The sequence below is a fragment of the Dromaius novaehollandiae genome, chromosome Z, assembly GCF_036370855.1.
Source record: "Dromaius novaehollandiae isolate bDroNov1 chromosome Z, bDroNov1.hap1, whole genome shotgun sequence".
NCBI classification, from domain to species: Eukaryota; Metazoa; Chordata; class Aves; order Casuariiformes; family Dromaiidae; genus Dromaius; species Dromaius novaehollandiae.
In genome coordinates this window covers 41,149,792-41,270,634 of record NC_088132.1, presented here as the reverse complement: position 1 = coordinate 41,270,634, position 120,843 = coordinate 41,149,792, and the positions used below count along the sequence as shown (strand labels likewise).

The following is a 120,843-nucleotide window of genomic DNA, read 5'->3' as shown; positions in this document are numbered from 1 at the left end:
CTCTTTTCTGGACAACTTACTTGATCCTTTTAACACCTCCTATCAGAGCACAACTGGACTATCTCTCTATATATCCAAACCAGAGTAGAACAGAGATTTGACTGACTTCAGTGAGAAAACTAGAAGAGCTCGGCTAAAGAAATATCAACCAATATTTTCTGGATAAATATTTAAGTGAATATGCCCTAGGTAAATATTTGCACCAAAAACATTACAGCCGCAGTAGCTCTACTGAGTTTCTTAGCCAGTCATAGCGATATTGATTGTAGCTTCTCCTTTTACACATTGAACGTGATCTTAAAACATTTTCAAATAAATTATGCATGTTTCAGTGGACCTTTCTGTTTAATCGCATTCTACTTGGAAAACAGATATATCAAGTCTGAGCTAACCACAACTTTAAATATTTGTTAGAGCATAATATTTGCATTCCATTAACCCTAATTTGTAATCTTGGCATGAACCACGGAAAGATCTGCTATCCTACTATTTCCAGAGGTAAAGTATCTTTTCTCCAGTGGCCTGGCCCTATAAACTACTGATCTGCTTCCACCTCCACTCAGGTGCAAATGAATGAGCACTTGTCCCTTAAAGGATCATATCCGTTTGCATTATAATTGAGTAGATTAAGGTCCTTTGTCTACAGCTGAATTTGCTGTATGCTCATGGATGTATTCGATTAAAGGGCGTGCAGCACTGTGCAGCCCTGATTTCTATTGTGAAGGGTTTTATCACTCAAGTAATTTCACTCTCTTCACCTGACTAGATGTAAGTGTTCATGTATAAGCATAAAATAGCAAACTATAAACCAGCGTATAGAACCAATAAAGTGAAATTCCCCCACCCTTATTCATTTTGAGCAGCATCTGACATTGCAAGTAGTCCTGCTGATTTTAATGAGATTACTCATGCAGCGGGACACAACTAATGACACAGAAAGAGTGGCAGATTGTTTCATAATGATAATAGTCATAGACAAAAAGTCACAGAGGAGTATTTATTTCTGATAGATGTAATCTAACTGAAACACTTAAAACACACTTTACAAAAAAGTTATTTTCTCAACTAGATTTGAGGAGTTAAGCTATTTAATACTAGGTAAAAGGCAAAATTCAATTCCTGCCACACAAATTTATTGTCTGTTAAATGCAATTGCTTAAGCCACATAATTAGTTGTGAGTGGAATGTTATGTTGTTTTATTTTTATTGAATAGCAGGACAATTATATAGTCAATATATAGCGTCAGGGGTATTGTACAAATCACAACTTGAAAACACAGTTGAAGGAGTTCAATATTCTGTTCAAGTTCTTTTGTGTGTACCTTCAGAACTCTGGAAATAAGGAAAAAATAAAAGAGAAAAAGAAGATGATAGAAAAAGGGGAAGGTTTGAGTATGGACACAATGATACTGCAAGTAACAGGTTGTGGAATAAAAAGTGGATCAAAAGCAGACAAGAAAATAGAGGAAATAATACACTCAGAGAAAATAAGTACCACAAGGATCTTCAGAGCTTGTAGTCCTCAATGCTGGATAACCTTTATTCACATCTTTCTTGACAGATATTTTTCTCTCTGTGCTTTGAAACTTCCAGTAAAAGAGATTCCTCAACTTTCCCATGCAATTGGTTATAATGCTTAACCAGCCTGACATGGAAAGTTGTTCCATAATTCCTAACTGTACATCCTTTTTTTGCTCTATATATTCAGACGTTCTCCTCATATCCACAGAAGTATTTCAAAAACAGATTTTTTTTCAAAAAGAAATGCCTAAATGAATTCTAACTGAAGAGTTGAGTCAAGAGAAAAGTCTGTAAAAGGTAGCATACTAAAATAATACAAAGGCTTGTTTGATATTTGTGAAAGAACAGAATATGCAGTTCAATTTCTGGATAGGCTAAGTCAAGGAGACTGAGCTTTTCAAGGTTGTTTTAAAGCAGTTAAATTTGCATTAGAGGCTAAATTCTCTGAAGTCTCAGTCACTGTGCCTAAGACTTTGTCACAGGGTATGAGCAGATGAATTTAAAAGCCCATACAACACTTCTATGTCTAAGTGGAATATTTTGAGTCAAAGAGATGGATAATTTAAGGCAGCTGCTAAAAAAAAAAAAAAAATTGTGTCATATCCTTAGCTCAGTGAAAAGCCCTATTATTCACGTTGGAAAAATAAATCATGGAGGTACAAAGCAATAATAAATCAATGGATGTACAAGAAGTCACAAGTTCTTATAATTTATTTTTTAGAAACAGAAATAATGCCTCCATTTTTACAAGCCACTGCCTGAACATTACTGTTTTATAACACTTCCATTATTCTGAAAGAAAGGCATTAGGAAAAAATTACTTAATTGTGCACTTGCAAGCATGTTGTCAAGTTGGCTTCATTATCTCGTATCTCCAATTAATTCATCACCTTCCCGCCTCCCTTCAGTGGGTCTTTGGTCTCGGATTCATGCAGGGAGGAAGGGACCCCCAGAGGTGTCTGGTCCAACCTCCTGCACAAAGCAGGTCCGGCTGGAGCAGGTTGCTCAGGACCCTGTCCAGTCAAAATTTTAATATTCATCATTTTGCATATTCATTTGATGAAGCAAAGCGTGAAAGAAAACACTTCAAAATAGGAACATGCAATTATAAAACCAGAGAATTGGCAGCAAAGCTGAGTGGCACATCCAGTACCTATACCTTGAACTTGTCAAAATAAACAAGTAATTGCCCAGGCTTCCAGCCGCCCTTATTCTTTTTGACTGACCAGTTGTTACAAAGCTCTGCTGTCATGGGCAGAGTCCCCAGCGTGTAAGTGAAACACCCATTTTTCTTTTCCAGCCAAATGAATCTCATGCAAGAATACTCTATGTTTTACAAAAATGCAGAAAAATGGATGAAGTATTTGAATGTAATTACATTTCACTCTAGAACAATAGCTTGGAAAACGTAGTTGCCTTTCGTAACAGACGTTGTGGGTCCTGCTCCTGGTAAGAGTTACGGTATGAACGTTGTTGAGACTCAGCCAGGTCTCCCCTTTAAAATCCCTGTTGGAGAAAGGCCGGGATTGTCCCTCTTTTCCTGAAGCTGGTTCTTAAGGCAGAGTTTATTGAAACAGCTATTATCATTTCAAGTGTCCTGGGGAAATCCCGGTTCTGTTGAAGGCAATAGCAAAACTGTCCCCTGCAACAGAGCCAGGCTTCCAGTGTGTGTAACACATTTCTTTACGGTGTACCAAGAAAATGCCAGCCTTTCCCTGAGTCGTGATTTATTACCCTTAACGCTTGGGGCCACCCCTTACAAACGTTTACAGTCACATTCAAAAGATTTTTATTCTTTTTATTCGGCTTCCCAGGAAAACAAGGTTTATACGCTGGTGTCCCCTGCTCCTCATCCGCCTGCCTGTCCCGCAGGCGCAGAGGAGGCAGCGCTCACACCGCCACTGCTCCGCCTTCCGGCACCACCTGCCGTAACGCTGCTGTCGTGCAAACCCACCCACAACCCCCCGGGCGCCACCCGCGCCGGCAGCGCCGCTTGGCCCCGCTGAGCTCCCGTCGGTCGCTGCCGGGGGCGGGGCCGCAGCGGCAGCCATGGCGGCGCCCATCGTCCCGGAGACTGAGAGGTACCGAGGGCCCTGGCGGCGGCGGCGGCGGGCCGGGGCGCGGTGCCCGGCGCTGGGGCGGGCGGGCGGCTGGGTCGGGGCATCCTGCGGGCCTGACCTCCGCCTCTGCTTTCGCGCAGCATCCGCAAGGCCGTGTCGCTGCTGAACGCCGTGGCGGCGGGCCGCTTCCCGCGCCTGCTCTCCCGCCTCCTCCAGAAGCTGCACCTGAAGGTCGGGGGGCCGGGGGGGCCCGGGATACCGGGGGGTTTCGGGGTACTGGGGGGCCCGGCGGCGGTGGCCGGGGCGTTTTGGGGCTAGGGGCCTCGCGTGGCGCCCGTGGGCGCAGCGGGACCGGGGGGAGGTGGGAGCCCTCGGCGGGCTGTGTCTCCTTAGGCCAAAGTCATCTGTAGAACCGAGGTTAAAAACAAAGTCCAGAACTCTGTAATGAATGTTTTTGTCATGTTTACGGGTGTTCTCGTTCAAGGTTTCTGTTTTGCGTGATAGAAATAAAATCAGTTGTCGGTTTCACTATGTAGTGCCAAAAGTCAAACAGATGAAACCTGTGTGGAACTAAAAATTGCAGGGAGAACTGTGAAAGAAACATTAAAGCAGAAGTGATTTGGTTGAAAATTTCTTTCAGCTTTATGAAATAGTTTATATCATTCAGTGTCAGTTTTTGTGTGTTCTCTTGCTTTGTGTTTAGAAAAAATGCATATACACAGAGAGAAAAGGAAAGTTTGGCTTATTTTTGCATGTGTATGTACATGCACACACACAAAGTTAAAATATTGTAAGTTAGGAGTAGTATAAATAGAAAATACAAACTTACAGTCTCAGAATTATGACCTCTAATAAGGGTTGTTTTGTTTATTTGATTGAATTACTTTCCCCCCCCCCCACTAAAATTACTAGCTAGGATGCTACAGTTATTGCAGAAGGTTTTCTTAATTGTTTTGAATGAATAGTAGCTCATTAATAGTTGGAAAGTGTCACCAATTTACTAAACAGATATCGAGTAGTTAAAAAGTAGCTAATCGCTATTGATATGAATTGGACTTGAGTGAATGAAATGAGTTGAAAAGACTAATTTCAGGAATCGTCCACTTTGTCCTTTCCAAAGTGTCTGACCCTACAGCATGTGGAATTGCTGGAAACTTTAAATAAACTTACTTGGCTTAACAAAGCAGATAATCAGAGCTTGCGTTTCCTTCTAGTAGCTGATGATTCAAGTAATATTTCCATTTTGATATTCTTATTATAAACAGTGTGACCATTGAAGCTTTTGTATACTTGCATTATTTTGTTTATTCAGACAGCTCAATTGCTTTTTTGTGTAGCTTTGCAGTTTTGGATTGCTAAGTGGTCTAAATATGGTGCTTAGATGTCTGTAGCATAGATTTATTAATAATTATATCTTAAAAGATTACAGTATCGATTTTAAAGTTATTATTTACTGTAATACAATAAATATGGTTTCTTATATTTAAATGTACAGTACATTACTTTCTCAGTAATCTTTAATAATACAGTACACTATAGATTATGTTCAAATCTGACTTTCAAAATAACTTATATAAGACCTTTGTTTTTATTTCTTTTATAACAACATGGACAGTTTTCAAAACAGAAAAATGTCAGTATCCAGAGTGGAAGAAGCATATGTAACTAAAATTTTGCCTTCTGTTTTTTTCACTACTCTGATTTGAGTAGTGCACTTCTTTTTCTTCTTATTTTTATTCATAAAAGGATGTTGCAGATCTGATGTAGTCAAAAGATAAGTGTTTGCTTAGTAGCTCTGTTTATTCAAGAGCAGGGAGAAAGCATATTCTTCTGATGCATTTAGAAAATTTTAATGAAAGCCCACAAGATCACATGAGAAGTTCATTCTGATTTCCAAGAAAATGAATAACATTGTATTTTTCTGTTGGAAAAAGGATTTCCTTTGTTGCTTCCATTTAGAAACCACTGGATAACCACTGTTTTTATAAAAATGGGGAGAAGGCTTTTATTGTGGCAAATGTGTTTTCGGTGGCTAAGCAGAATGTCAGGAGTAACCATTTCTGTACTTCAGGCTGAAAGCAGCTTCAGTGAAGAGGAGGAAGAAAAACTTCAAGTAGCTTTTTCATTGGAAAAGCAGGATCTTCATCTAGTTCTTGAAACAATATCATTCATTTTGGAACAGGTACCTGTTTTCTGTCATTATGAATTGGTAGATATATCATTTTATCAGATTGTACATTTCAAAAATATAGAATTCAAGTTAGAAAAGGTATTTCTAAAAACATGCATCTCTAGTATACTCTGTATGTTTTAATGGCTTGATTTTACTGCTTTTGTTTGCATACATTACTGATTTGAATTGGACTAACTGCATTCGTGGAGTGACATTCTGACTAACGTAAATATAGATGGTGGAAACCAGCTTTGCATGACTGCGAGAGAAATATTGAAAACTGAGATACTGTCTTTCTTTTTATTAATCCTAAGCAATCTCTCCATGCATTTTTTTAACTCTTATAAGAAAAATATTTGCGTTATTATTGAGCCACATAACGCATCTCTGATGTTTGAATGAGGAGGTGACTGCATGGTGTAGAGCTAAATATTTTGTACTGGAAGAGGTTTTTTGTTTCTGCTGTGGTTAGCTAGTAGTCCGCCGCTCAGATGGGAAGCCAAAGTATTACACAGTAAATATGGTAACTACACAGGTGTGGGCTCTTTCTTAAATGGTCACAGCTGGAATGTTATCCATCCATTTCCATACAAGTGTAGTAGGTGTATCCTGTGCATTTCTAAAGGTCTTGTCAGGGTGTGCATACTAACTCAGATAAGTTTGTTATGGGATTTGAATTTTATCCTTCCTTGCCATTTTTTGAGCATATGACTTTTTGCTTCTTTTTCTGATGTAGAAAACAAATATTTCATCAAAAGTGCACATGGCAGTTTATGATTCATTCGCTTTGTTAACATATTACATATGTATATACACAAATATATACATACATAAAGAGAAAACAAACTAAACAGTCTTCCCCATACCTCCCAGCCACAAAAAGTTAAAACTGAAACTGAGGTTGCATCCAGACTGGAATTCTGAATTTTCATCTCAACCAAACAACTAATTTACCTGTTGTCTTCACTGCTCTTATTTTCGTTGGACTGCTTCATTTTTGCAGTCATTGGAGATGAATAGGAAAAGCAGTTGAGTCTGCTCTAGGTCCTGCATTTCTTGTGCATAAGAAAATGAAAGGGTAAATACTGTCAATCCAAAGAAGATTCCTGGTTGGAATAACTCATGTATAAGGATTCTTATGTTCTGCCTGACAGACATCTTCTCTTTAGAGTACCTGCTTCTTCTGTCAGAGCATAATATTTTTAATAGCCTTTCGATCTGTGGTCCTATCACAGACAACCTAAGATGACTGCATGGTCTTTGTTTCGGGGGGGGGGGGGGGAGGGTTTCTTTCCTCTCTGAACGTGATGGTGTCCTGCCCTGAAAGGGGAGGTCAGCATATGACATGGAGTGTTTATCACCAAAATCAATACTTATATGGAGGTAATAGCTAACTCACCTTTCTTGGCAAACTGCACCTGCCTTCACAGGGTACATATATTACCGTATAGTTAAAGCTTTCTTGAACGATGTGAATTTGGAAACGCTGTCCTTTCTTCGTGGTCTTGGTAGACTGCAAAGCCCCATTGTCTGTAGTGACAACTGCTTTGGCATTACCTACAGTGAAAACATATAGTTATACTATTACTCAGATTCACCTATGGGTTTTTCATAATTTGTACATCTTGAGAAGACTCATTTGTAATATTACAGCTAGAGGGAACTGGGATAGCTGTACCCTTCTCTCTTCTCAGAGGATCAAGGTGAACAGGATCTTTCCAGTCTCACAGTAGTATTGCTAGTAAAAATCTTGTGTGAATGTGGAGGCCATCTGTGATGAAATATATCTGGCACAACTTGTAGAACAGTACTTCTGTAATAGCAGTTATTTTTTCTTTTAACAGGCAGTCTATCATAATTTGAAGCCTGCTGCACTGCAACAGCAGCTGCAAAGCATTCACCTCGATCAAGACAAAGCAGAAGCATTTGCCAGTGCATGGGCAGCTGCAGGTCAAGATACGATTGAAAAGTTCAGGCAGAGGGTTTTGACCCCTCAGAAGGTACAAATTTTTCTAAAAGAAGGTAAATCTGTATAGCTGTGTTTTAAAGTGAGGGATTTAAATTGAGGTGCAAACTTCATGACAAGCCAAGGTAACAAAAAAATGAAAAAGAATACCTAGTAGATCATGGATAGATGCAGTCAGGGGCAATTAAATTCTTTTGTCTTGTAGAGATGTTATGTTAGCTGAGCTGCTGTAACGGTTGGAACTTGACTGTATGTGTGCTATTGGCAATGCTAAGTAATGTAACCTAAATATCATTTGTAGGTGTTTGTGAACATGCTTTACAGTAGGGCAAGGATAAAATGTGCACATGGACAGTTGCAGTGTTTTGGCACATGGGTGGCAATTGGTTAATTCTCTGTAATTAAAGTGTGTATCTGAACTCCCATGTCTTAAGATTTTGTAATCTGGTTGGATAGTGCATTTGGTAAGATATCTTTGGAAAACTTTTCTACTGTTGCATAATCTCATTTCATATGTGCCTGTTACTAGTTAAAATTCTCCTTTGATATATGCTGTGAAAGTCTGGCCTGTTGTATCTTTAGCCATGAATGTATACGTCTATAAGCAAGTATAACACATCCTCTGTTGATTCCTAATAAGCCTTCACCCATGTAGGAGGTGTACACAGAACATACCAATTTCAGAGTCACATGGTTCAACAAAATTGTGAAAGACTGACTTCGTTATTCTTGCTTTATTTCATCATTGCTATATATCTTATCCAGATAAGAATTAGTTTATTTTCATAGTTTAGTTAGTAAAATTTGCTTACAGAATAAACTAGATAGATAAGGAACACGTAATACGCTGGCGAAAAACAGAAAACATAACTTACAGCAGCAGATTTTAAACTTTTAGGTGTAAAATGCACATTTGGAGAAGATGAGATACCTTTGGTAGAAGCTAAAGATATTTAAACTCAGTACTGTGTAAAATTGTGCAGTTTTAAGCACATAGTTTATAAAACTACAGTGTGTACCGTTATACTAACTCATGAACCCAACTGAGTAGGTGACTGATAGTGTAGGTGCACAAAAATCAGTTTCTCATGATACTGTGGCCTGCCTTTTTAAAGTAATATTTGGCAGCGCCAATCACAGAAGTCCCAAAATTTAAATGCTAAGAGATCTGATGAGAATATAGAAGTATGACTTTCTTTGAAAGGAGGCAAGTCATTTGAAAATCAAGTGAAACTACAGAAGGTTATGAAGCTAACTCTTTAGAATACAGCATATATGTGCAGAAATGGAAGGTAGTTCTGAAGATACGTTGCAAAGCAGCCGCCTGAGAACTTTCTTTATCTGCACTGTGCAATGAGCCAGTTTGCTGCCAGCTCCTCAATGTATTGAGAAACTAATGCAAAACTAAAACACCTTTGTTCGTCATTTGTTTGGAGTTCTATGTGTGCTGAAACTAGTACCATGTGCATCTGTGGTTGTTCTATGACATTGCTTTATTTCTGTCTGTAGTCTTGTACGAGTCCTGCAAAATACAGTGCTTCTCATGTGCATTGGGGTTTACGTTTTGAGATTCTCTGTGGCTTCACCACCATCTAACATGTAGTGAAATTGCATTTTGCTACATCCTCTATAAACAAGCTTTAAACTGTCTTTTCTAGTTAAGCTTGTAAGAAAACGACTCCTAAAAAAGTACCTTAATGAAATTTACTTGTTCTTTAATATGAAAGCAGCTTTAATTATAGGTGTGTGCCTCTACATACACTTAAGTGTCATTGTCACTGATATTTTTTTCCACCCTGGATGTCAAGTTGGGTTGGGTGTGAATGTAGCTGTGAAGGAGTAATTTGAATTTGAACTTCCTGAATTCACTTTCTCAGTTTGTTTCAAAAACCTATAAAGACTTAATCTGTAGACTTTAGTGAAAAACTGTGAAGTTCAGGAGAGCTTTTCCTTGGCCAAGGAATTAAATCCACAGAACTAATTGCTAAATAAAGTATTTATTCAGCTAACAAGGCACCTAAGCAGAGAGTGTTTAAAAAATGAAGTGGGGTAATGGAAGGAGAACTTGCAGTCTCCTTAGATAGTTGATGTCTTATGAATGCAATAAATGACTGCATGATACTTCTATTATTTGCTCATTTAATCTATAATAATTGCAGAATACTGCATGTTTTCTGAGCTTTATTTGTGTACCTTGAGGTATGGAGGAAAAAATACTCTCTTATTCATGATATATTGTTCTAGTAGCAAACTTCCGGTAAACTCTCATCAGCATCTCTGGAGTTAAAGTAAAAAAGTTGGAATCCTGAAAGATACTTAGAGGTGAATATTTGTCTGTTTAGTTTTAGATTTTAGATTTTTTTTAAGATTAATTCTGAGACTAAATTAATTTCTTTGTTTAAAAGAAGAGATGCATATCTAGTTATTAATACTATCTGCAACATATGCATGTGTAACTTTTGTTAAAACAACTGGTCCTATGAATGTGCTCTGTGTATAGGTAACTTACACATTTACTTGTTTACATGGCCATATATAAAAATGTGGCGTGTGAGGAAGTCTTCACGATGCATGGAGTTCCTAATTTGTGCCAGTAACTTCTCCCATAGAAGCAATATTATGTACAAATTTCTGCTGTGCTACATTTCTGTTAATTGCCAAGGAAATATGACAGTTCTGTTGCATAATTGCCAACAACATAATCTTGAAAGATATTTTTTTTTAAAGATGATTTATTCATGCTCTATATGTGTCTGAAGTTGGATTCACAATGATTTTTTTTTTTGGTCAAGAGTGTGTCTTGTAGTTTTGTTAGAGATTCAAATTTTAGGAATATAGGTGTGGCTGTACTAGATCAGAAAATCTGTTCATTGTGTATCCTGCCTTTAGCATTGGACTGCACTACATGTTTTGGATGAAAGTATATAGATGTAATCCTCTAGTTATGTAGTAGCTTGTTTGAGGGCAACTTCTGCTTCACCTCATTGCTTAGAAGCCTTCTTATACCCTAAAAGCTGACTGTTTATCACTTGTGAAATATTCTACATATTGAACCTGGAGGTTTCAGTCTATATACATGCCTGATTTGTTTTTTCACCACCTGAATGAGATTTCCTGAAGAGATACGGATTCATATTTTTTTTCAATCTGTATACCCACTGATCTTTTGATTTTTAACAGATATCTCTTTATTTTTATGAAAAAAGATGAAGAACTTGTGGTTTGTAGTATTACTCCGGTTTCTTAAACTATTTTTTTGTGTGTGTGTGTTCATTCTTGTTTTCTTTTTAAGCAACACAGTATGTGATTCCTCACTCTCTCATCCTATGAAAGTCTCTCCTGCTTGTAATCTTTCATATTATCTGTCTCTGACTTCTGTATCTGCTATACTTTCAAGAAACTCATGTGAGTAGAATATGATATGCGCTTACCTGGAATATTAGTGTTTTATTCAGGGGCTTTGTAATAAAAAATTTTTCTTGTATGCTCTTTAAAACACACAGACACACACAAAAATATACACAGGCTTTTTGCTTGTCACTGCACATCTAATATGGCCTTTTACTGACCTGTCCAGGTTGTGTGCAGGATTACATATCAATTTAGAATTCAGAGTATATATGAATATTTCATGCTTTTCCTCACCACGCTTTAGTGTACTTCTATCAACTCTGAATTTTCTTTGCAATGGCTTTAGTGGATGCATCCGTGGGGTTGTTCATCTGCATTTGACTGTAGAATCAGAGTCAGGGTGGTTAGTATTATTGAGGTCCTGCTAGTTCTGCTCCAGCATGAGAAGGTGTTCAGGGGAGACTGCATAGAAGGCATTACACATAATGTAACCAAGAAAGATCATATTGGCATTTTATTGGCTTTCCAAACTATTTTGCTAAAATCCAAGTGGCAAAACAATTTCTGGTCTCTCCTGGCATCCAGTACTTGCAAGTGCAATATTGTGGCAGTATTAAGAGGAAGCTGCTATTAAATAAATCTGTTTTCTGTAGCATAGATATGAAAAGATCAAGCACTGATTTGTCTCATTTGTGTTTTAAGACAACATAAAATGTTTGACCATTTCCTTTATTACTAATGTCTGCTCTCTGGCCAGGTTCTTTTAGATATTCCACACATGGAGAGTGTAATGTTTAATATCAAAATTTACTTGTTTGAATATATTACACGGGAGTTTTGATGTAGCAGAGTGATACAGCAATATACTGAAATCACAATACAAGTGTAAGTTATATAGCAATTGTAATATACAGTTAAATCACAATGCAAATGTGATCTCCATTACCAGTGTCTATAATATGTTCACTGTCATGATGCTGGGTGTCCCCAGTCGCTGAGAAGGGGTATGTGGGTGGAAACCAGCTCAAGCCCATCACTTTCTTTGAAATTCTTTTGTTAGTTGTTCAGTTTTTATATTCTATATTGGGCAGAGCCACCTGTACATTCCCCTCCATGCTGGTCTGGCTAACTTGAGGAGATATTCACACTCTTTTGATGAACTGAAAAAGAAACATGTACACCAGTTGATCCACTCAATTGGAATGTGGTCAGTTGATCCACTCAACTGACATAGCTGTTTATCTAAAACAAAGGCCGCTTTCCTGTCCCCCTTGCTGTTGACATATAAAGTCAGCTTTCTTTGCAACAGCTGTGATCAGTCACACCCTACATTATTCCCTGCGCTTCATTGACACCTTGTCCTAGCCCATCTCTCCTGAGCCTTCTTGTACTGTAGGGGTTTGTCACAATGTTTTGCACTTCAAATGTGGGAAGTTGAAGGGAGAACTGATAAATTATTAATTCATAGTCAAAATTAGTGGGTATCTGACTGTCCGTGATCATTAATTGATAATATTACTCATTAATTTGGTTCACCACTGTTTAGGGAGAATGGGCCATTGCATCCAGTGGCCTGCAGCAATGCTTAGATTTGGACTGCTAGTTATTAGGGAAAGTAATTTCTTACAGGTATTTCATTCGTGTCTACATGTTTATTATGTTTCTCTTAGACCAAATTCTCTTCTTGCTCGCAAATTACAGTTTGGATAAAAGCTAGTGTTATAAATTCTGGATATATAAGTTGTATGCAATAAACGTAGGTGGTAATGCACTGGCCAATAGCTTCATTGGGATGAAAACCCAAATTGAATGTTAGTGCTACGAAGCAGGTATTTCCCAGAGTACTGATTGGGTGAAGAATACCAGCTTCTCTGTGGCATGTTGAACGCTAATTCTGCCTGTTGGAAGAAAGGTTTTTTTTCCCTTCTAAACTTACATCTTCAGAGTTTGTTGGAGTTGTGCCACTCAGTTGGCCATGAGGTTGTCTCAGGAGAGATGAATAAAAGCTGTGGAGTGAAATTAAGGCTGTGTTTAATAGTGTTTATTTTCTTACTACTCCTTTTTCTTTAGTGAGGTATACTCGCTCTTCAGCTGTGCAAGGTTTTTAATTATGTATCTTCTTCTGTTGCATTAATTGGTTCTTTGAGTCTTTATCCCTTTATTATATCATTTCTGCAATATAATACAATTGGTTAGGCAATTGGAATGATGGTACTTCTTTTTGTTTTCTCTCTGCAAAGGAAAGCCAGCTTTTTAATAGAGTTCACTCTGAATTCTCATGGATATTTTTTTTTCATTGATTCTATTGATTAAAAAAAAAACTTTTAGAGAACATAATACAGGTGATTTTTTGGTAACTGATGTAAATCTGTCGTCTTTTAAAAGGACAATCAAGCCAAATTCCTCATAGACTTCTTGGATTGGAAAACTATTCATGATATCTTTAAAATATATTTAATTTAAGAAGATCCAGGTCTGTGTTGCCAGGCAAGAAAAGTGTTTTTTTATAGTGTTCGTGCAGTGTTACTTAATATAATGATGTGTGGGAATGCAACTAGTGAAATTACATACCTAAAACTCTTGTCAGAGCTGTCAGTTCTGTATCTTGTCTGGCTGTTTGAACCCATATGGGAAAAATTCTAAAGGTAGTTATCTCAGAAATTGGTCTTCTTGCTGAGGTGTATATGTGTAATGTGAATATACTGTATTCCCCTGTGCTGAACTGTGGCAAATCTATAGAATTACTTCTCTGAAGCATTCTAAAGTTGTTATGATGAGCAAGAACAGAATTGGGGCTCTATATATAAATATTAACTTATTTGGAAAATTTCTGGTATCAGGAGAAATGTGTGAGTGATATTCTTCCTTATTCTGCGAAGAGAAAGCAAATATCTTTCAGTTTCTTGTTTGTCTTTGTTCCGTTTGTCATTCTTACAGTGACTAACGGGCACCAAAGACAGTGTCTTCTCCGCGGACATTGTCACAATGAACTGTGAACCTGATTGTGTTATCTGATGCCCTCACAGATGGTGGCAAAGAGAATATGAATGATTAAAGATGTAATAAAGATGTAGTTTTATACCTACTGAGATTTACTTTAATAGCTAGTTACAGCATGACCATTTCTGTTTAATCTTCCACTCATCCAACTTTCCATTAGTGGATATTATCATTATTTACAATTTTTAGGTACTACTTCAGTATCCCCCAAGAATTCCTATTTTGATTTACTGGTTGTTTTCTTTCATAAGAGTTTTTTTCCTACCCTTCTTACCCCCTTCCATCCCCCGCTAAGAAAGTGTAAATGATAAAGGTTAAAAGAAGTTATGCTTCAAACATGTTTAAAAACACCTGAAACCTTTGTTTTGTTCCTACAGGTAAAATAGCATAATTTAAAGTTCAAAAGGAGTCCAGTGCTTCTCTTGTCTGACTTCCTATATAATACAAACCATAATTTTTCTTTAACATATAAAACAGCTTTTGAAATGGGGGGCCAGTTGTCATTTCAAGGCTTTAAATGACTGATGATTTCTAGGGTGTTTTTTGTGGTTTAGAAATGTTTTTGCCTTATTTTTGATTAAAATTTGTCTAACTTCATCTTCCAACCTTTGGATCTTGCTGTACATTTTTCTACTTGATAAAAGAGCCAAAGAATTATTAGAAATCTTTTCAGTGTAAGTGCTCATAGACTGGTGCATATTTTCACTCCATTTTACCTGCCCCTTTATGTCCAGAAATTCCTCAGATAGTGTAAGAGTTAAAGTATTGTTTTACTCAAGCTCTAAGTGAATCTCTAAATATATTAGGGTATTGGAAACTTGAATGTTGATTCTAATATTTGTCTCATACTCCTGTTCTCTTTGCTATCAAGCTAGCTGCTTTTCATTTAATATGCTTGTAAAGATGAAATACTCCAGCAACTAAAGATAAGGAAACATCTTTTGAAGTTCTGCACTAGAGTTCTGTACCAAATCCATGTCAAACTACTTTTGTTTCTTCTCTTTTGAAGTGCACTGATACTTTTTGGTGTGTTGCTATTTCTTTTTTAAATTCAAAGATTTAAAAAATGGATTTTCTTGTTATGGGTATTGAATTCAGCAGTCTGAAAACTGTCACTTTACCTGGCATAAGTGCTAGATGAGCCTTGCTAAAGAATAATATGACTTTAAAATTGCAGGCAAAAATAGTAAATCAAACAAAATTAATACTAGGAGAGAGCCATTCCTGGATGAAGAGTTCAGTTAATTTTCTTCTCCCAAAAGATGACTTTAGATAGGTAACTTGTGCAGATTTTCCGTATAGAATTGAGCCTCAGTCTGTATTTCTATTTTTAAAATGGTGAAGGCTTAACAGTCAAATCCTCTCTGAGCAATGACTGAGGTACTGGCTTCTTGGCTTGCTCTGATTGCTTTCTCTAGAGTTAATTATAAGCTGAAGCTCCCAACTTACAACGTTAAAACACTCACTGCTGTTAATTTTGGTTTGTTTTCTACCTCTTAATGTCACTGATGATGTTAGGGAAAGTTGTGTTGGGGGATCTAAGATGTGCAGAGCAAACCTGAGGTGTGCCCTGCGGCTCTTTGCAGCTCCTCTGTCCTGCTAGATAATGCCTGAATGGGCCTGGACAGAGTGAAGCTGAAAGCTGGAGGCTGAACACAGGTGGGATTTACAGAGGACTGGAGTTTGCTGGGCAGTGAGGACTGTAGTACAGGGCAGATGGTTGGGAAGAAGGTGGTGACTGGATGAGGGACACGGATCTACTGAGAAGCCAGAGCTTGGATGCAAGGCAAGGAGGTAGAGGGAGAGGCAGCAGTGGTTAATGCCATTGAAAACTTGTTTTGAAAGCAGTATTTGGATAGTTTGGAGTCAGATGTTCAATAATAAGGAGAAACAAAATCAGTGAGCACTGTTATATGGCATCTTTGTAGACTTGATAGTAATTTTTCTATATAGGTATTGTGTATGTAGTTTTTGTCTTATTTAATGTGCAGGTACCCCCCCCCCCCCAAAAAAAAAAAAAAGGAGGGGGGCACTTGGGTGTATGAGAAGTGGCTGGTTTGTTGGTTTGTCTGTTTCTGCACACCGCTGAGAAAGGTGAATTTGTCAAGGTACTTCTACAATGAAAGATCCGCTGGACTGTGGTTGAGTTGAGGTGTGTTTATACAGTAGGGGGACAGATTTTAAAAAATATTGTATTCCTTAGGGTTTTTTCTTTGCTCTTCAAGATGTAGTAGAGGACTACAATCAGAAACTTTGCAAAACTGTATGCATATTTGATGGTAATTATCTCTCTGAGTGGGCACTAGTTAATCATACTTGAGTTCTAAGTATTGCTTATTCTTAGTGCATTATATAGAAGCTGGCCACCTCTGAGCAGATTGTCACTTAAGTGTCTTGGAAAATAATAATCAGTAAAATGAGTTTCAAAGATGATTTGGTTGCCTTTGGTACATGAGATATTGAAATCGCTATATATATATATTTTAAAACTCTGTCTTTTTTCTAAAATACCATCATAATTCCCTCTCCCTGAGTTCTAGGACTTCAGTTTTATTTTTCCTTCTGTCACTGCTTCTTATATAAATCAAAATAATGGGCCTAAGTTCAATTTCAGCTAAGAGTTTACTCAGTTCTAAAGTCTTTCCTCCAGATGCAATAAAACATTAGAAAGTGGTTCTTAACTGTGTGCTACCGTATGGCCTCGTGCAGCTTTCTGTAAACAGTAGATCATAGGTCATTTCTCTAAAGAAATTAGGTGACACAGATTGTATTAGTGGGAGCATACAAATGATATTATTACTTAGCTAGTAAATAAATTGGAAATATTTTTGCATTTGAAGAATAATCCACTAACTTTCATGGGTGTCCCGATCCAATATCGGGGGGGGTTTCGTTATGATCCCAAGGACGAGATTAAGACGCTAAATCTGGTCAAATATTGTACAACCTTTTAACTTTACTTTCCACGAAGTGGAGAGAAAAGGTGGGGGAAAAGCGAAGGGGAGGCAAAGGGAAGAGGGGAACAGAACAAGGGTAAGGGGAAAAGATAGAGAAAGTTGGAAAAGGAGAGAGGAAGCTAGCTACCACCACTCCGAGGCCGATGATGTTCCGCTGACTCCGTTCGAATCACAGCTCAAGCTGGGTGCCTCCGGCGAGGGACGAGAGCGAGGGACGAGGGCCGAGAGAGGGAGCGAGAGGGGGGGCAAGAGGGGGCCAAACAAAGAAATCCCTCGGCAATTATAGCTTTTTCAAATTAAGTTTTCCCACCCCTCACGTGGTAGTTCAGACCAATAGTAATATTTGGGTCTGGGGTCTCCTGCTCCTTATTGGGTCTCCTCACTGTCCCTAGGTAGGCCGTTTACTGTTGCCGTTTCTGCTGACAGGTGTGTCTCCATTCTTGGGTCCAGCCATTAGCTCTCAAGGTCCTGACAAAGAAGGCGATAACTCCAGCAATTAGCACTGTTTCAGCAGTGCACAGGAATGCAAATTGCTGGTAACTCCCTTCTCATTCCCGCCTGCACCAGCTCTGGGCCCTTTCTCACTGTACTAGGGAGTGCGGCCTAAGGCTTCAGCAAATTTAGCCACTCATGCCAAGCAGGTTTTATAGAAGTTGTGCTAAAAACGGTCAATAATTTACAGTCCAGATCCCAAAATCTCTGCCTGATTGTGGTCTCATTCAGTGCAGGCTCGGTGTGTCCTGGGTGGTCGCAGGGAGACCATCTCGGGGAGTTGCAGCAGCCCAGTCCTGTTTCCGCCAGGGACAGATGGCTTGTTCGGGGTTGTGGCCTGCCTGCACCCCATGCACCAAGAAATGTTTAAGGCAAATAATTCATTCATCTGTCCGCCACAATGGGTAATTGCTGTTACCTGCTAGAAGTTTCCTTCAAAGATGTTCATGCCACCTTAATACAAGTCAATAGCAATAATTAAGAGTAGACATTGATGTGTTTATGCCAGTCATCTCCCCCCACCCACAGTGCTGGAGATTCATGTCAGTCGGAAACTAAGCAAACTCTTGTTTGATCTAGGGCTTATCTTGCAGGAAACAATCTCTTCCTTATTACAAAAAATTTCAGTGACGAAGAATCTACCTGCAATGATTGGCAGATTTTTTTTCTGTAACTGGTTATCTTCCTCTTAAAAATGTGCACCTTTTTCTGTTTTAATATTTGTTTGCTGTATTGAGCACACTTTGGCTTCATCCTGATGGTATCCCCCCTGAACTAACCTTCTTTTGTTAAAGTAACTGGGGGAGCTCTTAAAAAAGTTCAGTCAGACACGTTTTCTCATTCTTGGCCTCTTGTGTAAACTGTCTTCAGGTATCATTATTATGTTCAGCAAAAATGACATTATCACGACTTTTGATTCTCCAGTACTAAATGGGCTGATGGAGAGTTGAACTGGGATGTTAGGCTGCACGTTTTACAGAGCAGGCATGATGGAACTGGTTTGGTGCCATGTTCTAGTTTTACACTGGTGTGATTACACAGGTCTCAAGTTAGAGTAGTGCACTGTAGACCAATGTTTTAGTTAACATGTAATGCACCTTTCATCCTTTGTCACCCGTACCAAGCTGGTAGGTAGTTTATTACTTCCATATATAGGTGTTACAACACTCCCTTTAGATGACGGGTGCGTTGAAAAGTGTGCATGTATGCAGCTACCATTTAGTATACATTTTGGCTAGTTTGATTATTGAAAGATGAGGGGAAGAACCCCCAAAATTTTAATATGCCAGAATTCTCGTTGATTTTTCTTTTACTACAATGAAATGGGGAATGCTTGACCTTCAATGGAAGGGGAACTATGGGAGTCACCCTTTCAAAAAGCGTGGGTGAAAAGAGTCATACTCGCGTTCTTATATGCATAAAGGTTATTCGATTGGAACAGCTAAAATAAATGTCTTGTAAGTGGAAAAAAATTGCGCTTGAAAGATTGTTCTGTTACCAGGTGATTTAATTTCCTGAAAGTATTTTGTTAGTTGAAAAACATTCTTAAATGTTTTGTGTCAGTGTGATATGTGCTATTATAATCATATGAGAAAGGGATTTGCTGAAGACGTCTTTCATAGCCCGTTATCTCTCACGTCACTGTTCAATAACAGCTTCAGTGACAGTAATACTACAGATGCCTTAAATTATATAAACAACTATTTCAGATTCTTCTAGGAAATGTTTTCACCTTTAAAGTTGGACTGTTCCTCTGAAATTAGAGGGAAAAATTAGCTAAAATGAGTGAATTAGTTTCTAGGTTAAAACAAAAGATTCTGATTTTATTTGTTAATACTGATTTAAATAGATTTTTTCATCTGTAATTGTTGCTTTTGTGAACAGAGTAGGTTTATTTCTAAAGTATCTGTGGGAAGAGACATGAGTTGTTCAACTTCCCTGTTACTGCAAGCAGCCACATCATGTCCTGCCTGTTCTAAAGTTCTCAGGCTCCATCTTTAAAATATCTAGTAGTTTTTGCCTCTGCTGGTACTGTTAGAAAGTAGTTCTTGAATCTTATTTCTCCAGCTATCATAAGTCTACTTTCTGAAGCATGGGTGGTTTCTCCTCCAAGCTACTATCTGTTAATATATAAATCAAGCTGTACTGTTGCATGATCTCCTATGAAGTTAACTATTCTTAACTTTCTCACAGTAGAAGTTTAGAATTTGGAATCCTAAATTACGAATATTTACTTTAGATTGTGAATTAAAGCAGCCTTGTAACTAAGTGGGCACTCCAGCGTTGAAGTAGTGAAGCTGAGCTTACCAGTAACAGTAGTTCTAGTTGTAAGTAAACTGGTAACGTTTCTGTAACATGCTGATAAAGTCATCCACTATTTGGTAGAAATAGATGAGGAGAATATAACTCTGGATAATGTTATAATACTACCATTGCACATGCATGTTTATTTTCTTACAGGAAAAGCTTTATAAAAACAAGCAGAGTTTTTTCTCAGGCTATGAAAGGCATAATCTCATGTGCAATACCATTTAAGTTGTCACAAATATTAGCTCATTTTGAACTGAAAGGCTTCTAAAAATAAGGATTAAAGTATTATAAAATCGAAGAGGTGGGCTTGTATACCAGTGGGGCTTGAAACTAATTTCTGTCTCGATGCAACCTTCCTAGTTTGTTTTCCTGAAGTTGTTTGCTGGGCTTCTGTCTTTTCCATAGTGGACTGGTATCTTTTGTGATACCTGTAAAGAATAAGTCAACAAAATTCTTCTTGGCATTCTATTTCTATTATATAGTTATTAAAAAGCTCACAAAAATGGAGTCAGTTACACTGCTTCAGCATGTCTTCAAATTAATTGGCCTGTCTGTGAAGGAAAGTAATTAGAAGTGCAAGTGAATTACCTTAGAATGACTCCTTGAGTTGATAGTTAAGGAGAGTTGGATGTTAGTTCTCTGCTATACAAATCTAAAACAGCATTTTGTGCCTGAAACCAAGAATAAGAATGTTCATGTTAATCAAGTCCTTTAGCATCACTAATACCAGAAGAAGTAGTACTGTTAGAAGTAGTCTCAGATCTGTGCCAACATTTGAATTTTTAAAAGAAATATTACGATTTGTTTAAAGTTTTGCTCAAGTTAGCAATCATCTCACTGGAGGCCAATTTGACCAGTCTGATAAGTTCATTATGATCTAGATCAATAAGATTTAATGCCATATACCATAATTTCCTTAGTTCATGTTTTTCTTCTCAATATTCACACCAGCGTGACCTAGTTACTCTAAAGGATGCTCCTGTTGGCTTTTAATTCTGGCTGTGGGCCACAAGCTCAGTTTGCTTTAAATTTCTAATCAAGCTATACCACTTGTGTTAAAAAGCTTCAGCAGTTCCTTGGTAACTTCAGGGTAATGAAAACCTTTTCCTTCCTAAAAAAGAATGTTGGGTTTTTGTTTTGTTTTGTTTTTGTTTTAAAACAAGCAAACAGACAAGCCAAAACACAGCCAACTGACAATGGAAAAACTCTCTCATGCAGCAGTGGAAAATGATGCTCAAAACTGATCCTCCAAATGTCATCAAAACTATTAAAAAATTAGGTTATGATATATTTGGTTTTCAAACATTACCAAGTTGTAATGTAAGGAGCCCTTTGGCAATATCGAAAATGTTAGTAGTAATAGTAAGCTACGTGCATTAAGTATGCCTTGCCTATGGTGGACTTTCTTAAGCTTTTTTTTCCCCCCATAAACCTAAAATTACAGAACACTGCTATTATTTAGAACTACTTCTGTATTCTCCACCCAAACTTGTTAACAAGTATTCAGTCCAGAAATCTGTTTTTCTCACTTTAAGATGAAACTAATTTTAAGAAATTTGTTCTTGTTCTCTGCTAAATGGTGATAAGTGTTTTTATCTCTCACTGTAGAAATGTATACAGTCATTTGTTTATCTGGAATTCTAATAATGGATATGCCAGGATCTTCATAATCCTTCCTGTAGCTGATTGTTGAATCGTGTTAAGTCTGTAACGCTGATTAACTGCATTTGCGCGTGTGTCCTGAATCATATCAGAAAGCTTTTAGTCTTCAATTAACTAAAAACTATCGTATTCTAAAATGGTTGTATGTGCAGAAATGGAATACATATTATTTAATTCTATGTAGGGAAAGCTAGCTGTTCTGAAAGCGACAAGTCTTGTCAAGGGAATGGAGCTCAGGAATCTGAGTCGAGTAACTACAGCTTCATAGTATATTAAATTTGAGGTGTAAAGTGATTGGCTGCTCCACAACTGTCTAAATGTCTGGCTGTTGTAAAAACTCTGATCACGTTGATTTTTATATATTCAAGCAATATTTTCGCACTGTAATTCTTATTGGTTCAATACTTTATTTATTGTGACTCTTGTTTTCTTCTGAGATCAATATTTTTAGCACTTTTTATTGGACAAATAGGTGCCAAACTGTGGATTATCCATGAAGGAAAAATAGTGGTTTGCGGGGTACTTTGGCATTCTGCTTGCGTTGCATTAAGTAGTAGGCTTTTTGTGCCATGTCAGTGAGCTCTGAGAGAAGTAGTACTGATTTCCGGTGTTTCCTCTAATGATTCATTATGCTATTGGATGACCTTCTGAAAGCTTCACATTCTGCTATTGGATGACCTTCTGAAAGCTTCACATTCTGGAAGCAGATAATTTATATGAAACTTTAGTTTTCCATTAAAAATTAAAAACAAGCTTCTAGTCCTCACGGCTCTAGAGAGAGATGGTAAATGTCATCTCAATATGTCTCAAAGACCCAAATTTGAAAAATATCCCCTCTTGCCCTGCTGCAGCACCTACTGAGCAGTTGAAAACCCTTTTTCCTCTAGCCCCCTTAAAAATATTGGGACCTGCTCCAGAAGTTTTGGTTGGCTGAAGTTGACAGTATTGGGGGAGACATTTTAGGTGTTTATGTATTCTCTGAAATTCTGCTTCCACTTTCAGTTTTCTCTGTCCTCTCAGTGTTCCCGCTTACTTTCTTTTCCCCAGTTAAGCTCCTTACCAGCATTTTTCTTCAGTGCCAGTTTCTCGGTGACTTTAGTTCTGTTCCCTGTCCTCAAGTTGAGGCCCCACCGTGTGTCTCTCCTGGACCTCCAGTCTTCCTTCGCTCTCAGAGCTGCGGTCCAGCCTTTCTTCTGGATTCCAGTGGGCCGATTCCTGCATGGTTAATATAATAGTATGTAAAACACAAACAGCATTAAGTGGTGAGAGAAATGGTGAATTTTGCAGGTGGTGTTCTGTGGGCTATGTGAAATCCTCTCTTGGTTGGAGACCTTGCATGAAGCTTATATTGGATAAGCTAAAGTGTGCATGGGGCCTGTGCAGAGGGTGACTTTCACACGAACATTTTACCATAACTATGTTAGATTACTAATGATTTGCTTGTCCTAATGTATAAAATACTATGCTCTGCTGTTTAGTATGGAAAGTGAAGATGAGGATTACGGGGTAGCTTAAAGCTTCCCCTGTTTTAGTTGCCCTGGATCATTTGCTGTAGTGTCCATGGAATAGATCTGAAGGACTTTCTTACCTACTTACTATTGGTTTTATTTAATATCTACATTTTTTCCTCCCCTTGTTTTCCATCCCCCCTCCCCTCCTTTTTTTTTAAACCTAACCCTGAGGTTAAATAAGTATCAGAGTTATCAGTGACAAGTTGCAGAGCTAAATAGTATGTTTTTCAACTGTATTTATCATTGCAGTGACAAGGTAGCTTTCCTTAACGTTGCTTGCACATTTCTAATCTGCTGATAAGAAATTGTGAAAAGAAGCTAAAAGTCTACAGTAACTAAAAGTATGGCTTTATTTTCATGCTAGTTCTAGAGAGAGACTATTTTCCCCACAGTAAATGCTTTTCACCTAAGTGTGAATGTTATCACAGGTTCTGGCACCATAAAAACTCTCCCATCGTTTTGTTTTTTATGACCTGTATTATATCAGAAGTGGAAATAATAACTGTAACTGTTAATAATAACACTCCTCGTATCTTCTGAAGAACTCGGCCCTAAAATATGTACCACTTCATGGCTACCAGATACAGTGCCTTGACCAAAACACTGTGCAGAAACATGTCTCTGCTCTCAAAAGGTTAATTGATATTTCAGAATCTTGAATGTCTTCTAAGTAAACACGACTATGGCCAAACACGTGTTCTAGTTTCCTTTCACAAAAAGAAATAGGCAGACCATTTTGAAGCCTTAGGCAGCATACTATTTGTTAATCAAAGCTTGTTCTCATGCAGCTATATTTAAAACAGAAAAGACACATGATTCGTATAGAAAAACAAAGTAACTTTATGGTAAAGCAATATTAAAAAAAGAGTTATGGCTGCTATTCAGTTACAAACTCAGACCACTGTGTATATCTGCTGCCACATATATTGTTTGTTCTGAGCCCTCTATGATATTCCTGGATAGATGTGAGTTAAAAATGAAGCAGAAGTCATAAATTTGAATCTTCTCGCTTTTGATGGTTTGTTTTTCACGTTATGCACAATCACTGTTTAACAGTTAGAGCAAAGTCTTGAAAGTCTGTCTTCCTGGGATATTGTTCTTATCTCTGCTGGCATTATTTTGTAATCCTGGATAAGATGCTAGCCTCTCTAAGCCTTGGTTTCCATGCTAGTACAATAAAGTGTTTAGAGCACTGATTAAAAAAAGTTCTTTCACAACTGAGGAGCGCTCAGCTGGAGCCCCAGTGACTGCAATACAAGGAGCCATCAAATTCCAGAGCTCGCTCATGACCTCCAGGTTTGGCCATAGTGTTTAGATAGGTGCAGATGTTTCATCAAAACAGCTAGTACTTTCTTCTGTTGCCTGCTTTGGACTGCTCCCACTGCCACTCTGTTATCCGTCATTTGGATCTTTCTCTGTTGACCATTATGGATTTTGAACCACACCGAACTGATCTTCTTATGCTTGCCCTGAAAGCTAGAGGAAGTCAGGGTCCCGAGATCTCTATCACTGCATGGGCTAGAGAAACAAATGTATACGTTCTAATTTCTTTAGTTAGTTTTGTTGAAGTTTGTGGAGAGAAAAATGTTTTCCTGGCTGTCTCCTTCTGGCATAATTTGCTGGTGAACCTAGAAAGATTTGAGGTAATGTAGATATGGGCCAGAACAAAGGCTTTGCAGACTCATCTGTGCTTATTGTGACTGACTTAGCAACCCTTTTGCAGAAGTGACTGCCCTTTGGGATTGTGCAGTACTTCTGGGTGGGGTAGGGAGTGCCCCGTCACCTTCTTCAACCAGTATGTAATCAGCTTAGAAGAAATCAAAACAGATAACTGACCAAAAATTAATCTGCTTTTAGGATTTATAGTATTTGTCTTTTAAAGCATCTTTAGTCTGTATGTATACTGTTCTTAGAGATATGCCCACCACAAAATGCGCTAGAATATATTTACAGTATGTTAGCTGTGCCAGTTTCTGTGTTGTAAGCATGCTTTTCATTGATTTTTAATTAATGTGTAAACTACCTTATTTTTACCACAGAGTGAAGCCCTAATAGTGACATTTATTGCAGAGCAGCTGATAGACTGCAGGTTGACATGCTAAATTTCTTCACACTGTCCTGTATGTGTAGCTGTATGCAGTAGCTGAGTCAGTCTGAGACTGCTCCGTGTCTTTCTGTTAACTGTGTTTGCGTTTGGCGAAGTTCCTTAACCGTCTTGGCGGCTAATAGATCATGATGCCTACTTTTCCTGTTTGTATACTTCGTCACATAACTTACAATGTTTATTATAACTGGTGTATTATGTATGCAATACACAAAGTGTGTGCAAGATATTATATATAAATGGTGCAGTTGTATATGAATGGTATAGTTGTAATACATTTTGTAAGCTCTGTCTTTGAGCCGTGCCCATGTAAGATATTTACCACCATTCACTACCTATCCAGTCCCTCATCTAGAGATTACTGTCCCTGTAGGAAACAGGGTAAGTATCGACTTCTCTGCTGTTCTGTTCACAGCCTACCATCCCTGGAGTGGCTTTGTGCTACTGATGATTTTAACTGAATTGTTGGACTGTAAGAGGTATTAACTGATATGTGGCACACTTTCATTTTACCAATTCAGCTACAATATTTACTAACAGAGGGTGAGCATTAAATTAAAATTGTGTGTGCAAATTGACTTGCTACATGGTAAGACTCCTAGATTTCTCCTGTTCTTTATTCAGAAAGCTAGATAGGTTAATTCCTGAAAGACTTGTAGTTCTGTTCTTACATATTACTTCATGCATGAGGCATTGCTTGATAATGTTTGAATATCATTTTAGATTCATGATTAAAAAGTGATTCAAGATGTATTTTTTTGTTGTTTCTGTTGAAAATGAGCAAATTCTGTTACTCACATGCTTGACTGGTTTTTGGCTTTTCAGTAGTAAAAAATTTAAAAAGCAGTACAGAATTATTTTTGTCATTAACATTTGCCTATGGTAGATCACACATGAGTAGAGCCATTGATTAAGAAATTACCATTCATTAAACTTTTTCTTCTCCCCAAAAGAAATATGTAATAAAAGTGGAAACCTCAAATTTGTCCATCCTCTTTTGCTTAGAGGGGAATTCCACCTTATTTTGGATCTTTAGTTTTGTTCTATGGTTTGGTTCAAGCAGATCTGAAGCATTTTAAGTCACTATATTTTGGGTGGTCACAGGCAATTTGAACTATTAAATTTGACTGGAGGTAGAAGCAAATCTATCTTGGAGTCTAGGAGAATCTGCAGAATGTCCATGATATAAAAAAGCTAAACATTTGTGTAGAGCCTTATGACATGCTCACTGACACAGACCATTCACAGATATCGAAAGTTGATCTCCCCAGAGCTTCTGCAGCATCTGATTATAATCTAAATTTGTGTTTTGTAGCTTGAAACAATTGGATGGCAGCTTAATCTTCAAATGGCCGAGTCCATGCAAGCAAAACTAAAATCTCCTCGAGCTGTACTAGAGCTGGGAGTGAGCAATGAAGATTCAAAGGTATGAAATGCACGTCTGACAGAGTAAGAATGAATTGCGGTCATGGCCTTATTTAAAGTTTTGATACAGCAGTTGAAACTTTTGATCGTCATTAATATCTCACTGTTTTTTTTTTTCATATTTCTGTTTTACAAAACTATTAAACAGCTAGGCAATTGAGATTGTGAAGTATGGATGTACTAGCATACACGTTAAGTTGGTTGGAGGTTGTGGACTGTGTTGTAAGCTCTTTGGGCAGTGAGATGATAGAGAGATGTCATGGAAATATGGTTATTTTATGTCTATAAAATATCTTTATAGCACCTGTTGTGATTGGTACTTATTGCACATTTAATGCCTAGTTCCTTGCTGCTTTCTAGCATGTATACACCTGTATTATTCATCACTTGAAACCTTTCTATGCTAATGATATGTGTATATACATATATATATGAAAGATGACAGTATGCAAGGCCATGGAAAACCTATGCTTTGGAGATTTTGAGCTGAAGCCTTAAATTCAAGGATTTTAGTGACTGGTGGTGTTCTGGTGCCAAGCACCACTTCAAAGATCTTCATTCATGTAAGCTGTATCTTTTGTTAGTTAGCATGTTTTAAATTAAATACATGAATGATTATTCACCTTATCTTGCTAATGGAAATTGGAAGGTCTTATCCTCTGTGGTGTGTCTCATCTTTATCAATGAAAGAGTCAATGTAAAAGATTTAAGGAAAAAATTTGATTTGGAACTCAATTCTGGTTTCACATTGCATTTAAATCACAGTAATTGTACTAATGTGAGTGGAATTTCTGACTTATAGTAGAATAAGAGAATACAGAGCTTATGTTTGTGCTTCACATCAGGACCTGCAATAGAGTTCTTTTTTTCAGCGGTGCACTGCAAGTTATATTTCTGGAACACAAATACAGGAACCACACAGTATTTTGTGCTAGTTGCATTAAGCAGCACAGCATACAGGTTCAACTCTGTGACAAAATAACTATGAGGAAATGTGAGAAAAATGTGACATTTTGCAAAAAGAAAATTCTCCTGATTTTTCTTCGCATGTAGTTTGTTTTGAGTGAATTCCCCAACTTTGTTTTAAAACAAGATGAAATTAGTAGAATTTTGTGCATTTTGTGAGGAAGACAGTAGAACCCTATGTGTACAACTGAGTTACCTTTTTTTACAGTCAACATTTGTATTTAAGCTAAGTCAAAGCAAAGTGTGGTATTACATGGATAGAGGATCCCCTGGTAGAATGCGGGCGGGAATGGGACATGGGTGCCAGTCTTCTGTCTGGGTGCTGAACCTGAGATTCTACATGTTGTCTCCTGGATAAAAATGAAGATCCTGTTAGTGCTTTTTGTAAGGAAAGAATGTTAAGTCTGTGTCCTAGCCAAATTCTAACTCGGATGATTCTGTTCTTTCACATTTAAACTTCTTCAGTAGGTTCTGCTATATGTTTCTTGTTCTAAGTTGTTTTGTAGAACTGTACAAGATACTTAAGTGGGTAACTGTCTCTATTTGGTTGTCTGCGTTTTGGTTATCTAGCTGTATTATGATTCTAGTCATCAGTTCCCAACATAAAGATAGCATTAGACACATTGTTTTCTTCATAGTGAGCTGTTTGTGATCTGCTTACCCAGACTCCCAATACCTATTGTGGAACAAGATGCTCTTTGCTTTGGTTTTCTAGCTTTAAAACAAATGAACAAAAACTTAAGATAAAATTTTTATCTGTGGCTGGTTCTTTAGAGGTATGTATGGAAGCGGTGATAAACCAAATAAAGCTCCTAGGCCACAGACATCCAAAGTGGGCTTTTTGATAGAATTGTCATGCAGATTAGTAGTTTGGGAAGAAAGGTGGGAGGATGGAGTTGTTGTTGCTATTATAGTCTGACTTAAATATTTTGCTTAAACCACTTGTTTCCTTTACAAACAGAATTGAGAAAGTAGATTATTATTAATTGATTCCTCTCTTTCTTCTTATTGGTATAATTAGATACAAATATCTGATTTCTTTTGCAATAATTACAAGCCTAGAATAACAGCTCCAAAACTCACATTTAGTAGAACAGTAGAACAAGAAAAACATGCCGATGTTCTGACATTCCAGACACTAAAATTTAAAAACCTGGTTTGGTGTGAAGATGAATGCTGACATCCCAGGACAGAATAGGTTTATGATAGGCTCATACCTGCCTACATGCTGACAGAAATGTTGGAGCATAATTAATTTCTGTGAAGCATTTTGCATCAACTTGATCCCTCTGTGCATTAAATATTGAAGGTAGATACTTCTGAGGATTTTTTTCTCCACACTTATGTATAACTCAGCCTTTCGCACAGAAATTTGGCATGTGTTTAGAGTATTGGTTCGTAATGATTGTCTTCATTTGTAACTGAACTCTTTTTTTTCTTTTAATCACGAACGTGGTAGCTTTTATTTCTCTTTGTAAGACGGAGCTTCGTGTGTTGGCTCATTAGGGGGCAGTAGTGCTCTTTCTCGTGGTGCCACGTCTCTGGCCCTTGGCACGCTTGCTTGAAACAAGAGTCAGCATCGCTCCCGAAGTTGGCAGTTGTGGGAAATGTGAAGTGTTTACATTTCTAATCTGCATAGAACAATAGAAGTTTTTCTTGCTCATCTACAAAACTGAAGCTGATTAATAAAAATAAATAAATAAAAATGTACTGAGCAAGGTAAATGAAATTTGCCATTGTTTCTATTTTTACTGATTGAAAGTAGTTCTACTAATACACTTATGTTTACTACAACTCACACAATTAAGGGCAATTTAAACATTTCTTTGTCGGAAGCTGATGTTCAAAATTAGTACTTAACCATTTCTTTAGGGTAGGTAATCAAAAACCCTTGGCTATAGGAATGACATTTGTGCTTCGTGAAGTAAAGTGAGTCAAAGGATCCACTGTATGCCATATGAATCTTTATAAAAAAGTATGTTTTGTCAGCTTCAGATGAAATGCAGAGTCCTATAGGTATTATACATTATATACTTACAATATTATACCTTATAATATTGTAATAAGTATTATTGTAAATTTTTTTATTGTTTATCACTTATTTATTGTTTATTATGACAAACTTGCTTTGGGGGGTTGTTACGAGTTCAGTATTTGCTTATCCTCAGTCTTTGCATTATGCTTGACTTGGATCTTGCACAAATTTTACATATGTTGTGAGAAGTTTTTCACCATGAGCGGTTAAGCACTAGAATGGGTTACTTGGAGAGACTGTGGAGTTGCTAGCTGTGGGAATATTCGGAAGTCGACTGGAGCAACGTGGTGTAACCCTGGAGCTAGCCCCGCTGTTGGAGGGGACAGGCTGCCAAAGGCCCTTCCAACCCAGGTTGTTCAGGGATGCTTGACTGCTTTAAAGTTTGGTTGCTGATGATACTTTGTATGGGAGGAGGAAAAAAAAATTTCAATTTAAAATTCAATTAACACGTTACAAAGGTTGAGAATGTAAAGCATTTAATTGCATTTCTGAATCTTAGGAAAGTGGGATTTCTGTGAAGCAGGCATACGAAAAAAACAAGCTAGGGTGACAGGGAACATCTTTCTGAACTGCAAAATCCTTCTGCTTCCATTCTGACATTTTAACAAACCACGGGAACATGAAGAAACAGCTGTTTACAGGCTGCTGTGTAAGGTGGAGGAAGGGTATGGGGCTTTTATTTAATATAATTTGGTTTCAGATTTGTTGTGTTGCTGAGTTGCAACACAGCCATCTGGAGACTTTTTATGGACTATTATTATTTTTATCGTTATAGGGTGAATTAACCAGTAGAGGGAGTACAAATTAATAATGCTGATAATCTGTGCTGCTAATTATGATGTTGATTTGCAAACAAAGACTTATCCAAAAAAAAAGTGCTGTGTTTATTTAGTATCTTTGTTTATCTCAATAATTTATTTAATATCTATCCACATAGGCACACGCTTGCACATTTTTTTCTACTGTTAATAACAGTAATTCCTTAGGCTGTCTAGTCCAAACCTTTCTAAACAGCTGTGACCGTTCTCTGTAACTACACGAGCCATATTGTAAGAAAAACTTTTGTAGTAAAGGCTGTAGGAAAGGTTTGAGGGCATCAGAAGTGTTGCGTCTTTGCTGAATGCCTCCCCAGAGGAGCGTGGGAGGTAAGACTGCGTGCTCTTAAAGGCTTGGGGACGTGGCCAGTTTGTTCTGACCAGCTCTGTCTCTAAGGATCGTGACTCTGTTATATCCTTGCTTGTTGCTGCTTTACCTGTTCGCTAGGAAAATAGTCAGGCATGTTATTATGTAAGGTGGATTTATTGTGTGTTTTTACACATAATCTGCAGCGTTCATGCTTGAAAATCCTTAGTAAAAACTCTTCTTGCCTAGCATCGTGTCTTGATAGTTATCCAAGCTTTCTTTTTTTTTTTTTTTAATTTAGCTTTGTTCCATGTATGTAATTACAGTCGTAGTTATTTAATTACAGTTTCATACCCCACCCCCCGGAAGGTTTTGCTCTGCTCTTGTTTCTCTTCACCTGTTTTACACATACAGTTTGCTCTTTAACCTTTAAGGACTTCTTGATGGCCTTCTGCCTTTTGGGGATTTTTAGTATGCTAAAATGGGAATGCTATGTATAGATGCCATGTGAGAGTTCAATACTTTGTTTATTTTGTTTATAACTTGTATTTGGTGGATTTTGTTACAGTTGCCAATGCAAGACAAATGAACTCATAAAAGTGGTGGTTGGTTAAACCTGCTGTTATAATACTTTTGACAAAAGGCAGAAAATATTGAAGTGTTACTCTACTAATTTAATTTTATTAATTTTCCCTGGATTGTTGGCTGTTTTAAAGGAGGAAAAGGAAATATTTTAAACTTATTTTTCTGCAACCATTTCTTCAAAATCAAAATGGGGTCTGGCTGCACTTGAAACTGAGCGGGTAATACATATGCATCATTCCACCGGGGATATAGAAGTCTGGAAATATTAAATTATTGTTTATTTATTAAAATATCAGTCACAGTTTTCTTCTTTCCTTGTAGTTTTAACAGACTTTCTGTACACTTCTGGACTGTGGGCAAATCCAGACCTTAGAAGAGTTGCCCTGTTTCCTTCAGTAAGTATCCCATTCTGCTTTCTAAGTTTGTCCCTGTGGATTTTTTCCCCCTGTCTTTGACAGCAGAGCAGACTGCAAAGCAAAGCTTTTCTTCTAGTTGAGCTAGATCAGTCACTTCTGTAGGCCCTCCCGAGAGGGCAGTTAAGAGACTGCTGTGATGCTGGAGGAACTGTCATGAGGTGCAAACACGAAACAACTGTAAATTGCTGCTCACGCTCCTCAGCTGCCTCTCAGCCCTGCTGTTCTGATGAGGCCATCTCCCTCTTCTTTCTCAGAAAACAAACAACTTGTGCTTCTACTTATGCACTTGAGTGGAGTTAGTCCACTCATCAAGTAGGTTTGTAAGGCTCTAGCAATTACCAAAAAAGTAAATAGGACATGCCTTTGAATGAATGCAAAAATGTTTAAGGAGGAGTTTAAGAGAAAAGGTCATTTCATTACTATTTTAAGAATATAATCAGAGGCCAGGATAGTCCTCAGGCTAGGTGGCCTCAGATAGTACAGTCCCAGCTCAAGGTCTTTTTGAGCTCTGTACAAGCAAGATTGCTGCTTTTGGCAACATAGATCATGGATATCGTTCTGAGGACTAAAATCTCATAAATGATAACGCTGATAAGAGAGCAAGTGCTTCCCTGAAAAGGGATTTCGGAATGTTGGGGAAAAGTTTTAATATTCTTAGAAGACCTAGTAAAATGGCTATATGATCTTGAGCATGTGGAACAGCTCAGAAAAATAAGCTTGAAATTTAGAATTTGTTTCCAGGCTGCCACATTGCTACAGAAAGCTGTCAGAAATTTCTGTGCTTAACTGTTAGAGCCAGAAATTCCAGAGTTGCAGTGCACAACAGTTCTTACTTAGACTATGTTTGTGATCTATCATATCTATTATCCCTGTTTAAATGCATTTTAATTAGAGGGGAAACTGAAGGTGCACTCCAGAATTTTCAAGATGCTGGGAGAATTTCTGTTTCCTTAACAGTGTAGAAATGGAAGGCAGAATAACGCACGTTCTCAAAGTTGTGGGTAGCTTGACATGTTATACAGAAACCATCTACCAGATGGTGCAACTCCAGGAATGTGCCCACCTCTGGCAGTTGTACTGCAGGGTGTAGCTAATTATCTGGCTCTGTTTCTGAACTTACACAATCCAATTATCCAGTTTATAGTAAAGAACTACATATAGGGATTTTTTTTTTCTTATGCTTCATCTACTAATACATAATTTATAAATAAAATCTGGAGCCATATAATTGACAACAGCCTCTGCACCTACTTTGTTCTCACTAAAACACTGTTAAACTCTGTCTGTGTGTCTTTCTATCATGGAATTACAGAAAAAACTCCATCCCCATTGACCATGTACAGTTGCAGGCCTTAGCCAACCTCAGTCTGAATCTCATTTCTTTTGTACAGGACTAAACTGAGTTGTGCATGGTGTATAACTTTCCCATTGTCAAGCCAAATAAGGAATAGAAAAGTAGCAGAAATACTTAAATTCAAGTTTAAATTCGGTGACACATTGCTTTGTCAGGCAGAGTTAAATGTCTTCCTGGGCATTTAAGGCCCAAAAGCACTTAAGAACAAAGATTTGGTGAGTTTTTCCTCGTTTGATATATTTGTGTATGTGACCTCTATTCTAAAGATGTGGGGTTTTCTTATTTGCTTCAAACTAGTTTTGTAGGCTTGATCCTTCAGTCATTTCCAGGGAAGGAAAAATATTTATGGGATTGATTGGAGATTCTCAGAAACTCTAAACAGTTTTTTTGCTTGCTATTCTCAGAAACTCTTCAGAGTGCTAGCAAATGAACTGTTGTCTTGGTCTGTGTGTAGTAACGGAAAATAACCATGATCTGTCAGTGGCCCACCCCTTTCCTAGTACTTCTTCTCAGTGCTATTCTCACCCCCTCCCTTCACTTGGCTAATAAGCTCTATGTTGCCTTTGCAAATACCTTAAAAATTGGCATTTCTCCTTTGCCTGTTCCTTCAGGTAAGGAGGTGGAGAGGTAAGGTAGTGTAAGAAATGAGTCAGATTAGGGAGAGCAGAACACCAAAGTTGTTCAGGATAAGAGGGAGGCTCTGCCTTTGAACATGGCTCTTCTGCTTGTGTCCTCTGTTACAGTGCTGGTAACTGCGGCCTTTGAGTCAGCAACGCTTTAATTTGGATGCCTAGAAACAGATATTCTTCCATATATGGAAGCATAAGAATAAAAGTTTCTCCTGTATTTAAAAAAGTAGTGATTTCAGAGAGTCATAAGGCCTTTAGATATTAGCAAATCAAATGAGTAGCATTTTTATGGCATTTAAATCAGGGAGGAATACTTGTCTCTTGTGTTATTTGACAGTTAGAAGCAAGCAGAGATGAGATGAAATGTGTTCTTTCTTAAAACAGAGTTTTTTTTTTTTTTAATTCGAAAGACTATTTGGGAAATCCTGCAGGACTACCTGTAAACATGTGTGCATATGTTGTTTTTTGAGTACCACTGGAGATGCTGGGCCCTCTGACTCTTTTGTATGCTTAGTAGTTTTGTGACTAGGCCACTATTGATAGCCAGAAGTGCAAAGTTTAGGACCCACAAGAAGTAACGTAGAATTCCTCTGCAATTCCTTAACGCAAATTAAAATACTCCTTTTCCCCCAGCTTTGACTTTTTTGTTTAAACATTGTACACTGTTAGTTACTGTACACTGGCAACAGCATGTAGCGGAGTTCACTTCTGCAGAAGCTCATGTTAGCAGCATCTCTCAGAAGGAATTAATTCAGTGTTTTATTAAAGTTACTGATAAATACCACCTTGGCAGCTATGTGCAATATCAAAAATATACGTGTAATATACATTTCTTAGAGCTACTCGTAAGAATGATAATATAATTGATTATATTTGAGATTGTTTGAGAGATGTAGACCTTTATGCCCTGAAGCCCAACAAGCTTTGGCTCTACTTACTCATTGGAGGAAGTGGCTTTGCTGGCTCATGGTCTTTAAGTAAGATGGCTTGTTGCTGACATTCGAAAGCAGAATTATCAAGGCAACCCACATTACTGTTTAGTTAGGTAATAACTGACATGAGAGAGATGTTAAGAAGCAGATAGCATTCTTGACCAGTGGCAGTCCAGACCCTAATACAAATGTAGACAAGACTATCATGGAGAAAATGTACTTGTCCAGTAAGTTGAAAGGCATATGGGCTGGGTTTTTTTCTTTCACTGTAGTGATTTGCTGTCAGTGACAAATATTTCTCAGGTTTTTCTATCTATCAAATGGTGATCAGGTTTTTTTAATCTTTTTAAAAAATATTCCTAGGTAAAAGGAATAAATCAGTATCCCTTTTCCCTCTATAAATGCAAAATACTGGTATAGTTCACATGTTCTTGTTACTTCTTGTCGAAGTAATGCTTGTGTTAATCTGGAAAAAATCAAGACAATGCAGTATTTTCTGTAAACTCTTCTCTTAAAACATGATTCTGGTTGACTTGATTTAATTTGTGTGGTTGTTGGAGTAGAGCAAAAATTCCATTTTTAGAGGTGTCACGGTTCAGTTTAAACATTCAAATGTGATGCTGCCAAGTGCATTTATGTGGCATTTGCTCTATGTTGACAAGAATAAGTAGCATTTTTAAGAATTATGAAGTTTCTGCAACTTGCTACTGTCTGACGTGCAACTTAGTCTTGCTTATAAGAAATTTTGTCCTCTTTTAATCCTTTACTTTTCCCCTGCAAGGCTCTAAAGGAGGAAAGCTGTTTGAGACATGGAATTTTAAAAAAATGAATTTTTGTGTGTTTTTCTCATTAAACTTGTGCTTAGAAACATCTTTAGGACCCAAACATGTTTTATTTTCTTTTAGCTGGTTCCCATGTAAGGGGAATCTTCAGAGGTGGTTGGAGGAGATGGCACTGTCTTCTAGAACCATGATGATTGCCTGTTTTTCAGTTATCCTGCCACTTGAGATCCAATTGCCTCATTACGCTAGTGCTAGCTTGGGAGCAATCCATGCTTTGCTGTTCACTTCTGTTGTGTCCTGCGTGAGACTGGAAGAGGTCATTCTCTTTCTTAATGTCTTTTGGGAGTGCATGCTGTGATCTAGGTGCTCTATGAACACGAGAGGATCTTTAGTCTAAGAGAAGCAGTATATGAAAGGGCTGAATTTAAAAGCTAGGTCTAAATATATACAGGATGTTTTTATGAAAACTGTGAACTAGAACTTTCCTATAAATAACTGGATTAACTTTTGTAGTTGCAACATAGAAATGCATTTTTGGAGACACTCCAAAGAGAGCTGGGTTAATGGCTTTACTTGGGATATCAGAAGGAGCAGTGTGGAGTGTCCAAAGAAGGCACTAATTCTTTTACGGCCTATTTGTAAGCAAACAAAAAGAGTGATTAAATAGCAGGCTTGTAGAAGAGAAGGGGAGGAAGAGTATGATGTGTACACCTGCTTAGACTGTCCACATCCTTTCTCCACATAATTTCCTGTCTTTTAGGCTAGCTGTGGTTAGTTGTTACCTCTTTTCTCACCACTGCATTTTACTACTTCAGCAGTGGCAGGATGGGCTGGAAATATGATTAGGATTTGGCAGAGAAGGTTTTCTGCTTTCCATTCCTGTGTTAAACAGTGCTGTTTACTGAAGTACTGGTGTTTCTCAGCTGCTCTGTGTTGGGCATTGATTTGAAACTCTCTTACCTTGTAAGAAGAACATAGGAAATTATGACTGCAAAGAAGCAGAAAGACAGCCAAAGACAAATGCTGATGAAAGGGGTTCTTACTGTCCACCAAGTACCCCTTGCAGGTGTTTAGCTATTTGTATAACTTTGCATTTTGTTTTCTTCATAGAGTGAATAATGATGTGGGCTCTGTTGAACTTGCAACTGCTACAGAGCTCTGAGGAACACTTGCAGGTATCTTATATTCATGTTTCCCCCAATATGTAGTCTGCCTCTCTTTTGATTGGAAATCTGATGGCGGTCCACAAAAAGCATACCTGCACAAACTTCTTAGCTGGTGTTTTGTTATGGCATCTTACAGCTACACCTTGACCTGTGAGAATTTTTTTTAAAGATGTACTTTGCTAGTTTTGTCCCGAGTTGTACATTTTCACCTTGGGATGTTGGGTGGTTGGATTAGCTTGGAAACTGTGATACTTGTATTGCTGTTTTTATATGAAAAGTAACTTTTCAGCCTATTCTAAGAGGAAGGGAGATGTGCAGGAAGGTACAACAGGCATGGAGTGATCACTCAGCCTGTAAGTGTCTTATTTATGTTGATTATTTGTAGCTTGTAGCTTCTGAAAAGTCTATCTACAAGCTTACTTACATTTTAACTTGAGCCAGACGCTGATCTCGCCCTTGTCCTCTGAGAAGTCATCTTCATGTAAACTCTTGTAGAGTAGCAGTCCAGTATAGCTAATTTCTGATTTTAAAATGTTCAATCCATTTTGATTGACTATTGCTATAGAAAAAGTTTTTATAGGCAAATTGGATTGACATATTAAATGTTTTTATAAGTACCATAGTATTTGAGGTATTCATTTTCTTGCTCAGTGTCATGTTGCCTGAATAACTGTTGCTGTGTCATGTCTTTATGCACATGAAATGTGTCATTTTAAAAAGTCTCAAGCTTTCCCTCCTCCGCCCCCCTTACCGTATCGGAATAAATTACTCAATCTTCAGTTGTGGTTGACCTAGTTACTGCAGTTCTTGTATTTGTAAAGTTTTTTTTTTCTTTTGCCTATTGAGTTGAACATTAGTTACTACTCCTTGAACATATAGTTATGCTGTGTGTCCTGACAAAATAATACTAGCTTGGACATCAAATCCAGTTAAGACTTGGACATTTCCATGGCAGTCCTGACAGTGAAGCTGTGTATAATGTCTGCCTTGTACAGGCTGGAGTTGACATTTAAAATTATAGGACTCCATTTTATATTTGTAAGTGTTACATTGCAAGCCTGAGTATAATTACATCCTTTTAAAATCTGTTTGACTGCCATTAGATGTTGTAAGATGTCCGTCTTACGGGGCAGAAGAGTTTATATTAAATTACATCTTACAAGTATGATTTTGCTTTTTAAATTTCTGAAATGAAAAAAAATGCCTCAAATAAAGGCTTGACAAAAAACCTGATAGATAATTTACAATTTTTAAGTAATTCGTAAAACTTGAGACTATTTGGCAAAGCTTACTTTTATTGTTCCTCAACTTTCTTACGTGTCACATCTGTTTTGTGCTTTTCTCTGACTTTCTAATTGACCATCATATTCTAGGATGTTTTCAAATTTCTTGGTGTTTTCTGTCTTCTCTAACAAATCTTTCCGCTCCCTTACCATAAAATGTATTCCAGAATGGACGTGGAGAGCTGTGTTTGAGTAAGTAGTTTTTGTATATGGAGGAAGATCACCATCAGCTCGAGGGTGTTCAGTATATGATAGTGCATGGAATTCTAGGTTAGCTCTTCTTTGCAGTTGAAATATATGTTGAGCTATAAAACAGAGAGCAGAGAACTCCTGGTCCTGAGAGAGAAAGTGCTCACCTGGGCACAGCCCTCTACTTTTCTTCCATTTTCTGGCCTGCAGCATTCATAACTCTTATCTCTTGTACTGGAAGGGGGAGAAAATTGTTTGAGAATGCAGGTTTCCATCCAAAGTGTCTGCACAGACAGGACTTAGGAGGAGACTTGGTCACATCCCTTACATCTTTATAATAGCTTGCTTTTTTTTTTTTTTTTTTTTTTTTTTTTTTTTTTTTTTTTTTGCATAAGCAGTGCTGATGAGTGTCTGAGGTTAGAGAGTGTTTCCCTGGATTCGTGGTTTTGATAAAATTACAGGCCTGGCATTTAATTGTACTGCGCCTTGAATGCTCTCATCAGCATGAAGCTGGATAATTGTGAGTTTGTCCTTGAAAATACGAGTGCTTGACAATATTTCCTTTCAGACTTTTTCTTTAATGCTTTCAAACCTGGGGCTAGCCACAAAACACAAAAAGCAACTGTTTGAGGCATTTGAACAGAATAAGCATCTCTTATAATAATGAAAAAAGTAAGGACACCTTGTGTGAAACTATTTAAATGGGGTTAGGAAATTAGAATGGAATGCCATTTTCCAATTCTGTAATGCTGTTTTTACTAGGCACTTTGGGTACAAGTAGCTGACTTGTATCGGAGCATTTGCCTGTTGCCTGGACCAGCTCCCACGGCAGAGTGTGGAACCACCTAGGGCCTGGGCACTCTCCCCCTGCGCGCAGCCTGTCCTGTGGCTTGTTGAATGGGCACTAATTACACACTGAGACACAACACACTACACACTTTTTCTTCTCAACTGTATCAGCACCTACATCAGAAAGGGGTGTTTGGAAATGAAGGGATGGTGAGGAGCAGCTGCCAGAGCAGTTGGCGTAGCCTGTGGCTTGCACCCTGCTGCTGTCTTGAGGCACCCTTGGAAAGCGCTGTGGCGGGGAGAACCGCAGCCAGTTATACTGTTGATTCATATCTCACCGGTGACTCTGTATTACCTCAGCTATTACAAACTAATTAGGTATTACGTGTGACAAGCGTCTCTCCAGGACTGCTCAGAGCAATACAGGAGGAGCCCACGCTTCTCAGTGTACATTGAGTTTACATTTGTGGAATGATTATTGTGTTCAGCTTTGTGTTTCTTTCTTGTGTTCTGCTTTTTCTTCAGCAGTTCTTTAGGTGCCTTGTATTGTGAGTTTTAGTAAAAAATTGTACTGACGAGGAAGAGTAATCCTCTCAGTGGTTATGAATTCTGAACCCAAGCTGCTATGCAGGTTAATAGCGTGTTCTTGAATCTTTAAAAGCAATTGGATTGCTCTGTGTCTTCTGTCCATTTTGCAGAATTGCTGGGCTTACTTTCCTGTTACTTTTGCTAATGTTTTTGTCAGTGTGCAAACTTGTGAAATTGCCAGATCAGGCATCCTGGAGAAATAACATACATATTCTTGAAAGAGCACAAAGTGGGCTTCTCCTGGGTTGCTGACATCTGTCGTGCTTGAGGCAGTGCCTATACTGAATATGCTGTCAAACACTATCAACGCTGTACATTTGACATTGAACAGGTGCCTGTAACAATGCTGCGACACCCTCCGCAGTTGTGCGTCAGGTAGGGGAAGGCAGGTCGTCACCTCAATCGTATGCAAGGCCGGCAATTTGCACTTACCTTGTTTCCTGTTGCTTACAAATGGCAGGAGTCTGACATCTGGAGCTGTGTGGCATCTAACTTTGTGCCATTTGGGTTTGTATGAACGTTTAGTTAACTTTAAAAGCAGCCGTGACAAGTGACCTTTTGGCTGGTTAAAATACGTGAAATATTACCTCTCTTACAACAAAACCACAACCCATAGTGTAGCTTGCAGCCCCTGAGCAAATATTATTGAGTATGATTGTATAAAATCACTACTAATGAAATAACAAATGCGTATTTCTAGGAATGCACATTCTGTAGCCAGACAGTAACAGAAAGAGACTTCAAGGGGGAAAGGAAAATACTTTTTTTCCCCTCTCCCCCCCCTTAATGAGACAGATCATGTTACAAAGAATGCGTTCTGGAGCCTTGTAGTAATGAAAGGGCAATACAAAAATAGAGCCAAAAGTGGTGTAATGAAAAAGTTTTTCTAGCTTCCGATTTATACATAGGTAAAAGCTGACGTGCAACCTTCTTTTTTGACCTCTTGAGCAACATTTTAGGACTTGTAAATATGTAGTTAGAGTACCTAAGTTATCTACCTGGCCTGTGAGAAGGAACCGCACCAGCGGGTCAAACCAAAGAGGAAATTGCGCAGTGATGCATTATCAGTGAGTTCACAGCTGCCTTTGTGTAAGGAGATGAAAGTTTCTGCTGTGCACATAATCAAAATTTTACAAGAATTGCTCTGTAAATGATGTTTCTAAATGTTTTCTTTCCTTATCTACATCAGGATTAGGCACTTAGTTTTTCAGTAATACCTGATCAAGGCTTTTTGGATTATGCCTTGTCATCAGAGGTGTAACATTGTCAGGCCTCTTTTAAACTCTGCTGTCTGTTCTTTCTCCTTTCTCTTTTTCAACGTCAACAGAAATGAAGAGATTTGGGAGGCTAAATGCTTGTGATAGGGGATAAGTCACGTTAAGAGGTTTGGGGCTATTTTTTGTTGATTTGTTTTTTTCTTTCCCTTTGGAAGGAAAAAGAAAAAAGTGGGGATTTGACAGCAAAACTGTTGTCAAGGGACAGATTTGTAGGCTGCTCTGGTCCACATACATTTCTTCGGTTAGGTATGTCAACACTGAAGGGTGCATGTGTCTCCGTGATGATATGAAGAAATGTATTATCCACTATATCGGCATAGAAGAGTCTGTGACAGGTTTCTTGGAGCACGGATTATAGAGCTTTGCAGTATGGAAACTATAGGTTGAGGGGCTGCCGCTGGTGGCTTAGGGTTATAACTAATAGTCCTAGGATTGCTGCAGCCTGGAGCTGAGTATAGAATACATTAACTGCTTTCCTCTGCTCTGAGTCCAAAGTAAAGGAACTTCAGAATCTAACTATAAACTGTAAATTCTCTTTCCTTCCCCCTTCTTCCTTGCTACCATCTCATCTTCATAGGAACAAGCTCGTAGTGTCCCTATGATAGAGATGCTGCAGATTTCAAAATATCTTTGAAATATCTGTTCAAACAGCAGAATCATCACTGAAATGAGACAGAATTTCTAGAATTGGCACTATGTCTGAGAAGCCTGAATACAAGTTTTCAAACACTGCCTTCATATAACGAGTATCACATTTGTGTTTTTGTTGCTGCTGCTAGTTTTTCTTTTTAAACAATAGTTGATTAAATATCATATAATTCTTTATGAGATTGTTTTCCTTTGTTCTTCAGGCCTTAAAACTCTTCTTGTGCTGTAGGACATCTTTTTTTCACAAAAGGGATAATGTGGAAAGATCAGAATGTAAGAAAGATGTCTTCTTTAGGCAGTGGTTAGACAGTTTAGAAGTTCCTGGATGGTAGTTTATTCCCATCAGTTGTACTTTTGGAGGCTACTATTGAATGAGTTCTTGAGTAAGCCTTTTAGTTTGCTCATCACGAATATATATGAAGTTTAGTGAAAATGGCTCTCTGATGAGGACCAGGCTGGCTTATGAATGATATGGGAGAGATGAACAATAGCCAGTTTTCAGCACTGGAATTGGTACTACTTGATTTCGTTCCAAGTGCACATTTATTTGAGACAATGTAGAGAAGGGGGAGGAAACATTTAACACTAAACCTTTTCAGAAGAACTGCTTTGCCGCAGCAGCTGTGGCCAAAGGAGATCCTCTATTGGAATGCACTGGCCTTGCCAAGAGTACTGTAGCAAGGCAAATTCGTTTAAGCTGGCAGAGCGGTATTTGATTGCGAATGGTATAACAAAGAGCAGAAGTGCATGAAACCAAAATGTGGGGAGGGGGGAGCAGTAAGGGCAGTTAACACCGCCAGGCTAGGAGCAATGAAGTGTCGTGCACAGACAGCTCACTGAAGCTGAGCTGAACCTGTACGGATTTTTTGTAGTAATCCCGCATGGATTAGCATGCAGGAAAGCAGTGCTCTATGAAAAGCATTATGCCACATCATGGAGCTTTGTGCTCAGCCTGGTATCAGAAAAATCATTCTGAAAATTTCATGAGAAAATTCAAGTGTAGCATAAAATGAATCTATAAAACTCCACTTTTTATCTAGTGGGGTTACGTTAAAATTCATGTTAGCATTTTAAACCACAGTGTACGCTGCTGTAGCCTTGAGGGAGTCGCAAAAAGCTTGGAGCCTTTGACTTTAAGATAAGCGAGGTTTAGGTCTGTGATGTCTGTCTAGGGCAGAGTACACTTGTTTGTAGTGCTTTTTGGAAAGACCTTGACATGTGTTTAACTGAGGCAAAGCAATCAAAGGGTGAGCTTACAAATCTCCCAAATACACTTCAAAGGTCTGTGGAGATGGGGAGGGAGGCAGAGGAAGGATGTAACAACAAACAATAAAAAACCCATACACATCTAACATTATCTATTTTTGGTGCATAGACGGATGAAACATATTTGTCAGCACTAAACATAAGAGGTGGACTACTGTAACTTAAGTACCGCAATAAAACCTTCGTGTTGTGAATAAAAATTTGTTCTTATTCATTCTAAGCTTTTCCCGCTTCTCTTCAATAAAATACCTTGCTTTCAAAACATTGCAATCCAACATAAGCCAAAGGTTTCAATTTATTAAAGTAACTTGAAAATTCTTATTAATTTAACTATTTTTAAAATACTCAAGCACTTGAAAACTTGCAAGACTACTGGCTTTTTATAGCAATGTGGCTTCAGACAACTGAAAAAAATCAGCATTCTGTTTTTCCCTCACTTTTTGAAGCAATTTGGTAATATACTTCAGCATTAGCACTCTTTCTTTTACCTAAAGAAGGAAATAAGAGTTGTAGATTAAACATGAGTCAGCCTGTAAAACTGCAGAGAGTGCTTTGCAGCTCAAAATAATATTATTTTGATATGTGTCTTAGATTAGATAGGAATAAACATTTCACATTTTCAGAATTATGTGGAAGTGATGTGTTTAACTCTTTCACAAAGTGTTGCGGAGGGGAGTATTGAGCATTATGGAGACTGCGGGTTATTATTGCCAATGGAAACAATATCCAGTACTGTGCTGTTCCACCAAGAGGTCTGCAACAGATGTGAACTTAATCTTTTGTCTTATAACATATGTTAATATCTTCATATTACTTCAGAGCTTGAGAAAATTAAATTTTCTTTGGCTTTGTGGAAATAAAGTTGAATTTTTTTATTTATTTATTTTTTTAAATCTAGTTATGTGGAGTCTCTGTTTCCTTATAACTTGCACCTAATTCTTATACTTTGGGATCAACTGTCGGGGAAGCTGTGTTTAGCTGAGCTACTTCCTTCCATTACAATAGTCTTTTTTTTTTGTTTTTTCTCCTCTCCCTGAAATCGTTACCAAGGGCAAAAGTGTTTGGAATATGTCAACGAGAAGCCTTGGGGTAGGAAAGTGCCTTTTATACTGTCCTATAAAATTCCTTTGAAATCTAGTTGGCTTAAACTGCTTAACAGTTATCACTTCATTTTTACTGATTGTTTCAGTAAAAGTCCAGGACTTTCATGAGAAACAATAACTGATGATGATCATTCTGACTTAAGGTAAGGCCATGCTGTCAGTAAAGCAACAAGTGGGTGACGCTGTCCTGGGAACACAGAGCCCAAGTGCTGAAATAATGTAGCTGAGAGATGGAGGGTGCTTTGCTGGGCTTCCCTGTATCCTTGAGTCTAGCGCAAGGAGTTGGCTCGGTATTCTCCGCTTTCTGGAGATGGCATATAAAATAACGGAGAAGAAGCTGGCCGATCTCTCCCAGATGGATGAATGCTCTACAGAAATCCATTTCTGGAGAGTATAAGCTGCAATACAGTCCTGCACTGGCAGAAGGATAGGCGAGGAGACCAAAAGGATTTTTCCAGCAAGTTTTCTGACTGTAGTAAAGTCCTGATTTTAAACTTGTTAATTAAAAAAAAAAAAAAAAAAGTGAAGGACTGCAGATATGGGAACAATAGTAAAATCTCGTGTTTACAATTTCGTTACTCTGGCTGTTGATTGCATCTAGCCTGCGGGTCGGTTTGGAAAAGGGCATGAAAGCTTCAACCAGACTGAGGGGCAGTGTGAAAGTGGGGAAACAGCTGGGCTTTGGAAGAGGCTGCACAGGGAAGGGAGCAGACTGGGACTGAATTTCTTTGGCTGTTCTTGTTGATACCTTCACTAAAACATTTTATCCTGAAATTACTGATACTGACTCTAAACCTGAATGTTGCTTAACTTGAATGCCTTTTTGCATGTGAATAGATGTCTATGTGAACAATTGTCAAGTGTCCTTCAAGACAAACCACAAAAGCAATAAAACAATCTATGACTATAGAGATGAGCCTTGGAAATTAAAAAAACAAAAAACAAAAAAACAAAAAGCCCCTACTCCTTTTGGCTGTTGAGGAATTTATTGATTCTAAATCCATGGAAACCCTCAGTGTGCATTTTCTTCCATAAAAGCTGGAAGAGAGGCCAGTGAGAAGTTCACCACTCCCTCAGTTGTGCTGATGTAATGCTTGTGAAGCTATAGTGCAAACTGAATCACTGAAATGAATTAGAAAACAAACGAAACCAGCATTTTATAAGCTTTGTAGAAATCCTCGTTTGCTTCATTTTCCAGCATGGCCCTACAAACAATTGCACTGACACAGAAAGAAATGAGCTGTGGTACAGAGGTGACTGTGAGTTGTTAGCATGGGGAAGGGCTTTTGAAGTAGCAAAGAAAATACAACTTTAAACTGTTCTGAAAAGACCTCTGCTTCTTTTTCTTAGCCGCTGTTCTCATGCTTTCCGAAATGGCAGTCCTCTCCCCAATTGTAGCAGACACCTAAGGACTAGCTGTTTGGTTTGCAGGCATTCATGAAAGTGATGCTGTTCTATATAAACGTTTGGGTCTTTTAGAAGGGTCGATGCTACTAATATAAAAATCAGGAGGATTTTGGTAAGATTAGAAACATTATATTGCCTTCAGTTGGGAGGAAGAGAAATGTGTAGCATGGAATTTAATAAGACTAAGTTTGCATTTCTTGTTAATCAGTGAGAGAGGAAGAGAAAAATTTTCAAAGTCCAAATTTTTATTCCCCCAAATTTAAAGCCCAGGAAATTGATAAGTCTTTTTGTTTTGTTGTTTTATTACATGTTTGTGTGAAGCATATTTGCTTAAGTTCCGTTTCTGTTATTGGTTGTCATTCATACACTCAGCCTTAAACAAACAAACAAATAATATAATCTTTAGCCCAAGGAATTCATGGCCTGAAAGAGCTTTATGTATAAAGTTGGCTTATAAGGTTTTACAGATGGTGAGCTTATCTTACAGAACTGTAGCTGTTTTAAAATCATTTTTTGTGTTGTCCAAATGTAGGCCAAAGAATACAATAAGATGATTTGGATTGTAAGTAAACTACGTATAACTAGGCAGAGGTACCATGTGTGAAAGAGCAGTGATCAGAAAGCTAACTGATTGTAATCAGCATATATTAGGAAAGAGAAAATGGAAGGGGGTGAACAATAGAAATTATGGAAATTCCAATGTGAAACACATTTAGGATAAATATTATGCACATTAGTAATATATGAGCTAAAACTGCCTGAATGGTTTTGGTTAAAGGATCATCAGGGACGTGGAATGCAAGGAATGGACTGAGGGAGGAAATGAAAGACTGAAGAGCAAAAACCAGTTAGAGCTGCAGGAATTAGCCTACCACTTTGTTTTCTCAACTAACAATTTATGTGTAGCTAGCTAAGGAAATCATAGGAATAAAGGACATTGCTTGTAACATGTGCAGTAACACAGAAAGGGAAAAAAGAGAAAGTTCTGAAGGAAAGATAAAAAGGAATAAAGTGATTAAGGCACAACTGAGACTGAAAGATTCCTGTCTAAGATGATAGTGATTATTATCAAAAGGATTTCAATGGATTGAATTAGTGTTTTAAGTAAAATTTGCTCGTTGCAGGGGGGAAAACCAAGAACATCACTGACAGTGGCAAAATGAAAGTTGGAAGGAACTGTTTCCATGTCTCTATAGTTTGAAAAAGATTTAAGTTTTCACACACAGTTATTCCAGAGTAGGATAGAAGTGGGTATTTCTGGAGAAGCTATAGTTTCAACTATGTTGAAAATTCTTTTTAAGGAAAATATTTGGAGTTTCAAAGTTAATCCTGCTTTGAGCAGATGGTTGGGTCAGATGACCTCCTGAGGACCCTTGCAACCTAAATTATTCTGCAATTATGGAGAGATTTTAGTTATGGAGATTTAACTAGACTTTTCTGCAGAATCCTGAAAAAGCAGCTGAACAGAGTAATGACTAATTTAATATGTTATTTATTCTGTTATGTTTAAACAAGAAATGTAACAAGAATGAGTAGGTTCCAGGAAGAATCAGAGGTGAGGCCGGTCTTTGAAAGGAAAAAAGCAATAGAATCATTAAATCCACAGATCAAAAGACCTATTTCCTAGGCAGATTTGCACTTAGATTTCCTGAAAGGTTTCTAATTTGTTTTGGCACTTTCTGCAAACCACGAAATTCTAGTCAGTTGGGTATTAACTTAAACTGTCAAAGTGAAGTGCTATTAGAAATGCTACTTATCTGGAGATGTACAAAAGTATTAGAGCACTGTGAGATCAATCCTTCGATGAAACAGATTCTCATTAAAATCACTCCGTCTCTGCTAGATAATGGAGAATCAGCTCATCAGCTGGCAGACTCGGGACCTCTGTCAAGCATTAAGCGGAATTACTGTATTTAGTGTAACCTGGCATTGCATTCATAATGAGAAACCTGCATAATAGGGAACTGTTTGATGAGATATAAAAGGACTAAAATCAAGTAAAACAAAAGAACAGAATAAAGGACCAGAGGCAGTAGTAGTGCTCTGCCTGGAGTGCAAATTTTGCGGTATTCCGTATTCAATACTATATTAAAATAGCACACAGGCATACATCTGTGCACATACTCTTGCAGAACCTAGAGCACAGGAAATGCACAGTTTGGGGCCTAGATCCTGATCTCTTGTCACATTTTATGATTATTGACTTGTTTTATCTTAAGTGTAATGCTAGTGATTTGAGCCTCTTTGGAGCCAATAAGCAGAGCAGCCCATAAAGGAAACTTTTTAAATTTCTTCTATGATTCTGTAATTTGTCACCATCACCTTCTACAGTGTAGGATTTGATCAGTGGAACATGAAGGTTGTATATTAAAATTACTTACTAGTGCATTTCTCTGCAAAGTTTCCACATTTTACATGCTGAACTTAATTTGGTGCTACTGTCATTGCAGATTCCTTTCTAAAAATGGCAATATTCTTCATTTAGAAAGTACTTTATCACAATAGGTAACTTCTACGAATAATTTCCCTAAGCAGGTCTGAAATCTGTAGACTTTTTTCAGCTTGTTGCTTGGTTTCTGAATGAGATATAAAACTGTAATTTCGTTGCAGCCAGAATCCATTTTTGCTGTACTGAAGAAGAACAATTTCTTGCCACAACTGCAAAATGTTTCTCCAAACCACTGCTAAATGCAGTTCTTAATTTGAGTCTGGCACTTTCAGAATCTCCTCAGTTCAATACTTTATGCTGTTAACTGAAGTGTTTTGCAATTCTGCCGTGCTTTCTCTAGATACTAGCTCTAATACAGTTCTATAAAAGCTGTGCGAATGCTGTGGAGTATTGTGTTTTGTTTGGATGCTGTGTAGCTTTGTCCCTCCTGTTCATAAGTGAAAAACAACAACATTCTTTTTATTTTAATGTGCCGTCTGTTGAAATTGTGTGTTCTGTCTCCTTCAGTATGACAGACTTTGTACCCAGTTGCAGCTACGCCGAAGGTGACGGGCGGGCACAGGAGCAGCCATGGACATGATGTAGTCCATTGCCCGCACAAAGCTCCTTTGCAAATAGGCTGGCAGATAGCTTGTCCTGGCGTTCCTGGTGCTGTGGTGTGGTTAGTATCTGCAGTCTCCGGTATGCTGAGAGATGCTATCCTCTGGTGCCTGAGACTGCATTTAAATGTTCACAGTACCTTTGCAAGTGAGTCAGGTGTTCGTTGGGTGGTGTTAATGTGGCTGGCCTTCAAGAGGTAGCCTAAGCTCATATCTTTTTTTCTGTCTGCTGCAAACACTAGAGTGAAAACAGTGACTGGGAAGCAGAAGAAGCTGGACGGCTTGCTAGGGCAAGCCAAGTGATGAATAGCTGCATTCCTGTGCTCTTGCTGTCCTGGGCACATGCAGAATATGGAGGTTTAGAAAAACCGAAGTGTGCAAGTGGACTAATTCACATTTAGCTTTCATAAGGCATAGAGAACAAACGGAAGGTTGTAAAATGTTATAACAGTATATCGAATAAGTTGAAAACATTTCATAAAGCATAATCTGTATTAATTATTGTCAGGCAAGGCTTGGAAACAGGGTTTTGCCAGGACAGTGTTTTTTTCACAGTTGTATTCTGCCAGTGCAAGGTACTACTCAGTTTTACATGAAACTGCATCCTAACCTGCAGTGTTCACTGGTGGTAGAAGTACATTGTGGTTATTATTGAACATAGCAGGAGTAATAATACTGTCATCTTCCTCACCTATTATGTCACCCAGAAATTGCACTTCATTAAAAAAAACCAAAAACCAAAAAACATGCATTGAAAACACTGGAACTTTTTTCCCCCTTCCAGGGATAACATCTATTTTGTTGACTTCAGAAAACTTTTGGAAATGCAAAATTAACCTTTCCTTTATTGTAATGCAGCACAATCCTTGCAGTGAAGTAGGAATCTAGACATTTTTTTCCTCGGTGTTCTCATAGATGAGTTGGATCTTTTAGGTATTAAAAACTTTAGCAGGCAAATATGAAATAGCGGTGTAATTACATTTTTAAAAAATATATATTTTTGAACAAATCTGTTGGAATCCTGACATACTGTTTTTTAATGTAAGTGAGATTTTTATTGGTAAATTAAGTACTTTACAACAGAAGAGAAATATTTCTTTGCTGTATACTGAAATAGACTGATGTATATAGAAGTAAAATGTTAGCAAAAGGTCACAACAAATTGATGGTAAGCTGAGGAATAGAATCTGAGCACTATCCACTGGGGTACAGAATATCTTAATTCTGGCCCTTGCAAACAAGGGCGAACAACAATATTCAGAACATGCATTGTAACAGTTGATTATTCTTACATCATTCTGAATGATTATTCTTATACTATCAGATACTCTGAATTAATGAATATGCAAGTCTGAAACACTATCAGTTCCTCAAAGCCAGGAATCCACCCTAGGTTCTTTCATTTTCTTTAATATTGTGATAAAACAGTTGTGCAGGTCTGGACTGTATTATTGCAGTTTATTCCTTTATGTTTTACTTTTGGCAGTACAAATATGGCACACACAGCAGACTGGTGGGTGAGTGGATGAGTGGGTTTTGACAATTATGATGTTTATGCCATAGTTAAAAACAGTGTAAGTGAAACTTCAGATTTGCATCTCAGTATGGCTATATTATGTAAAATAAGCTTTATAGAAATAGAGAATCTGGAGAAGTGAGACCACTAAAGAGATCAATTTGTTAGCTTAAAAATGAGATTGTTATATGACCTGATTACAGTTTGTATATTAAAAAAAAAAAAAAGTGGTAAGGAAATATCTATTACTAGAGGGCTCTTTAATCCCATGATGGGGAAATTTCGGTTTCTAATACCTGGAGGTTGAAGTTGGAGCTATTCTCTGCAACAATTAAGGATGGAGGTGGATATTTCAACTTCTGACATGAATGGTTGCCTCTTTAAAAACCCACTTGATTCAAGTCATTAGGCTTTAAATAGAAGTAATAAAGCAATTTAATCACCTCTGTATCTAGGGATCTCTTTTGGCCTTAGACTCCAGGAACCTAAGCATGTCCAAATAGAAGCCCTTGTTGTAAATACAGTGAAAGCATCTGAAAACAGGATACGAGAAATAGCATGGTAGACTGGTAGCTTAAATTCTGGTGAATTTAACAGTTTTTTGGCTGAAAGTCTGTTTTTTTTTAATATGCTTTTATTATCAAGGAACAATAAAACACAGAGGGAAGCCAGAGCAAAATTTTATGTGCACAGTGGAGATACCCAAATATTACTGTCCTTTCCTCCAAAATCGTATGAGTAGTCCATTGAGCAGAATAATTGCAAGCAGCACTGACTCCAAGGAAAACAGTTGTCTCTTGTTTACCCCTTTACTGTGGCCTCCCTTCTTTTCAGCTGCAATTACAGGATGTGTTAAAATCCATTCAAGTGCATTACTTGAGGACACATGCGGAGACTTTCTTTCCTTAATCAAATGCTGCAGCTTAACAACAAAGACCGCATAAAAGATTTTAGCGTGATACTGTTTCGTGTTTAGTGTTTTGAGTTTTGCTGGTATACGAACACTAGCATTATACTTTGTGTTTTTTCTAGCAGTGGTAATGTGAAAGGTTAAAGAACATTTTCACCTAGAACTATATGTTTCTGATGAACTCCCGTGTTCCCACAGCAATTTTAGTAACCACACGCTGTTTTACTGGAAGAGTGACTTGAGGATATTGCCTGATCTCTCTCTACCTCCCATGGTAAACCTTCTGTTTGTTTTGTGAGTTTAGTAGTCAAAGGTGCGTGTTAAAACTTGCCGTCTCTTCCTTAATGACACTTCACAGGCAGCAAGGCTGCCAAACTGCCCTGCAACTTCCCTTTTTACTTCATTAAGCAACACAGAGGACCAGGTCGCAACAATGCTGTTCTAGCCAGATCCCTCATATTGACTAAAACATTTAAATCTATAGACAGGTATGTACAATAAAATAAGAAAGATTAAATGGAGGAAGGGGCATCTTCACAGCCACAAACAAATCTAGAGAGGAAAAAGTATAGAAAGATCAAATCAGCGAAATTGAATTTTTCAGATGAGCGAAGTATGAGAGGATGGGGGAGAAAAGGTTAAGCTGTACTTACTCTATAGTAAGTTGTTTTAGGAATAAAATTTGGTGGTTTGTTTGTTTGTTTTCAGCAGACTCAAGTGGGTCTGCTTTTTCTGATGGTAACAGTTAAAATGTAGTGACACTTAAAATAATCCTGTGGAGTATTTTCCGGAAAACTGTACTCTATCAAAAGTCCTTTAATAACTGGCTGACCCACCTGTTTCTTTGCTGCTTTAAGGGTAAGAAAGCACTAGTATGATATTTCGCCTCACATAGCAGAATGACTTGCAATTTAAGTTGTTTTCTCGTGGTTATGGAGTTGGTGATTTCCCCTGTGTTTTTCAGTTTGCAGGAGTTGTGAATACAAAAACCAGACGTGTTTCCTCCTTTCTCCCTTTTTTCCAACAAAATATTTGAAAAAAATTCTTGTACTGTATTATAGTGGTTTGGCACATGATAGCTTATTAATTATAAGGTAAACAGCTTCAGTGTTTACATCACCCTAGCTTTGGTTCTTTTTCTCAAAGCCTCAAATTTTCTCAAATTTCTCAATTTCTCAAATTTCTCAATTTCTCAAATTTTCTCAATTTCTCAAATTTTCTCAATTTCTCAAATTTTCTCAATTTCTCAAATTTTCTCAATTTCTCAAATTTTCTCAATTTCTCAAATTTTCTCAATTTCTCAAATTAAAAAAAATCCAAAACTGGGAGGTGAATGGTGGGTAGGGAAAGAGAAAAGGTGCTCTGTCTGCAAATCAGTCGACTTGTTGCAAACGCTCCCGTGGTCTTGGAATAAGTCTCCAGGTTAGTAAGAATAAAGCTTGATCTCCCCAGTGTGTGGTTGAGAACCTGCAGTATGTATGCTGGCTTGTAAAGTTTGATTTTTTATCTTTTTTTTTTTTTCTGTTGTGGAAGGTAGAGCACAGCTTATGGCTGGAAATTGTGTGGTGGTGGTCTGTGTTAGGTGAATATGATGTCTTACTGAGAACTTTTCTATTTATGAGATGAGATTCCTCTGGAGATTTTACAACTGTGGAGTTGATGTGTTGGTAGATAAAACTTCCCTTCTCAATAGTCATATGCTAACCCCACAAACTGGACAGCACATGGCGGGGGAGGGGGGAAACCAAACCCAAAAAGCCTGCTGCTGTTTGTCATATTTTTGGATTGGATTGAGGGATGGATAGATGTTTGTAAAAGTAGAAGATAAATATGTAGTGGCTTTTCCTTTTTCCTGTCCTGCCAAAAGAATTGAATCTGGAGCCCTGTGCTTATGGCTTTTCATTAATTCTTCACTCAGTGCAAACAGATAAAGACTTGAGTTAATTCTTAATTTGCATACTGATTGAACCTCCAGCCCGCCTTCATCTCTGGGAGCAGTCAGATTTTTTTGCTGTAATACTGCTTGAAAATGCTCCATACTGCAATATTATGGAGTAGAGTGCAGTGAAATAATCTCACGCTCAAAAGTTAGGGTAAAACAATTCTGATTTTTTCCATCTTTCGGACAAAATGGGATGAAGACAACATAGTAAATCTGACTCTCACAGAAGCTAATTGTCAATTATTGTCCTGGATTTCCACTATTCCTTTGCTCATGTTTTTGTTTTTATTTGACCTGCTTATCTGTTTAAATTTAGGTGATGGTTTGTTGAAAGGTGTTTAGTTTGTCAGGCTCAATTGTGCCCTTTTGATAAAACTGTAATTTTGAAAATTTGACATTTTCTCATCTGAGGTTTCCTCCCTTGCTTTGGTTTCATAAATCTTATCCTAAATTTCTCATAATTTCAAATGATTTTTCCAACACAAATTCAAAATACCGGTACTTTGTATGGCAAGCTGAGCAGAGATAAGTGCTCAAATTCCACAGGTCTTTATTGCAGTATTCTTCTAAGAGGAAACCATTGGGACCTTCCCTGCATGGCGTCCTGTCAGCATCCACAGAGGTGACACCTGAGTGAGCAATTGGTTAACATAATTGGTGAAGTTGACCTAAATTCAGCTTCTGCGTTAGCATTAACAGAGCGAGTGAGAGAGAGATTGTATTCTCCTGCTGCAGCAAGGAAAAACACAGAAAACTTTTATTATGATTCTGTAGAAAATGTTGAGTAGGTAAAGAAAAAATCATCAGTTATCTTGGTGAAATGGATACTGATGATGATTCCTCATTTAAGCCAAATTTGGTAAAGTATGTAGGTATGTCTGTACTGTGTGTGCTAGTTGACTTAATGATAATTTGGAGTACCCAGCAGCACCCCAGTGTAATCTACAGCAGATAGTGTAATGACAACACAAAGCATAAGAGAGCAAAATCTTTGAATAGGAGATGGCCCATTAGGTTTCTCATGTTTAAAATATTGGGTGATATTTGCATGCAGTGAGACTTAGTCCAATAACTTAGTTTTTCAAAGCTGCCAAATATTAAGTATTGCATTGCTAAATATCTCGGGGAGGGGAAAATCCCCCCCCCCCACAACTCCCACCACCACCAAAAATCTTTTTTGCTTCTTGCTTCAGGAGGTTAAAAAAAGAATCACTCCCACTTCTGCATCAGTAAAGAAACTAACTTAAATATGTGGGGAGCCAAGGATGGAGTTTGCCAGTGCCCCTTTGAAAGAAGCACTGAACAGACTGCTAATAGACTGGAGATATCAAACTGAAAATGTTAAGCTTTTAAAATAGGACTTTTATTATCCCATTATCTTGTTTCTTAATTAAACTCTAAATTAGAGGTTGTTTTAATTACCACCAGAGGTTTTAAAGGAAAAAAAAAGTATAAGCTGATACCTTATTAACATTGCAGTGGCAGTCTGCAGATCTGCTAGCACTGATGCTGAGTTGTAGAGGACCATTTATTATTGAAATCAACTTTTAAGGTCATAAGATGTAAACACTCCATCATTTTCCTTCATCATAAACTTCAAATGCGTTCATAGTGCATGTTTTAGAAGTTTTTTAGTTTTAATTAACTCAATGTGTAGGAGCAAAGAATTTTAGGGTAAGAGGAACAAGTGTACAAATGATTCTTCATAGTTGCCGAGTTTTATTATGAGTAGTAAAGCTTATTTTAGTATGGGTTGGCAGAATAAAATAACCATAAAGCAAAGCTTAACAATGAAGACAAAAGATTGTCTTCATGTATAACTGTGATAGAGTTGAAGTCTTTCTTACAAATTTGTTATGCTGAGCTCAAGAAATACTTCATTTTTCTACAAGATATAAATAAATCTTCTTTCATAACTTACTGGAATATGAGAACATAAAAATACTTTTTCAAATAAAAAATGTGGAGAACAATCAAACATTCAGGACTAAGGTAACTTTTGCTTCTGTGGCCTTTTACTTCCATTCACTTTTCCTAAATTTCTATTAGGTTCACTTCCATTTCCAGAAACCATTGTCCTATTGGAGAATCCTGGAACCTTGTGCTGTATTTTGAGATTTGGGTGTGGAACAAGCTTCCCTTGCTTGCTGCTCACAAAGTAGAAGTCAGTGTGTGCGGACATACTTTTGAAAGAGACAAATGCAACAGATGTAGAAAGTATTTTTAGCATGAATTTTACAATTTGCTTTTTTTCACCCAGGGTTTCACATGAGAATCTTAAATTTCATTTCTTTTAAAGAGGAGTGAGCTCTTTTTGAACTGTCAATTAAGTGCCTGTCCTTGTCGTCAGAAAGGACAGTCTTTGCCATGGTTACTGGCTAGAAATATGAGATTGTTTGCAGTGCTGCTGTTGAGCACCGATATCCACATTACTCTTACTGAATTCCTCATCAGAAGTAATTCTTTGTTGGGAAATTGTGAACCTTTTTTTTGTTTGAAAGGAATGATGAGTAAAAATCCATAAGATTCACATCAGAATTCACTCCAGCTTTTAAAAAACTGAAACTTTCGGATCAGGGATTCACTTTGCAGGTTATCTCTAGTTTCTTCAAGAAAGAAAGAATTTATTAGAATATGTTCATGAGGTACGTTAATAAATGTTTGAAGATTTCAGCGTTGTGATATCTGAAAGTTGGATAACACTTATTAAAACATGAGCTGGACGGTATTGCTACTCATGTGCTCAGTGATACAGATCCAGCATGGGTCGATATAACTGTCTGTTTTATTTTCATTTGTAGTTTGAAATGATCATAAATATTTAAAGCCCAAATAATCTGTGCATGGAAATCTGTTCTGTTGGGATAGTCTTGACATTTTGAAAGAAATATCTGCCTTGTACTCTATCAAGGCTATATTTAAAAAATAGCCCCAAACTCCCCTCACTGAAAAATAAATAATCACTCAGTAAGTATAAGCATTTTTTAAAAAGCAGAAACACAGAAAGGCTTAAAAATGCAAATGTTCATGTCAGAATAAAGATCCATGACGCAGGTAGCCTTCATAATCCAGTAAACACCCTTTCTCTGTTTTCCTCTACGTAGTCGAGTTTGTTCCACTTTCTTGTGTTTCGCCTTTAATTAGATTTAAAACTATGTTTTAGATCAGAGAGACTGCTTACAGACTGTAATTTTGAACTGCGAAAGATCCTGAACAATAGAGGTAGAGAAAACTCGGCACATACAACCTGTTCACTTCTGTGTGACTTATTTGCAAGTAGGGAGCAGTTTTAGTGTGGAGCCCTAGTATCCACACTTGCACTTTTTGTGCAGCAGAGAAGCGTCTTGTGTCTCATCCGCTCCCGTTTCAGGGATGCATTTGGTCTCCTTGTTTGAGCCAGTACTGTCGCTACCCTATAGGTGGCAAAGCGCTACAGGATGAGCTTTAGTATCCAAAGCCACTAAAACCAGGCAGAGTAGAATACTGCATTTAAAACTGTCCTGTTTTAAAATAGGTTCAGCACAATTAAAAGTTGGTTCTAATCAAAGTGTAAAGCTTCAGCACACAGAAAATAAAACTGACTTCATAAAAATACGAAGCACAGCCACTTTTGGGCAGTTTCATCAACGTACCTAAGCTGCTTATCTCAGTGTCCGCCTTTCACAAGTGCGTGCAGTTGTGGCCTACTTAATTCTTCCAATTACTTTAACAATTTTCCTAAATGCCCTTAAGCATTAGTTGCTGTACGGAAAAAATTATTCTACTACAGTGTGCTCAGTTAAAATACAGTTACAGGTTCATCTGCTTTCTTCTATTGTAGCATCTTCTACTGTATCTCAGCTTAATTAGTTTGAGAACTCTGTCTGAAAGAGCTCAGCCACGTTGCCTTTCCATCGAAGCTTTTACATTGCTTTGAAGTTTTCACAGTGTCTACGAAGCAGAAGAGGAATTGCTTCATAAGTTTTTAGCACTTTTAAAAAATATCCTATAAGCTCAATAATAATGAGAAAAAATGGTGTTTTTGCAAGTCGTTTCAGTTTCATGGGTGTCTTTTGGGGTTAGACCCTTGACTTTCGCAATACTGTTACAAACAGTGAATAATAAAATATTTTTCTCAAATACAGCAAGAAAATTCACTTTAATACAACACTGATTTTAATTTGAGTTTTCTAATGTTCTTACTGTAAATTTTATTCTAGGTCAGCTTCCTATCAGTGATGTATTGGCTGGAGTTCAGTGTCATACTGGATCTTTATAGGGAATGCTGTAATAGCAGCAGCTTAAACATGCTCTTGGTCTTAGGTTATGGTGGGTTTTTTGTTTTAATCTAAGCAACAGCCTGCTGCTACTAGACAAATTTCAGAGCTTTAAAAGGTAAATCTTATATTAAAGTGCAAGGATGTTAAGGTTGTTATGATGTTTATGTTTTCGAGAGAAATTATCCTGAAGACTGAAGTCTTTCTTAATAGCATCCACAAAATGGGATATTGAGTGTATCTGTGGTGTATCGTTGCTTGTATTGTGCAATATGCCTTTGTGCTGAGCTATTTGTTATCAAGGTTTACTGCTTAGGATTCCTGAAGCCTGGATGCTGTTTACAGTAAGCCGTTCTCTGATATCTCAAAACCATCGCACAAGTCTGTGAGTTAGAGGGATGGTCCTGGACACCCGCTCTAGGATGCATCATGTTGCCCTGCCAACTGCCTTATCGCAACAAGGTTGTGTTACTGGTGCTTCCCTGGTTGGGCTGGTGCCCTGAGGCTTCCCCCAACTGGTCCTTTTCTGTGCTGTTAGGCTGTGCTGTTTGCTGCAGCTTTCCTGCTTTTGGGATGACTTATCTTCTTTTTTTATTCCATCTTGAGAAGAAGGAGTAGTACAAAGTAATAATGATTTAATGTATGTTTTACTTCAGGCTAAATACTGAACCATGATCTTCATCGTACTTGAGACGTGTGCTTCATTGCAGATGGTCATGTTTATCTCATAGAAAAGGACGTGCTGAACTTTCTCTGGGTGTGTGATGTGCTGAGGTTATTGAAGGACTCCTTCAGGTGGATGGTGGGAGAACAGGCACTTCTTGCTGTGTACTCTTACTGCCTGTAACAAACTGTCCTCTTAGCTGTGCCAGAGGATCATCTGGGAGTAAGAAATTTCTTCTGCTAGATTTCTTTTAAGCAATGCTCTAGCTGAGTATTGAAGGAGCATCTATAAGGCAGGTGATGATCAGGGATGCATACGAAGGCAGAAACCTTAACAAATTCCCATGGAGATGTGCCCTAATATCTGTTGTTACATGTTGTCTATCAACTTTTTGCTCGTGTACTTCAAATCTGGGTTTGGATGGAATGAATCACTTCCAAAAAAGAGACAGAGCCCTTAAATAATCTGTCAGAAAAGTGCCAATAGTAATGGTCATCTGGAGATGCAGATACCTGTTTTTAGGGCACTAGTCTGAGATTATACTCCATATAGCCACCAAAAAGTTGTTGGATAGTAACAGCTTTGAACAGTGGTAACAGTTAGTGTGATCGGATTCACTGCAGGTACTCTGCAGATGCGTACTGTAGTTTAACTCACTGTAAATGCCCGATTTGACTTCCACAAGATATTATACCCAAATACTCTGTGTTTAAACTTGTGGTTCTTTATCTTTTGTAAATGCTAATTTTTAAAAATGTATTCTCTTGTATTAATATCTTTATGGTGTCTGTTTTTTGCCCCAAACCCCTCCTATTCTCTTGCAATTTATGGAAAGAAGAATTATTAGATTTTTCTGACGGTAGCATTTCATTTAGAAAGTGGTTGTATTATTTTAGCTTTTCCTTGGATCTTGATCTTTTTTAAAAATCTGTGCCATTAAAATAAAAACTCCTTTCTGCATTGATGCCAAACTAATGAGCAAAACCCTACATTGGGAAAACAATATACTGTCTTTTTGTAGCTCTTACACCAACAAGAATGTCCTCTCCAGGACAGTACTAGCAAGAAAACTTACAGTAGAAAAGAAAATCAATACTTTCATTGGTTGTTTAAAGATAATTCTAATGTGGTGATATTTAGAAAAAACATTAATTCAAGTTGTCATTATTTCTTCACTTGTTGCCTCAAAATCCTTCCTAATGCTAATTAGTGAATCAAATAAATTCAGTAATCATATAATTTTTGTAAATTAGTGATTTTTAGAGAGTCAGTCAAAACATGAGTGCCCGTTGAGACTATTAACTGTGTGTTTTCAAAGACTAAAAAAGGTTTAAGCAAAGAATAGCATTAAACCTCTAATGACAACTGACAAAGTGGGGGGGGGGGGGTCATTGTCAAAGGCATCTAATATGCAAGTTATGTGAAGGGTTGCGTGCCTGTAGAATTCAAAAAGAATCCAGCACGTATGTTGCTCGGTCTAATTATAACATTACAGATGGCTATTACATAAGGAACGTCTCTAAATCAATATAGTCCATGTGGAGAGTGTTCTAAGTATATCTAGTCCTGAAAGACCAGTAGTTTGCTTTTTCTCTCCAGGAATGGTATCTTTAGAAGCATCACGGTGCTTATTCCCTACCAAGTTATCTTTCATAGTATCTCTCATACCATGAGGGTGTTTGTAGTTGATTTTCTCTCCCTGATCACCGTGTTATTTCCCTTAATATGTTTTTATTTATACTGTATGCATGCATCGGGACAGGACTGCATATTAGATGGAACCAGTTACATTTTATTAAAAATAAATGACATATGCCCCTACTTAAGGTCTCTTTATTAGGACTGAGAATAAAATGGTGCGGAGACCAAGATGTGAATGAATATAGCTGAAAGCGAGTAAAGGTAGCTAGCAAGGGAATAACATACTAAAGCCATAATTGCCCAAGCTAAATTTGGCCTTACGTGCTTATGAAAACTGGCATTGAGTTTTCAGTAGCAAAAGTAATTAGGATCTGTGCATTAGCATGGTATCTCTAAATGTAATACTTAGTGAACTGGAAGGAAAAGTACCTGTTATCTGTTAATGTGACCAGTAGATCAATGCAACAGTGGTTGAAGTTGGGGAAGAAGAATTTATGCAGTTTGATTAAGTGAAGTTTAGAACTGATGTAGTGATTGAACGTTTAATATATCTATCGCATTTTCATACTGAATGAAAATGGCTCCCCTATCCCTAGGTAGAGGACCCATTACTTTTCATGCCTGGCATGGATAGTACCTAATGAAGAGCTTGTGGTTATGTCAGTGGTCCATACAGTTCACATTTTTGACTAAGCCTGCGTGCCAGTGTTTAGATCTGCATATAAAATCCCAAGGCCCATGCTAATTCATGCTTTGAATCTGCAGGCCAGGTTTCAATATTGTAGTCGTGAACTTTCTCTCCACAGTTTCAGGGTATATCGATTTTCCTGCAGCTAACTGGATAAAAATCCTGAGGTGCCTGAACAGGAGGACTCTGGGACTTCTCTACAGAAGTGCTTGGCTAGATGCACAGTCCTGTGCTAGCCAGGCTAGTGTAAATAACTAGAGCGCCAGATACCTTGGGGTCCTTGCTGAGGTAGCCTGTGGCGAGGTATGCTGGATTTCTGGCCAGTGGATTTTTCATAGCATAGGGCTTTTCAAACCACGATGCTATTCAACAGCAAGCATGCAACTTCTGGGTCAGATGAGCAGTATTTTGGTAGTCCACTGCCCCTGTATCTGAAAATAACTGCTGTGCTAGGATGCCAACTGTAGTTTCATTTAAATATTGCAAATTTGGTATACAGACTGGAAAGATTTAGATACATAATTGAATGTAATATAGCGTATCAAGCTACTGTCTGGTGTCTGCAGCTGTTCATGTGCATGGTTTAGCTGGATCCTATTAATGCTGAAAAAAGTTACTAAGTTCAGTGAAGGAGACTTTTCAGAAGGTACTACTTTTAAGCATTGGAGGGGTGTTTTTTATTTAATTTCAATCTGGAACTTTATTTGAAAATTCATGAACTTTTTAACATTAAATACTAAAATTTATCATTGGTATGACACAGTTTTTTGTGTTTAATATGAAATATTTACTGACATGTTAAATGACAAAATTATCTGCATTTCTTTTCAATAATGATTGGAATCTCTGCAGAAATTGCTCAGGTAGAAATACTGCGAGCTTGCAGGAGCCCTTAAATTAAATACATAACATTAAAGTGATTGACTCGTGATTCAGTTTATTCTACAATGTAGCATGGAACAGATGTTAGTTTATTACCAGCTTTCTATCGGATTACAATATAAGGATAGGGAGAAAGAGCGGGAGTTTGCAGCCTGGTTAATTACAGAGAACAGCATGATCTATATAAAGTCCCTGTCTGGTGTCGTTGCATTGGGAAGTACTGCGCACGTTAAAAATATACCAGCTTTTTGTTTGAGAACAGAACTTCGGTTGCACCTTTAAGTACACCAGTGGTTATATCTGAAAACTTCAGTGTTACAACCTTTGGCCTAGAGTCCCTGAGCTAAGACATACCGCGAGGTGAGGAGGCTTTCTAAGAAAGTGCGTGCAACCTGTCTTGTTCTTCTGCGCTATACACAGAAGGAGAGAAAGCATAGAAGGAATGACAGTCAAAAAAGTGGCATCTGCCTGTAGAAAACAGGACTGCCAGGGATATTCCAGCCATCAAGCAAAGAGCCCAGCTTCTATAGACAATAATAGTGTATAACACCCTACAAAAATGCCTCTTGCTCCTGTGAAGATTCTTGCCTCTTTACTTCTGGTAAAAACTGTTCCAAAATGTCATTCATCTTATGATTAGGAATTTCAGTTTCAAACCATGCTCATTAATATCCACTTTTTGTGTGCCCATGTTGCTTATAGCTTTATAGCTTTTCTCCTTCCTTTTCTTATATCCCTGATTTATTTAGAGAGAGCACTCTTACTGCCGCTCAGCCTTCATTTTACTAGGCTAATTAAACCAGACTCTTTTAGTATTCTTTGTGCCATCCTGCTCTTTGCTTCCCTGGTCGTTCCAGCAGCTTTCCTCAGCGCCTTGCAGAAGGTGCTTGAATTCCAGTATCCTGTTCGAGATCTTACCAGTTCCTTGTAAAACTGCTTTAATACATCCTTATCTCTACTGGTAATGCCTCCCTTGATACAGCTACAGATTGCAATTGCCTTTCTCACAACTGCATCGCTATGACAGTTTGTATTCATCCTGATTGATTAATACATCCAAGTCATTCTCCTCCTTTGTTATTTCCAGCTGATGACTCTCCAGCTTACAGGAGAAGTTCTTGCTCTTCCCCGAGCGCTTGACCTTGACTTCGTGCTATTACATTTTATCATTACTACCACTCTGGTTCTCCAAGACTACTCAGTTCGTGCAGTATGATGTTCTGATCTTTCTCGGTGCTGACAATAGTTCCCAATGTTTTTTTGTCATTATCAACTTTCATTATTGTGATCCAATTTTTTTTGTTCCATTTTTGTTATAAGGTCAGTCCTGAGAATTACTTTGTAAGGAATGCCGCTGTTAACCTCACTCTAGTCCAATAGTTTCTTCCCACATTGTCACCTCACTTTTTTTAGCAAAGCCCTCACTATTTTGCACTAATCTTATCTTTTTCCATCTTAAATTGTATATATTAGTATGTCCATATAGTATTGTATCATATGACTTAGTGAAGTTCCTACTTTAAGACATTCATTTCTGTAATATAAATATTAGTTTCCTTCAGAATATAGGGCGTTAGCCTGGGCTGTCTGCTTCCGGATGTGACCGTAACTAAATCCAGCCTTTTTTGTTTGGAACTGGAGGATCTGTGGCTATCGGTTAAATCACTGCATGATTTGGTGGGAATTCCAAATGAAGAAAACGAGTTTTTCAGTGTCATAAGAACCATTAATTACTTTTAGAAATCTTTCTGAATGTCTTTTGAACTTTTCTGAATGTAAAATGTGTGTGTTTTTATAAGTCTAGGCCTACTTTTAAAATCTGTATTAGGCAAGTAATTGGAAATCCTGGTGATACCTCATATATGGCTTCTAAAAATTACTGTATGGACTAAGGAGTACATTAAGTTCTACTTAGTGCTGCATGCTGTGAGAAAGAAGTAAAGGATTTTATAAAAGTTTTTGTGAGATGCTAAGTTTTAGTCTTTGTGATGAAAAAGAATCTCCAAAGTATTAAAACCAAATTCCAATAATATTCTTCTAACATGCCAGCATTGGGATTGCTGTATATCTTAATGAAATACAGTATTCAAGCCTGCTTTCCTTGCACAGAAATACACCCTACAAATCTGCTAGAAAAACTCTCTAGTAATGTGAGGCTTCCTTAACCAATTTAATTGTACGACATAAATCCTATCTGTGTCAATCTTGCTAGCCTTCATCTTGGTAGCACCTGACTGTCTCCTTTGTATTTAAAAATAGAAATGACAGCCTCTCTCCCTCTGCCTCTTTAGCGTGATTAGTTCATAGTTGAAAGTGTGAGACACTGGAGGGAAAAGCTAAACTGAAGGGTTGGGGCTCCAGTTGTGCCTGCGGTTAGGATGCGTTGCTCTTTCTTGGGGAGCGAGTGCTGCAGTCTTTTGTTGAAGTCTCATGCAAGCCCTGGGCTTGGGGCTCCTTAGGGGCTCACAGTTTCTCTGGTCGCAGAAGAGCGAGTGGCAGAGGGAGAAACGACCTCGCGAGCAGCAGCAGCCGGCGCTGAGCACGGCGAGGCGCTGCCAGCAGTGCCCCGAATGCAGCATAGGCTCATCCCAGAGCAGCGGGCGACCAGCCCCTTGTAATTTAGGCTTTCTAAGCGGGGTGCTTCGTGCTACGCGAACTGCATTGCTGTTAATGCACTCACGTTTATTTTTCACCAGTGATTTAAATAATTCAGGGTGGGGGTCACAGGTGTGTGATGCAGTGTGTTTTTGCTGTATCACGGGTAAAGACAGAGTGAAAACTTTTTGGTTACAGATGGTTCTGAGTGTTTTTCTGCTGTTTCTATCTTACCGTCTAGTGGCACTGATAACGTATAAAATGTGTGGTGCCATACAGCAGTGAAGAATACTTTCTTTGCTTTGGAGAATATAGACGTTAGTAACGTAACACCTATGAAACAGTCTTTTCAGGAACTATTCAACAGAAATTGATGGGCTGGGAATTGTGCTAAGAAAGAAGACTCAGATTTTGCTGGACTGAATATTATTGAATGGGAAAAGGAGTAGGAATCTCTGTCTGTATGCAAATACCACTTCCATGTATTGCAGGGATCATATCCAAAGTGGACAAAGCATGTGTTTTGTCCTTTTTCTTTATGATTCCTCACTCTTATTTTTAACACTGGAAATAAACAACTCTTCTTACTCACATTCTGGCTTTGCTCAGTCTTATTGTAGCTTCTTCACCTGGTAATTTTCTGTGAGGGGCGCAGAGTGCTATGATGTAACATGATAATATTGGCTGTAGTTGGTAATCTTAAGAGAAGAAACACATAAGCTGTTGATAAACTTACCAATAAACCTCATTAATCTTTCGAATTCTGTATATTGCAAAAACAATAATGCAAGATTTGGTGGTTTTGAACAAGTAAATCTGTCTACAAAGATGTGTTTTAATCTTGATCACATCAGAGGGTGCAAATGCTATGTTGTGAGTTTAGGGTCTTTCAGGAACTCTGCTTGGTGAGGGGTTGGATTGGGGCAAGACAGACAAAAACAAGACAGCTCTGAGAGAAACGCTAAAAAATCTGTACATATACAAATATATATATATGTATATACACACGCAAGGTATGTCTGCTCCCTCTGCTCCTATGCACGTATACATTGTTTTTGTATCAGTAGGTATCAGTAGGTCTTTAAGTAGCTATCTTATCATTCCCCTCTATACTGAGAATTATTCTACTCACCCAGGGCAGACTGTAATGCTTCGGCGCTGTGTTAACAATTATGAAATGCAATCCAAAGAGAGAGAGAGAGATAAAAGAAGAGAACTTGTAGATTTTCTCATGGGAGATAGGGCCTGGAGCACAGTGGGGAAGGCATTACAGCACTTCCAACAAACTTCTGGGGCATTCAAGCTCAATTTAACCTCCACAAGTAACCCTGCCTTTGTGAAAATACTCCCAAGTGCAGCAGGGAGTTAGCCTGGCCAACCATATCTTCAGACAAGTTTGTTTTAGCCACTGGAATTGAATGTTAATAGATTAATTTGGAAATCTACTCAACCTGAAATTTCATTTAATAGAAAAAATGCAGAACTGTAATATGAGTCATACTGGAAATATTTATTTTGATAAACTTTTACAGATGATGCACCTTAATAACCCTCTTAAAGTAGTAAAGCTGAGCCTTTGTGTATCTAGCTTTCAGACTGTCTTAGGTACGTAGTATGGTGGCCTGGTGCTACAGAAATGCTCCTGTGTTGTCAGAAACCCATATTGTCCGTGAGTGGTCACCATCTTTAAGTTTTATAGGCATAGAGAGCCATCCCCGCCTCCTCCCATTTTGGGAACACTGGAAACTAATACACAAGTATGTAATTATGGGGTTAGGGTTTTTTTTTTTTTTTTTTTTTTTTTCCCCTTCTCCTTGCAACTGTGAATCTTCACCTTGGTCTCTTTTCTCTTCCACCTGAAAAGCCAGTAAGGACATTAGGTTTAAGTGCCCTGAGATATCTTATGTTATTTACAAGAGATTTGAGTCATTTCCTCTTTGTTGTGATGTGATTAAAGATGATGATTTTGTTACGCTTAACCAAGGAGAGCTTAGCTCGTCGCCTTTGGTAGTTAGGGCTGCCTGCAACGGAGAACAGAAGTGACTCTGTCCCTTTTTACTACAGTAGCATCTTGAATCCTGATAAACTACACCTAGATTGTAAAATGAAACTGAGGAGGGTCATGGATAATGAAGACGACAGACAACTTGTGAATTAAATACGTAAAGAAAAAGGAGACTAAAGTGAGTTCAGAAGGTAAAAAGGTGGGTACATAGAGGGAAGGCTATCTCACAAGTAAGAGGGAGATGGATGCGGCACAACTGCGGGAAGATGTGGTTCTACTCAAAGCTCATGTGCTTTGGAAGAGCCCAGCTCAAGGGGCAGACTATAAAAGTCAGTCAAAACTCTAAGAACTGTGACGGGTATTTTAATTCGCATGAGAGTTTGACCTTGTAGAGCACAACTAACTTCCCTGAGTTACTGTGATGGGAAAGTTACGTTGTTGAAACTCAAAAGAAGAGGTCAGCGTGTTTCTATAAGATGAAGTACTTTGTTAGAAACCCAAAGTGCTGTTATTCTTTGTGGAGATAGGGGAAATTAAATTAATTATGTTTCTACCTAATCCCAGATGGTTAGCAGAGCACAATATTTAAAATATTGGCCATAATAACTGTATTATGTAAATAAAAAGTCGGGGAGAAAAGCTGTACAGCATGCATTTATATTTTATTCCTCATTTAGCAGGTCTCCAGATCAGTATTGTCCTCAGTTTGATTTTCCATTTATCTTTCTAGTTGATGTTTAGTTTATTTGTTCTTAAGTATTTGGTAAAGAGAAATACAGTAAATTGCTAAAATGCTGTATTCAAAGCTGTGAGCCGTGTGGATAGGTTATGATTCTAAGTCTGTGTGTTTTTAATTTCATCTAAGTTTCATTTACTGTAAATCCAATATGCAGAAATCAGAAGACCCCATTTATACAAAAGATTTAGTAAGAATCAGTCTAGCAGTAACGTATTCATTTTTAGATATGTTATAGGTATATTTTGTATATGCATTCTGGGCTGACCATATGGCTCAAGTATTCATTAGTACTTTAGATACTTAAACACTTGGTACTCGTAGACACTGTTAAACATCCTGTGTAAACTTCCTAGTTGCAAGTGTTGAAGGAAAAAAAATGGCTAGCTTCCAAGTTGCTCACTAAAGTAATGAAATAGATCTAGTTGGGTGTTACTTATTGATCCTTCAAAGTACTGTAAAATTGGTGTCATGGTTACTGTCTGCCACTCAGTTGCTGCTACTAGCAGTGACGTAATTTCATCTTTTTTTTTTTTCTTCACAAAATTAGGTACAACTACTTACTTTAATTGAGTTCATTGCGTGGTATAGGTGAAAACAGCTCCTCATTTGATTGCAGGGAAGTAACTACTTTTTAGGGTTTTATTTCAATTCACTAATTTCAAAGTGCATGTTTTAGTTACTTGAGAAGTGAGTTATGCAGAGCCAAATTACACTGTGGTATGTCTTTTCATGAAGCTTATTGGATGCTCATGTCGTCTTACCTGTGCTTCATAGAAGTTAGACCTGCTCTAGTCTTATTGTTTTCTTGAAATTGTCTTTTCACGAAAATTGTCTTTTCATGAAAACAAACCTTTTCCTTAAAACAAATCTTTTAGGTTGATTTTTTTTATAAAAGTCTGTAAGACTTTAGAAGCTACTTTCATTAAAAAAAAATATTTGTCTCTATGTAATTCATGAATAAGAGAAATATCTTTATGCATTATGTGGCATTGGAAGGAGAGAAAACAATTTTTTAGGGTTATCATTTATTTTTATTTTTCTATTTCCGAGTACAAAAGTATTGACAAATTGTCTTGTATTTTGGAGAGCACAAGCAATGTTTTGTTGTTCATTGCAGCTCTAGCTGTGTAACCTTGCAGTCAAAACATGTTTTAGGTACTTTAGGCTCAAGGATCCTAGGCTGGTTATCAACAAAAGCTGTGACTGGCTTAAAGGTGAAAGAGATTTATCATTTTTAAATGAATGTCAGCTAGTTCGGCCTGTATTTTGTGGTCTCATTTGTAACATTTGTTTTAGCTTTATGCATGCTAATTGTAGCGTGTTAGCAAATGTTTCAATAACCTGATTGGTGATGCATAGCCTTCCCTGCTACCGTCAGCTTTTCAGTTTAGAAAAAGAAGGCTTTTTTTCTCAGTATCAAATTTCTTTCCTTCCTTCCTCTCACCCTCAACAAAAAAACAGAAGGACTAAAAGTTAGCCTTTCTAATCCAGACACATCAAGGCTTGCATGCAATTGGGAACCAGACGTTATGTCAGGGCAAAATTACTGATCAAACTCAAGGCACTTTTTGCCACGGTAGTTTGATCCAAACCAAATCTTTTCTAAATGACAACGAGACAAAGGGGAAAGTTAAGTGTCCCTTGTAAGATGCACATATGTGAGATACTGCTCTAGGCAACGATGATTGCCATTTATTTCTCATAGGTGCTTTTTTTTTGATGTGCTGCTGTTTTAAGAAGTCAGCTGTCATTTCATTGAATATCTATCCAGGGATTGATGGGGGAGCAGTTTGGTAGAATTGATATATGTTTATTGAATGAAACCAAATTAATTACTCGTATAACATTACTGAGTTTAGCAATTCAAGCATGCAAGTTAGAGAATACATCTGCTTACGAGTATCATAATCCTACAGTCTTTGACTACAAGATCATATGTTGGTTTTCCATAGCTTTTATCTTCTTTGTTGTAGAAGCTGAGAGGTGCATAGTGAGTGAGGCAAAAGATAGTAGGAGGAGAAATAACAGTCTCACAACAAAGAAATTGGGGTGTTCCTTGAGAATTCTTGGAAAAAGCTAAATAATTTTTGCCAAAATTTCATTAAGTAAATGATAAAGGAAAGGCTGAGGCAGACAACTGCATGCAAAATGTAAGCCCAAGTGGTTAATTTTGGCACTGTTGCTTATAACTGAAACATTCTCCTTAAGAAAAGATATAGTGCATGTGTATTCTGGATAAAATGGGGACTGGTAAGGTGCTGCAGAGTACGTGGAGACCCGAGGTAAAGGCAGCTTGAATGTGTGGTAGTATGTATGGTATGGTGTTTAGGTATGGTATGATATGAATGCATAGCCTTGCACAAAGTTGATTTATTTATTGCAAAGGTCAGTAGACCTGCTCTCACTTTTATCAATTAATAATACCTTGAAAGTTTGTCTTTAGTTATACGTAAGACTTCAAGCCTTTGTTAGAAAGAAAGGGTTATATGCTGATCTGTTCCTCTTGAGCTCGTCTGTGTTTATATTGTACATATGCTGCTCTGACCGCTTCCATGTTAGTTAATATGGGAATACCTTGACAGTAAGAATTTTATTTATATAGATGACACTACTGGTTACTTACAACTTCTGAAAATCAAACCACCAGTTAGCTATATATTTAAACATAAATTCAGTATTTTAAAGAAAGACCAATCCATTTGGAAACTTTTGTTTTTGAATCTGTTGGTTTTTTGTTTACACCTTTCTCAGAACTCACCCATAAAATAAAATATGCAAGCCACTAAGAGCATCATTTCCAGACAACGAACATTATTTCCAGAACCACTAAACCTTGAGGAGAAAGGTAGGGAAAATATGAAAAATGAGATCAGTGTTCTCAGCCAGCATCCTGCCCCATAAGCACTGCTCATTTGAGACTTGTATATATCACAAAGAAAAAGGCTGTCTAAAAGAATTTGTTGGATATTTCTCTAAGGCTGGAATTTGACTGAATTTGTATTTTAGAGGGAGAAGCTGTTATCCATTGATTTGTCGGAGTAACCTGTTGGGGCCAGTAGTTTGCATCACCTTCCATTGAGATTTTATGCTTTATAGGTAGGGACTAAATTTTTGATAGTTCTAAACAGTTTCAGGAAAGCTTCAAAATATCTACATCTCATTTTTGCCACTTTCAAAGCTGAAAGGGGAAAAAAAGGCACAAGACTCCTATTTTTAAGTGGAAATAATGTTTTTGTTTGTTTTTAGAACAACAGGATTTTTAAAAAACCCATCTAATTGGGACATCTTTAATTTTGCGGGTGTTTTCTTCTTTTCTCCAAAAACAAAATAGTGGTAAGAACTAAATAGAACTGACTTTTCTGAATTGACTTTGCAGAGACCAGTTTTCGGTTTGTATTGTGATTTGTGAAATGTGGGATTTTAATGTGTTTGTTCTGGCCTATGCATATTCAATACAAGTCTAGAATAGATTTGAAGTTGATAGTGGTAAAAACATTGCCTGATTATTAAAACAGTTCTTGTTATAGACATACATATAAATATAGTTCAATTTCATTTGTTTATTTAATGACTATTACATCATTCATTTTTATGACTTTTATAGAAAAATAAATAACAGAAAATTTATAGATGAAGCAAGTTCTTTCTCTAAAATTCCCTCTCTGCATATTTTGAGATAATTTAATCTTTGTTCCTGCCCTCTTCACTCTTCTTTTTTGTAACATTTTTTCATAACACGATTTGTTATATTGTTTTATGGAGAGGCTAAGGCTACATTTAAAATGACTTGAGTCCTAAATTTAAACTAAGATTTGAGGTCTCTCCCTGCTTAAGTGAAAATGCAAATAAATTGCAGAAAACCTGTTGGATAGAATAAAATTAGTGATGCTTTTATAATCTGTTCATTGGCATTTCCAGCTTCTTTGCCTTTTATTTATTTATTTATTTTTTAATTTTTTTATTCTGGACTACAGTGCTTAGACTTAAATTGTGTAACATTGCAAGTATATGTCTCTTAGAGAGATCCAGAGTACAAGTATTTTTCTAACCAAATTCAGTGCATTTCTACTGTCGGACAAAACAACCCAGGATTTCTTATATAACTAATGAAACTTGTAGTGATGCCTGACTGCAGGATGTCTCATTGGTTTGACCATATAGCCCTTAGATATCTAAAGGCACTGTTCACATATTTAAATTACTTTAAAAAGCATGGGCAGCTGGGCCATAATTTAGATTAAAAACCACACAATGACAGCAGCTAGATAATGGACCTACAAGGGTAAGAAAATATAAGAGGACCTCCCAAGATAGCAGAGTATTACAGGAGAATGAAAAGTAGAATTTGAGTAGACGAAAAGCCATAATACAATTCGTGAGGTGATTTTGTAGAAATCTAAACTGTGTTTGGTCTGTAAGATAAAACTGGTGCAGTGCGTGTCATGCTACCATGTATGCCTAGTTAATCTTTTTACTATCATCTTACGCATTGTACCCTTCTGTATTTGCAAAATGGACTGCATGTCTGCTGCCTCTTTGAAGTCTGTGTTTATTATGTATCGCATGGTTTTGAATGAATCTCGATGAGGAGAAAGAGTTTGCAAAGAGGACCATTGGTAGTGCTGCTTTTTGCTGCGTTTTATTGGAATAGTAGGAATTGTTGATTTTTTTTTTTTTTCTGCATAGTCATGCCAGTGTATTTATTTTATTCTTCTAGCTGCTTGTTGTTCATTAATCAAGCGTAGCCTGGAACTATGCTACTTATGAAAACAGGTATTCTTTTGGGGTTAGGGAAGGCATTTTTTATAATGGCTTTTTAAATTGTTCATCAGGCATGTTAGTAGATCAGTTGTGGTGGCTCTTTCCCTTATTTGCTGCTCCTTGAAGGCAGAACCTGACCTTCACTTGGAACGGGCTGGGAGTGACTGAGCTTGTTGAGCGCTCAAATCTGTCTGTTTTTAACAGATGCAAGGAAGAAAGCTGTGAGCGGGGGGGTTGGACGAGGCGCTCCCCAGAGGTCCCTTCTGAGCTCAGCTATTCTGGGAAGATGTACTGTATTGTCTGCTTACATCAAAAATCGTGAGAATGTGCAGAATGGGGTCCTACTCAAAATGGCGAGGTTGTATTTATTCTGCATTTCCTGCAGCAGGCCGTCTGGTAGTCATCTCTCAATACATTTGTAGCTGGCTGCAGCCACTTGGGGTTCAACATGTAGGGGCTGGCCTCGAGTGCTGTAACCGTGCCGCAGGCAACCAGGCAGAGAGACTGGGCTGGATGTAAAAAAAAAAAAAACCCCAGGCGACCTGTCCCGTGGTGCTGGGAGCTGGCTCCGAGACCCTGCGTTTCCGCGCTGCTCTGAATGGAAACGCAGAGGCTGGCAAGTAGGAAGGGGGCTCAGGGCTCATTATGTTTTTAACTTACTTTTTAACTTACTGTCTAAGTGACAGGTTGGAAGGCAAATTCAGATGGATGCAACTGTGGTTAAACCTTCCCAGGAGATATTTCTGAACTGTTCTTTAACCCTTTCCAGTGGCAGAGATTCCCTAAGCTGCTTATGCAGTCGGCACAAGGGGGATTTATCCATATAGCTGGAAATTTTCCTGATACTGACCCTACGTCTTCCTTGCTGCAAATTAGTCTGTTTACTGCTTTTACCACGTGAAGGGACCACTCGGAATTGTTGATTATAGATCTCTTTATAACAATCTCCAGCATATTTCAAGATGTAAAGTATATGCCCTCAATCTTCTCTCTTGTACGCTAAAATTCATTTTTTCCATTTTTTGTTTTCACTCATGCTCTCTGATTGTCACTTCGTGCTGCGGCTCTTACCTGAACTCTGTTCGGTTTGCTGGCGTTTGGAGTGAAGTAACTGAAATTGGACACAGCGTGCCAGCTGAGGCCTCGCTGCTACAAAAAAATAATTACCTCCATGCGTCTTATTTATGACACTGCTGTTAATGCACTTCAGAGGGCAGCAGCATCCTGTCGTCGGTTCAGCCTGTGGTCCGTGAGAAGTTCAGGATCCTTTTCCAGAGATTGAGAGCTCACCTAGGAGCTCTTGAGTGAACGTTTCAAAATTGAGTTTTTTTCAGTCCTGGTGCAGAGGGCATAGTGGCATGCTGCTTTTGTTGTTGTTTAGCGGCGGTTTTTGTGTATTTTGTTTCCCTCCTCAAGATCGGGAACTATTCTTCATCCTGCGAAAAAAGGAAGGCAGAAGGAAGCTCTCTATATTTGAAATATTCAATATCAGAATTCCGAGAGATTGATTTTTATGTTTGTTTGTGTGTGTTTTTCTTCCTGTCCCTTCTCCCTGCCTCTTCATCTGTTTCCCCCTGAGGTAAAGGAGACTAAGGCCCAGCACAGAGCGCTTTGCAGAGGCTGCCTGCAGAGGTCACTCTTCTGTCGGGAAAAACATTCTGAGACTTGGCTTTTCCCGAGGAGAGAAAAAATCATGAGTTTCAGGCAAGATTGCCATCATACAGATCTTTCCGTTGGAAAGTCTCTGGAAAGGACAAAAACGGCAGGAAGATCAGAGAATTCCTCATTCATCTTATGGGAGCAAGGGCAGCTCTTTCATCTCGGGGTCAGTGCTTAGCGGGTAGAGCCCAGCAACGTTTTGTTTTTGAAGGAGCATTGTGAAACTCTTCCTTGGACTCTGTTTCAGATTATATTTTCGAAGTAATCACATGAAAAGGAATGAATACATCTATATGTAAATATATCCTATTTGTATTTGAAGAAGTTTTCATAAAAAATGGTAATAAGCAGAGCCACCTCAACGTTTTCCAGCACACACAGTGTTTTCTCTGTCTCGTGCAGATTTTGTCCACTGTGATCCAGTGATCCTCTATGGCAGGAGCCTTAGAAAAATAAAAATGATAAAATTTTTTGTGTTGTATAGATACTATGTGGGGGAGGGGGGGAGACAGAGAACTGCTAGCAGAAGTATCTTGCCTGGATTGCACTTCAAATGTAGTATAACTCTGAAGTCAAAGAAGTGATATGGATTTGTCAGCCCCAGTAAAAGCCATATGCAGCTAACTTTACTTAACGTTCATTGTCTTATTAGCTTTCCAAAAAGCTTTTCCTGGTATTCAGGAAACGGTGGCTACAAAACGCTTGTCATTAGTTACCCACTCCCGTGTCTCAGCCATGTGATTGGTGCAAGTATTGGTGTAAGTATTTTTCTGTCTGGGTCCTCATCAAAAGCTTTTTCCGCATTCTTCACTGCGAAACTAGTTTATGTCATCTTATGTCTTGTTGCCGCTGTGTATGCGGAGTCACTGTACGCCAACATCTGAGAGGTTTGTTAGAGAAAATTCGTACTTGCCTGGAAATACAAACCAAAGGAACAGATTAATCAAAGACTAACTGAAATTGAGACCATCAGTTGCAATCAGAATAATCAGTTTTTTCTTGTAAGGAAGAACTCCATCAGATCAGCTTTTTTGACATATCTTCCAGTGCAGTGTGTGTACAGCTTTTTATCATAATGAAAGAATTTTCCTTGTGTTTTATTCTTCTGATGAGCAAATAATTCTTCTGGTTTGGTATAAAATGACACGGAAAGGAATTAGGGAGACAAGAACAAAGATAGAGGAGGAAGACCTATATTTTCAGACTTTCCTACATAAATGGGTTTCAGGCATCTTGTCAGCTAGTTCTCATATGTGAGAGGGATGGATGGAGGAGAATGGAGGTCATGTACTAGAGTCTTTCAATAAGTCAAGCTGGTGGTGCCTCCTAATGGACCACCCAAATGGATTTAATTGCATCAGGATCCAGCAAAGACAAAGAGAGGGTTTAAAGCAAGGGAATGTAGAATGGGCCAGGTGACAATGCAGCGACTGGTAAGAAAATCTGACTTCCTCTGTCTCAGTTGGGATCAATGCTGTTCCCAATAACAGAATTCCCCTTCTTCAGAGTAATTTCATGTTTTTGAGAAAATTTAAGAGGACCTATTTTTAAATAATTTATTCAAAACTGATTAAATTCATGAGAATTCTATGAGAAAAATAAGTTCATGAAAAAGTTCACTTTTGAAACTAGTCTATGTAGAAAAGGCTTAGTGATAAGTCAGCTCAGTCTGGATAAAAATGAAATGTAATTGTATTTGGAGTTCTCATTGAAATTCACAATAAGGTTATAAAGCTTCTAATATTTAACTGGTAGCCTTTTCTGTGGCCACAAGCCCAGGGTTGTCCCAATAAGGACATAAAATTTCCAAGACTGCCTTGCTTCCCCCTCCCTTCTTTTTTCTCCCAAGGAAAGGTCTCCATATTTGAAAGTAGACTTTTTACTGAACAGCCTGAGTAGCCTTATTTTTGTTTCCCTCTTGCAAGCTCCTAGCATTTCCTGTCCTTTAAAGCTTGTTATCTAACTACAATCACTTTAGAGACTAGTGTTTAGGGGAGGATAAGGAAACAATGGCATTGTTATTCGTATGAAGGTAAAATTGTGTTCAGAGTCAACGTGGTATTTATTGCAAAATAAACTTAGTTACAGGAAATAGTTTTTTTCCCTAGGCTTTTACCCACATGCAAAACAGATATAAAATAAATAAAAAAAATAAAAATACAAAGCAAACAAACAAACCTACATATGCCTCTGGTATGCTTTTAATTTGAGAAGAGTTCTGATATTCCAGATTGAGTGCAGCTCCTTTTGCAGAAAATTTTTAGCTCAGCTGGTTTATAACTCATAATTTATCATAAATAAAAGCTGCCAAGATCTGAAAGGTGCATTTTAGGTTTTTGAAGGATAATAAAAGGTGTCTTTTCTCTTTCTCTTCAATCTTCCTGCTCTTTCAATTAAAGCTATGGAAACAGTCTAGCCTGAAAGATGGTGTGAAACGCATTTAAAACAATAGGGAACAGATTCTTGCCCCTGCTACTATTATGCATATTTTTAATTTGCAAAGCAGAGTTAAGATTTCATTAATCTGTGTCTCTGAAAATAATACTTATTTTAAAAATCAGATCTGTATCTTAGTGTTGCATTCTCTTTGGTGATACATTACTGTTCCATCAGGATGGAGCTACCGACTTTCCCTCCAAAGCAGAAGAGAAATATTATCTTTCTTTACCTAAGAATAATTAGTGGGGAAAATTTATGGATCCATCCTGTTCAGCAAAGTAGGCAAATTTCTGAGGCAGACTTGAATTGTCACCTTTGAGGTAAACAATATTTTTCTCCATTGTTCCTGTTTTCCATGATTCTTTTTATTCTACTTATTTGTCATCAAGGTCATTTGTCTCAAGAACAGTGTTGTCCTTAATGCATCTCCTTCCACTTGAATTCACTGTCGAATTCCAACCTGCTGTTCCAGTATCACCGTAACTTCTGTTGCTATTTCTATAAGCATTACTGAGCCAGTAACACACAACTTTGTGCCTTAGGAAGGGATGTCTCAGTGCAGTTGTCTTGGACAACGGACTGCGGTGGGGAGTACAGTTACTGGGGACTTGCTGTGTGCCTCGCCGATGCCACGTGGCTCATCACCTGCACAGGCGGAAGAGTTGCGGGAAGGTTCCCGCCCAGCAGCTCCAGTCACTGTCACAGGCTCTTCTGTCACTTCCTAGGGCAGCACAGATTAAATAAGCTGATCTTCTGATTTGCCAGTAATAAAACATGCAAGATAGGAAAGCTGAGTGCATTTCACTAGTTTACTAATAATTGTATTATAAAGAGTTTTTTGCCTCTTTCAAAAACAGGTTAAGTAGGCTTTTATTTATTTTTTTTAATTGCTGAGCGTTACAGATTTGGAACCTGCATGATGGTCCTAATAATGGAATCAGGACTTCAGATGATAACTCAAATGCTTGGTTTATATGAATCATTTGTGTTACTGGTTACTCTGCACACACATGTGAAGAAAAATAATATCATCTTTGTTACAGTGCAGGGAACAATACACAGAAATTGGAGAGAAGGGAATGCCTAAGAGGTTCCATGAGGTTATTATCCAAATGTTGGGCCTTGAAAGCCTGAAATTCTTCACAGAAACAGCAAAGAGATTTCGTATGGGTTCCTGTTATGACAGCTGCTACTCCTGTGGTTTCATTTTTGTGAAGCTTTGCCATTTTGAACAATGCTTTTTTTTAATTTCTCAAAGTTTTACTCAATAGTGGATATTTAAGGAGTTGTTCAGCTTTTTGTATGACCTGTGCTATTTCCAGAGGAGGAGAGCTGGCTGGTAATATGGATGCTGTATGTATTATTCCTGCTGATTCATTAGACTTAAAGTAGTTCAAATGTTGGAGTTGTACTTTTCACTACCAAAGCGGTATGTTCTGGGACCCAGTTTGAAGAAGAAACCTGTGGAAACACTAATATGTATTTGGGGGATTGCTTACTAGTGGCTTCTCATCCTTTCCCTTTTTCAATATTTAGAAAGCAAGGCAAATGTGTTTTTAAAATCCTTACCAAAGTCAGATTTCCGTTCTCTCCTCCCCCCCCCCCCAAGTTATGCAATTCCTATTACTGTTAATGTAATTCTGATTTAGTAATCAGGTTTAAGAGTTGCTAAATCATATACTGAAATAAATTCATTTCTCTTAATTTTGGGGGGTTAGTGGTATAGCTTTTTTTTTTTTTTTTTCATAGCAAAATAATAAACTGTAGGAACTAAGGCCAATGATAATTTAGTGTATTTACCACTGCAGTCTTTATGTCAACACATTTGAATGTTTATACTAATGATATGATACACTTTGGCATATTAAACACAAAGTGTCTCCTCAGGCAAAAATGAATGTGGAGAAGAAAGCTGAAAGACATGTCCTAGCTGTATGATGCGGTTATATCCAGGAACTCGTCAAACTCCATCTTAACTCTGTTTGGGTGCTTTACCTTTGCTGTTGTTACTAGATGCTTGTCCAGAGTGTATTTTCAAAGTCTACCCACCTTTTCTTGTGTAAGCGTTCCCGTTCATCCTAACAGTTTTTTTTGACACTTCCTCTGATATTTAAAGGGCAGTCTTATTCCCTAATTGTCATTGCATTGCAATCCTTATGTAAGCCAGACTGGGTTTGTTGCTAATATAAATAAGCTTTCCATTATCTGAAATTACTAGTGTCCTTTTCCTGTTCTTGTACCACCTTGAATCATCTTTCTTGCAAATGAATGACCAGCTTTGTACGCAGCAGTACCGATGGGGTCTTACCAGCAGCCGATGCTGGAGCCTGTGAAGTGCTCCAGTTATTTAAGAGCTGCACTCCAGCTCTTGCTCTGGTCAGCCCTTACTTTACTGGAAAGTCATGAAACTCATATTGTCTGCGCTGTCTGTGTTTGTCTTCTCATCCACTGGTAGTTTGAAGCCGTTGGTTTTCAGCCAAGTTTGACAAACGGGTAGAAGTATCCAAAATAATTTCTTTCCTGTTTATTATGAGTGCAGGAGGTACTACTCCCTGTAACTCCCAGACTAAAGGAAAAGCGGCAGAATGAGTTCAGTTAATATGTGACAGAGCCTACATAAGAAAGAGAAGTTATAAATGCCCTAGCCTTACCTGGAGCTCATGGTCAACCACACAAGCGTGTGCACATGCATGCACACATGCACGTAACCCATAGGAAACCATACGTAATTGGTATTAATTCATTACTTCTTGCCAAGTCTTACAGGTTCTCTACTTCTTGCAAGAGATTAGTTATTCAGTCAGTCATATAAGAGGGTCCCAGATCTGCTTTTGTCCTTTTTCTGAGATAAAAGCTCTCAAGTTGTTGTTGTTGTTTTCCCTGATCTGTCTTAAAGAAATTTCAAGACTCTTCACCCTTCAAGTCCTGAACACTTCAGTAAGATTTCATTATCTGTGACTGTAGGAGCTCTAGTGGAACAAACCATTTATGTGTGCTTAACTTTACATCCATGATATTTTTGTTGTCTGTAATGGGACTACTTGCATATTTAGATTGAACAAATTCCTATATTGTTTGTTGGATTGGAGCCATAATGAGGATCAAAAGATTAGAGTATTGCATCTCCTTCAAAATTGCATGGGATTTTATGTTCTCTGTTAGGTGACAGAATTTACTTTTTCTTAAATGGACAAGAGTTAATCCATTGATCACCTCAATGGAATAATGACATATGTTTTTTGTAAACTCTTTTTGGTACCATATGTTGGTACTTAGGGCGGTAGTATTACTTTATACTTAAAAATAGAAGGACTTGGATGTTAAATGCATATTCTAGCACTTTTCAAGATAATCGTCCTAACATGCACTTATTATAAGTAAAATACTTGCTATATTTTCAAATATTTACCTTAAACATACCTAAGAGCTGCATCTCTGTAGACAAATTTCAAGTTGCGTGAGAGACTGCATTGCGCATTAGCCCCACAGAGACAGTTTTTCCCCGCTGAAGCTTCTGAATGAATGAGCAATGCAGGTGACTTTGCTGTTTGTTTTTGTTGCTTTGCTCTAATAAATAATTATTCTGTAGAAAATCCACTTCAAATACATGGGAAAAGCTGTCTAATTAAAGAAGCTGAGCTATTACCAAAATGTGATTGAAGCTGTTTCCTTGAAGGACAGACAAAAGAGGCTATTTTTGGTCTTAGGAAAGCAAGCAGTACATGAGGCTGGCAGTATACAGAAATGAAGTTTGTTAACAATAGTATTACAAGAATTCCACTAGAAAGATACGCATTAAGTGTGTTAGCGTATATGTCCTTTGAAGATATTGTCGTGCCTAGGAAATGTTTAAGCACACGTCTAAAAGCAGTGGTTTTTATTTGCCATAGTGGTAACAGTATCACAAAATCTGTGCCTTGCTGTCCTACTGAGGGTAGGTTGACTGCAAGTATAGCCCAGTTTCTGAATTACTTTAGATTTAAAATTATATATGATGTCCTCTAAATGGCTTTTTTCTTTATTCTTGGTATTCTTTAGTTTTCTCGGTATTCTTTATCTTTTGCATTTTGTATATTCAAATGATATTAAAAATATTAAAAGCTAGATTGTTGAGTGACACAAATTTACCTTAGCTTTTAAGGAGCCTTTATATTCAGAAATACAGCTTTACTTTAATATGCCTATAAATCACCATTTTTTCCCCCTAGTTTCTAGCACTTCACTTGGCTTTCACTGTGCTCTTCAGCTTAACATAGGCCCCTTGATCTTCATGAGTTATTTTGTTTTATTTAAATCTGAACTGAGGTGAGAGGGCAGAACTATAATTTAGCTTTATTGTATAATGTTATAGGTAGCTGAAACAGACTGAGGAGCGGATGAAATTCTGTTGCTAGCTGTTGCTGAAAAACAGACCTCTCTGATTCTGAAGAGTAAAAGTGGATGCAAATCTGCAGAAATTCACCTGTATGGAGGGGAGCGTATGGATGGTTGCTGTCTGCTATCATTTAGCATTTCCCTAGACACTGACTGCCTTTCCAAGGATGTTTTGTGAGAGGGGCCCTGAGTACTGTCATAGGCAAAGCGGAAATGGAGGAAAGCCAAAAACTCTTAGTGAAGTGTCCCCTGCCCAAGGCTGGAAACATTGGTTTGTATGCAGCCCGAATTGCTGCAGAATCCCCTTTGTGGCTCTCTGGAGCAGCTGGCGAGGTACGTGGCTGGTGGCGGCAGGCTCCTGCTGAAACTGTGCTGCCTAGGGAAATGCCCAAGTCCGTGGAAGAAAACCGAGGATTTCATAAATACGAGACAGCTCCTGCCTCAGCAAGCCTGAATGCCCCTTCTGTACGATCCGTCGCTCTCGCCTGCCCACTCTGCATCTCCCAAGACTGCACTGAATGCACGGATACACTGGGATTTCATCTTAAAATCTTTGTCTTCTTTTTCCCAGCCGCATGGGGCTGCGCGTTGTTATAATGGAGTCATTAAGACGAGTCAAATCCTTCTGCATGGTAGCTTTTTAATAAAGATGAATGTTAGGTCCTTACTGTCATGCCAGAGTGGACTGACTTAGCCTCCTGAGGATCACAGGGCACTGGGTGATGTAGAAATGTAGACAGGACAGTAAAGATGGCTGTAAATAGAGAAATGAAATATATGTAGTTATATCTTAGGAAAATGGAATCAGATGTGTAAAAGAGAAGCACTCTGGGAGCAGAAAAATTCCCCCAAATTTGAAGAAAGATCAAGGGAGTGAGAAATGTAATCAGCAATTCCTTAGTTAATTGCATTTTTGTGAGAAAATTTGAATTTTCATCAGTGTGGTTTGTATGACTTATAAAAGGGCAGTAATATTTGTGAGGGATATGATTCATTAGACACTATTATGTGCAATTATTTCTTCTAGAATTGTGGCCCTTGTTCTGACGAACTGTTTTTTCCAGTGTCATTTTATAAAAATAATTATAAATGTTTTCTGGAAACTGTACAAAAGTTACCTTGGATGAAAGTGCCGTACATTTTACAGGAATTATCTTTTCTTATGAATCTCATTAGAAAGTTCAAGGATGCTGCATCCTGCTGAGCCATTGGGTGTTTCTATTTTCAGTACTTTGTGTGCTACTTGAGTCATATTGATTCCCAAATATTATAAATCTGTACAAAACAGGAAGAGTGTAATAGTCTTATACAGTAGCTTAGCTGTTTTTTTTTCTAATTAGAGTATTTATCAAAATTGAACAAGAATAAGTTAATATAATAAGAAACCTCATTTTCTCTGTTCATGACCCAACTGCTGTTTGAACTGATTCCAGTTGTTTTTGTCAGTGTTAAAACGTAAGTTTTATCCACTGTGGAAGAAAAGTAGTGGACAAACTTTTTTAACCTTTCCTTAAAAGTTTGGAACATAAGATTTGTACAGATCAGAAGACATGAAATCTAACAATAATACAAAGTGTCAGAGAAAGAATTGTGTTCCTCATATGTTATCATTGTCTGATCTATTTATGTGTATTTCATTGCAATAACTCATATTCTGGAACACCAACTTGCTCTAATTTTGCTAAATTTTGTTCAAATTTCAGTTACGCTGAATGTTTTAAAATACGAAAAGTTACTCGGATAGACTAGGCGTTGTGAGATAGTGCTAGCAGCTAAGCTTTTTTGAGTGATGATGCCAGCAATATTTTTTACCATTTGGAGTAAAATAAGAAAGGTATCAACAATATTTTATTCTTCAGATATATATGGATACCATAATACTTCCCCTTTTCTTGTGCAAAGAAATCCAGAGTACCTGTTTCTTTTTGCTTTGGAGGTCTCAAGCCCTGGGACTCGGTGCTTCCACGTAGCTGCTCATTTCCTAAGCGTGATCAACAGTCTGGCAGATTTCCTGCACAGACGTGAGCCATTCTGGTGGACGTGGTCCAATATGATTTATTTTTGTGCTGTTAAGGGATTTTCTTCATTTCTTCCCGTCACACACCTCTTACCTCTTTCTATGAAGGGCAGTGACAAATGTTGGGAGTTGCGTGCAGCAGGAGACCGAAAGCGGCATCGTCTCTGTCGTCTGCAGGGCGGTGAAGGCCTGCCTTCTGCCCGTTGCCTTCTCCCCACGCTGGGAGAGAGGGGCCTGATCTCACAGTCAGTGCTCTCTATTAGTAGGCAGTTTGGCTAACAGAATTTTATAACGTCTGCTCAGCATCTGATTTTCAGACAGCTTGTATAGTAATTCACATGGTGATTAGATCCTCTTTTCAGACCTGAGGATGTGCGCCTGAAGGCATTGGCTGTGAGCTGTTTAAACCCCGCTGACATGTCCTTTACTCTTACTCGTGGAAGTCTTGGTTTAGAGAAGGAAGATATCAACTAGAAGGTTATATTTGTCTCAATGAAGGGTTTATTAACCTGGGTGATGCAGGATGGCCTGGACTGTGTCCGGGCCTTGATAACGAAGTCCCACAGCTGCCTCTTATACCTGAGTTATTTCTGTAGTTCCCTGTGAACTAGAACTGTAGTGGCTCAAATGTCAGTATAACTTCAAGCATAGGATAGTGTTAAGTAATTTGCCCCAAACTGACTTGTAACACCAGAAAATTAAACCAGAGTTTCCCAAGGCACAGGTCCTACTGCTACCCATCCTTCCTCTCATGCTGCTTGTTCCTGCTCTTTGTAACACTTTAAGTATACCCTTGTTCCAAATCAGTTCTTCGCTGTTCTTGCGCACTCTACTCTTCAATTACATGTATTATTACATGTATTGCATGTATCTTCAATTATGAAGGCCTGTCTCTGTGGGAAGGTATCTCAGGAGTACGAACCAGGCTGTGCTGAACAACGGAGAACTGGGAGAAGGATGTAAGGGCAGTGAAAGGAGTCACAAGTAATTACAGCATTTGATATTCAGAAGATTCTCCTCAAAGAATACCTCGTAAGTGGACAGAAGGACTAAACCTGTGAGTTAAGGGCATGCCAGGAATCTGTTGCTTTGAAGACCAAGGAAATAAATGAATTAGAAGCTTTACTAGCAGGGAGTTAAGGTTAGTCAGTGGTGCTGTGTACCTTTTGCAGATGTGGAGAATGGGCAATATATGGCCTCTAGAAACCTGGAAATTCATGGTTTAATATGTTCTGCTTCCACTATCGAATTTTAATTCTGCCCTTGTCCCGGGCGGTCTCTGCGGATGCCCCAGCAGCACTGGGCACAAAACACCTAGGCTCTGTCGGGCAAAGTCCTGATGCATCCTTCTTTCCCTGGCAGAATTTGGATTTTAAATAGGTATGACAAGTAGGAGCTTTTCCCAGCACTGAGCGTACTCTACACAAATTACAGCAGACTTGCCTGAGGTTTCATTCTGCGATGCTCCTTTCACTTACCCCTCACTATACTTTCTGAATTCATTGTCATATATGCCAGTAGGCTATTAGTAATTCCATGACACGAAGGCATTTTTGTTCATCTCTAGGGAACCTTTGTAGCTGAATCATTCCCACACAATCAATTCAGTTCAGCCCTGAAAGGAGGCATTCTTGATTCCTTGGGATAAATATATACTCTTTTCAAATCACAAGATGCAGCTCTACCAAGCTGCTCTCACTAATAACTCCACTAGTCACTGAATTGAGAGTTAACATAGTGAATGCAGCTGGAGTGTTTGCAAATATGTGCTGGAATGTAAATGTGTGAATGCAGCATAAACAATAACACATTGTTCTAGTCCTTTCGCATATCTATTCATATATCTGGTAGCAATTTTCAGGCCCCTGAGAACCATCATCTAGTCCAGTCTCTTGGATATCACTCCTGTATAGTTTTGTCAGGCTTTCTCTGGGAGTTCATCTCCCAGCTCCAAAGAAATCAAGAGATGGGCGTCTCTGCTTATTGCAGAGGTCTTCGTATCTGTGAGCTCTTGTCACTGAATCATTCCCAGGGACTGCTGGCAGTTTCCTGACTGCGCATAGCCAAGGTCACATTGCAGGGGTGATAAGTGCCCTTACTTTTCATTGCCTGACTCTCTGAGACTGATGCTTAATCACGCTCCATGATCTAAAAGCCTCTGAGACACCACTGAGCAAACCTTCGGGTCATTCAAAGCATGTAATATAACATATAACAAAAACGTAAAGCATATTTTTTTCCATTTTCACTTTTCTTAGGAAAACCTATAATAGGGACCTGGGCTTCTTTGACTAAACCTTCTAGGTCCCAGTATAAAATTGAAGTTCTGTTGTTTCATTCCTGCGGACATGGCTCAGCAAGTCCTTACAGGCTGTAGTTCAGATGGAGAAACTCTTAGGAAGGAGTTAGCACATGAGGTGCCTTAAGGGGAAATCTTAAGGGCAGCCAATGCAGAAAGAATGCTTTTGTTGAACTTGAGTTTTGAGTACTCAGTAATGCCAAACCATAACAAGGGTTTGAATAGTAACTTCTGGATTGCATTTTTTCAGAGTCAGATATGCCCTTTCTCTGTTCATTTTTTGTACATGTTTGATTGTGTTTTGGGAGAGCCATAGTCTCCAAAGCTTTAGCATTTTGTATTACTTTATCCATGGTATTTTGCTGGCTTATTATGAGACCAACACTTGCCAGTGCTATTAACATTTGTAGTTATCCTTACAAAAAGTAGTTAATCTTTTGGTAAATTTTAAATATCTTTTCATCAAAGGCACGCTGGTATATCTTTCCTGTGGCTGAGAGATAATCTTCTTTATTATATTTACTACTTTTAACAAATCTCTGATTTCTTTGCTAATTAAATTGTGTGTGGGTTTTCTTTGTTTTCTTATTTTGATAAAAGTATTTTCATCTTTAGGACTTCTTCACCTCTTGAGATACTGTGAAAATTAAAATGATAATATGAAAGAGCCACAAGAAATATGTTATTTGGTCTTGGTTTAGACATTTGTAATCGATGCTCGAGCCTCAGGTGAGACCATATCAAGAAAAGTTTAATTCACTTAACCAGAATGACAAAGGAAGTTTGTTCAGTGTTATACTTCATTTTGACACAATTCTATTCACATTTTAATGGAATTAACTCATGAGCTATGTACCCATGAGTTCAGATTGTATTAATTTCCATTTTTATTCCATTCACTGCTTTTCAAATACAGCATTTTAAGCGCAGCTGTTGAGGGCTGCTACATCACACTCCTGTCATCCCCTGAATACTGGCATATAGATAGCATTAGCAGAACTGATTTTATTTGAAATAGTGTCTGAAGATAATATTTGTAGTAGCATGTATGTGTTTCAGAACTTATTATTTAAACATTCTCTTGAATCGTTACAGTGATCCATACTGTCAAGGCAGGTTACGTCAGCAGAGGTTGTTTCAAACTTGCTCTGGGTTTCTGTAAGAGATACTTGCTTTATTTCCTTCTTGAGCAGCCAAATCCTTTTGTATCTGTATTTAAAAAAAAAAAAAAAAAAAAAAAAAAAAAGGCATGGCAAACATATTTTTTCCTAGTACTGACATGAGTTCTGTCTCACTAAGTTCAGTATCATTGCAATGATCAGTTCTACTTGGATTCACTAATCTGAACACTTTCTTCAACAAAATGAGCCAAAGCATTATAATTAATGGGCTTTAGGACTTTTTTTTTCAGTATTCTGTCATCACACTTTTAAAGTTGAAGGGTTTTATTGCTTTTAATCAGGAAAATTAATTTCTTCTTAATCTTAGAACACAATTCTCTTCTGAGAAGTGCAAAGCCATTGTGTTCTGTTGTCAAATGAAATAGTCTAGAAATTTGTTAGTGGAGTGATATGGTTTTATCAAGTTAAGTATTTTGAACAGGTCACTATGCTTTTCTTCGTTGTCCTTGACATAAAGTGTTTTGAGGACAGTCACGGCAACTAAGGCAGCAGTAAGCTTCAGGAAATAGAGACAGTTTTTTCAGGGACTTTCCCTGTAGGTCAGGCATCAGAGTCTTAGGAGTGGTAACGGGAAGAATTGGATAGCAATTGAATTCGATTTTGAGAGCTCAAGTTTGAATGTTTTTGGTGAATACAGGCAGTTGGCTAAACAGTGAAGGGATGGAGGGACTGCGTTTCTGGAAGCCGAGTGACAGAGATAGAGGGAAGGGGAGAGCTTGACGAGTTGGAGCCAAATCTGCTTTTGTTGGAACTTTGGAAGTGAGATTTTTTTCCATGAGGATCATTACTGGGGCACAGCAAAAACATACAGGATATTAGAGACAGGGTGTCGGAAAACTGAGTTTTATGTATATGGGAGAAAGCATAGTGATGGAGGCTAAACTGTCGGAAAGAAGAGACCTGGTACTGAAAGGTCTGAGAATAGTTGCTCTTTACTACTGCATTTGAGGTGAGCATGCTTGCTCAGGACAAAAACCCCTGTGTTATAAATAAAAGTGGGTTATAATCGGACAGGCAGAGGATTCCTTGTGATGACCCTGGACTTTACAATTTATAGTAATAAATAAGCTCTTCTTGATTAAAAGGTAGTGATGTGGTGCAAATGGTACTCACAACTGTCTTTATAAATTCAGTTCCTTTAGAATTAGTTGGAATTTATTGTTCTTCTGCAACGGCTCTTCTCTCTATTGAGGCTTGGATTGGAAACCTTCAAACGTCAGACCAAAAAGGAAGTCAATCTGAATCCATATCGGAATTCCTTCCAAAAGGAGTCTAAAGATTCCTTTGCAATTTCTTAAAAGTATAAGATAGGAAAGGCAGTGAAATGACCACGGCTCCTGGTTTTCTTTTGCTTTTCTTTTGTTTTTTAATTCTGGGTGGTCACTATGTGAAGACTGTGTTACGGTAGGCTGTGCATAGGCTGCTGGATTGACAAGTGTACTGGTTACACAAATATACCTGAGTGTCAGGCAGTGGTCATATATAAAGGGGGGAGAAACCTGCTGACAGAGCACACTGTGTCAGCGTGCGTGATGCTTTATCAGTTGTATTCTTCCTTTCTTTTTGCTCAGAGAAAGAAGAAACTCATTGTCCATATTTGAAGTCTTTATTTGAGAGTATTTTAGGAAAACAAATACTCTGTTATCAGCTGTCCTCTAGGCAGAAGAGCATACAAGAATGTTCTCATCCATTCTATGGGTTTAGAAGAAAAGGAACTGAAAGCGCGAAAGACTGAGTTTTAACACAGCAAAAATATTCAGCAGTTTTTAGCCAGTTTGCACTTTTGAGGCTGCTTTATTCAATTTGATAAATTATTCACAGATGACTGCAAATTCTAGCCAAATGGCTTATTTAAATGCATCATTACTGGACACCTCACCAGCTTCTCATCCATTTCACCACTGTGTATTTCTACCTCATTTCAAAGCTTATTTTACCTAAGAAACCACTTTATTTTTCTCGATTTACTGGCTGTGCCTGGAAAATGATGATTTTACTACTGTTTGAAAACCATTTACATTTTGCTCACATTACAAAAGATTTAGTGTTTGACTGCAAGACTTTTCCTGTTTGTCTGGTCCTGTTTTATATGATAATGCCTACAGTAATCTATTATTTAATAAATAGTTGTTTAGTCATTTTTTCTCAGATTTTACCCTTCAAATTCTGCTACTGGGTATTTCAGACAGAATGGCTCAAGATTTCTGGGTACAACATATCTTAGTATATATGCTGTATCTCTGCCTTTTGCTACTTTAAATGCTTTAATTGCACTGCAAGTAGAAGAAGTATGGATTTTGTGTGTTCAAAACCAAATTTTAATTGGCATGTTGGTTCCCTTGGGATACCCTAGCTGTAGTTCAACCCACAGTATGGCATAGTAGGAAATCAATTCTCAAAAGAAAAAAAAGATAACTTTATCCCACCTTCTTTGCAAGTGTAAAAAATTAATATGAAAGCCTCCCAGCAACAGAAAAGGAAAACAGTTGTTTAATGCGGTTTATGTTTTCCAGCAAAAGACAGCTGTCTGTGTTTTCCCCTCTGTCTGTATCAAGAAGGCTGAGGACTGTAGTAACTTCTAACCCTTCTTCAGGTCCAACAGTGAATATGGGAAAATAGCATGCCGACAGGGATCTTGGTACCTTGCGAAGGAATGCATCAAACTCTGAGGCTACCTGCATGGCTGTGTGTCCGGAGCTGTACCAGAGAGCAGCAGACGTTTGGCCAGCTGCCACCCAGCAGTACCGGTAGCCCTGAGGATCCGGCTGGCCCCCAGACAGCCTGGTGGCAAGAACCTGGGAGCCGAAGCTGCCCTGGATCTTCGTAGCTCACCAGCCAGGGCTGGCGCTGCTTTGGGAATCCCAGCGTGTTGGCGTCCTGGTGCTGTGGCTCTGCAGCAGCCTCGGGGCAGGTTGTGGGGAGACCTGAGAACCCCGCCGGCCTCGCTTCGCTGGTGGGGGTCGGGGAGACAGGGAGGGGAGCTGTCGGGAAAGGCAGGCAGGTTTTAGCTAAGCTTTCCTCAGAATTAAAATTTTCTTCAGGGACATGTCGAATTTGGCATTCTCTAGCAGAAAGTTGTTGTACTGGGACAGTCTTAAGCAGCCCTGTTACGAAGTTTAAATCCTTTCAACCTCGAGAGGGAAAAAAAAGTGGATTGGAAGAAGTTCCCACCTCCTTTGCATCTGTGCAGTTGGGGGATTTTTCTGGTAAAGTCTAGAATAGATCAGAAAACTGAAACAATCAGAAAATCAATGAGAAACTAAAGGATTGGGTATTTGGTTCCTGAGAAGGAGCTTTAGGCAGCATAAAAAGTTTTGCAGTTCACTTGGGAATTTTTTGAAAATTGGAAGGAAGAGAAAGGTATGAGGTTGTGCATAATTTCTTAGCCTCCTCACATCTTAATCCTAATTTATCCTGTGGCAGATGACAACATGGGTCTGTTCAGTTTGCAAGGTGATTCATCGCCCAAGCCTTTTTGTATATTAAATAGTTGAAATGTTTAACATTTTTCATGCTTACATTTTTATTCCTGCATATTTGCTCACCCTTCTGAGCCTCGGTTTGAAATTTTTAAGAATTAGTTTAATAACAAAAATTTAATCTCAATTATTGGAAGTATTTGTGTTTTAATTACTAGCATACTATAGGAGAATAGTTTGTGTTGTTTCCATGCAGATCATAAAGCTTGATGAGACCTACTTGCAATCTAAAGTGATCACTGTACATATTCTTGACTGTATTCTTACAAGGATTAACTTAAGCACAACTGTTAGCTTGGTCTGATATTAATTAAATGATTTATCCTGAAGAGCATCAACAGTGAGTTACTAAAAATCAAGTGGCTTGTTACTTTCATTAGGATATCTTCCTTTCTCTCTTCTCCCCTGCCTGCCTAGAACTGATATTTCTGTTTGGAAATGCTAGATCCCGAAGTGGATGTTTTGAAAAGTCAATGCTATAATGTTGTAAAGCAGATTTATCATTTGTAGAAGCAAAGGGAGCCTAGCAGGAGAAACAGGACAGGAAGCCAAAGAACAGAGGCTCATTTTCTCTTCTGCTTCCCTCTTTTTGTGTGTCTCTATACATGTCCATTAACTTTCTAGTGCTAAGGACATTTTTTGGTCTACTGTTACATAATTCATTCTCCTGTGAATTGAATTTGAACTCATTATATAAACATCTATATATAGTGATTAAAAATACAGCAAATTTGAAGTTAAAGTGAAGAAGGGCAGTACTGAAATGTTAAGCATATAAAAGTAAAATTTTTTAATATATTGTAAATCTTTCACTGGCAACTGCAAATGTGATTCAGTACAGAATAAAATATCCTTGCCATTTGAGACGTGTTCAGATTGTGGAATCTTTTAAGTTGTTGTCACATGCTATAATAAGATTCATATAATGTGTATTTTATGCATCTTGCTGCTTCTGCCTGTCGTATTGTCGCTGTGGAACTCCTTTTCCCTTGCATGTAAGGCGAGATATTCCATTTTCTTTTAATGATTCCATTTAGTGTTAGCTCTTGCCCTGGACTCAGGAACACTGATCTTTTTCAACTGTTTTTGAAAGCACGCTGTCCCTTTTATTTTTCATTCTTTTAAAAAATATTATTCAAGCCTGATCCTAAGCTTTGGCTTCCCTGAACTGCTTGGCTTGAATTTGCACATCATCTTATTTAATATAGTTAAAGACTTGAGGTCTGAGTGTCCCAGGCTTGAAAAAGAAACAATCCTGAACGAAGCTTGAATTATTCAAGTGTCTTTTATTTCATTTTTTGTAGTGCTCGTCCTCCTTGATACATTATATGTGAATGTATTACTTCCTCTACGTTTCTTCATGCAAACATATGCCCCTACAGTAAATTCAGAGCAAACTTTGTCCCTGTTTTGCTTATAGCTCCTCTTTCTTCTAAACCACAAGAAGTTATTACCACATGTAAGTTTTTAAAGAGTTTGCTTTTTAGAAATCAGAATATGCCTTGGTTAAGGCCTCAATTTGTGAAGTGAGTTTTGGGGAATGGCAAACTTTTCTTACTATTTAAGCAAACTTTCATTGTTTTCAGTGAGAGTTGTTTTCAATCAAGTGCTGATTATTCGGTTATATACAATTACTGAAGGGTGAAAGGATCCTTTTTCTACAAAATCTTCTTAATCAGGCAGTGTGGTCTAAATGTCCTTTATACACCAGTTGGCAGAATGAAGGCACAAGGAGAAAATTAAAATTGGTTTCTGTTGTGTATCCGAAACAAGCATTACAAGACTGCATTTAAAGAAAATTTGAATAAAGAAAGCTTCAGGGGGTTTTCGATACATAAGCAGTAGGCTGTAAGAGATGAGATGTTACAGAAACAGATATGAAGATTGCAATGAAAGAGATTTTTCCATTTGAACAAGAGCTGACTGAGAATATTTTCTTTCTGTTGTATGGAAGTCAGTCGTACAATGGCAACGAAATTAAATATTCTCTCTCTGTTCACTTTGCTACAGATTGGCCCTTTTGGGACTCGGTTCAAATGCAGGACTAAAACTGAGACTGCTTCTCAGAGTTTTGAAGGCTTTCTCTTTGCTCTGTACCTAAGAGAATTAAAAAAAAAAATGGTAAAACATGGATCGGTGAACTCATTTTTCAATTATTTTACAAAATGATACAGATTATGGAGAATGTAACGTCTAATGATATTTCACTTCTGAAAAATTTAATGAAAAAGATTATTCACTGAAGTAACCTGCTGTGCTTGTTTTACAGTGACAATGCACAATATCCCCTGGAGCTATTTCTGACATCATTGAGTCTAACATGGTTTAGGATGTTTGACGAGAAATTAGGTGTAGGAGAGAGGCAGTTTAAAGTACCCAGTGATCTAGGGGATACTACACTAAACTGGGAGTCTGGACAAAATGAGTTTTTATCTTGCCAGATGTCACAAATATTAGAGCAAAATGAACAAATGGACTGTGCGACATCAGATATACTACTCCGTTGACTCACAAGAGTACGAAGCCGCTTCTAAGATTTTGCAGGTTTGATAGAGTTAAGGTGCAGGTTGCTATTTATGATATGTGGGAAATAGAGCTGAAAGCTTTATAGGGTGCTGGGGCGTACTATCGACACCATCACAAGCAACCGGCAGAGAGCAAGCTGCAGAGGAGGCTGCCTGCTTGGGAAGTCTTGCGCTGCACGGTTTTAAGATCCTAGGGGCGCTTGTGGCACTAGCTGACTCTAGCTGTCAATAAACAATGGATTTGGGGCTTATTTTTTAATATGGGTTAACATTTAGCGTGTTTGAGAAATGAGTCTAATCTTTTGGAAGACTGCTTTGTTGCAATACATCCAGCGATTTGGTATTCAGACCTGACTAGTGGTTTTGGATGTGTCAGTCTTTCTGGGCGAGGATTTAAGAATCTGGAGCTAGAAGCTGGTGTCTTGGGCCTTGGACTCTGTTTCCTTGCCTTCATGAGATTGGCATGTCGTATACCTCCATAAATTCACTGATATTCATTATAAAATTAGTTCAGCCCACTACTGTGATTGGAAGCCCTTCCAGAGCTTCACCATCGTAGTGTTTAGGAACCTTCTTCTGAGTCTGATCTGAATATTTGGCAAAACTTATACCCACTTGTTTAGGTCTAATGGTCTTTTATCCTAACAGTTTTCTCCCTCATTGGTATTTGAACTGTTGTATTTATGGCCTGTAAGAAACTCTGAGGAACCTGCATTGTAAAAGAACTTGGAGGCGTCATGTAAACCATCTTCAAGCACCCAAATCACCAGTTACTTTTGATTTCTTTCCCTATTTGTGTCTGTCAGTCTTTTGCGTGTTTGGTGTATACAGAATGTAAGTTTTCATAGCAGAAGATTATACCAGTGGGTATAATACCAGCTAGTGTTAAATGTAAAGTGTTCAGTGCTCCTCTAGATCTGTACTCCCTTTCTTTTTCTAGATGCTCTGTGCAGCTTCATGCTTAAAAAGAAAGAAGAATAAATATAGTATTTCTCTGTATGTGTGGGCACTAGATTTGCAAAGATCTCCCGTGAAAATTGGGCTTTCTAAATATTTAAAGTAATTATTCTAATCTGTGAAGCGATCTTCGGTGTAGCAGCGAAATTACTTACTTTACTTTTGAGGGCGCACTGAATTTTCCAACTAAGATGATGTCCATGTCATCATCACAGATTGCTGTTTATTCAGTTATTTTTGTTTGGATGAATCTCAGAAAAAAAATGTATTATGCATGAACTCTGCAGATGCACTGTAAAATCGTAAACCGTCCAAACTTTGAACAATTCTGCACTGCATAAATGGCAGTAAATTTGCAGTTACCATATACAAAGAACTAAGGCAATATGTGCATTCAGCAAGTTCCTTGTTTCCTTCAATACTGCAGAGACAAAAAAAGAGAAACTGTCTTGAAGAAAAGTTTACTTAACAAAGAGTGTAGAAAAAGATAGCTTTGCTTTTTTTTGTCTCTGCAGTCAACATTTAGGGTTGTTGTATAGGCAGCTAAGGAGATGCAGCAAGATCTTCAGCTACAACTGCACTGCTCTTGTGCTGAATTTTGTAATGGTGTAATGGTTAGGCATGAGCCAGGATAAATTTGGAGAATTGTTATGCTAACAATTGCATAAGTGTAGATGTTGTTTCTGAAAACGCTGTAACAAATACTCAGAGAGAGAAAGTAGCTTTAAATATTTCCGTGTATGTGATGTATGCATCTTGTAGACTTTTTCCTCCTTTATTTCTCTCTCTCTTCTGCCACACATGGTATGTTTACCTGCAGAACATCAAACTTAAATGTTGAGTATTATCTTATGTCTCAAGATTTAAGTCCTTAGAGGAAATTATTATTCGCCTAACAATAATAAACAAAGATATGACAAGAATGCTGTAAAAACAAAACCTTGCCCAGCATTTATTGCCACAAAAAGGTAGTACAAGTAAGTCAAGTATATGTCTTTATTAAAATACTTAATTGTTAACTTAATTGTACATACAGTTGCAAACTGTGAACTCACAGAATTCTGTTAAAGGCAATGAAGATATTTCTTTGTTCTTAATTTATTAGCATTTTTGTGTGAGTTTAATAGTACACATTGTATTGCTGGTGATGGTGGAAAAAGATACAGCCTTAGAGAAAAAATAAATCTGGGTTTAAGTAGTGAACATGTGTGTGTTGAAATAATTGTTCTTGTCTTAGCTTATCCTAAATTTGTACTAAGATTAAGAAATGTGAATAGACTACCCGGTTGTCCTTACATTATAGTTATTTAACATCTTAGCTGCTCAGGTACTGTTTTAAAAGGGGGGGGGGGAAAGTTGATCACATTGAAGAAAGTGAGGCAATGTAGTGGATACTATTGCTCTATACGCTATAAACACTTGAGATTTTGGATTAAATATTTTTTATTTTAGTTTCAATAAATATGATTTTACTTGCTAAATTTAGAAAGTAAATTATTGCTTTGTTATAGAGGAATTTCTCTCACAAGTTTGGTAGAGGAAAGAACAATCCATGGTAGGATCGGTTTTTGGGTGTCCAGGTGACAATACTTCCTACCGCATGGTAGTATATCGTCTTTGTAATGCTAAGACAGGACTAAACTGAGAATCTAAAATTTATGTTTAAGCAATCCAAGAAGTTTACTTCAACTTCTACATTTTTTCAGCATCCTTCACACATTTGAGAAGTACCAGTTTACCCCCTCTTTACAGATCACAATATTGAAAGTATGGCAATTGAACTGTTTCGAAGGGTGCAGACCTGACCACTAGCATATACATTGAAATCTCCTGATTGTTTTACGTAAGCTGTTAATAGTTGGCAGCTACTGCTAGTCATTAACAGATTTGGCTGGACTGAAGCCTTTTTTTTTTTTTTTTTTTTTTTTAACATTAATCTAATATATTGTTAGCTACAGACATACGGACCTTTGAAGCATATATGGACATGTTTAGGCAGAGGCTGCCTGTTTGTAGCCGATTGCTGGGACTAGAGTAGAGCACCAGGCTATGTTTTTTTGAAAGAAGGGACTAAGTTGATGCTTTAGAAGTGATAATTTTGCACAGGGGTTTTGCACAAGGAAGGAGAGTATTCCATGAGCCAGAGATGGAGACGGCACTTTGGGGGCAAAAAATCTATTCCATCCTCTTTGCAGTCTGACTGTGATTTTTAGTAGTTAGGGTGGGTCCTGCTACTGTTTAAATTTGTTATTTCAGCTGACTTTGATGGAAGAAGGAGTGGGTGTTTGAACTTACTGGGTTCTTACTAACATATCTGCAAAATTATGAAATCCCTTTGGAATAAGCAAGAATATAATTGATTAAATTAGTGTATTTTGTGTTTACTAAAATTAATGTAATCAATGTTCTGAAATCCTTGAATGTAAGAGACGAAACTTTTTCTTTTGTAAAAACATTTTTCATCTAGAAGAATGAAAATGCAAGTGGAATGAGACTGTAAATGTGAAAAGTTGTCGGTGTTGGAACAAAAATAGTTAAGAATAGATATTTGCAAGATGGTTGATGGCAAGCAATAATTCTGTTTAATTACCAGTGTAATTACTGTATTATCACCTACAAATTTACTTTTATGCAAAATGAACATCTGATTCTTACTTTTAATAACTGTATATTGAGGACTACTGCGTAGCGGGAAACCATGCTTTTTTTTTTTTTTTTTTTTTTTAAGTACATTTTCATTCTAAGTGATAGTTTACCTGTTGTTGGAGTTGAGCATCTTCTGCTCCCTGAAAGGAAGTAAAAGACTCTCTGGAATCACAACTTCTACATGTAAAGAAAAAAATAGCTTTTTCAGTAAAGGTAAGCTAGATTGGAGGTGAAGGAAAAAACACAAGATGCTTTGAAAGTCAACTGAGAGTTAGAACAAATCCCTTATTATTGCATTATAAAATTTCCAAAGCAGAGGAGATAAAATATAGCATCTTAAAACATCCCCCTTAGTTTGACAATAGCATGACAACTAACAGATGAAGGGGAGACATTTACTGAGATTAGCAATACAACTGTCTTGACTCATACTAACTTTTTTTAGGTAACCTGGTATGTCAGGATGTATTTTTTTTGTCAGAACAGAGGGTTTGATTCACTCACATAAGAAATAATATTCCTTTGAAAGCCTTGCCAGAAAATGTGGGTTAAAAATTTAACTTCTTTTTTTAGTGTTTGGATTTCAGTGTATAATTATCTGCAAGTAAGTTTGAGCAGGAAAAAGAAAGTGAAATCAGGGGAACAAGACCTACCTAGGATTTACTCTGCTGCAGCTGCCCCTCTTTCTTTATTTTCATAATAAATATCTGAATGGACATTGATGTTAAATGGAACGTGGAGGGCTGGAAAGCTAATTAGATCTATAAGGAAACTTTCCCTACTCATTTCCATTACCTCTCTTATTGCAAATCTTTGTTCCATGATTACTGGTGTTTAATTAATTGCGTGATCTGCTTGAATTTGTCAGGGTTTGTGTTTTGTGGCAGAGTTAAATTGAAGTGCCTGGTGAGACTATTACTTCAAGTTAGAACAAAAACTTTAATGACAAAGAGTATATTCCCACCAAGTTTTTGTTAGTAAGAAGAGAGTGTGTTGGAAATACTTACCTGCAAGCACGCAAAGGGAGAACGAAAGCCTGAAGAGAGGTTGCTAACTGAAGTTGCTGGAATAGAAATGGAGTTGAAGTGGGATGGGATGAGGTGAGAGCTGGATGGGGCAAAGGGGACTCCTTGCTGGAGCCCCTAGGTACTGTCAGGTTTGAGAAGGAGGTTTCTAAAGGGAGTTTGCCTGTGGCTTTGGCATCTCCTTGGATTAGCAGCTGAGTCTAGCATTGAATATGCCTGTGTTTTCCAGGTCCTTTGAGTTTGTGGTATGGCAGCAGAAGGTAACTTCCTTCTCCAAGGTTGTCTCTCTCGAGTTTCACGGCAATACTGGATAGTCTTAAATGTACTTGAGTTTTATAAGACCTTTATAAAGTCTTTTGTAACAAGAAATTGCATCTCAAACTTGTTTAATCATTATTTTTCCCATTTAACTTACATTTCTGACATCTGCTAGTTGTTCTTGGACAAGAACAAATACAAGTATGTGTTCTTTAAAAACGCCACTTATTTGCTTTGTCATGGTCGCATAAAATATGTGCATCACTGTTACCACGAAAATAGTTTGGGGCAAAAGGTTTGCCTGTTGAGAAAATTCAGATCGTCAGTCAACTAGCTGCAGAGACGTGTCCCATTCGTATGAAGACCAGCATTCTGATTCCATGCTAATAGCCTAATTGTTATTAATATATGCTGTCTCTTTCTGACCTGTTTTGTTTAGAATGCATGTTGGTTTTTAATGTGCATGACATTTAAGGGTTATGGATTAAAAAATTAAATTTTCCAAAATAAAAAATATCTCATGCATTTTTAATAAGGTTTACAAAAGAACTGCTCTACATTTTGCCTCTAGTAAGATGGTACAGTATTGAATTAAGTGTCAGTACTTCTGTGGCCAGGCAAGAATTAATATTCTGGGCAAAGATATTAATTGTCTGTTGGAATGGACAGATGGATTTGCTTGAAACCTGCTTGTTAATTAATTGGATTTTTTGAAAATGAATAATATTTTTCAAATGAGATTTTGGACTTTTGATTCTTTGGTAGAAACATTTATATATTGTAAACATGTCTTTGTTTTTTTTTTTTTTTTTGAAGGTATATATACAGGGTCATAAGAAAGCTTTACGTAGTGTGATTCATATGTTTTCATATGGAGCATAGAAGTAGAACCTAGGTAGTGTAGAGAATTTAAACCATCCCTCATGCAAAACTTGTCCAACCTTGTCTTGAAAATAAAATAAAAATATCCCAAGAGTCAAGCAGTTACTGCTCTTCACTGCCACGTGAGGGAACTGAATTTACCACACATTTGTACAAATCTGCTCTTTATTCCCAATAAAATAATATAAAATACAGTTATGAAATTATGTATGAGGCAAGTTACCACTCTTGCAGTCTCCTTCGCTTTTTCAAAATGCCAGTGTTAAAACTTCAATTTTTAGTGTTGATGCTCAAGAAGAAAATAAAGTAAGCAGAAACATTTGCAAGCTATTTCGTCTTTCAGGCCACAGGACAACTGAGCATAGGAACTGTAGTTAGGCAGAAGTATCAAGAAAGCATTAGGCTATATGACTAATCCAGTCTCATGCTATGCTGTAGGTGATGTGCAAAACTGCAAACAATGGTAATGCATTTAGTGAATTCTGAAGAGTTGCTGGGAAGCTCATATATATAGTTATATATTTATGTGTTTATATTTTGTAGCCTCTTATTTCACTTATGTGTGTAGCTCTTTTAAGCTACAGTGATGTAAGATTCTCCCAATGCATGTATTAAAAACTCTTACTCTTCTGCTTTCCCCTTCCTCCCTTTCCCCTCCCACCCACCGAAGTGTATCTTGACCATAATAAAATTGCTTTGGGCAAAGTGTTGACATAAAGTGTGTATGTCCACAAGGATATTCCATTTTTGTTAAAAAGTAAACTCTAAAATCAGTTTACTTATTTCAGGTGCCTTTTTCCTGTGAGATCATTTGAAACAAAATGAATTGAAAAAAATGTTTAAGAGGCCAAGATACAAGATTTTAAATAATGGATGCTGCATGCGTATACCTAATGTTTACCCATAATTTTTAGGGCAATTTTTTACCTTTATTATTAGATTTTCGCAATAAATTATGGTAGTGTGGAAGGAACTGTTTCTGAAATTGCATAAAGGGCTCCCTTATAGGGGATGGAAAAAAAAAAGAAAGAAAGGAAAAAGCCTAAGTAATGATACATTGACTTCAATTCACTGAAAAGCAGCTATACTGTCAAGAATACTGGGCATACTTTAAGACTTTAACATCAAGTGAATGAGAAAGCAATAAGTTATCTGAATGATGGGGCAGAAAGCTTTTGTCACTGCAAAGCCTAACATCTGTATTTCACTTTTTTAAAATCTCAAATTTTTATGTTTCTGTACACTCTTCATTAATGAATCACTCTGGTCACATCCTTGTTCAGTAAGAAGAAGCTGGCTGTGAGCATATTTTTGTAATACATGGATTCTGCGTTGGTCTGTGACCACAGTCCATCGAAGTTTGTTCTTTGCTGTAGAGAAGATCTACTGGCCACATCTTCCATCTTTGTTAGTCCTTTGCTATAAGAAAGGTCTCCATCCTCCTTTTCCTGTATTATATGTTGTTATTTTACAGGTCTGTTGTTCTTAAGACGTAATGAAAAGGTCTTCATCTTCTTCTCTTGGAAGATGCATATGGAAAAGCAGTGTTTGTTTTTCCTTACTAAGACTCCATATTGGCTACCTTCTTGGGTGAGCGGGTAGTCATTTCTCACTGATAAAGTGTTCAGGTTGACAAAGTATGCAAACTTCACTTGTTGGTTTTTTTTACTTGGCCCTGTGGGTTATGACTGAGACCCCTACACCGTTTCACACAGCTGCCAATGTGGTAATTTAGAAATACAGGGGCAGAGCTTTTAGTGAAGCTCAGCTACCGCCTAATGGAATTGCACACTAAGAATTACAGGGGTCATGATGGAAAGACTGCCTTTTCTTCATGGCTCCTAGGTTGTAGAATAACAGCAGGGCTGATCGGCAGCCACTGTTTCAGGCTCTTGGTACTGAACTGTTTATTTTTCAAAGTTTAGGTTGGATTTTGTGCAAATACAAAGTGATTACTGTCTGTGTAATTCGCAGTCGCAGTTGATCCCACACGTCATCTAGGCTGTGAAACCATTGCACATCCAAACCACTGTGGTCATGGAGGAAAAGACAAGGTTTATGACAAAAAGGTTTATGCATTTTGTTTTAAAATTCTTGCATCATTTTGCATTGTTAACTCTAGTCTTTCAACTGGAGAGAATTTAAGAACTTTTTGTAGTCAGCAGCTAGAATCACTCAAAGAAATGCAGGATCCTGGGATTTTGTGAAATAACCAGTGTAATTTGTCTTAAATTTTCTTTAATTTGTGTAGATAATATGAAAGGTAATAATCTAACTGCAGTTAATGCATAATTTTTTTGTTAATTCTATAGGTTTTGAATATGGATCTCTGTCACTGTTTAACATGTCTTGTTTTTTGACCACATCCTTTCAGTAAAATGCATAGTATTATACAGGAAAATGCAGCAGCTAAGGAGATGATGCTGTGCTGTATTAAACAGAAGTGTAGAAAAATGCAACATTTTTAGTTATTTTTATTATTACTGTCTGAGTAATGGTCTATGAGATTTCTTGTGATATGGCTTCACGGTGGTGAAATATTCCAGGAAGCCTTTTGGTAAGTAAGAGCTTTCAGCAAGGTCATTTACAGACTTATTTTGATTTTTATCTTCACCTCTTTAGTCTCTTGTTTGCTTGGAAATATTACTACATACTAGCCTGTAAATAGTGTTTTCAGTTCATCTATAAACATATGGCAGCTAGTCAGTACCTGAAGAAGAAACTGAGTCTACTGCCATGGTTTCACATGTAAGTTTATGCCATGGAGTCTAGCCGTAGTTCCACAATCATTAATACTGAACCTCTGCACTGCTGGATGGCTCACAGAATTGTAATGTTAGGTACATGATTGCATTTCTGTCACATTTTCCAGAATATATGCAACTAATATAGAGTTTATGTCAACCTTATGCTTTTATGCTGGCTTTATTCTAGGAGAGTAGGCTATACAACTGCTAATAGATGGCAACTTATATTACTTGACTGTGGCATTTTGATCCTATGCCAAGAGCCCTGAGGCTAGGTGATGCTCTGAAGGAAGTCTGGAGGCATAACTGACTAATAGCAGCGATTTTTTATTCAGGAGCCCTGCGCCTTTTGGGTGTTCAGTCCTGTCTTGCTGTTTATGGATGTTTCATGCTCTTGTTAAAGTTTCAGAGCTACTGGAGATAGTGCTGGAATACTTTTGCATAGTTCAAAAATCATTAGTTGAGCTCCAGTTGCAGGGCTTTTAAACTGGTAGTGACAGACAAGCAAGAGATCAGCAGAGTCTTTAGACCCCAAGACTGGCAGTTCAACATCTCATCACTTGTGAATTGTACTGACCTACTACTAAGCCATATGTATCATCTTGCCGGCCACTGTCAGTACTGAGCAACTAAGATCTGTTGAAATTACTTCTGCATCCCATCCCATGTCTTCTAAGAGCGAAGACCAGGGGCCATCTGAAAGATTGCCATCCTCTGGGGATTTCATGTTTTTTGGGTCCCGTCCCTGCAAAAAATGCTCAGAGAAGTTGAATCCTCACAGGTGGATTGAAATTTATTCCTCATCAGGTCTTCAGCTAATGGATGGTAATTATATTATTTATTACGAAGTGCCAGTCTTTCTTGTGGGATGGGCTCTCTGCCTAAACAGGTAAGAGATCTAATCTTTAAGAAGATGAGCTAAAACCACGCATTATAGAGGTACTACAATTTAATGCTAAAACTGTTTCAAACAGAACTGCAGTTAGACTCCCCACTCTCAGCCTCCTCTGTTTCAAACTAAACAAACCAATTCCCTTAGCCTCTGCTTGTGTGTCCTGTACTCCAGCCCTCTAACCGTCTACATGATAATGTTTGTTAACATCTCTGGTGTACCGGGGGTATGCAAAACTGGACGTGCAATCCAGGTGAAGCCTCACGAGTGCCTGGCAGAGGAGAGTAACTGCTTCACTCTGCCCGATGGCTGCGTTCTTGCTAATGCAGCTCACTGCACAGTTACATGTTCTCCTCCTTTCTTGATATGATGGGATATTTTTTTAAGACAAGAAGTCTCCTATTGCATGTAGAACCATTGAAGGTTATATTTCAAAAATTTGGAAGGGAAAGTTTTAATTCCCAAAGGAAAAAGGAATGAAAGTTCATTCAGGATCTTCAGCATCTTAAAGCTTTCATTCATTGCTGTACCAAACTTAGGTACTTAGGTTCAATGGCTTGCAGCTCTTGACCTCCAATGTGTTCACTTCTGCATTTCAATACTTCCAACGTATAGAAAACACGCATAATTTCTGAAGATATATTTCAGTTCGAATCCAACGTCTCACTCTGAACCAAAGTTCCTGCTGATGTAGAAATGCCATTTGTTCCTCTTAAGGTCTCAGGCTGTGTTCTAACATTTTAGATTTTAACATCTTTGTAGGCTTCAGAATCAACAAAATCAATGCCATCAAACAACCAAAGAATAAAGGCTACATTCACCAGTTTGAGAGGTGTATCATCTATTGTCAATTTAACTGTTGGATCTGCATAGTCCTTGGAAGACCCCTGTACCCACATTGCCTTTGCCTAACCTATTTCTGACTAATTGATGTGTGCAAAATAATTTTGTTTTTATAAAGTCACAAGCATGCTGCAAGACAAACAAAATAATCCAAATAGAAGTGGTTCTCCTACACAATAGTGCTTTAATCCTTTTCAAATAATGATTCCAAATGTATTGGACCATTAGCTCTCGTTAAAGCAACCAGGTTGCAGTTTTGGTTATTTATTCTTCCACATAGGGCTACAGAATTACCCTCTTAGCTTTTCAGCAATCACAAAACTTTTCTCATTCTTGGAACCTCATGGCGTCTCTCTTCACATATGTATTTAACCGTTAATTCTGTCATTCCCCAGTAAGAGACAGGAGATGCTGTTAATATGGTTTATGAGTTATCTTATGGAAATAAGAATGCTGTCACACTGAGGCTTCAGCCAAAGCTTCTGACCAGCTTAATCAGTATATCTGTCAACCATTTGTTTTCCCAGTTTATTTTTCTGCCAGTCAGCACATGCTTTTATACACTGCATGCAGCTAGAGCACTGTCTTGGCACCTAAATAGCAGGAAATCAATTAAAGCCTAAGCAAGATGGTTTTGTTATGTTTTGCAGGAGGACTGAGAGGAGGACTGACATTCCAATAAAGGTTGTCTGTATGAGCATAAGATGATAAACATCCCTGCTATGCTTTAGCAAGGAAACATCCTCCTGGACACACTGGGGTTCATTAGACTCTTAACTTTCCTCGCCTTTACTACCTCTTTGAGCAGCATGCATTCATCATTTGTTACTAGCAATGAGGAGCTCACCTCTGTGTTTTCCCATATTTGCCCCAGTCCTTTAGATTGGCTGTGACCTTTGAAAGAGCAGACTTCTGTTAGGTAGAACTTCTTGCCTACCTCCAAGACGGGCTGCGTTTGTCAGCAACGCAATCACTGTAGACAGTTGCTCAAAGGAGAAGGAAAGTTACTTACTTTCAAGATGCCTTTTGCACATAAGCAGAGGGCAAGCCGGGGCGTCTAATGTTTATGTGAACTCCTGATGCTTGGCACTTGCACTGGCAGAGAAACAAAGAGGTGGTATAAATGTCCCCGAACTTTATACTCTTCAGCTCAGCAACATGACTCCAGAAGATGCCACGGCTGTGAAGAATCCAGTCTTGCATACCATGCTGCATGTATCCCTGCAGTGGGATCTGCAGAGACACAACTGGAAGAGGTGCAATTACTCTATGAGTAATATTTCCTTTTTGCTCTAGGAAATTGTAGAACCCACGCTAACTGACAGTATGCCGTAGCGGATATAATGCATCAAAATTCTGACTGCAGTACTCCAGTTTGTCTGAACTTGCCGTGTGTACCCTGTGTGGTAAGGTAAAGGAACGCTGATCCCTGACTGACGAAATACAGGGATCACTTTCCTCAAGGATGACTTTTCTGGAGTGTCGTAGTAAGCAAAGGGGAAGAATTTTAGCTTTTCTGTTGCTGTTTTGTCTCTGTTGTGTGCCTAAATTGAACTTGAGCTAATTCAGTCTCACTGACATCCTCACTGTGCTTAGCAAAAAAAAAAGTGCAAAAGCCATAGAAACTTCCTTTTGAGAAAAGATGGTATGTGGCATCAGAAAGTCATCATGCAGATTCAAGACAAAGCAATTTATTATGTATGGCTATTCTTACAGTGAAGAGGTATAATAACCCAGAAGAGAACTTACAGATGGTTAAAGATATAGCTAAGCTTTTTCTGAGACTATTGGAAGATCTTTGTTATATAAAGGAAAGCTAGACTCAACAGTCCCCATTTAACCAGTGGGGAAGTAACTGTTATGTCTAACCTATTATCTCAGGATAGAAATTAGGGTTTTTTTAACCTACCATACCTGTCTATAATTATTCTCTTTGTTCCCTTTACCATCACCACATTACATATGGCTTGAAAAGAGAAAATGTAGCTGTTTTGGACTTGAACATATTGAAAGTCAGTATTAAAAATAAGCTATTTATTAGTTGACATAATTTTAATCTGAGTAGTGTACTGCAAGTATTATAATTTAATTTTCTCTTTAAAATAATGTCCTATATTAAGAGAACGTATATATTGAAAATCCTGTCTTGACCAAAAGAAAAAAAATGTTCTTTTAAATTCTTCTCTGTAGTAGCACATAAATACTATTTCAAGAGAAAATATTTTAAAGCATTTCCTGCACTTTTATATTTTTCTTTTAAATCTAAAACCTTTGATAGTCAGCAACGATATTCTTAGTATTCTCTCCATAAATAAAAGAAGATATAAAAAGAATCTGGAAATGTGTTAGGTTATTTTAAAAGTTTCATAATTTCTTGTTAGATTGCAAAGCTAAATATCAATGACTAACCAATATATTACACTTTTGACCTCTTTATTCATTAGTATAGACAACATGTTAAGCAAATTACAAGCTTTCAGTATCTTTTGTAATAAATGATTTAATGTCTTAAGCATCAGTTTAAGCATTATTTTATGAAATCCTTCATGCAGACAGAATTTATAAACCGATCTGTTTTAAAATTTTAAAATGCCCCTTCAAGAAACTTCTGTGTTAAAAAGTATGAACGTGAAAGATATTTAAGCATATTTTAAAAATTAAACTCCCATCTATCTTTATGAAAATATTACGCCATATAATATCACTTCTTATTCCTTGTTCTACCATCACAGTTTTGCATATTGCAGTGCTGGATTGTAAGACAAAAATGTAATCAATTTGGAGTTAAATGGATTTCGTTTTGAGAGAAAAACATAAAAAGCATCCTGGTTTTGATATTGGCTGAGAACATTGTAGCCAGCACGAGTACTGTATTCCAGCTAGCTATAGAATAATCCAAGTCTAATACTGTATTCCACTCATTGCTCACCCTCTTCTAAAGCAGTCCATGTGAACTGTAATGAAACAGCACACGGACTTGAGGAGAAAAAGGATTTGATACCCTCTTTCAAATTGGTAACATTAGCCAGAAGTATTTGTTCTTCCCCGGGAAGGTACCACCTATATATTTATATTAATCTCCTGTCTTTAAAGGAAGCTTTGGATGAGTGGTCTGATTTTGTGAGAACACTTACACAGCACTTGGAGTGCTTTCCGTCCTTACCACTCTGTCCGATTTTCTGTGTAAGCAGTAAGAGTTCACACCACATCATTACATTGCGTTTTTGAAGAACTTTGCAGCAAAAGTAGTGGAGCAAGAAGAAAAAGATCACTGAAATTTCGTAGTCCAGAATGTGCACGGCTCATTTCTGCATCATTAGAACGTGTGTAACCTTCAGGGACACGCTGAGAGAGAGAAGCTCTTGGTGCATTGCTTCCTAATTAAGAGGTCGTTTCCTCCTTGTTTGATAGAGCCAGCAATGGCTCTTGCATTTTGGGTTGTTACACTGCAGTTACTTCAGTAAAAAAAAAAAAAAAATGTTTTTGTCTTCTTGTTTCTAACTTGCAGTCAATGAAGAGTCAGTCTTGATTTTACAGAGTCATAATCAGAAAAGATCATCTAGTCTTTTAAACCTCTGTAAAGAGGAAAAGCTTTTATGTCTAATTTGAAAAACTTTGCTTTCAAAGGCCTCTTCCAGCAGCTCTTCAAGCAATGCTGTTCTGTGTTACTGGAGAGATGCTGGTGTTTGGTTGTGTCATGTGCTCAGCGCAGCAATGTCTTTTTGACCACCCTCTCATGTCAGGATGGCCTTGAGCCAAAGGGGTGGCCCAGGTTCAAGGCCTTGCTGGGGTGGCTTCTAGCAAGGAGGTACTGGCCACGAGTCTGATATTTTTTTGTAAATTATGCATATTACAGCAAAAATGGGACATCTGTTCCATTTCTCAGAATACAGGAGAAATGGGAGGCAATTTCCTAATGCAAAAATATACCTCACCTTCCAGGCAGCCCTGCTAGCCAGGAGCTCTGCCTTTGATCCCCCGAGGGCCAGGCTGCTAGTTAACACCCCCGGCTTCCCCACGGCTTTCCAGTTGCTTTCAGCACAGCGAGGTGTGTGTGTGCAGGCACCCAGGTGTTAGCTGCTGGAGCTATTTGCCCAGAGATCAAAGATACGCTCGCTGACAGCCACTAACACCCTTTTAGCACAACAAAAAAATTCATCTTGTCTTTGCCTGTCTGCCCCACAAAATCCAAATTGGTGTTAGTCTGAATGACCCATCCCAAACAGAAAGAAAAGAACTAATTTACAAATTATCTAATCTTGACATTTTGCAAATACTGAAGCCTTTCTGAAAAAAGGATATTTTCACATCAGTTACATTGATTTCACTTGGATCTGATTTTCCTTAGATACTTCCTCTCGCTGCTGGTGTCTTTTATCCAACCTCTTTTCTTGTGTCTCAGTAGAAACAGGTTTCAGGTTTTCTGGTGGTGAAGAAAGGCTCTTTGTGGTAAAACTAAAATGCTTTTTTGCAGTAGGGTTTTCTTTCTTTTTTTTTTTTTCCTTCCAGTACTGCAATGTTGCAGGTAGACTCAGAAAAAAACACCACAAAAAGATAGCAGCTTCTCCCATTCATCTAAGGCCTTCCTGAAGTCATGTTCATCTGCGCGATGATACCAGACAAAATTCCTGTCAGAGCAGTTGCTCTGGATGTGGATGCAGACCTCAGTTATCCGAATTTCCTCCCCCGGATACAGGAGATTTTATCTGGCTTTTACTTGAGACAGATGGGTGGCTTACTAAGTGGTTTGAATCACAATTTGAGCTTTCTCAAAGCATTATACATCTTTATGTAGTAAAATTTATCTAGTCTGCCTTAGACGCTCTAGGGCTGAGCTTCCATCTCCGAAGATACTTTTCCAAGTTGCAATGTTTGCTGTTTGAGCCCATAATCTAAGTTTTCAGATGCCAAATGCTGGGCTAATGTTGCTGATAATATTTACGCTCGATTCTCACAGCCTCCAGGAACTGGGTTTTTATCCTGGGTAAGGAATGGAAATATGTCACAGCTATGCCTATGTGAGATCTCTTTAATGTGCAGTTTGTGCAAAATGAATTTGGCTGTGATGAATTTGGCAAATAGGTGAGGTCAGAACATTTACGGAGCCAGCAGTAGTTGTTCTGGGAACACGTAGGGAGTTTAAAAACCTGTTCTCTCTGAGCACAAGCATAGGAAGAAAAGTGAATTCCTTATCATTCAGGGTAGCACTGTTGTGTCAGTCTTGATGTGAGATATCTTTAGAAATATAAGTATGGACTCACTGGTCTTTGATGTTTGAAGACTTACGTGACAGCCCTGATGGAAATAAATCAAACACAGAAAGAGAACCCCCTGTTTTCCTTGGACTGTTCATGAACTGAATTTTTGCATACTGTAATTTCTGTGCCAAACACATTGTGCCATAATGTGAAAGATCAAAAAAAACCACAAAAATTTCTTCATAGGAATAAAGTGATTTAGTGGTCAAAGTAAAGTAATGGATGAAGAAGAAGAAAATGTGTATTCCAGTTCTTTCAAACTACAGGTTATATAAGCAATATGCAACAATTAAGATGTGCATGTCTTCCCAAAGACCCTTTTCTCCATACCTGATGTAATGAAGTTCAGTAGGAAGTAGGGTTATGTTTGGTTTAAATTTCTAATCAAGTTGTCCTTTGAAGAGCTTTCTGCGATATTAGGAATAGAATATAATTTGCAAAATTAAGTGAGAGATAAAATAGGAGTGTTGTTATTAGTAAGACCTGTGTTCCTTCAATTAATCAGTGGTATTCTTGGTAAGTGTGTGAAGGCCTCTTAGCAAATTAAACTAACAGTTTTCAAATACATCTTTTCTTGGATATTATGTTTGGCAATTGTAGCTCTACATTTTCCTATGGAATCCTAAAATTACAGTGATCCACACTGGTCCACCTGTGCACTTTAAACTCCTAGTGATTAATCCCATGTGGATGCTAGTGCAGAATCAGTAATGAATTGTATGCACTGTATATGGTAGTCTTCAAAAAAAGGAAGCACATATGTATATGAAGTATGGAACAGGTATAGGAGAAAGTCAGACTCTCATGAGTCATGATAAATCTTCTGTGAGCCATTTCTTATATGTGGATCACAAAGGGAGGAAATCAATACAAAAGACCTGCTTTTAAATATTTCTTTTGACAGGAATGTGCTGATACGCATTACCACCCATTTTCACAAGTAAGAGTTTTTCTGTGCAAAATAATTATTTTAAAAACCCCATATCCTAACTGGATGTTATTTGTAGGGATGTAAGTTCCTGGTACATTCAGGGCAAAGAAAACTGCTGCCTAGATATAGCTATTTGAAAAAATGTTTTACTATCACCCTCTTGCTTACCAAGGTGGTATTTACTCTGACTAGCTGTGTTGAGGTGAAAACTGTAGTCTTTTGTTTCCCGTAGGATTTTACCTTAAGGCGATTGTCTTGATTTTTAAAAACATTTTTCTCCTTTACTGTGAAGAAAGGCATCTGTCTGCCTCTAGCATTCTGTGGTCTTCCCAGCCTGTGAGGTCTTTCTAGGAGTTATATCCCATTTGTCGTCTGCAGCTTTGTGCCAGTTCAGTGAGCCATTACTGGATACTTGTGTGAGGGTGGAAGGAAAAAGGAGGAGAGAAAATAGAAGTGCTCTTCGGAAGTATGTAAGGCATTTCTGCATGTCTCCAAGTTTCTTCAGAGTCTGCTGGCTCCCTACCAGACTGTGCAATGAGTTTGTTACAGATATTTTCCATGAGTGCATGCTTAGATGATCCCATGTCTGCTCAAATCAGATTATCTGTATGTATCTCCAGTTCACCTATCTTCAGAAACATGTTGAATAGATCTCAGGAATCAACGCGGAGGTTCAGGTAGGGAGCTTACTCATACATTGCAAAGGAAGGAAAGACATCCTTAGTACGCTTCTGAGTTTGACCTCCCTGAAGACCTCAAGGAGTCTGAATACTTAAAGTTTATATTAAAAAAAAAAAAAGAAGAAGAAGAAGAAGAAGGAAAATGTACCTTGAAAACAGAGAATGCAGTTTATGTACAAATTGAATCTTAACATACAGATCAGGAGAAGAGAGGTTAGTATGAAAGATGTTGCACACTGACACTTGAAAATGCATATAATTCTGTCATAAGGCATGGGGGTTTTTTCCTCTAAGAAAATAATTACTTGGTATTGCAAATGGAAATAAGCTTGGAAGAAGAATGAAGTTTGAAGGTCAGATTCTTTGATGATTGAAAGAAGTGAAATTTGGAATATATTTAAGTTGGTATTTAACTCCCGATGTTCTGTTGAATCCGTTAGCTGAATTGCATCCATCTACTGCTCGAAGAATATAGCGAAGTCTTAACTGCTGTCTCTTATGTTCAGATAGATAAGGAACAGGTGTGCCTTAAAGTGATGCTGGTCTGTTTTAACACATCTGCTTTTCTCACCATGCTACAGTTGTACTTCCTGTCCAAGCAGCTTAAACTTGCTGATAAATTCTGTGGGACACAACTTCTGACCCTTTTCCCATCTGTCTGTGCCTCGGCAAAGGCCTCGTTCTCCAGGGCGCAAGGAAATTTGAAGGAAGCCTGAACTGATGTAGCACCGACATGGATAGGTCCCCAGGGAAATGGAGACTGCTCAGAATCGGCTGGGGCCTATTTAGGAACACATCTGAATTTGGCCCTAAACTTATTAGTTTAGTTATCCATATCCTCTCATTGTTTCTGAGAATATAAAGCTATCTAATAGGAATAAATTGGAAAATGAAAAGTAAATATGAATATTTTCCTCTCTTAAACCTAACTTAGAAGTTGTTGAAGGTTATTTTAGAATATGGAGACTGTGGGATTTGTGTTGCTTCTACTTAGTTACTGTTAACAAACCTCACTGAATATACTCTGATTTTTTTACATGTACTTAGTCATATAGCATTATCATTATCAGTAGACATTTAGATATACAAACCAGCCTGTCTCTCCATCTGTTTGCTTCAGAGTGCTTGGCATTTATTTTGCAATGTAGTAAAAGTAGTTATAGCTTTGCAATTGAGAACTATTACAGCAATATCAATTTTTCATATTGAAGTTAGCTTTAAACCCAGAAGTTTGCCTGTTATTTATAACTCCTGGAACGTGTGTGGGGTGGGGGAGTTAAGTGTGTGGAATAAGGCTGGGCAATAAATAAGATTGCAAAACTCTGTCATTACTAATAAAGGCTTTTGCAGTAGTATAGTAAAATAGAAATATCTAGAGCATAGAATTAAAAAAGCCCTTTGATTATAACCAGGAATTTGCCTGTGCTTTCTGCAGTATTTTAAGTAGACACATTTTTTGCATGGTTTCCACAGAAACATTTTGCAGCAAGAAGGTATTTATGTTTAAAATAAATTGTTAGCCAAGGCTATGGGAAGTTGGAGACTCTGCTTTACTTCTTGTGTAGCTGAATCTGTGCCATCTAGGCTGACAGCTATGTTCAGCTAAAAGTTTACCTAATTATCTTCTGGTGGGTTTAAGCTTAAATGTCTATTTAGCAGTTGCGGTCATTTTGTAGAATTATCCATACATTCAGGATGGCTCTTCTGGGTAGGACAGTGTATTAATGTTGACTAAGAGCAGGAAGACGTTATCCTCATTTCCTTTTCTGCCCCCTCCACACGCACACAGATTTTATTTTTGAACAGCTTTGTTAGAGGCTGTTGAAGATGTTATGCTTTTATAAATGATCCTACAGAGTAGATGAGAAGATAGGGAAGAGGAGAAAACAACCTCAATCAATTAAAGTTATTAGGATTTTACAGAAATTCTTAAGAGGCTATAAATTGTAAATTGATATATCTTTGGGATGAGAGAAGAGGCAGAATGAAATAATATTCCGTCTAGATATATACAGGCAAAATGTCATTAAAATTTAATTTTAACACTTAAACACATATTCACTAGTGATATGTGGCCAAATATGTTAAATCACATTTCAGAAAACTTATTACTGTATTCTTTGAAATAGATCCAGCAGCGATGTTAAGATTTGTCTTGCGCAAAGCGTTCAGTTGGTACAGCCGTCGCCAGTAGTAAATGTACTGTCATGATTAACAGCAGATGAGCACATTGAACTTAACAGCAACTTTATTTAGTTGAAAATGCTGCAAACCACCTCTTTAGCTATGCTAATTAATAAACGTATCACTCCAGCGCTGTCCCTGCCGCTCCCTATCGAATATTGAATCAGACAAACAGCCTGTCTCCATGTTTTCCAGGCTGTCCAAACAATAAATGTTAGGTATTTGAGAGATTTCACTGTCTTCATAAGAATAGCATCTCTCTGCAGCTATGTTTCTCAGATGCTGTGAAGCTGTCACTGTCAAGGATAAAGCTCTTGAAAGGAGAAGCTAGGGCTTTTACAGCCACAGGGCCAAAGTTTGGGATCTACTTGAAAAAGGGCTTAGAGTGACTGAGTGTGAGAATAAGACTTGAAAAAGGGCTTAGAGTGACTGAGTGTGAGAATAAGAATGAACTGTGAAACTTGCTTTAGTTGTCTTTCACATGAAGATAATAGCAAAGGGAAAATGAGGTGGAAGAAATGAAGGAAAGAATAGAGTGAAGGGGAGGACTAGAAGGGGAGGAAATAGGAAAGAGGAAAAGCAGATGATACACTTGATATAAGGAGGAAAGAAGTTAGATGTCCAGCAAATTGATATTTTCTTATTTACGTTTTGGGAAATGCATACTGTGTCAGAGACAACATCCGAAAACCTATGTATGTACATATAAGAAGGCAGCTTTACTTTTCATAAGTAGGCTGAGACTCTATCTGCACATGGTAACATTTAGTTAAGTCAGTAAGCTGAAAATGGTATTCTTATGCCTTATGTTTTAGTCATGATATAGTTGAAAAAATATTGCAGTTTGTAATTTTGTATCCTTATCTGAGCAAAATTCCGTAAAATAAATGAGGAATTTTGCCTACTCTGGTGGCTTTAGCAATATTCTATCTGCACCATGATTTTTTTTTAGTACTGTTTTACTGATTAATTAAAGAACTGGATTGTAACCTAGTCCTGTGATGCAATATGTTTTAATTATGGTTGTTTGTATTTAACTGCTTGTGTTCACACAGATGATGGGAAATAAGTGAATAACAGATATGTCAGCTAAAAATGTGAGGCCAATCAGCCTGCTCAGGTGTAGGTTTTCCTTGTAGGGACCTAGTTTGGATATGATGGTTTTGTGGTCTAGATAGGAACTCCTAATTGTGTAATAATGATTGTTGGGCACCCTCTTCAAGGCCCTGATACCAGTAAGAAATAGACTATTTTAAAAATGGCATGTTTAGCTAGTGCCACAGTTTGTCACTGTTCTTTGTGGCACTGCTCTCTGCTAAAGGGCTACAGTAGACGTGCCATGTTTTTCCACACAGAAATGATTCTGTTTTAGCAGAGGATTGTGCAGATGCACAACATGTTTCATAAAAGATTCGGTTATATTTATAACCTTTCTCCCATCAAAAACCCTAAAAAAGCAAAAATATAGTCTGGCACAAGATTTTAGACTGCATGCTTTCTTTTGGATCTCCACAGGCATTTGCCTGCCACAGGGGAACATAAATTTTGTCTGAGCTATCAAACTGTGACTCCGAAGTAGTAATGGGAAAAGAGATCTCAGCCTGTTAATAAAAGCATGCTGTTTTTTTCAATTAAAAAAGGAACCTGAATTAAAAGGACCGTGCTTTTTTCATTTACCTACCCTAACTTGTAACTTTTGATAACTACTGTACTTAGAGGAAAATACTCAAGACAAGCTTTTCAATTTCTGTATATATGTGTGAAGTCGATCTTTATTGCTGATCTGAAATGGTAGCAGAAGATGCCAGTCTTAATTGATACGTTGAAGTCTGATAAATGAGGTTTGGTGGATGAAGCTGTGCTTGGTCAGAGGTGTGGGATGCCCAACCTGCCCCGCTGCTGGAGGCAGCATCAAACTGCTGCTGCTTAATCCATCAGTCTCTTCGGACAGACTCCGTGCAAGAGATGACCCTAACTTTATTCATTGTGACTGATCAACTTTAAGATATACGATATCTTCCTTTCATCCTGATCCTTCTCTTTTCAGTTTTAATTACTGCCATTCAGACAAACACTGAAATCCTTCTGGAATTGCAAATGCCAAACCTTCGGACTGAAACGCTAGATCCATTTGCTATTAATGTATCTCGTCTTTCCTCTGTCCCCTTTCTTTTTTCTGAAGAAACCACTTGTTTGCTTTCTCTTGGTTTCTTAGCTGATAGAATGCTTTTAAAAATGCTTTTACTTCCCTGTCACTGCATTATGCTCTTTGGAGGGAGGATCGGCTGGATCATGGCAAAGAGAACTGCTGCTCTGGTAGTTTTAGTTTGTATTCACCATACACTTCCCAGAATTGCATTGTTCCTTCCCAGAGGGGGAAGATTCGTCTCTCATACAAATCACTGGTCCTTTTCTAGGCTTTTGTAGCCTTCCTGAAATTGCTGGAAAGTCTCCTTCTTTCTGCAGAGTGGGGAGGAGGAATTGCACCAGACAGGCTGGCCCCAGTCATTTTATCCCTTTCCTGCGTCTTATAATTCGTTTTTGGAACAAACATCAGACAGTACCTTTCCTGAGTTCCCAGGACTTCTGCCGCTTTTGTGAACTCATTGCACCAAGTTCAGTGGCATTTTTTGACTTAAATCCAGATTTGCATCACTGCTACAGTATACAGAATCTGGCCCCCAGCCTTGTCTGTATGCAAAAGCATCCTTGCTAATTTAAGCTGAATTGTTGACAAGCATTTTTTTACTGACTTAAGCGGTACATCAAGTTGGTACCAGTTTAACAAAATCAGTGCATATACATTATTTCAACCGATGCTACTTTTGTGAGTAGACACGTCCACAGACTCAGTTTTCACAGAGTCTTGTTAATGTTTATGGAAGTGCAACTGTTATCCTCAGGAACGCCTCCAAGCCTTGGAAAGTCTAGCAACAACACAGAAGATGTGCAGTAGTAGTTAGAAATTTGCTTAAGAGGAAATAAAGTGGCAAAGCAAAGTAGAAGGAAGAAGACTAAAAACAGTTTGGATAGATTGGTACTATATTGAAATAACTGGCAGGCATTAAACTACCTGTTTCATGTAAGCAAGTTAAGCAGGATAGAAATTTTAATTTAACCCCCTTCCCCACAGACATCAGCATATGCATGCAGCAGATTATTACCACCATCTGTTTTATCCACAGTAGTTTCCATCAATTGTGTTATTTTGCTTTTTTAGTGTTTAAGCACTGCTTTGAAGCTGTTGTGTTAATTGTTAACTTTGGCTGAATCTGTACACAAGTGCCTGTAGCAATCTCAGCATGCTAAGATCATAACTGTTAGATTAATGAATGGCAGTATTAGCTCTGTGCTGGTGCAGTACATTAATGGCTGTGCAAGTTCAATCAAATACACTACTGACCTTGTCTTTATAGAATGGTATTTACCAGCTCCTAGATGGACTGCTGAGAAAAAGGAATATGATCTTTCAGTTTTATCTATGACTTAAAAATAAGGTAACAAAATCATTGTTATAGGTTATTTTATTATTATAATTTGCAGCAAGGGAATAGATGTATCTGTAGATTTGTTTTCTTCACTAAAATGAAACATGCGTATACGAGGGACGTTGTGATCAATGGAAAGAGAACTAAGTGGTGCAAACATTTTATCTTCCATGGAGCTTAAACTCACATCCTGAAATAATTCCAATTATTCAAAGAGGAAAAAAAGTACCCCTATTACTTCCTTTCTTTTTCTTTTTCCTTCACAGAACCTGAAGAAAGTGTTTGCAGAATTTAGTCACCAGGAGCTGTTTGAGTTCTATAACAAGGTCTGTAGATTTTACAATACTATACTTTCTTTGTAAACACCGTATGCTGCTCAGCAGGAAGCATTGCCTACATGAATTAGATCTAATGAAACAGGAAGGAAAATGGATCCAGTTTTAATTAAAGCTGTTGGATTTGTTTGATCATATAAAGCATTCTCAAAAAGAGTCTGTGCTCTCAGAGTTGGAATACACTGATATACAGGGTTTGGGTCATTCTGAGCATACCTGGCTGTTAGATCTGGAAGACTAGCTGATGATTAACAGTGAGCTCGTTGGAAGGAGCATCTTTGTGTTATGCCTTTGGTTGAAATGCCAGGCTCATAATCCAGTCAAAATGAACTCTGTTATTTTTTTACCTTGTTATTATGCATTGGAAATTCACGGCAAAACAGCTGTGCATGTTAAAAAAAAAAAAAGGCACTATTTAGACAACAGTTTCTTTAAAATTTGAATATTTAAACTGCAGCAATGAATTCTAACGGCTTCATGTAAAAACAAATATTCATGAGTACAGGATTTTTTTATTGCTATATGAATAGATTTAGTATGCATAGTTGAAGACACTGGAATGTGAGGTTTTTTTCTGTTTGCATGTTTCTAAACAACATTTTATGAGTGGGGGTTTTCTTCTTTCTTTTTGTTCCTTTAAATAGCTGGAGACTATACAAGCACAGCTGGATTCCCTTACGTGATGTTTTCGAAGACTTATTTCTCCATCACACTCCTGCCACCTCATTATTTTGAATTGAAGATAGATTGCCAAGCTGTGTTTGCTGAAGGATTCAGTGGGTTGCTTCCTGTAAAATTATATGGCTTATCTCCTTTTAGACCAGTAACATTAGCCAAGGGCGAGTGTGTTAAGAGTTCTGAAGGTTCGAATGGACTTTCTCTTGTTTTTCTGAGCATTTGTGAAGAATGGTTTTACTTGCAGGAAAAAAAAGAGAATGCTATCCTGCTTCAGAGATTTTTTTTTTGTCCTGTTACATGTGATGTTTGATTCCAATGGAAATTTGCATACTAGTGAGGGACCAGGAATAAAATTTATCTTTTAGACATAAAAGGAATATAAAACTCTAGTAGGAACAGTAGTAATAAAATATATAGCTAATGAAATCTCCGTCTTTCTGAATTGTTATTCACATGATTGATAATGCTTATTGTAAATTTGTCAAAATAAATTCGGAATATAAAAATGGATTGTTTTAGTTTGGGCAATTTTAATTTTATTTCATTATCTTTGTTCTTTCTTTGTTTCTCTAAATAATCACATCATCAGTGATTTCAGTGTTTACTTTTGGCACTGAGAATAAGTATGGCTTCTGAGCAATGTATGCATACCAATAAATCATAAGTAATATGGTGTATAAGTATGGGGAGAAAGCTCAGAGTATATAACAAAGAACACTGAAATAGTAAGATAATCAGATTCCTGAAAGCTATTTGTTGATCCTTCCTAATGTTGTCTACCAGTGTTTTTACAGCTAAAAAGAAGAAATAAAGCATAGCGACTTAAAGGCCACGTTAGTCATTTTCACACATTAATTCCAGATGAATGGAAGTACAAGGACATTATGAGAAGGTAAAAGTCTTAGTTCTCGTTCGTTGCCAGTCATTGACAGGCAACTTCATTGCTGAACCTTAATAATGGGTGCAGTACGTGACTCTTCTGCTCTGGGCTAATAGACGATGAAAGGAAATAAAAATCCTCATTATTAACATGTCTTTCTCCTTACCTAAGGGATTCTTTGAGCAAGGTTTTTTGCTTTCAGATTCCCCAAATGGGAATGGTTAATACGCAAGCAGCATTGGGTCAGTTTTGTTTTGAGATTTGTTTGCTCCTGACACAAGACTTAAGTATAGCCAAAAGCATGTTTTGAATAGCTGGTGTCTAGGTCCTCTTGTGCCTGATTTCTCTGTTTGCTGCTTGTGGAGGGTTATTTTTTTTTGTTTTATTAGGGATTGTGCTATCAACTCTAAACTACTGAAGAAGGGGTTTGGACCGTTTGCAGAAGCTGTAAGATAATAGAAAAGATTTAGAAGATAGTCACGAACAAGATAAAGTCATAAACGCAGTGCATGAGAAAAAAGCACCAAAGAGGAAAAGAAGATTTATCTTTGTTCTTAAGTGAAATACCATACGATACTGTTCCACTAGTGTAGGTAACATTATTACCGCATTGGAAAGAAGAAATAAGTCACCATTGCACGGTAGGTGCTTACTATGTACACCCTAAAAAGTTGGCTGCCAAAATCAAGACTTGTATCAAGACACTGGCAAACATGGTGTGTGTGTGTGTGTGTGTGTATAAGTATGTATATATATAGATATATATAGATATGTTTATAACACTTCCACTCCCAGACAACCTCAATTTCGCTCTTCATCGTCGGCTCACTGGCTCGCTCATTGTACACTGCATTGGTTGGCATGTATCTCCAGGTAAGTGCATCCCCGTCATACCCTCTGCAAGCCTCACCTCTACCCTGCCTGCCAGCAACACTTCATTGCACACTGATTACTTGAATCCTCTATCCAGACAGGTAGCAAATGTCAAAACCTTCTGCTGTCTCAGGATCTCTCTAATTATCTTTGAGCTCATCTCAAATACTCCCTAGTCAGTCTTACCATGCTTGGAAACACTACATTTTCGGCAGCCAGATTTTGATGTAATGTCGCCTTGGTCCCTTTTGAATCATTTCCCACATACAGAGTAAGGTTCTGGTTGTGTAAGACCTAGTCCTTTAACCACATTGAATAATGGGATCTAAGAATACCTCAGCTATCACTGACAACATCCTGGCTGACATGGTTTGGCTTGGCCAAATGTAGATACCCTAAGAATTATGATACTGATTTGGTGTTGATTTTCATGGGAGCTAAGGCAAGTAAGATACAAGGCACCAAATAAAAATCAATAAATGAATCCAGCTTTTAGTCTGAAATAATGTGTCTAGATGAGATGCTGAAAAACAAAATAAGGCTGAGGTTCCTTTATCTGAACAGAGGTGTCTAGTGCCATTTGAGAAGCTTTGGGATATCTTGCCAGACTTCAGCTGCCGCTCCAGAAAGGTCCAAGTCTGGCAGATCCTGTATCATATCCAAGATGTCCGTGTGGGACTAGCAGATGCATTTAGAACATCTGTCAATGTGAATGATCCTAAATGTGTTCAGACAGCTGTATCCTGTCCCAGTGTCTGCTTCTCTGAGTGCATGGCTTTCTAGCACTGGGAAAGACTTCCACATGCCTTACGCTCTCAGTTTTGACTCCATTGCACAACTGCAGTGAGCAACTACGTCTTCACTGGCTGTGATGTTTGCACTTCCTCTAGTGATCCTGCAGGGTGGCTGTGGGGTGCAAACACAGCGTGTAGGCATATACATAGGTCTTGAGCCACGCTGTTTTTCAGACTTGCTAAGTTTGAATCTGCTTCATGCAGTTCCTCTTGTTTTAATTCTGTCAATGATTGCTTATGTAAGTTTTGCTTCCAAGGACTGACTTTCAAATGATCTCAGCAGTTAGGAAAATCTCCTTCCTGATATTTAAGTCCTGGATTCCTTAACAGTCCCATGGCACAATATGTCGTGTGCCAAGATGCTGTTCTTGAGTGCTTTCCCAGTGTTCCTTGGGAGCCAGGGCTTAAGTTCTGTAAGTGAAGTTTGAAGCAAGTTAAAGACTTTTCTTTGTGGATACAGGGCATATTAAGGCACTTGTTTGGGTGTGGGAGAGGAGTTAAGTAATCTGTGTGGATATAGGCAGTGATTGATGAATGCCGGGGGAGAGAGTGAAGGCAGGTCCAGTTTAGAATGTGAGAAACATTGGACAAATGAGCAGGGATATCGGAGAAAAATGGAAGAAAAAGGAGGAGAAGTCAAAGACAGTAGGAAGAACCTGAAAGTTGGGCGTGGGAAAAAGAAAGGAGAGGATAGAATAATGAGTATTCCTAAGGTTGAAATACGGGAGTTGGAAAGAGATGAGGAAGGAACACTGGAAAGATAGCAAAAGTATATATACAAAGAAAATATTAGGCAAAGGGACGAAAAACACTGAACAGGTTAGGAAGAAAAGCCTTATATAGTAGTGGGGTCAGAACAAAATTGAGGAAACGGAAAAAACAAAGAACAAAGAGGCCTTGCTTGAAAGCAAACCAGAGTTAAACTGAAAATTGTGGCCAGTTGTATAACTATATCCAGTCTTTTGAACCAACAGGTAATTCTCAACTTCTGTCCAAATTTGGCCAAAATTACATAAGTGTGGGATAAGAAAAAAGAGAATTTTAAATCTAGCTTTAATAGAAAACAGTAGTAGAATAAAGAAAAAGATTCAAAAAAAGACCAAAGCCTAAGATTGTAAGCATTAACAGTTGTTCTCATCCTGCAAAGTCTATTCGGTGTCCACCCTTGTGGTTGGATAAAGCAGGTACATAAAAAGATAGATAAATTTTATGATTCCTTAAACAGTGGTTTTCTGTGCTTTTTTACTAAATTTCTTATTGTCAGAAGCCATAGTGCCAGAGACCTAAGGGTGAGAAGTACATTTGCTGTCTTTTGTCAGGGAGCACTCAAAAGTAAGTGCTTAGCTTAGAAAGACCTTTTCCTATGTAATGGGAAGCATTGGGGTTGTACACTATTAGACAGTGATGGCATAACTGGTACCATCTTGGAGAAGAGCATTGTCACTTATTTAAGTGCTCCTGAATAAGGAGAGAAAATTGACTAATGCCAGCTGTGAAAGAGCGGGTCAATTTAGTTTTTATTGTCACTTTACTATGTTCTGCTGAAAAAGTAGTGCAGGTGGGCTGCAGAAAGGAAAGCCTTTGTGCTGGTTGCTGCTCTCTGGGCCTGACTGGACCTTGAGAGGGGAAGTTCTTGTGTCCCAGGTGTGCCAGAGAACAAGAGAAGACCAAGCACCGGTGCAGACTGGGGGATGCCTGGGGAGAACGGGAGAGCTATCAGCAGCAGAGACTTAGACGCACAGACACGCATCAGTGGAGATGGACAGAATGACACTTGCAGGAACAAGAAGGGATTTAGCCTGTTCATTTCCTGAACAGACTGAATATAGCAGGTTGGGGTGGGAGTGTACGCAAGGAAGTGCATGCTGCGAGGTTTTCAGGGCTTTTGTTTAGTATGTTGTGCATTCTAATAAATCATAGTTTTGAAGAATGAAAGCCTTGGGAGTGTTGACCTCAGGCAAAAAAGGGGGTATGTCTCCAGCTGTGGTAAATTCAGGCTCCTTGCAAAGCTTCAATCTGTAATACCTCTTTGGCATGATCCAAAACTGAAATTATCAAGGCTTCTGGTAGTGACGAGTGAAGGTGTTTGCAGAGATTTATTGAGCTCTAAAACATGAAATTTGAATAAGTAGAATTCGCTAAATTCACTTCCATATATTTAGGTGCATTTTAAAAATATTCGACTCATCTTTGTTCAGACAGTAGGCAAGACAGTATCTTCCCTGACTGTACTTCTCTCAGAGCTCTAATATCAAAATCGGCCTCAGGTAGGCCATTGACAAAGGAAGGAAATCTGTTTTTTCTCTTGGTTTGCATGTAAACAAACATCAGTATTGTTTTGACATGAAGACTTGAAGTTCAAGGCCTAACGTGAAAAACAGTGCGAGAACTACCTTGAAAAAACGTACCTACAGGGAAAGCGCAACCGCTTGTACATCACTTAGCAAAAGCAACACTAATGCATGTATGGTCATTGAATACAAGTGTGTTAAATTATCTTTGCCAAGTTCAGCCTTAGGCATATATTTCATGTTTCTCAACAGAATATGAAATGTCTGCAAGCTTGTTCAGAAATGGGGAGAAACAATAATCCGCTTCTTGTATTCCGGATCAACTGGAAACATCGCCTCTCTTACGCTTTCTGCTTCTGTTTAAAGAAAGTATTTAGAAGATAAAAGAGACAAATATAACTTTACTAACCCAAATTTTGACTGATCACCAAACCTGCTTCAGCTCTCCTGAGGAGGCTTTTAAATTCCCCTTTAATTTCTGGGTTTATTGATACATCAACTTTGAGTTACAACTTGCAGCTTCATTTGCTTCACCTTACAACATGTGATTTTAAAGGCTCTGAAGTCTTGTTCCTTCAAAGCATAAAAAAGTCTACTGAAATGCTGAAACTTAAGTTGGTAAAAGGAAGGATGGTGTTTACTGTGACAAAATGGTAGCAGCATAAGCTCCCCTTCACACTGTTCTGGAGCACTTGTTCCATCTCATATTCTTTGATATCCAACAGCATCAGTAACGTTTCACTTTTTGACTGTATTGGCAGTTCATATCTTCAGAGATTTTGAATTCTCTCATAGTATGGTAAAGAAATATCAGAGCTGAATAGTGTCTGCTGCCTCATTAAAAAATCTCACACCTTTTTATGACTCTAGTATAGTAACAGGGTCATATTTGACTTATGAAAATGAACAGCATTTTGAGCCAATGTGAGAAATCTCCTTTTTCTAAGGATCAATCAGATTGTCCTTCTACATAACAGTGACTTCAACTAGGCGGATGAACTAGGGTGCTAATGTCTGATACGCTGTTGATGGTGTCTCATAAAGATAAACTAATGAGATGCCTTTATCTGCAACTCTTGCATAAAGTGTTTTCTAGTTTCCATAATAATTAATCAATTTACTTGGATTTTTCCCTTGGCCTTTGTAGTTGTGTTGATCAGGCCACTGTATATGCTGTAATTTTAATGGAATCAATGTGTTTAGATGATCCCTTCATTATTTTTTTTCTCGAAAGATATGAGAAAATATGAATCTGTTACAAGTCAGATGCTGTCTAGCTGTGTTAAGCTATGTATCCAGGAAGCATTTGTCCCTCTCACTGGAAAGATTATTTCCTTCCCTACTGAGGCCAACTATCTTCTGTAGTTTTTCAAAGGTTTTTTCCATTTGTTGAAATCATAGGAAGCCAACATGGAGCTTTACACATGTTGTAAACATTTCTCTCTGGACTGGATGTTCAAATAAGATGATCACCTTGTTATAGCAATTCCTCAGCTGAGAGTGGGATACTTT

At 37.9% G+C, this 120,843-nt stretch overlaps 1 protein-coding gene across 4 annotated transcripts; it reads left to right on the top strand.

The window, feature by feature from the left end:
- The first annotated feature begins 3,454 nt into the window (after window positions 1-3,454).
- COMMD10 (COMM domain containing 10) lies at window positions 3,455-115,003 on the top strand. 4 transcript variants are annotated; one of them, XM_064501511.1, is made up of 7 exons: window positions 3,466-3,602; window positions 3,722-3,812; window positions 5,653-5,763; window positions 7,599-7,754; window positions 26,423-26,533; window positions 113,747-113,806; window positions 114,460-115,003. In XM_064501511.1, the coding sequence occupies exons 1-7, from the start codon at window positions 3,571-3,573 to the stop codon at window positions 114,496-114,498; spliced, it is 600 nt and encodes a 199-aa protein (XP_064357581.1). In that variant the 5' UTR covers window positions 3,466-3,570; the 3' UTR covers window positions 114,499-115,003. The 4 variants fall into 4 exon arrangements, with proteins under 4 accessions (XP_064357580.1, XP_064357579.1, XP_064357578.1 ...); XM_064501510.1 differs by lacking the exon at window positions 26,423-26,533 and having other exon boundaries at window positions 3,455-3,602; XM_064501509.1 differs by lacking the exons at window positions 113,747-113,806; window positions 114,460-115,003 and adding an exon at window positions 65,276-65,294 and having other exon boundaries at window positions 3,455-3,602.
- The last annotated feature ends 5,840 nt before the right edge of the window (window positions 115,004-120,843 follow it).

What these genes read in the sequence shown, in the direction of transcription:
- COMMD10 (XM_064501511.1), top strand. Translation starts at nt 3,571, where the DNA reads ATGGCGGCGCCCATCGTCCCGGAGACTGAGAG. An exon ending in GGGTTTTGACCCCTCAGAAG is followed by an intron (nt 7,755 to 26,422) that starts GTACAAATTTTT and finishes TGTGTTTTGTAG; the next exon opens with CTTGAAACAATTGGATGGCA. An exon ending in TGTTTGAGTTCTATAACAAG is followed by an intron (nt 113,807 to 114,459) that starts GTCTGTAGATTT and finishes TCCTTTAAATAG; the next exon opens with CTGGAGACTATACAAGCACA.